We start from the raw sequence: 144,179 nt of genomic DNA on the forward strand, positions 1-144,179 counted from the left end.
GCATGTTACAGCAGCATAGTAATACAGATACATGATAATACACAGTAAATACCGTATTTTCCGGACTATAAGCCGCACATAAAAACCTACGATTTCCTCAGAAATCGTAAGTGCGGCTTATAGTCCGGTGCGGCTTATATATGGATGGAAGCGGCGGCAAAGACTGCGTGCCGCTTCCATACATACATAAAAGGCACCGTAAGGGTGCATTCACACTACCGAACGCCGGCGTGTATCACAGCCGTACACGCCGGCGTTACAGCAGGGCTGCCGGACACTTCCTATTCATTTCTGTGGGAGCCGGCATGCGATCGCTCCCTATAGAAATGAATGGAAAAAAGCAGTCCATTCATTTCTATGGGGAGCGCTCGCATGCCTGCTCCCATAGAAATGAATAGGAAGTGTCCGGCAGCCCTGCTGTGACACCGCCGTCCTGAAAGAGAACGTGAAACTTACCCAACGGTGCAGGGCGGGCGGGCATTCTGGCCTCCTCTGCCTCCGATGTTCCGTCCTTCTCCTCCGGCGCTCGCTGATAATGGCCGGGGCGCATGCGCATAATGCTTCTACTGCGCATGTGCCCTGGCCATTATCAGCTTGCGAGCGCCGGAGGAGGACGGAACATCGGAGGAAGAGGAGGCCTGAATGCCCGCCCACCCTGCACCGCTCGGTAAGTTTCACGTTCTCTTTCAGGACAGCGGTGTCACAGCAGGGCTGCCGGACACTTCCTATTCATTTCTATGGGAGCAGGCATGCGAGCGCTCCCCATAGAAATGAATGGACTGCTTTTTTCCATTCATTTCTATAGGGAGCGCTCGCATGCCGGCTCCCATAGAAATGAATAGGAAGTGTCCGGCAGCCCTGCTGTAACGGGGGGGGGGGGGGGGGGGGGGGTGTAGTAGTTTAACCTAACGTTTACGGTTGGGCTCTATCAGCATGATTTTGCTGATAGAGCCCCTCCTCGCCTGCCGAGCGCTTCCAATAGAAGCGGCTGGCACGCGGGGGGTTAAGCGGCCGCTGGCAAAGTCTGCCTGCCGCCACTTTCAATAAGATATAATGCGCACCGGACTGCGGCTTATAGTCCGGTGCGCCTTATATATGAACCGAGACGGACTATAAGGCGCTCATGGGCAATGCGGCTTATAGTCCAGTGCGCCTTATAGTCCGTAAAATACGGTATATTACACGTAGACACACATATGCTGAGAAGAGAGGATGTAGTAGGAGTCCATAGCAGCTAAGGAACAGAAGAAGAAAGAAGGAAGACTTCATAATCATAATCATTAGTTTCCTGTGCGGAGTGATCTTTGCTTGGACTGATGTAGATTATACAGCTTGGTCGCGGTTGGAAGGAAGGACTTGCGATAGCTCCTTCTCACACTTGGGGTGAAGCAGACAGTCACTTACAGTGCTGTCAAGTGCCATCAAAGTCCCCTACATGGGGTGGGATTTGTTCTCCCGCATGGAGGTCACCACAGACAGTATCCTTCTGTCACCCACCACCTGTACTGTGTCCAAGGGGCTCCCCAGGACAGAGCTGGCCCTTCTGATCAGCCTGTCAATAACATACATCTTTGAGGACATGAATGGTTCTCTTTAAATACACTTCACCTGCATCAGTTCTCTGGTTGTCCAGGACCATTGTCCAGCCTGCAGAGGTGAAGTGTATGTCATTGTAAGGCATCCGCACTCACAAGTGAGGAGTATACGGCTCCTAGGAAGAACCTGCTTACTGCAGCGTCCTATTACAGTGCAGGTTAATTTCTAGCTGGCATTATGAGAGGGCATCTGCAAATAAAAGGGGTCTGGTTATGTTCTTCATATGGGAAATGGAGGAAACTTTTAGTTGTGAAGTGTTTGGTGCTGTGAGGGGAACATTATACAGTAAAAACAGCTATTTGTGGATTATATTATGAGGGCAGAGGGGAAGTGGCTGACATGAAAGTATTTGGTCCTGGTATAGCGGTCAGCGGGTGATATTACAGTATTTAGTCCTGGTATAGCAGTCAGCAGGTAACATGTCAGTATTTAGTCCTGGTATAGCGGTCAGCGGGTGACGTGACAGTATTTGGTCCTGGTATAATAGTCAGCGGGTGACATGACAGTATTTAGTCCTGGTATAGTGATCATTGTGTGATGTGACATTATTTAGTCTTGGTATGGTGGTCATATTTGATAACTCTGTATGTATATAAATATTTTTAGTGTGGGGAACGGCATGTGCCTTGTTGCTCCTGCCCCTGATCTTTAAAGATAAGGCACAGAAGCAACTAGTTTGCCTAGGCAAAAAAAAAAAAATAAAATAAAATTACAAATTTACAAGCAACCATTTAAAAGACATTAAGAACACCCCTGTAAGTACCAGTGAGAGGCACTGCGGGACATTGAATTAACAGAATATGACTATGAGCGGGTTCACATTTGCGCCCTTTAGCCTATCCAGCTGGGTTTCCATATTCTGCTCTGAGAATCTGGACAGGGGACGCAAACCCAGCAGTCAGTTTTCAAACCCATTCAAGTAAATGGGTTTGAAAAGTGAGCGCCCGTGAGCGTTTAGTACCTGTCCGCGGCGAAAGCATTTTTTTTAACTGGACACAAAGTTGGACATGCACGACTTTGTGTCCGGTTAAAAAAAACAGTTTCACCACGGACAGTTACAAAACACTCACGGATGTTCACTTTTCAAACCCATTCACTTGAATGGGCTTGAAAACTGACTGTCGGGTTTCCTCCCCTGTCCAGTTTCTCAGGGCGGTAGACGGAAACCAAGCTGGATTGCCTAAAGCGCACACGGGTGCAGGTGTGAACCCGCCCTATGTTGTATTGTACAAGTGGGTCCCCACTATTAATTTTGCCCAGGGCCCCATTTTTTTTTTTCTAAAACTGGCCCTGGTTACAGCAAAAGCAGATTTAGTTTAAGGCCCCATGCAGCAGGATGCAGTGAAAAAGCACTGTAGAAAAAACGTGGCGGTAACACATTACGGTTTATCTTGCAGTGCTTTTCAGTAAAATTCTCCTTTGTGGACTTTCTGCTTCCATTATACCTATAGGGAAACCACCAGCTCTTCTGTAGGTATACTTGACATGTTGTGATTTCCAAAATGGCAAGAGTTTTGTAAATCACAGCGTTTCCGCTGCACATATTTTTCTTCAATGTGTGGATGGTATTCACTATTATCCCATCCAATTTGCAGTGACTGCGTCTTGTCTTTTTCTTCTGCTGATCAATGTCAAAGAGCCTCTTTATATCTGGTATGATTCGATATTGTTCTAAAATAAATTGAAGCTTACGTCATGAATCATTTATTGCACTTTATAGTACTTTGCACATTGGAATATTTTATACAGCTTTCTGTCTTGATCTTTATCAGTTTTTATTAGTAGTATCTTTCCACTGACTTTGCTTATCCTTGTTATATCATTTCAGCTGGCTGTGCTATTGTATTCATGTGTTGCACTCAGTTACCATAAAATTAATCAAGTCGTGTTTAGTTTCAAAAGTTTTTATTGAATTACACAACCAAGAAAAACATAGGTAAGCAACAGTGGCGTAACTAGGAATAGCGGGGCCCCGTGACGAATGTTTGACATGGGGCCACCCTCGACTGACCGATGCCAAAGACCCTGACCGATCGACCCCTCCCTGCATTCCTGTGCACTCTATTATGCCCCATAGTTGCCTTTGCACATACTATTACACCCATAGTGGCCCCTGCACATACTATTATGCCCCATAGTGGATAGTGGCCCCTGCAGACACTATTATGCCCCATAGTGACCCCTGCACAAAGTATTATGCCCCATTGTGGCCCCTGCACACAGTATTATTCCCTACTGTGGACACCCATGAACAATTATTATACTCTGGGGTCGTTTCAGACCCCAGATAATAATAATTGGAGACTGAGGAGGGATACCAACATAAAAAAAACACTGTTACTTACCTATCCCTACATCCACTGCACTCCTCGGTGGTGTCAGCCATCTTCAATGATGTCTGGGACGTCACATGACCCAGGATGCAGGCCCTGGTCATGTGACGTCAGGGACATCACAGAAGTAGACCTGAAGCCTGTCTGGAGCCTGGAGAGGTAAGTAACAGTGTTTTTTATGTTCTCTTACCTCTCCCAGGCCTCCGATCATTATACTCTGGGGTCTATATAATAATAGTGTTTTTGTCACTTACCGATGCCGGCCCCTGCCAGGATCAGTAAGAAAGTAGGGCCCATTACTGGCTGGAGTAACTAGCCGGTAATGGCCTATGAAGAAAAAAAACAAAAAACGTAGCGGCTGCCGCTGGGCCCCTAATGTCCCAGGCCCTGTGGCAGCTGCTACTGTTGCTACCCTGATAGTTACGCCACTGGTAAGCAATAAAAATGTCAAAAGGAGAATAAACAGTATAAGAAGTGTAGAACAGAGCAGGCACAGTACAATAGATGAAATATAGTCCTCAAACCAGAATGCCAATCTAGAAATAAAGTTAGGTTTAAAAAACGCATAACAACCAAAAATGAACAATGAGGGGGAGTAGATGGTGCCATAAGTAAGGGTCCGATTTCTAATGGGGAAGGGCATCTGCCAGGGGGGAGTGGGAGGTGTATCATTCTCAAACCTAGTTTGTGTTTATAGTTGACAGTTTGGCAAGCCTGTGGCATTGGATCTGGTAATCCAGAGTGTCCAAAGAGGGGGTGAGTATCAGAAATGGTGGTATTTTTTTTTTTTGTGAAGCATTATCAAGTCAAATATCTAGATAACATCCGTTACCTAGAGAGTGGGTTTCCTCCAGTTGAAGGCTACATGAATATGTGTGGTGATCAGGATAAGTTGGAGTAGTTTGAAGTGGGTATATCTGAAAGTACCCAGTTTGAGACTGAGAAAAAAAGTAGGGGCTGACAGTGGAAAAGATAAACCAAAAAGAAGTTGCTCTAGTCTATGAATAGTCACCCAGAAGCGATGAACTTTAGGGCCGGTCTACCAACCATGATAAGTTGTGCCTAGGGTAGTACAGCTGTAACGGTCCAAGTCTTGTTCAGAGTCTTTTAGTGCAACTACTTGTGGTAAATGGTAGGCTGATAACACAGTCAGAGGAAGCCAATAGTCGATATGCAGGATGAGCATCAGTATTAGAGGAGAAGGCAAATATTGTAGTCAGGAGGAAGCCAGAGGTCGATGCACAAGACAGAGGTCAGTATAAGAGCAGAAGGCAAATATCGTAGTCAAGAGGAAGCCAGTGGTCGATGCACAAGATGGACATCAGTATTAGGGCCTGTTCACACGGAGTTAACTCGCTCGCATTCTGGCAAAATGGACAGAGATGTTACCGAATGTTTTCTCAATAGCTAGCAGAAGGGAATTAGTCCAATGAACAATGCGGCAAAGTTTGCAGACATTGTCAGAGGCCTGTCTGCCAGGAATGATGCTTACCTGGTCAAAGTGTATATAGGAAGGGAGAAGACTAGAGATGACAAATACCGTTCGATCAAGTAGATATTCGATCGAATTTTTAGGTACTCGACATATTTGATTTCGAATGAATACCACACAGTAAACGCAGTAAAAATTTGTATGCCCTCCCACCTTCCTGGAAGCAGGAAAACGTAGGCATCAAAAAAATAGGAAAAAGTCATTGGCTGGCGAAATCAGGCGACCTCGGATTTATAAGAATAGTGTCAGACATATTTGTTTTAGATGCGGTTTGGAGAGCTAGGGAAAGACATCGTGAGGGGGGTGAGAAAGTTCAGCTTGTGCTAGGCAGGAAAAGTGAAAAACAACAGCTCTTTTCAGAGCTACACTGCAGGAACAGTGTACACATACACTGAACCTGCCAAAGATGCGTCAGGGTAGCATCAAAGGACGGGGCGGGCACGTGGACGTGGAAATCCAGCTGGAGATCCAGTCCACAGCCCAGGTACTGGAGAGGGGCTGCCAGCAGTGCCCCTTGTCAAAGGGCCTAAAACACTGCTGGTTAAAGGCTCTACTCACCACAAGGGCCAAAAAATAAAAAAAAACTGCTGTTGCAAGGCTCTACTCACCCCAAGAGCCCAAAAATAAAACACTGCTGGTGCACGGCTCTAGTCACCCCAAGGGTCAAAAAATAAAACACTGCTGGTGCAAGGCTCTACTCACCCCAAGGGCCAAAAGATAAAACACTGCTGGTGCAAGGCTCTAGTCACCCCAAGTGCCAAAAAATAAAACACTGCTAGTGCAAGGCTCTACTCACCCCAAGGGCCAAAAAGTAAAACACTGCTGGTGCAAGGCTCTACTCACCCCAAGGGCCAAAAAGTAAAACACTGCTGGTGCAAGGCTCTAGTCACCCCAAGGGCCATAAAATGAAACTCTGCTGGTGCAAGGCTGAACTAAATTAAAGGGCCAAAAACTATGCTGGTTAGAGGCTCAGTTCACCCAAAGGGCCAAAAACACTGCTGTTTAAAGGCTCAGTTCACTCCAAGGGCCAAAAACACTGCTGATTAAAGGCTCAACTCACCCCAAGGGCAAAAAAAACTCTGCTGGTGCAAGGCTGAACTAACTTAAAGGGCCTAAAACTATGCTGGTAAAAGTCTCAAGTCACCTCAAGGACCTCAATCTCTGCTGGTAGCTCAGCTTAAGGGCCTCTAACTTAATTTACAAGGGCTCACGTGAAGGGCCAGAAAAGTAATTTTTGAAGGCCTCACCATATCACACACACATAAACAATGACAGTTAAGGGCTTTTGGATTTCCCATTGCCTATGCCATCTGTGGTTTTCATGGGCAACGTAATTTAAAGGGGTGCTTGCTAATTTTTCTTTAGCTTTAAAGTGTTTTCCCATTTTGATAGAGGTTGTATTGAGTTTGGAAAGTGTCTAGTTGATAGGCTGTGATATTGGGGTAATACTGGGACTTGGGCGTGTTAGATACCCCCAGGCATGCTTCCCCTGCTGTCCCAGTTGCATTCCAGAGGTGTTGGCATCATTTCCTAGGGTGTCATTGTGGGCTTGGTGACTCTCCTGAGTCTAACTGTGGTTTCCCCTGAAACGAGCATTTTTTCCCCATAGACTATAATGGGATTCGATATTCGATCGAATAGTTGAATATTGAGGGGCTACTCGAAACAAATATCGAATATTTCACTTTTCACTAATCTCTAGAGAAGACTGTTAAAGCACGTGGTGAGGATAGAAGAAAACAATTTAATGACATGGGTCTATTGTTAGAGGGGGTAGTGGAGTCTTTTTCAGGTTTGGGGATATCTGTAATAGATGTGCTAAGCATCTATTGGGGCAATTTACCTCCTTACATAATGTAGTTAAACCTCTGGAGGAGGTGAGGAGAAAGGATGTTTTAACATTTTTTATAATATTTTTTTTATACTATAGGAAAGAGAGGCCATCAGGCCCCAGGGCCTTCCTTTTTTGAGGGCAGGTATAATGGTATCTACTTCTTTATTGGTAATGGGGCCACTTAGGGCAGTTGCCTGGGAATAAGAAATAGAAGGGAGGTGAAGGGAGAGGAGGAAGGAGTCAATTTCCAGGGCATGAAGTCTTATTTAAAGCTGAAAACTATAAACCCCTTCATATTGCTTATTAAAGGGGCTGTATCATTGGGAAAAGTCATTTTTAGCCAAGCATATACTTGCATAGCCTTTAGAAAGGCTATTCCACACCTACCTTTTGTATGTAAATTGCCTCAGTAGATTTTAAATAAGTCTGTTTTTATCGATATGCTAATTAGCCTTCGCCGTGCACCCCGGAAGTGGCTGTGATCACAGTCTGCTCTATGTGTGTTAGAGCAGAGTGGCTGCTGTGCTGATGATGCATCTCTCTGCTCTCATACACATAGAGAATAGCAGACAATGCATGCACAGAGACTCTTTCAGGTGCATGTTGGAGGCTAATTAGCATATGGATAAAACCAGGACTTATTCAAAAACTAATGAGGCAATTTACATACAAAAGGTACATGTGAAATAAAGGCTATGCAAGTATGCACTTAGCTAAAAATGACTTTTTCCAATGATAGAGCCCCTCTAACTATATATATATATATATATATATATATATATATATATATATATATAGTAAGCTGATGGCTGGTCAGGTAATGGAGGGGGTGTACACCTCACCCAGACTACTAAGGTGGGTAAGATGAGAAAACTCCAGAAAGAACGTTTCTCAGCAGATAACTATCGTCTGCTGAGCATTTTGGTAAATGCTCAGTATTGGGCTGGGTTTTTAGGAATGACAGGTAGGTTGGTAGTGGGACCTGTCATTCCACCCCCCTCCAGTCCACACTTTGGGGATGTTCCGGCAGCGACTCAGCTGCAGAGAGTCTCCTCGTGAAGGAGGCTTAAGAAGTTGTTCCAGCAGCAACACTTTGGCAGAGCTTGGCTGGAGAGCCAAAGAAAGAGGTCTATTTTTGGAGCTGTGTCCTGGGTGATTCTACTGGCTTTTGATTTCTGTTATCCTAGGTGAGGTAACCTATTCTATGTTTAGTTAGATCCTAGCCGGGCAGGGATTTATTTTTGTATTGTTTCCTTTTATTGCTGCACTGCCTTTTTGAGTGAAAATAAACTCTACCTTTGTTTTGGACTAAAAGAAACTGGACTTGAGTGTGTCATGGGTATAAAGACCTTGAATTGAAATGCCATAAAATTATGACACAGTGATTTTGCAGGCTCACAGATATATATTTATGCATATATATAAGCTGTAACGTACCTATTAACCATGGCATATAATGAGGCAAAATCATGGGGTGTTGAAAGGTGGCTATAGGAGTCAAAAACCTAACAATGATCTCCTTTGCCATGCATAAAAAAGTATTAGGTCCTGCAGGTGGCAGGGTGAGATAAGTTGCCTGTCAGTAGAATAAAGTGAGTTATAAAGTGTGTTATATAAGGGTGGGCTCACACTATCGTTGTTAGAGTCTGTGGCTGTCATCTATCATAGGATGATAGCAGTGAACATTAACCATAGCTGAGTAACATACACAGACAGAGCTGCCATGTCGTCTGTCATGTAAAAGAAGAAGAAGCCCTGAATGCAAGTTTTTATTTGATCAGAAAAGTGAAAAACAATGACTGAAGGAAACGTCAGTAGTTCTTTATACATTGGGGTGATTGCAGAAGAACACCCGAAAGAGGGGTCTCTGTCTACATCTCTCATTTAATTTGTAACCCCACTGTTGACCTATTTACCAGGGAGGTTGAAAACTGCAGTCTTGGATATAGAAACCAGCAATCCATATGTGAGTGATATCCTGCCATAAACAGTTTATAAAGAAAAAAAACTTTATTTGCAAAATGTTCACTTTGAATAACCTAACAGAGAAAGGAAGTAGGTGGAGCCTGAGAGAGGAAGAAGGAAGAGGGGACTGCAATGGCAGAAGTAGGTGGAGCCTGAGAGAGGGAGAAGGAAGAGGGGACTGCAATGGCAGGAGTAGGTGGAGCCTGAGAGAGAGAAGGAAGAGGGGACTGCAATGGCAGGAGTAGGTGGAGCCTGAGAGAGGAAGAAGGAAGAGGGGACTGCAATGGCAGGAGTAGGTGGAGCCTGAGAGAGAGAAGGAAGAGGGGACTGCAATGGCAGAAGTAGGTGGAGCCTGAGAGAGGAAGAAGGAAGAGGGGACTGCAATGGCAGAAGTAGGTGGAGCCTGAGAGAGAGAAGGAAGAGGGGACTGCAATGGCAGAGCTGTGAGGAGGAGTGGGGGTAAAAGAAGGAAAAATCCTCTATCTGATCTTGGAGCAGATTCTGAGAGACTGTTTTATCACAGCTGTGGGGAAAGAGAAAAGACTCCTCCATTTCATTTGAAGCAGAAAGAGAGAGAAATGAGCCACAGAGAGATCTCCCCTCAGGGGTGAAAAGACTAACCCGCTCTGACCAGAGCTAATATAACAGTGAGCTAAGCATTAAAGGGGCTCTATCATTGAGAAAAGTCATTTTTAACTAATCACACCTTTGCATAGGCTTTAGAAAGGCTATTCCACACCGACCTTTAGTATGTAGATTGCCTCAGTGGTTTCTGAATGTCAGTTTTTATTCATATGCTAATTAGACTGGTGCACGATGCATCGGTCACCCCCTTTGCTATTGTTTCCTATGCACAGGCTGCTGCTGATGATGACTCAGCTTCCTATTTGCACACACACATAGAAGATAATAGAAGAGACGAGGGTTGCTGGAAACTTCCTTCACTGGCTGGAAGCTCATTAGCATATGGACTTATTCAGAAACCACTGAGGCAATTTACATACTAAAGGTAGGTGTGGAATAGCCTTTCTAAAGCCGATGCAAGTATGTGATTAGTTAAAAATGACTTTTCCCAATGATAGAGCCCCTTTAAGAAAAGTTACTTGCTGAACATCTGCATTATCCTATCTGTGTGGAGAACCTCCAGAACAAAGCTTTGCTATCACAGTTTCTATCATTAAAATATTACATTAAGGGTATGTTCACACAGCAGAAACATTTTCCGTCATGTGACTTTCCCGCATGGCTAGCCGCAACGGGATGCTGATGAAGTGCATCAGCATCCTGTCGCAGTATCCTGATTAGTCCCAAATGATAGGGCCTAATCAGTGGCATAACTAGGAATGGCGGGGCCCCGTGGCGAACTTTGACATGGGTTCCCCCTTCCTGACTGACACCCCCCCCACACACACACATTCCTGCGTGCTCTATTATGTCCCTCAGTGGCCCCTGCACACAGTATTATCCCCCATAGTGGCCCCTGCACACAGGATTATGCCCCATAATGAACACCCATGAACAAATATTATACTCTGGGGTATTTTCAGACCCCAGAGTATAATAATGGGAGCCCGAGGGGAGATACAGACATAAAAAAAAAAGTTACTTACCTGTCTCCGGCTCCGCTGCAGTCTTTGGTGGTGTTGGCCATCTTTAATAACGCACGGATGTCACATGACATTTCATGCCCTCCCTCCACCTGCCCCCAGTTTCATGCCCTCCCTCCATCTGCCCCCAGTTTCATGTCCTCCCTCCATCTGCCCCCAGTTTCATGTCCTCCCTCCATCTGCCCCCAGTTTCATGCACCCCTCATCTCTACCCCATTTTCATGTCCTCCCCTCCATCTCTGCCCCTAGGTTACTGTTGCTCCTCAATTGCTCCACACCATACATGCATACATACATACATACACAGACACACACTCTCCATCCAGCATCTCACATCCCCCTCCCCTTCAGTACAATACAATACAATACAAAGAGTGCTCCCTGACTACTATTAGACAGATTAGATTAGGCAAGTCTGAATACAAACAATGTGTAGAGTACTGATCCATCTACTGACACTGACCTCCCCCTCCTCCTAATACACAGATATCAGGACACTGACCTCCCCCTCCTCCTAATACAGATATCAGGACACTGACCTCCCCCTCCTCCTAATACACATATACAGTCCTATGAAAAAGTTTGGGCACCCCTATTAATCTTAATCATTTTTAGTTCTAAATATTTTGGTATTTGCAACAGCCATTTCAGTTTGATATATCTAATAACTGATGGACACAGTAATATTTCAGGATTGAAATGAGGTTTATTGTACTAACAGAAAATGTGCAATATGCATTAAACCAAAATTTGACCGGTGCAAAAGTATGGGCACCTCAACAGAAAAGTGACATTAATATTTAGTACATCCTCCTTTTGCAAAGATAACAGCCTCTAGTCGCTTCCTGTAGCTTTTAATCAGTTCCTGGATCCTGGATAAAGGTATTTTGGACAAACAATTCAAGTTCAGTTAAGTTAGATGGTTGCCGAGCATGGACAGCCCGCTTCAAATCATCCCACAGATGTTCAATGATATTCAGGTCTGGGGACTGGGATGGCCATTCCAGAACATTGTAATTGTTCCTCTGCATGAATGCCTGAGGATTTGGAGCGGTGTTTTGGATCATTGTCTTGCTGAAATATCCATCCCTGGCGTAACTTCAACTTCGTCACTGATTCTTGAACATTATTCTCAAGAATCTGCTGATACTGAGTGGAATCCATGCGACCCTCAACTTTACCAAGATTCCCGGTGCCGGCATTGGCCACACAGCCCCAAAGCATGATGGAACCTCCACCAAATTTTACAGTGGGTAGCATGTGTTTTTCTTGGAATGCTGTTTCTTTTTGGACGCCATGCATAACGCCTTTTTTTATAACCAAACAACTCAATCTTTGTTTCCAAAATGAAGCTGCCTTGTCCAAATGTGCTTTTTCATACCTCAGGCAACTCTATTTGTGGCGTACGTGCAGAAACGGCTTCTTTCTCATCACTCTCCCATACAGCTTCTATTTGTGCAAAGTGCGCTGTATAGTTGACCGATGCACAGTGACACCATCTGCAGCAAGATGATGCTGCAGCTCTTTGGAGGTGGTCTGTGGATTGTCCTTGACTGTTCTCGCCATTCTTCTTCTCTGCCTTTCTGATATTTTTCTTGGCCTGCCACTTCTGGGCTTAACAAGAACTGTCCCTGTGGTCTTCCATTTCCTTACTATGTTCCTCACAGTGGAAACTGACAGGTTAAATCTCTGAGACAACGTTTTGTATCCTTCCCCTGAACAACTATGTTGAACAATCTTTGTTTTCAGATCATTTGAGAGCGGGCTGTCCATGTTCGGCGACCATCAAACTTAACTGAACTTGAATTGTTTTGTAGAAAGAAATGGTCCAAAATACCTTCATCCAGGATCCAGGAACTGATTAAAAGCTACAGGAAGCGACTAGAGGCTGTTATCTTTGCAAAAGGAGGATGTACTAAATATTAATGTCACTTTTCTGTTGAGATGCCCATATTTTTGCACCGGTCAAATTTTGGTTTAATGCATATTGCGCATTTTCTGTTAGTACAATAAACCTCATTTCAATCCTGAAATATTACTGTGTCCATCAGTTATTAGATATATCGAACTGAAATGGCTGTTGCAAACACCAAAATATTTAGAACTAAAAATGATTAAGATTAATAGGGGTGCCCAAACTTTTTCATAGGACTGTATCAGGACACTGTCCTCTCCCCTCCTCCAGACCACACATACATACACACACAGACACACACACATTCTCCATTCTGCATCTCACATTACCCCTCCCCCTCAGTACCTAGCAGCACATCTCTCCTTCTCTTCATCTCTTCCAGGACTGCACGGGCTATAAAGACACGCCCACCTAGTCATGTGACATCTGACGTCACACAAGGTCCTTCAGCCACAGGTCCCACAAGCTTTCCCCCAATCTTATCGCAGTTACAACAGTTTGTCTGTGATAAGAGCGGGGTAGCTGTCACCGGGCCCCTAATGTCCTGGGCCCTATGACTGCTGCCTCTGCTGCTATGGCGGTAGTTACGCCACTGGGCCTAATCAGGAGTGTGTCTCGAGCCGCGGATGCTGTGGCTAACTCAGCCATGGAATCTGCGGGAAGATAGGGTATGTCGCTTCTTTTTCCCACTACCTGAAAAAAATTGCTAGCAGGAAAAAAGCTAGGGTCTCCCACTGAAATGAATTCTGCGTCAAAATCCACCAGCAAAAAACTCTGTGTTAACATGCCTTAGGAAGACATTGCAACTGGTTAAAACTGAAGACGTACTCCTAACGGCGAGATACCAGGAGGCATTCCTTTGCTATGGCAACTCGGAAGCTTCTCAAGTTCAAATCATCCCACCTTCCCTAGAATATATGTTAAAATAAATACACACCTTCTAAAGAGGCTTATAGGATCATGAGGAATTCTACACCTTACCTGGGCATTATTTCTGCTGATGAAGTAACCTATTTATATCATCCTTAACCACATTTTGGAAAGTTATTGAGGAACCTGGCCAAAGTTCCTCCATAACCTCTGCCTTCTTGTGCTTGAGTCATGGAGCTTTTACTGTACAGCATGCCATCAAATTCCATAATTTAGCTTCTGAGTGTTGGAATGACAAAGCTTTGGGGTTTTTTGAGCATATTAAGGGTGATTTGGCATGCTGTGATCTTCCTTGGGGTTCTTGACAATGTACTCCCTTGCTACTCAAATGAATCTTCCTTTCTGGGAGCGGTCTGGCAAAAAGGACGGCGACTGTTGATACCCTCGTCTGTCTCCAACCTTCTATAACCGTCTCACTGTGAAAATGAGTAACCCAGGCTATAGACTCAACTTCAAACCCTGTAAACAGGGAGTGCTGCTGTTGTTAACATTAGTAAAATTCTGTTTTAACGCTTTTCTTTTCAAACTACACAGCTGGAAAGGAGCCATTGGTTAATGTATGGGCGATACCCATATGTGGGCAAAAAGGACATCACCCTCACAGTTTTCACACCCTTTACATATCTTCTCTGGCTTTTGTAGATTCTTGTACTGTGGATAACTTTATCAGTCACTTGCCAGGAAGCATGACCATTTTTATTCCACAGATATTTCATAGAAGTTTCATGGCATTCGTAGCACAGAGAAAGAGAAAAAAAAAATAAGACGGTGAATGGTCAGAAACAGACAGAATTGCCAGGATGTGGGTACATAATGTATAAACAAAGTCCAATATATAAAGGACCATGGTATTATTACTTATTATTACTTATTTTCAGAACATTATTATTTCCATGGTGCTTCAAACTTGAAATACCTGGAGTCAATCCTCAAAAAGCGGTTGGATGAACAAAAATGCAGAAATTGTGATTAACTCCAAGCTCTGATTAGAAACGGGTTGCGATCAGTCAGGATTTGGTCCAGAGGTTGATATCCAGCATGCCAGGGTCAATGGCAGAAGTCTTAAAAAATAAGGGTCAACACTACAAATATTGAGTCTTATATAAACTTGATATATTTGTCAGTAAAAGTTCATTTTATAGTTGTACTTCAGTAACCATAGAAATGTTAAAATATCTAAAACCACTGAAGCGGCAAACTTTAATGAGTATAAGTCTCAATACTTTTGGCCATGATTGTAGTTCAAGTTTGCCTTTTCTAAGACCCTTTGCACACGTCTGTATGAATGGTAAGTGTGTTAGTTGGGTCAGTGTGGCCTGAAGCATGTCAATTTATACTGCAGGTTTTTGGGGGGTTTTAGTGAGCGCAGGCTGAGAGTTATCTACGGACACTGGCAGCCGGGGCTGCCGTAGCCCCAGCCTGCCAGTGTCCAGAGATAACTCTCAGCCTACGCTGTGAAGAAGCAGACAGCGGGGATCCCTGGCTACATCCCGTGATAGATCCATACGTCCATCACAATCAACCGGTAGATCTCGATCGACGTATTGGGCACCCCTGATGTAGATAAGTAGTATTCATGGGAGTTTTCTTTAAAGGGGTTGGCCACTTTCAGACCAATATTGACAGACTAATGTACAATAAAAAGATATACAATTTTCCAATATACTTTCTGTATAAATTCCTCATGGTTTTCTAGATTTCTGCTTGCTGTCATTCAGTCTGTTACTTCTAGTGGATAAAACTCTGACCATGGTTATGTGATTTATGGTCCATGGTCATGTGATGAGTACACAGGTGCCGCTCGTTATAGTCACAGCACAGTAATCAGACATCTGTCTAGTAACGAGCTGTGCACCTGTGTCACATGACCATGGACTGTAAATCACATGACCATGGTCAGAGTTTTATCCTCTAGAAGAGAAGGACCAAAGGATGAAAGGAATACTGCACTATCCGTATCTTCAATAAAACACGTACTTTATTAAAGGTTTGGTGTGTTTTGAAATCGTTTAATAAAGTACGTGTTTTATTGAAGATACGGAGTAGCGCAGTATTCCTTTCATCCTTTGGTCTTTCTCTGCATTATTCCATCCTATAGGGGTGTTGGAAGTCTTACTGCTGCTGATTCCCCCAATTGGCATATCTGAATACCACGGACTGATTATCGCTCTCGACCAACCAACCAAAGGCGGTTTGAGTGGGTTGCTTGGTATACTTTTGTTTCTCTTATTGTTATCCTCTAGAAGTAACAGAATGAATGACAGCAAGCCGAAATCTAGAAAACCATGAGGAATTGATACAGAAAGTATATTGGAAAATTGTATATCTTCCTATTGTACATTTGTTTGTCAATATTGGTCTGAAAGTGGCCAACCCCTTTAACTACAGAAATGTAAAGAGCAAATTCTCAGACAAAAATTTAACAAATCTGTTTTATTAAAATTTTCTGGAATGAAAAACAAAAAATTTTTTCACAGTGCTTTATATTAATTTACGGTTTATGAAAAATCTAGCTCTTATTTACACTGAGATATTATAAATAAAGATACCTTGGCTTCACTTATAGGAACATATACATCTCTTGAGGCTCTTCCCTATAGTTGTCTTCACTTGGTCTACACAAACTATAAGGCAACTTTTTTAACTACATTAATGTAAAGAGCACGTTTTCAGACACAAATTTAATAAATCAGTTTTATTATAATTTTCTGGAATGAAAAACAGAATTTTTTTTCACAGTGCTTTGTATTAATTTACGGTTTATGAAAACCTAACTCTTATTTACACCAAGATTGTATAAATATAGATTGGCTTTGCTTATAGGAACATATACATCTCTTGAGGCTCTTCCCTATAATTTTCCTCACTTTGTTTATATAAACTATAAGGTTCTTTGGAGTCAGAGTAATAAACTTGATCAGAAATCTAGTACAGCAGGCAGTGTATGATAAGCACGCTTAAAGAGGACCTTTCACCACTTTTGGGCACAGGCAGTGTTATATACTGATGGAAAGCTGACAGTGCGCTGATTTCAGCGCACTGTCGGCTTTCCCGATCCGTGCCCGGTGTAAAGCGCTATCGGTCCCGGGACCGTAGCACTTTAGTGTCAGAAGGGCGTTTCTGACCATTAGCCAGAGACGTCCTTCTGCCTCGCGGCGCCAATCGCGCTGTACAGTGGTGCGGGGAGGAACGCCCCCTCCCCTCCTGATAATACTCGTCTATGGACGAGCTCTGTGAGCAGAGGGAGGGGGCGTTCCTCCCGGCTCCACAGTACAGCGCGATTGGCGCCGCGAGGCAGAAGGACGTCTCTGGCTAATGGTCAGAAACGCCCTTCTGACGCTAAAGCGCTACGGTCCCGGGACCGATAGCGCTTTACACCGGGCACGGATCGGGAAAGCCGACAGTGCGCTGAAATCAGCGCACTGTCAGCTTTCCAGCAGTATATAACACTGCATGTGCCCAAAAGTGGTGAAAGGTCCTCTTTAAACCCTGAGCAGCAGATGGAAGTTCTTTGTTGCCTATATAGAGAATTCTTTGGGTAATAAGCACATACATATGTAAATAGGAACACATTTTCCAAAAACATAGGTTTCATGGTCACTACAGAAATTTTTTTTATAGACACCTGATGAAGCGTAATGTAGCAAAGAGAATCATGGCAGTATATGTATACAGTATAATCTCTGCGGGATCACTTTCTGTTTTCCACTGTGAAGACCTAAGAACTGCAGATTGTTCGGAAAGGAGGCACATGTGGTTTGTAAACTTGTTCTTCACAAGTAAGTAAGATTTTCAGATGTCCATTAACGATTTAGTGCACCTTCAAACCATTGATTTACGATAGCTTTGTTCTTATTTACCCATCTTGCATTTGCTTCTGTCCTTTCAATGGCTTGCTCTAAAGAACGAGCTCCTGTGCCGAAACCAACTTCCTTATTGTCCTCTTTAAACTGCTTAAGCTGATAAGAGACCAAGATAAAACAAAGTTACACTCACTTTCCTGAAAGTGGCAAATCAAATCTAGTTAATGGGGTTCATTAGGTGTCCAGACATCACTGGACAGAAAAGTCAGGTTTTTGTGGGACAAATTTTATTTTTAGATGGTGCAGTTTTGGGGTTCATAAAATGGACTGTCTAACTTTAATTCCTGTTTTTTGTGGGCAATTTGAAAAAAAAAAAAAAAGAATTTCTTTAATTGTTTATGGGTTTTGGGCCTTGAGTTGCCATGGCAGCTCATTGGCACATCTCAAATGGGTAGGACGTCCAGACAATCTGTAAACCTCTTAGATATCATTATAAACCATAGCAATGAATTGGATTTATCGGAATTACCTCCACTCCCAGCAGGTGTAAGAAGTATAATACAGCCCCTGGCAGTGATAGTGTGTATATATATATGTTCTCTGTCTGTACCATAAAAGTGCTGTAATACTGTGGTGGTGAGATAGCTCTCTGCAACATACTATTACAGCACAGAAATTTAATATAGGTTTAAAACCTCTTGATGGTTGTTTGGACATTATGTACAATGAAACATGGAGAGAACAGATATATTATATATATATATATATATATATATATATATATATATATATATATATATATATATATATATATATTACATAGAGAATATACTTACTTCTTTCCAGATCTGCTTAAAAATAATTTTACTTACTTGTTTCAAATCAAATTCTGTGGAGAATCGTACGGAGATTCCAGTTATGAGACCACCAAAGGAAAAGGAAGAATCTCCAAATCTACCAAAGAAAATAGCAATGTGTGAACGTTGTATATATTAAGTCAGATTTCCCTGATATTTCCCTTCAGTAAAAGCGGGGCTTACTGTTGACGGAGTTTCGGCCAATTGGCTCTGACAAAGTTCCAGGCAAGACTTTGGCCTATGATATTACTAGCGACATTGTTAATTGTGGAAACCGTATCCTGCCTACGGATCATCTTGGGATCCAAGGAAAACTCTAATAGTCTGTCAAATGAAGGAAAAGTAACTTATAATTAGAAATCTGATCTTGTTAACAGAGAGAACTTACAGCATATACTTTATGTCTTTGTTATTTGCATTATGCCACTTTAGACCGATTTGCGCACCAGTGTGTGTCTTTCTCACGAACATAGACAGTCCATCAATAATTGTGAATCTGAATAGGTAGTTAGTAAGGCCTTATACACATGACCATAGAGAGAAGATGGCAGGGTACTGGAATCACACTATATATCCCCCAGGTTTTTAACTTATGTGTGGTCCAGTAATGGATCTTGTGTTGTCCTGGTGTGGGTCCTTGGCTCATTACTGGGCCAGAAAAAAGGCTGAAAATTCTGCACTCCAACCAGACCCATGAAGTGAAAGGAGGTTTCTGGGTCTGTCCTGTAACCCTGAGTCTGGTGACACAATATTGTGCTTGTTTTTGTTCATGTGACTGGTAGTAAGCCACATGTATAGTTAGGTTATCATTTCAGTTTAGTTAGTTGCTCAGACGAGCAGCATTTTGTTTTATTTTTGCCTGAAGTTAAGGCTGTATTTTATTTTGTATTTGCTGCCTGAAGCAAAGGTTTATTTATTTTGCAGATTTTTTTTCTAAATAAACCTGCTTGTGTCCGTGTACCTGTCTTTGACTGTTTGGGTCCTCTCCTTTACAACTACCAAGCTACCTACCCCACACCATTTTAAAGACAATGAGAGTGAATGAGTGTATTCACATGTCTGTTTTTTCTATAGACAGAAAAAAATCAGTTAAAAAAAATGAACACACTCAGTCCGTTTTACATTCATTAAAAATTAACCCATTGGCCTTTTTACAATAGATCAATTTTTACCGGATGTAAAACAAATTGACATCCTAGTTATCTCCATTAAAAATGGATCAGTGTTTTAGGTCAAAAAGAATTCCAAAAGAATAAATCGCATCCATATAGACATTGTATCAATATACCATAGGTAGGCATACACATTGTCTTATTGTTATGCTGCGATTTATTCTTTTGGAATACAATTATCGGCACTAAGTAAATATGTTATGAGTAACTGAATATTAGGAATATGTATCTCATACTTATTAGAGATGAGCGAACAGTGTTCTATCGAACACATGTTCGATCGGATATCAGGGTGTTCGCCATGTTCGAATCGAATCGAACACCACGTGGTAAAGTGCGCCAAAATTCGATTCCCCTCCCACCTTCCCTGGCGCCTTTTTTGCACCAATAACAGCGCAGGGGAGGTGGGACAGGAACTACGACACTGGGGGCATTGAAAAAAATTGGAAAAAGTCATTGGCTGCCGAAATCAGGTGACCTCCATTTTAGACGAATAGTGGATTTCAAATCCGGGTCATATGAGAATGTGAACTTTGTGACTATGAGACAGGGATAGCTGTACAGGCAGGGATAGCTAGGGATAACCTTTATTTAGGGGGGAATGTTATTAAAAATAACTTTTTGGGGCTCTATCGGGTGTGTAATTGTGATTTTTGTGAGATAAACTTTTTCCCATAGGGATGCATTGGCCAGCGCTGATTGGCCGAATTCCGTACTCTGGCCAATCAGTGCTGGCCAATGCATTCTATTAGCTTGATGAAGCAGAGTGTGCACAAGGGTTCAAGCGCACCCTCGGCTCTGATGTAGGAGAGCCGAGGGTGCACTTGAACCCTTGTGCACCCTCAGCTCTGCTACATCAGAGCCGAGGGTGCGCTTGAACCCTTGTGCACACTCTGCTTCATCAAGCTAATAGAATGCATTGGCCAGCGCTGATTGGCCAATGTATTCTATTAGCCTGATGAAGTAGAGCTGAATGTGTGTGCTAAGCACACACATTCAGCTCTACTTCATCGGGCTAATAGAATGCATTGGCCAGCGCTGATTGGCCAGAGTACGGAACTCGACCAATCAGCGCTGGCTCTGCTGGAGGAGGCGGAGTCTAAGATCGCTCCACACCAGTCTCCATTCAGGTCCGACCTTAGACTCCGCCTCCTCCGGCAGAGCCAGCGCTGATTGGCCGAATTCCGTACTCTGGCCAATCAGCACTGGCTAATGCATTGTATTGGCTTGATGAAGCAGTGCTGAATGTGTGTGCTTAGCACACACATTCAGCTCTACTTCATCGGGCTAATAGAATGCATTGGCCAATCAGCGCTGGCCAATGCATTCTATTAGCGTGAACTGAGTTTGCACAGGGGTTCTAGTGCACCCTCGGCTCTGCTACATCAGATTGCTACATCTGATGTAGCAGTGCCGAGTGTGCATCAGATGTGTAGTTGAGCAAAACTGACTCAGCACTGCTAAGTCTGCATTCGCATAGGAATGCATTGGCCAGCCTTCGGCCAATCAGCGCTGGCTCTGCCGGAGGAGGCGGAGTCTAAGGTCGGACCTGAATGGAGACTGGTGTGGAGCTATCTTAGACTCCGCCTCCTCCAGCAGAGCCAGCGCTGATTGGTCGAGTTCCGTACTCTGGCCAATCAGCACTGGCCAATGCATTTCTATGGGGAAAAGTTAGCTTGCGAAAATCGCAAACTGACAGGGATTTCCATGAAATAAAGTGACTTTTATGCCCCCAGACATGCTTCCGCTGCTGTCCCAGTGTCATTCCAGGGTGTTGGTATCATTTCCTGGGGTGTCATAGTGGACTTGGTGACCCTCCAGACACGAATTTGGGTTTCCCCCTTAACGAGTTTATGTTCCCCATAGACTATAATGGGGTTCGAAACCCATTCGAACACTCGAACAGTGAGCGGCTGTTCGAATCGAATTTCGAACCTCGAACATTTTAGTGTTCGCTCATCTCTAATACTTATCCATTTTTTCAGATCAGTGAATATTGTTTTTATAAAAGTTTTTATTGTGTGTTTTTTGTAAATGTATATGTTTATACTGGGAATGCCTCAGCACTTGTACCCCACACCCAAGCTAGTCTTGTTAATTTAATACATATAAACTACAGGTGTGGGGTTAATTGGTGCAACTACAAGTGGAGAGGTTTTCCTCAGTAATGATCAGACTTTGAGGAAGGATAGAGATCCGAAACGCATTGTCTGACGCAAGCTTTTTTCCTGTGACTGCGTGTTGATATATTTTATCCTGTGGACGTAAAATAAAGAAGAGCTTTTATTTGAAAACCTCTGTTTCATTGCTGGATGATTTATCACATCGATTTTGCATGGTGTAAGTTGTTTTAACTGGATGAAACTGCATAAAATAGACTCTGGTACTCCATTTGGTGAGAAAAAACTGAAACCCTGCAAAATACTATTCAAACTGAGATTTTTTTAGTGAGAGTCTGTGGATCCATTGACTGTAACCATCAGTGCATACGGTAAACTGAAAGCAAAAAACTAGTGTGAACGATCCTTTGGTCTCCCTCGTCTCCTGCTCACCCGTCCCTCTTCATAGATGTGTATGGGCATGTGTAATAATCTCCAGATTGATATAGTAGATATTTCAATGTGAAAGTCTTTCCAACTCATTTACCTATTCAGGATCCAGGGTTCCTTACTACATGTCAGAGCTGCCCGCAGTTTGTCAGCCTCTTGTGCATTAGTGGTGTTCCTGAACTGTTCCCATGCAAAGTTCCATTCTTCTACTCCTCCTTGCTGTATGGCATTGCAATAGACGGTATACCTCAGATTTGGATGAATACTGTGCACACAGACAGAGAAAATAATATAACTGAGCATTAACATTTTTATCAAGCGATTCCGTTTATCTTAGGCTAGGTTCACACTACCGTTATTTAACGTCCAACACTCTCATCCATTACAAGAAGAGAGAAACGGACATCAAACGACTGATGCAAATCAAGGACTCTTTGTTTGGGGTTTGTTTTTAATAAATTCCCATGTAAAAAACATGACAGCCCAGGCTATGGAGGTCCCCAACCCCCTCCCCCCCACACACACACACACACTCTCTCGCTTATTTCTTGGTTGAACGAGACTCTCACCCTATGCTCAATGGAAAACTTGGTAGCTGAGCTTCACCAGGACGACAGTAAACATCGGCAGACGTGGCTCCTTTCGAATCATATTTATTACTCCTGATTTCCGGACCGTCTTTCCTTCTGTGTCCCCCTGTGACCGCCCCCCCTGCACGTGGTGTTTGTCCTCTGTGTCCTGCATCTCATTTGACGACTGGTTTTCTAAAGTTCTGTATAATTATGATGTTTGTATGCTTGCTCTGCTGCACCAGAGCCTTCAGTTGTCCTATGCCCATTTCCCATATCCCGTCCCCTTTTTGTCCTCATCACCTCTCCCTATGATGTGCCTTTCATAGATATGTTTATGAGCCTTTACAGTTTTACTTCCCCCTCCTTATCCCCCCACCTGCTCCCCCTTTACTTGTTATGTAAAAATTAGCAAAAATTTCAAAAAAACTTTTAATGAAAAAAAAACATGACAGAAGCTTTTCCTTCATCATATTTTTAAACATGACAAAAGAACGAGTCCATCATGATTTTTATATTATAGACAATAGGAACGGATGCAGACTGAGGGGAATCCATCTGAATCTGTTACTCTATAACTGTTACTGTCCGTTGCCGTCATCCTATGACAGATGACAACAATTGATTATAATAGTAGTGTGAACATACCCTTACTAAAGACAGGACTTATAAGATGATCTGCATTGTGAAGGAGGTAAACAAGCAGTCAGTATTAGTAGTTAGAAGTATACCTCAACTGCCACCTAACATCCTAACACCTCCTGTAACTATATTCGCCAAGGGACATGCACAGGAAAATTGCCATAGACGTTGTACTGCTTTGGTGCACAGTGCTGATTTGCACCATAGATAAGCCTTTATGTCAAGTGGATGTTCCACTCACCACTTTTTAAGACAGTGTTCACACTGGGGAAGGAATCAATTTGGGCTAGGAATGCCACAACTTAACAGAATTGCTATAACCCCATAGATTACTTATAGCTTCCATAGATTTCATTTCTGGGTTTAAATTAGGAACCCCTTAAAAATTCTAGTACATCTTGCCCCAGCAGGGAAGTTGATTAAGGCTGGTGTAGGAGATGTCAATCTTAATAAATTTCTCACATATGACTTTTTGATGGAAAACTTCTTTTTACTCCCATGCAAATAAGCTAAGTTTTCATTGCAAGAGTGTTCTGGGGCAGCTGGGCATCGTGGCAAGATCTTCCTCTTGTTCAGGAGTAGGTGAGGAAAGCTCTGTTTATATCAGTTTTGCAGGATGGAGTACTGTGCGAGAGGAAGATCTTGATGCGATACTCAGCCGCCCCATCTTGTACACTCATTTGCTGTTTTTGTCAAAATCAAGCAGCCATTCTGCAAAGAAATGATAGTACTGTGGTCACGGCTCTGAGCACTATAAGGGTGCGTTCACACGATGTAAAATTGAGCGTGATCTGGCACGTATACGGTGTGTCAGAGTTTGAGCGCTCAAAAAGATCCCATTGAGTTCAATGGGAGTTACGAGCGTATACGCCGCGTTATTTTGCGCCCGTGATTTTGTGGCCGCAAAATAACGCGGCGTACACGCTCGTAACTCCCATTGAACTCAATGGGATCTTTTTGAGCGCTCAAACTCTGACACGCCGTATACGTGCCAGATCACGCTCAATTTTACATCGTGTGAACGCACCCTAAGGTACTGGGGCTAGTTTAATGTTTTTGGTAATGACATACTCTTTTTAAGTTCTATAGATAAGCCTAAGGTGAAAAGTATAAAAAAAAAATACCCAAATGATGCGGCAATTAAATAAAATGTCATAAATAGCAAAAGCAAATTCAGTAAAAAGTGTTGTGAATCAATAATTTCTTATAGATGTTAGTCCAGTCGTAGATAATAAGGTCCTTTTTTTTAGCAAATAATCTCTGCAGCCGCCAGCAGAGATTATCCTGATCTAGCTAGAGGCAATAGGGAGACATGTTCCTCCTGTCCCGTCAGTAAGTCAGAATCGGCAGACTAAAGCCACTTGCAGGCGAGTGTGGGCGATACCCGTGTGACCCATTCATTTCTATGGGCCCATGTAGATGACCATGATTTCCACAGATCAGTGTGCGGGCCATGTTATTTCTTTACTCTTGTTATTGATGGAGTAAGATCTGAGCATCTAAAATGCAATGAAGTACCGTGCCACCTTGTACAAGTGTGTGCCATCAACAATGACCTCTGCCACTTGCTTTTATATAGCTTCTATATGTCACACCTATGTATTAAAAAAGATTAATGAAAAGGAAATTTGTTCTGCTAAATAAGTCAATGTTGATGCAGTGTTGGGCCGAGGCTTTTCGGACATACATACTTATTGACACCTGAATTTTTCCATTCATTAAAGAGTCTGGTGACCAGTTGTCCACATTCTGGGATTTCATATCTACAAGCCATACTCAGTGCATTTATTTCATTGTATCTGTAGACAAAGAAAAGAATAAGTAGAAAGACATCAAAAATATATTTCATACTAAACAATGTCTACAAATTGTAGCTATGAGTGCAAACCAATTATTAAAAGGAGTTGCCAGGTAGATTATTGCTCATCTCGCTGACACCACTGATGTTTTTTTTTTTTTTTTTTTTTTTAAAGTCCTCAACTATATTCAGTATACTTTCTGGTGCAATAAGAATGTAATAGTGAGCAGTGAAGACCACTCACATGACAGTTGACTAGGAAAATAACAGCACGGACTATGGGAGAGATTACAAGAAAAACCTCCAGTGCTGGCAATGTGGCAATGGTATGCAGTAAATTGCAGTTTCATATCAATGTGATAGGTCTTCATTAATATTGAAATAGTCACAATACTTTAACTAGGAAATCAGTATGTTATGGGAGACAATTATCTATAATAGATTTATTAGTAACTACCATCTGCCCTCAACTTCGTCTGTGGGTATGAGTTGGCGCTGAGCCGCTAATGTTTAGGCATTCGCCATTGGTTATGATCCGCCGTGTGCCGCCATGTCCACTCCTGCACGTCCCTGTCCCATTTGCTCCTCGCCTGTCCCCGTGGGCTCTTTACCTATCGGCTGCTCCTGGCTTCCCGCAGCCACCCTCGTCCCCCGCGCCCCTGACCCCCTCTCCCTCCCGCGGCACCCTGGGTCACACTCCCCACCCCCTTTTCCTGCAGACCCCCCCCTCCTACGGCCCCCACCTGTCAGGCACCCCTTGCACCCCCCCCCCTCTTTATCAGGGCCCCCTCCGCAAAATCCCCTAACTCTCCTGCCGTCACATGCACTGTCCCGCTGCCGAATGACACGGCGTACTCAGCAGAGCTAAGCTGAAGGGTCGGGAAGGTGCAAGACCAGTAAGTTGAGTGCGGCATCGGGGACTGTCACGGGCTGCCGAGGACTTCTGGCGCTGCGGCCTAGGCTACAGTCACAGAGTGGTGGAGTCCCGGAAGATGTTGTGTATGTCGTCAATGTGTGCATGCTCCTGCAAATACAGTGTAGTTGCTGTGGCTGGCCGAGTGGTGTCGCGGATCCCGATTGTGCTGGTGTTCGGTAAAGATGCCAGGTCCGGAGCGTGGAAGAGGTAGGCCGCTGGAGTAACCTTAACGTGAGCGGTGAAGTGTGAAAGTATATGTAAATGTTATTGCCTGGGGTTAGGGGCTAGCCCGGAGGCGGCAATAGGGAGTTTGTGGCTTGCTATGTTAAGAAGTGTGTGGGATTGCAGATCTGCTGCTATGAGTTCTGTTTTTCTGCGGCTCCTGGCAAGAACATATGTCTGTGATTGTGACGAAAAGTAGCCTATCTTTCAATCCTGCCTATGAACTATGTTTGTGGAAAATTTCAAGAGAATCCGTTGAGCAGTTTTTGCATGATTGAGAAACAAACATCCAAACACACAAACCCACAAACATATTAGTAGGATACATTAGCGATTGATCCTACAATATTTTTCCAAATGTTACTCCAAAAATTTGGTTTACTTGCCAATAAGGAATTAGTCTTTACACTAAGGTTGAGTTCACACAGTGTATTTTGGTCAGGATTTTGAGACCGTGTCTGCCTCAAAATCCTAACCAAAAAGATGGCTCCCATTGAAATCAATGGGAGCCGGTCAGTTCTTTTTTCTGGGAGCCGTTTGTTCCATCTCCCGGAAAAAAAAAAAAAAGAATGGATATGCTCATTGTTCAGATGGATTGTGCCTCGTGAATCTGCCTGAAGACACTCCTGACTAGGCCCATTCATTTGGGCCTAATCCGGATCGCAGTGCCGCAACTGGATTCTGATGCACTGCACCGGCATCCAGTCGTGGCTGCCCCATATTTTGGACAGGAACCTGAGGCGGCCTCCGCGTCAAATTCCGATCCAAAATACTCCATCTGAACGAACTCCGCCTTAACTTCCAAACCTACCATTCATGAGGGTCAACCCTCCTTGAAATATAACTGCAGATGGCAATCTCTGCACAGTGCAGTGATATGCCGGCTCTATATAAATTAATACATTAAATAACATTTCTTGCTTTTGGGATTTACATTTATGACATGTAGATTTTTTTTCGGGATCTTTGGAGATACCAATGTTTATAGCCCATGAATCAACAGCAATGCCTTTTCTTACTGATATGTCATCACTTTCTATGATGGTAAAACCCCTTACAAAACCATGGCTTCATATCTGCAGTACTTACTGTTCTGTTAGGGTGTCAGGTATTTTAGTCCAGTCATTTGTTATCCTCTTAAAATATTCAAACAGTGGTGTAGCCTGCTGCTTCATGTAAGCCTGTAGGAGAAACCCCCTGTACTTAGTGACAGCCTGGATCACACTGTGTATACAGCATTACATGATCATTACTTTATATTGTTTGTCTATGGAAATGTACATTTTTTCCTTTCAGTATGTCTTTTTTTTAATATGGGATGGAAATCCATGCAAACACGGGGAAAACATACAAACTCAGATGGTGCAGATGGTTTTTTGCCCTTGGCAGGATTTGAACACCAGGACTCCAGTGCCGCAAGGCTGCAGTGCTAAGCAGTGGGCCATCGTGTGGCCCCCATGGGATCTGTTTTTTATGCTGCTCACTCTGACGCTAGATTCAGCACTCCATTCTGTGCTTTCCGTCTTCTAAATGCAAGAAGACGGAAAGCACAGACCGGGTCCGGCCGTGAGCGGCGGTGAGCGTTTTATGTTCTCCGCCGCGAAACCGTTTTTTTAAATCCGGACACAGAGTACTGCATGTCCGACTCTGTGTCCGGATTAAAAAAACCCGGTTTAGCGGCAGAGAGCGCAAAACGCTCACCGCCGCTCACGACCGGACAGCTTTCTCACCCATTCAAATGAATGGGTGAGAGAGACTCCTGCAGGTTTCCGTCTCCTGCTCTGTTTTATGCAGGAAATGGAAACCTGCATAACGGAAAGGGCAACGCAGATGTGAACGAGCCCTGAACGAGTTTTACGTTCAGAATGAGCGAGCGTAAATTCCGTGTGCAGGCTCCCAAAAGAATACACGTGTAAAAATAAGATTCCCGTTGACCTCAATGACATTTTTTTACACGTGTAAAAAACATGCCAAAAAATGTGCAAAAAAGGTGCTTTTTTGTGCGTTTTTTGTGCGTTTTTTTACACGTGTAAAATTGTCATTGAAGTCAATGGGAGTCTTATTTTTACACGTGTATTCTTTACATGTGTATTTTGCCAAAATGAGCGTGCGTTTACTCTGTGTGAACGGACCCTTATAGTAACAGCCAAATCAAGGAGATATCATCTACACATGGCAGGAAAAAAAAAAACATCGAAAAGATTTGTTTTCAAAAAAGCAGTTTTGAAAAACATGATATGCTTATTTTAGCTGCGGCATTGCAAGCTTAATTTGTTTAATAGGGAGAGATGAGACAGAGAAAAACACAGTAAAAATCAAATGAAATGCATTTTTAGGGTATGTTCACACGGCAGAAACCTTTTCCACGCATGAACTCTTCATGCGGCTATCCCGTTGTGACATCCTACTCCTGATTAGGCCCGAATGAATGAGCCTAATCGGGAGTGAGTCTCACGCCAAGGACGCTACTGCTGTCTCAGCTGCGGAATCTGTAGGAAGAAATCGTATTTTGCTTCTTTTCCCGCTAGCAGGAAAAAATAAGCGAGCAGCTCCCATTCAAATGAATGAGAGCCTTTTTGCAGGCGGATTTTGAGGCGGATTCCGGGTCAAAATCTGGCTGCAAAAAACTCAGCATGAACTAGCCCTTATTGTTTTGTAAGCAGCATTTTTTAGTTGCATTTCACGACTAGAGATGAGCGAACACTAAAATGTTCGAGGTTCGAAATTCGATTCGAACAGCCGCTCACTGTTCGAGTGTTCGAATGGGTTTCGAACCCCATTATAGTCTATGGGGAACATAAACTCGTTAAGGGGGAAACCCAAATTCGTGTCTGGAGGGTCACCAAGTCCACTATGACACCCCAGGAAATGATACCAACACCCTGGAATGACACTGGGACAGCAGGGGAAGCATGTCTGGGGGCATAAAAGTCACTTTATTTCATGGAAATCCCTGTCAGTTTGCGATTTTCGCAAGCTAACTTTTCCCCATAGAAATGCATTGGCCCGTGCTGATTGGCCAGAGTACGGAACTCGACCAATCAGCGCTGGCTCTGCTGGAGGAGGCGGAGTCTAAGATCGCTCCACACCAGTCTCCATTCAGGTCCGACCTTAGACTCCGCCTCCTCCAGCAGAGCCAGCGCTGATTGGCCGAATTCCGTACTCTGGCCAATCAGCGCTGGCCAATGCATTCTATTAGCCCGATGAAGTAGAGCTGAATGTGTGTGCTAAGCACACACATTCAGCACTGCTTCATCACGCCAATACAATGCATTAGCCAGTGCTGATTGGCCAGAGTACGGAATTCGGCCAATCAGCGCTGGCCAATGCATTCTATTAGCCCGATGAAGTAGAGCTGAATGTGTGTGCTAAGCACACACATTCAGCACTGCTTCATCACGCCAATACAATGCATTAGCCAGTGCTGATTGGCCAGAGTACGGAATTCGGCCAATCAGCGCTGGCTCTGCTGGAGGAGGCGGAGTCTAAGGTCGGACCTGAATGGAGACTGGTGTGGAGCGATCTTAGACTCCGCCTCCTCCAGCAGAGCCAGCGCTGATTGGCCGAATTCCGTACTCTGGTCAATCAGCACTGGCTAATGCATTGTATTGGCGTGATGAAGCAGTGCTGAATGTGTGTGCTTAGCACACACATTCAGCTCTACTTCATCGGGCTAATAGAATGCATTGGCCAATCAGCGCTGGCCAATGCATTCTATTAGCGTGAACTGAGTTTGCACAGGGGTTCTAGTGCACCCTCGGCTCTGCTACATCAGATTGCTACATCTGATGTAGCAGTGCCGAGTGTGCATCAGATGTGTAGTTGAGCAAAACTGACTCAGCACTGCTAAGTCTCTGCATTCGCATAGGAATGCATTGGCCAGCCTTCGGCCAATCAGCGCTGGCTCTGCCGGAGGAGGCGGAGTCTAAGGTCGGACCTGAATGGAGACTGGTGTGGAGCGATCTTAGACTCCGCCTCCTCCAGCAGAGCCAGCGCTGATTGGTCGAGTTCCGTACTCTGGCCAATCAGCGCTGGCCAATGCATTCTATTAGCCCGATGAAGTAGAGCTGAATGTGTGTGCTTAGCACACACATTCAGCTCTACTTCATCAGGCTAATAGAATACATTGGCCAATCAGCGCTGGCCAATGCATTCTATTAGCTTGATGAAGCAGAGTGTGCACAAGGGTTCAAGCGCACCCTCGGCTCTGATGTAGCAGAGCTGAGGGTGCACAAGGGTTCAAGTGCACCCTCGGCTCTCCTACATCAGAGCCGAGGGTGCGCTTGAACCCTTGTGCAGCCTCGGCTCTGCTACATCAGAGCCGAGGGTGCGCTTGAACCCTTGTGCACACTCTGCTTCATCAAGCTAATAGAATGCATTGGCCAGCACTGATTGGCCAGAGTACGGAATTCGGCCAATCAGCGCTGGCCAATGCATCCCTATGGGAAAAAGTTTATCTCACAAAAATCACAATTACACACCCGATAGAGCCCCAAAAAGTTATTTTTAATAACATTCCCCCCTAAATAAAGGTTATCCCTAGCTATCCCTGCCTGTACAGCTATCCCTTTTTCCAATTTTTTTCAATGCCCCCGGTGTCGTAGTTCCTGTCCCACCTCCCCTGCGCTGTTATTGGTGCAAAAAAGGCGCCAGGGAAGGTGGGAGGGGAATCGAATTTTGGCGCACTTTACCACGCGGTGTTCGATTTGAACATGGCGAACACCCTGATATCCGATCGAACATGTGTTCGATAGAACACTGTTCGCTCATCTCTATTCACGACGTGAAGCCTCGGCTTTAAGGTGGCCATAAAACTTAGAATGCTTGTTTGGCCGACTGCTATCCCTCCTGTCCAACTTACCTACACAAATGTACATGTACATAAGTATGGAGAGTAGGGAGTCAAAAATCTCTGGTGGCTTATCTCTGTGAGAACACACAATCAGGTACATTGAAAACCAACACCTGATCCTTTTTTTTGCCAGAGGGAGTCCAGACACCCGCATGGAAATTAGATGGATGGCTGGTCCACATCACCTTTATTTTGTTACCTTTATCAGAACATCAGAAATAAATAACACGAGAAATGTAAAGTCCTGCTCTTTTACCTTCATTGGTCCATACACTTCTGTGAGATCAAACATCTGAATAAAGTAATTGAGACTGCTGAGAGCTGCCTGCCAGGGCATGTACTCCACTTCCTTGGCCAGAAATTTAGTGGTTTCAAGCGCTCTTGTAGTGCTTACTATCTGGGCTCTGAAATGCAATAAACAACAGCATTAATACAGTATTGCATGCACCAGTTATTTAACCCATTAAGATATCAGACTGTGTTCACACTAGTGCTTGATTTCCGTTTGGGGTTTCCATTTCTAAATCTGCTTAAAAAACGTGGAGAGAAATGTCCTTCAAGCAGCAAGTAGGACTTTTCTCTCCATGTTTTTCTGCTTTTTTCGGGCGAACCCCATTATAGTCCATTTGGTCTGCGGAATTCCACAGGTAACCACTTTTTAAGTGGGTTAGCTTTCGGTTTTTTGGGGTCCCCAAATGGCTAGACAGGTTAATCTTTGTCGTACTGTATCATGCCATCATGATTTAGTTATATGGTATCTATTTCCCATAATAGTGTAACACCCTACACTAATGTACCCTGGATATAAAGACTAACTGATATCAGTGGGCTCCTTCCAGATCTGTCACTAAATTAGAATCTGTCATAGATTCTGAAAGATGGAACCTATGAACATCAGTTTTAACAGAGCTGACAAAATTTGTAAAGTTTTATATTTTACTTATAATTTCATATAGTAACTAAGTAAAGTAGAAGTTGTAGAATTTGAAAACTGCCATTTGCTTGGAGGAGCGTTGTGTACATGAGCACATTGAATGGCTTTCTTGTAAAATTTTGCTTTTCCAGCCATCTCTCTGTAGTGTCCCAGTGAGATCACTTAGTGGTATTTTACTGTGCACTTGAAGATGTTGTAACGTTGTTTGATGGGTTTTTTCCTGATATAACGTTACAGTGTAACAAAATTTTCAGACAACTTTTGATTTTTCTGGCAGCATTTGTATAAATAATACATTTTTCAATATACTTTTTTAACAAATTTGGAAATTTCTGTGCATTTTTCTCTTGCATCTTCTCGATTGAGAGCTGTCCCTGCTTCTCACTAAATTATATATATATATATATATATATATATATATATATATATATATATATATGCATGGGCTTAAATGAAATGAAGATAGAATGAGAGTAGGGGAGGGTCACTTCCAACAGTTATATCTGAAGCATTATAAAACACAGAAACTTGCTTCTGGTGTCATATGAAACTGACTATGATTTCAACAGTAAAATTGTAGCTGTGGTGTCATATAAAAGATGTGAATCTCCTCTTTCATATGACACCAGAAGTAAGTTTCTGCATTTTATAATGCCCCTGGTATATCTGTTTGTGATGACCCTCCAAACCCTTAATTCAATCTTCTTTTCACTCAAGTCTGTGCACTGTATACAATGAAAAGCAGGAACAAGGAAAATACAAAAGCAAGAAAATTACAGAAGCAAGGAAAAAAAGAGTAAAAATAAAGCAGGATATCACAGAAAGGAGACAAAATTTGTTAGTAAAGTATATTACAAAATGTATTTATGACACATTAGCTTCTAGAAAATCAAGTTGTCCAAAAGGTACACTTTATCTAGACCAAACTAATGCCGCTGAACTAGATAGATGGTATATCCCTCAACCTTACATTCTAGTGAACAAGAAGAGACAGTCTTCCTTCTTCCCTACGAGGGAGAGAGTGGAATTTACTGACTGACCTCAAGGAGAACCATTTCTAAGCCTCAGCTCTAGTCCATTGGTGTCCAAGGTTGTGACTCCTTTTTATGAAAGACTGCTGTTCTATAGTTCACCTGCCTTACTTCATGAAACCATGACTTTATGCACCATTCATCAACTGAGTCCCCAATCCTGTATCAACATCTAGTGCACCCCAACTTTCATCAGGTGATAGACCCATTATCGGGAAACTACCAGCACCACCACCCACACTGCATACCTCCACATCGCCATTGCACCAGCCCCTGTGGAATTCCAGATGTTTCTAGCACTGACTACAGCCGCAGTGAGTCCAGCTTTGCCTGACTTCTACTCCTATCCTCCCTGAATTTCTCCACTGCACATCCAAGAGGAACAAACCAGTATACATACAGCATGTCCCTCCTCTTCCTTCCCCCAGGGGACATACATTGTATGTTATGGAGTCAGCTTTTCGTGACGTAAAGTACAAAATCAAGCTGTACAGTAAAACAATGGAGTATCTTCTATATAGGTAGACCACACGGATGCTATGGGGCCGATGCATGATGTAGGGCCCAGAAGTGAACTTCTTCTGCTTCCTAAACAGAGTGAAAGTGTTTTCAGACACTCTCCATTAAGAGGAGCTCATCACATAGAGGACTTTAAAGCTCCTAATGACTACAATAGCATATGTGTTGTAGACATTCCTATTTATAGTCTTTTCTCTATACTCTATGGCACTTTTAATCAGTCCTTGTCAGAGTCTAAATTACCATGTATGGTACAGTGGAGGAGGATATCCACACTACCGTTACAGTACCTTAATGGCATCATTGTTGTGATACATTGAGAAGAGACACACTCATGAAGACCTCTTTAAATTTTCTCATTTGCTCCTGATATCTCCTATGAATCCCATCCCCACTTTGCAGAAAAAATTGCAGCGCGGACTCTCTGTGATTTCCAAAACAGTCACGGTTTTGAAAATCGCAGCATGTCAATTATATCTACGGAAATACCGTTAATTGTAACAGAAAGTCAGCGGAGGAAAACTCTGTGAACTTTCTGTTCAAAGCGCTGTGGGAAGAACCGCTTTGCGTTCACACTGTGGTTGTTCCCGCAGCTCTTTAGTGCTGCATTTCTGGCCCGTGAGGCATTAGCCTAAAGAAGTGAATTTCAAGCTCACTGGCCACATTTGTCAGTGTATTTATGCCATTTTTCTAGACTTAGGCCGAGGCCCTACAGCAAAGTGAATCCCATCCCCACTTTGCAGAAAAATACATGCAGTGGACACACTGCAATTTCCAAAACAGTCGTGGTTTTGTAAATTGCAGTATGTCAATTATACCTATGGAAATGCCAGCGGTATCCTTACAGATATAGTTGAAACTGAAAGTTCGCAGAGGAAACCTCTGCAAACTTTCTGTGAAAAGCGCTGTGGGAAAAAACAGCAATAAGGTTTTTCCCGCAATGCTTTTTTTTTTTGCTGCGAGACTCTACTTGGGGCCTTAGCCGAAATCCATTAAAAATACTATCTTTAGAGTGAGGTGTAGCCTTTTCTAAACTTTGCTGTGGGACCCCATGAATTCTGTGTGTGGACCTGCAGTCATGTGGCATGTGTTACCCTAAATGTAGAAAACTTTAATTTTTAATCCAGGCAACCATTCATTCCTAAAGGTAAGTTTTGATTCTGTTTTCTGAGCCATTTATACTCACCGAGCTAAATTAAAGGCATCATTAATGATTTGTGCTCGGTTGATAAGAGGAATGGCCTGCAAAACAACAGGGGTAGGAGCAGAGAGAAAGAAAATTAGATTGTTCATTTTTTCCACCACAAAAAAAACAGTATAACTATTGTGCCCTCTGGTAACCACACAGTATATATTACTCCAATGTAATGACTGCCCGTTCACCACGCTTTATAAGGATGCGGTCACATCATCCCTTTGGCCAGGGCCCCATGGGCTGGAAACACAGCGTGAAAAATCATGGCGTTTTACAGTACTTGCAAAGTGGATGGGATTCATGCGAATCCCATCTACACTTTCACAAAAAAAAATCAATCAATCATAAAGTCAATTATATCTACAGAAACACTGGCAGCTTCCCCGTAGATATAATTATAACAGAAACTCTGTGGAGGAAAACTCCATGAAGTTTCTGTTCAAAGCGCTGTGGGAAGAAATGCGATGCGTTCACGCTGTGGATGTTCTCGCAGCGCTTTAGTGCTGCATTACCAGCCCGTGGGGCCTTTAGCAGATCTGTTTAATAGATACAAAATATAGATGCAAACAGAAGACCATCCGTTTACATAGAGTCAATGTGAAAAATAAAATAATGATCCATTTCTGTCTGTTCTTATGTGACGGACACAAGTGTGGTGTACTTCATTATTCCTTTTTTTTCATTGGCTCTATATAAAAGGAAAGCATATATTTTTGCACATGTTAAATGTATCTGCCAAATGAATGTAAAAAACATCACAGGCCGTCATTTTGCAGACAGCACTAGAGATGAGCGAACACTGTTCGGATCAGCCGTTCTGAACAGCACGCTCCCATAGAAATGAATGGAAGCACGTGACACGTACACTTTGCTGGTGGCCGGTCGCCGTGCCAGGTGCTTCCATTCATTTCTATGGGAGCGTGCTGTTCGGAACGGCTGATCCGAACAGTGTTCGCTCATCTCTAGACAGCACATGACCTTGTTTATTTTTTGGTTGTGTGCTGTCAGGTTGATATATTTATCATATACTCTATATGAAAAATAGATCAACTTTTTTTTTTTCCTTTTCACAAACCCATAAACTATACTGAAATTCTGTGGTCCACAAAAATGGAGTAAAAGCTAGCATATCTCAGTTTTTTTTCCCATGGACCAACAGTCTCTGGTAAACAAATGCATATGCCCACTAAGACTATATTGAACTAATCTACGGTATATCATAATCTATTCACTTTCACCCATACACGTGAACTCCCAAATGGGAGATAGTTGCAGAAATTTCTGCAACTAAACCTTGCAGAAATCCATTCCATTTTTCTTCATATATACTGTTTTTCATGATGTCCCCGCATGCCAATAACCAACACTCACTGAATGGTCGACGTTCAGCTGATTAAGCAGTCTGTCCCAGTTTCCATCATCATAGTTAACCCTGTAATAGCCAGTCTCATTGATGTTTGCAAGCAGCCAGTTACCTTGACCAGTTAGATTAAATGGCTCGTGTATATCTGAAATGCAAGAAATATATAAATGAGGTATCTTCTTTCACATTGTACCATACAACTCACATGTCTGCAGGGTTTAAACTTGTAGCATGTCAATAATTGCTGCCAGGTTCTAGGGAATTCCAACCTTTTTTATGCATAGCTGTGGGGATTTGCAGAGAAACCTGCAGCACAAACACCTGATCTTGGATAGTTAATGTCACAGCAGCTTGTAGAGGAACACGCTGCAGTATTTCCCTGTGGCTGTGTGTGGCCCCGCTGTAATACATGTGAGTTATACCACAGAAATGTGGCAGAAAAATCCACCCTTCATACAGCTACCATAACTGATTCCAGGTATGCAATTGACACAAAACATTATTGGGCTGTCAGACATCTACATTTTTACTCTAACAAATGCATTTCTTGAAATCAAACTGTCACGGGATGGTTAGAGTCTATACTATAGGCAATGTGTAATATATATTTCATGTGGAATGTATTCTCTAACCTGTTATATACATCAATGTGTAGTTGGCTGATTAGGGTCTAGTGTGTTAGCACATTGTATGCAAATACCTCTAACTAGTGAGGACCAGTGAGGACAATGGGTGGAGATAATCTGATCAGTGTCTCCAAGAAGATGTTGGATGGTGCATTGTCCATAGTAGACAGGGAGTCTGCTCTCCTTGGTATAGGTGAGGGGGGAAGGATCTGTGACTCAGCCCTTCCCACCCACAGATATAGGTGTAACAGTCTTAGTATATAGTTGTAGCTGGAGTTAGTATGTGTTAGCCGGCCTGTGCACAGCTCTGCAGAGAGCCAGGATTTAGTTACAGGACCAAGGAACCAAAGTTATCATTGGATTGTGACTTCTGTGGACTTATTGTTATTACGGTTGATGTGACCGCCGCCGGCTACTAACTTTGTGGATTACAATAAATTGCTGTTGTCTCCCGACCTCTTGCGTCCGTGTTGATTCAAAAGACCATCCGGAGGAAGACGTATACCTTTGCTCCGTGACAACTGGTTGGCAGCGGTGGGATCAACAGCGGACAGCGAGATGGACTACAGCAGCCCAGCGATTAATGGAGCCACAACCTCAGAATACAGGAGCTGGACTATGGCAAGTCTACAAGTAAGGGCCCGGGAACTAAACCTGAGTTATCAGGGAAGAACGAAAGAGAAACTGATCGAGGCACTGGAGGAGATGACCCTGCAAAGCGACCATGAGGAGGGCTGCCCCCAGGAGACAGTAGAGATACGGGAGTGGCAGGTACAGACCCAAAAGAGCAGATGGGTTGTTTTGTATGAGGAGGAGTTGGCAGTGCTGGGGCTAGGAGCAACTGCAGAGCAAAGGAGTAGAGCATTACAGAGGGCTCAGGAAACGGAGAAGGAGGAACAGAGAATGGCGCATGAAAAGGAAAGAATGGCGCATGAAATGCGAATGGCTGAGATAACTACGCGGAATTATAATCAAACGTCGACCCCCAGCCCAACAGTGAGAGAACCACCATATGTCTCCCATAAACACTTCAAGACCTTTGATGAAGCGGCTGGGGATGTTGATGGATATTTTCAGGACTTCGAACACCAGTGCCACCTGATGGAAGTCCCAGAGAAGGATTGGGTCCGGTATCTGGTGGGGCACCTACGAGATGGGGCTGCGGAAGCTCTCAGAGCCATGGACCCTAGTGATCAGCGGGACTAGGAGGCCATTAAAAGAGCGGTGCAGAAGTATTATGCAGTCACTCCAGAGACCTACCGAGTTCAGTTCCGCTCTTTGTCTTACAATGGGGGAAGCTCCTTCCACATGTTCGCCCACAAGTTGAAGCAAGCATGCAAGCGCTGGCTAGAAGGAGAGGAGGCTGTCACAGTCGATAAGATCCTCCAAGTCATACTTAAGGAACAGTTCTTTTCCCAGTGACCCGCTGAGATCCGTGAGTGGGTGCTGGAACGGAACCCAGCCACAGTGGAGCAAGCTGCTTCCCTTGCAGATGAGGGCCTGACCATCAAGCCGCAGTGGAAGAGGTTGTTTGCAGAGGAGCGGAAAACTACCACAGTCCGCCAGACACCCTTCATCCAGCCACCCACCTTTCGTGCCCGGCCTCAGGATTACAATTCCCCCTCTACCCCTGCCCCAGCCCATCGGCCTCCAGCTATGAACAACCCTGTCCCTAGACAACGACCTACTGGAAGAATGCTAGAGCGCAGATGTTTTGGGTGCGGGCGGCCTGGACATTTGCAAGCTAGTTGCCCTGTTAACATGGGGGCACGGGCCACCGTGGCATCCCGGCCTATTCACTACCTGGGAACCACCCCTAGGACTGAAAGTTTGGCCCCATTTCCAGATGACTCCATGAATGACCCATCTGTTCCACCTCCAGGGGTCTATGGGATTCAGCCTTCCGCCACACATCCCGCAAACCTTCAGCGGAAGCACTTGCAGGAGGTCCTACTGGATGACCGAACAGTTGTTGGATTCCGGGACTCGGGAGCTTTCCTAACGGTAGCGGACCCCCGAGTGGTTCGACCCGAGGCCCTAGAGGAGGGCCCTGGCCTTTCTATCGAGTTGGCAGGAGGTACTCGGAAACGTATTCCTAAAGTTACCGTGGAACTCGACTATGGTTATGGACCAAAACGATGCACAATTGGTGTGATGAGCGGGCTGCCGGCCGATGTTCTGTTAGGCAACGATGTTGGAAATCTACAGTGCCACTTTGTGGGAGCAGTGACCCGAAGCCAAGCTCAGAGAGACGCCAACATGGATCGACCGGATTTTCTGCCAGATGCCAGCCCTTCAACTCTACAACTTTACCATTCAGTACCGCCGAGGGAACCAACACCAGAACGCAGATGGGTTATCCCGGCAGGAGGACATATGAGCTATAGAGACTGATGTGCATTCCCCAATTTACCTGTGTAGGCCAATTGTGTCATGCACATGTTTTGAGAGGGGGAGGGGTTGTCACGGGATGGTTAGAGTCTATACTATAGGCAATGTGTAATATATATTTCATGTGGAATGTATTCTCTAACCTGTTATATACATCAATGTGTAGTTGGCTGATTAGGGTCTAGTGTGTTAGCACATTGTATGCAAATACCTCTAACTAGTGAGGACCAGTGAGGACAATGGGTGGAGATAATCTGATCAGTGTCTCCAAGAAGATGTTGGATGGTGCATTGTCCATAGTAGACAGGGAGTCTGCTCTCCTTGGTATAGGTGAGGGGGGAAGGATCTGTGACTCAGCCCTTCCCACCCACAGATATAGGTGTAACAGTCTTAGTATATAGTTGTAGCTGGAGTTAGTATGTGTTAGCCGGCCTGTGCACAGCTCTGCAGAGAGCCAGGATTTAGTTACAGGACCAAGGAACCAAAGTTATCATTGGATTGTGACTTCTGTGGACTTATTGTTATTACGGTTGATGTGACCGCCGCCGGCTACTAACTTTGTGGATTACAATAAATTGCTGTTGTCTCCCGACCTCTTGCGTCCATGTTGATTCAAAAGACCATCCGGAGGAAGACGTATACCTTTGCTCCGTGACACAAACATACATTTTGCATTTACACCAATGGTAATAAATCTGGTGGCCCAACAATTTATGCTACCTCTTGTCCCCCCAGACTAGTAATAGCATTAAAAGAGGGAAGTTTAGTTAGTAGCAGATAAGACTAATAGACATGTCAACAGACCCCAGGCTCGCAGAGCCCAGAATTCATAACCTGTTGCTTATTGAACACCTCCACTTCTTAAGAATATGTAAACTTAGATGAGATGTGCTCTGCATTTTTTGAACCGGGCCTTAGTCATTGTCTTTGGTGTGGATAAAGCAGCAGCATGTGTTAATAAAAGTAAACAGCACGTATAATAGTACTCAAATACCAAGCGATAATTGGTACAACACATATGGTAATAGCATCCACCTGTTTCATCATATGCTGAACCCTGGCACTAGGGAGACAGCAAATCTTTTGGTCGAGGCAGCTTGGCAACAGATAATTCTATGCCTTATCCACTTACTGTCTTCTCATGCTCCATACTACTAGTTGGACTGGCTTTCTGGCTATTACAGAGAACAGTATTCACGAGAGCCACCATCTCTGAGACCGACCAAAGCCAGGAATGGTCTACAGGTGGTCAAAACTCTCACACCTGGTATTCACCCTGGAACTCCTGCTGAAGTTCTGAAACTCCGTATAATCCCAGTAAAATGTTCTGTACTCAATTCTTTGTTTGTAAAATATGGCTCCTTACCTGCAGGTTGTTTAAGCCAGAAATTTTGTTGGGGTTGAGAACCGATAATGTAAGTGATAGGTACAATCCACAAATAGCTGAAAAGATTAAATAGGATATTATTGTAAATACAAGTGGAAGAAGTATGTCTTGGTTTTATAAGAATTAAATAAAACTACATTACTGTATTCTATATAAAAGGAAACAGGAGAGGTGCAAAAATTTACTAAAACACATAATAAATATGATGCAAGGTATGTGTGCGATTAGCCTCTCCCATTACCTTTAACTTTTTACAGGCTCAGGCTGCCTTCACACGGAGTTTACGCTCCGCTCATTCTGAACGTAAACTCGTTCAGAGTGAGCGACATAAAAAACAGATCCCATTGGCTTCAATGGGTGCCGGCATACACGCGCTGCCCATTGAAATCAATGGAAGGCTTTTTTACCTATTGCGTTCAATGTGATAAGCGCGTATCGCATGAATGAGTAGAACGTAAACTCCGTGTGAAGGCTCCCTAAGGCCCCACGTTGTGGAAACGCAGATTTTTTTGTTGCAGATTTTGTTGCGGTTTTTTGAGCCAAAGTCAATTCCTGATTCATTTTGTAGCCATTCTTGGCTTTGGCTCAAAATGCCGCAGCAAAATCTGCAACAAAAAAAAGCTGTGTTTCTGCAATGTGGGGCCTCAGCCAAAGGGTTCCTATTTCCATCCTATGCTGGCAATGGCCAACTCCTATGTGAAGTGGCTCAGTTTACAAATCCCTGGCCTCAGCAGCCACATGTTGGGTATCATGATATCACTGGTAATATGTCACTAGTACCAAACATGTACCCACTGAGGTCTAAGATTGGCTCCAGCTATTATTCCGTCGCTTCACTACTGACCTTGACAGATTGGGATGGAATGGTGAACTCAACACCTGAGGAGAGAATCTGGAGGAAGTGATTATTGCATCTTTTTTTTTTTTTATTTTAACCCACACAAGGCGACCCTGGCTCTCCCCTTTGCCTGGAACTCCCTTTTAAGGCCAGGGCCCCACATTGCAAAAATAGTGCGTTTTAAAGTACCTGCAAAGTCGATGGGATTCTGGTTAATCCCATTTACACACTGCAGAAAAAAATCTGCAGCAGAAATTATACCTACTGAAATGCTGCCGTTTTCTGTATAGCTATAACAGGTGCAGAAAGTCTGCAGAGGAAAACTGTGCGAGATCGCAATGAAAAATACTGAGGGGAAAAAAAACACACGGCATTTCCGCCACAGTCTTTTCTGCAGCGTTTTTATATTGCGGTTCGCTACCTGGGGACTTAGCTTAAGGATTAGTTCTTTAGGGCTGCGCAGTTCAAATAAAAAGGACAGTTGCAGAAATTTCCTCATGTGAATATAACCTAAAAACAAACTGCACTTCTGTCATTTCCATTTCTAAGACACTTTGGAATTTCATGTCTTTGATCTGTTATAATCAGCTTCATAGTTACCATCCATATAATATCTGGCCTACGATTTTTAACAAAATAGAAAACTGCTGTTACATTTTGTGGCTAAAACCTACAATGAAAATTGACCTACACTGTGGATTTCATACGTGAAGCATGACATTGAAGATAATGTAAGGGTCCAGTCACACAGATTTTTGGTGCTGATTTTGATGCTGAATCTGCATCAGAATCCACGTGGAAAAAAGCTAGCGGAAAAAGGTACCCACGTGGATTCTGATGCAGATTCAGCATCAAAATCAGCACCAAAAATCTGTGTGAATGGACCCTAAAGGGTGAAATCTGTGAGAACCCAAAGGGAAACCATCAGATGACCTTCAACTAAAACCACCCTATTTGTGGTGTGTTTTGTCTTAGTAACACGCTGCACGATTTCTTTGATGGAATTTAGAAGCATGTTCATTCACACTTGGAAGTTTTTTTCCAGAAATTTCTGTAACTATCCCATCTATTTGAATGGGGCATAACTCCACTTGCTTGGTTCCAAAACAACCCTGTTCAGGTGTGAGTGGCAAGTTTTCAGTGACAATTGTACCAAGAAATCTGCTGTGTATGAATATACTTTTGGGAGCATATATGACAAGTACATTTTCATAGAAAGCACTTCTTAACTATGATCTTACTGGAACTCTGATGGCCGAGTGACTGTTGCGTTTGGATCTAAAAGAAAATGTTGCTGTTCTATAAGTCCACGAGTTGTATCTATTGTCACCACAGGAAAACCCATCTGCAAGACCCATGTGTTCATGATAGCTTCGATACTGCTTCCAAGCTGAATACCATTTCTATCAATGGCCTACAACAAAAACAAAAGTACATTCACTTAATAAAAAGATATGCCACACATATGCTTTTTATTCTGCAAGTTTTTTTTCATTTATCTTATTGACAGCTTAGGATTCCTTTGGATTTTATTTAGTTACTAGCTTCTGCCTGTCACTTCGTCTGCGTGTTGTTGGCTTCGATGATCTGCTTATATTCCAGCAAATTGCTGCCGTAGATGGTTCGCCTGCTCCACCATTTCGGCAGTTCTCAAACTGACCTGCTGCCAAACTTGTTCTTCACGCCATTCCTGTGATTGTTCCGGCATCTCACTGGGACACAATATAATGAGTTTTTTGTTGGCATCGATAATCCGCCTGTTCAGGTGTTTCAGCAGCTCTAAGAGCCGCTTGATGCCTAGATTGTTCAATCCTCCTCAGCTCCACTTGAGGAGAAGTCTGTGACTTCTGGCTACCTTCATAGCTCTCGTTTTTTGAGAATTTTGTGACAAAGTAGATTTTCTTTTTCCCGGCATGTTTAAAATTGAGAAACTGCCAATTTGGATTAAAGGGGTTTTCCCATCTCAGGGTATCAGCACACTGCCTAGAGTGTATCCCCCCCCCCCCATCCCTCTGGCTGAACAGAACACATACAGATCAGATAATAAGAATGGAGTCATTGTTATCTGTGTGTATACATAGAGAGATAACAGACCTGGCTTTATCAGCAAAGTGCAATTAGCTGATAGCTCTGCAGTCAAGAACAGTGTAATATAGTATATGAACAAGAATTCATAACAGTTGTGAAGCCATGTCATTTACTGTGATAAAAAGTATCCGATGTGGCAATCCAGGTTACAAATTATCTATGTGCAAAATTTCATCCAATTCTGTTCAGCCGTTTTTGTGTGATTGAGTAACAAACACACAAAAATTTCCAAACTTTCACATTTATTAGTAGGATTTATCTTGGTCAATAATGTGTGTCCAGACCTTGTGGTGGACAACCTAATGGACACCACTACCTTTATTGGCCACAAAGTAATAGCTGGGAGACTAGTTCTGTACGGTACATCCCTGCATAGTCTTGATAGTGCCATGTTTTACATTATTAGAAGGTTCCAAAGCAGGTGATGATAGATACAAATGTAACTTATACTGTTGTTTATCTTTATGTAACTCATCTAACTTCTGATTTATTATCTGTATATCTATATGTCAAATTGGATTGGTGGTAAAAGGTCAACTATATGTTACAGTGAGCACATCACAGTTCCTTGGGGACCGATTGTATCTTTGTCCACGTGTAACTGAGCTCTTTTATTTTTAATGGATTATTTAGTAAAATTTATGTATGCATTACACCCTCAGTGATTCTTGTGTGAAAACTGCCTTTGCATAGCACAGAGAGAAGTGCAAATCTTGCTCCTCTAGCTCTATATCCCACAGAAAAGAAGTAGCAGCAAGGGGGCATTATAGAGAATTACTGATATGCCCCCTTGAATATAGCATTGAGGCACGGTGCAACGCTTGCTAGAAGTTGTGCCCACTTTTCTGAGTCTCTGTGCCTCTCTCCCTCAAGTAGCTTCATCTTCTTTATACCTCTCCCCTTTCTATAGACATCTATGGACTGCATGTAATCCGATTCCTCCATGATCAATGTAAGTCCATCATATCTTTCCAGAAGGACTGCACAGAGAACAGAGTCAATGAGCAGCTCAGGAAGAACGGGAGGAGGAAAGAAACAAGATGTATTCTAAAGAGTCATGCATAATGTTGAGGGGGCTGTCCTCTAGAGGGCAGCATACAGAGGCACTGTTCTCCTAATTACATCCTGGAGAACAGATTTGCATATTTTTTATCCAGAATCCCTAGCGGAGCAGAAATGACTTGTAAGTCTCTGTACGCCTATGTAGGCACACACTCTCCCTAATGTGTATGATTATCCCCTGACTCGAATTCTAAAGAGGAATTTTTCTGAAAAGATATATTACAAAGTTTCTTATATTCCTATGTACTATTGATTTATGCAAAGTTTGTTAAAAGTATACTGTTGTTGTAATCTCAAAGTGTGGAATAGTTAGTTTTAATCCAATGTGATCAAACTAAAAAGTAACTTTTCCGGATGTGTGGTCAGGTGTGATGTCCATATGACCCAATTATTTGTGTGCTGTGTAATAATGTATGTATTATTCTGATTACATATCTTAACTTACCATTTGTAAGTGTCTCCACAGGTCAGTATACACTGTACTGCCATATTCAAATTCTCGAAGGTACGTCTATTGTAAAAAACATAGAAAAATAATATTAGCAATGCCTTGTTCATTACATATACTGGGTTCACACCTGCGTTCAGGTTTCCCTTTGTGGGTCCGCTTGGGAACCCCTACAAATGGAAACTTAATCCGTTTAAGAAAGTGGTTACCCATGGAAACACATGGATTCCATAGACCATAATGGGGTCTGCCCAGTTTCTGCCTGAAAAATGCAGAGAGAAAAGTGCTGCTTGCTTACTCTTCAAATTTTTGGATGGATGGATAGATGGTTTGATTTATTCAAGCACTGGTGTGAACCCAGCCGTAGCCTAAAGGGGTTTTCCCACGAACAAGACTATATTTAAATATGTAGACAATTAAAAGTTAAACATTTTTGCAAAAATAAATAATTAAAAATTTTGCAGCAATTTAAAGATTTCCTCTAACTATCTTAGTGATGACAGTCCGATCGGTCGCAGATGATGGGATTATGAATGCAGGAACGTTTTGTCCGAAACACAGCCATTATTGCCTTATTATTATAAGGATAAATATTGCTGCACACACTGTTTGTACTGAAGAAGTATAGAGATTTATTTTACAGCAGAACATATGCCATTGACACAATGCAAAGGAAATGGTTTTGAGAAAAGCAAACTAGATCAATCAGTGTTGACGTTCCAGTCGTAAGAACTTGATCGGAAGAGATCTAGTGCGGAGTAACATAGGGAGTGGTGTCAGGTAGAGATGAGCGAACACTAAAATGTCCGAGATTCGAACAACCGCACACTGTTCGGTTGTTCGAACGGATTTCAAACCCCATTATAGTCTATGGGGGGAAATGCTCGTTTCAGGGGTAAGCAAAATTCGATACAATTATACTTACCAAGTCCACGAGTGACGGTCGGGCTGAATTCCCCTTGAAGTCTTCTCCCGGCGCAGCGCCCCCGCGGCATCTTCCGGCTGGATTTCAGTCTGCCTAGGCATCGGGGCCTAGGCAGAGCCGACTGCGCATGCGCGGTCGGCTCTGCCTAGCCCGACGCCTGAGCAGAGCCGACTGCGCCTGCAAGGGCATGCCTGCACATGCGCAGTCGGCTCTGCCTAGGCCGGATGTCTAGTCAGAGTAAATTCCACCCGGAAGAAGACGCGGGGACGCAGCGCGGAGAAGACTTCGGAAAGGTAAGAGAAGAACCAGCGTTGATTGGCAGAATGTATAGCATTCTGCCAATCAACGCTGGTTCTGCATTGAACCTTAAATTTCAAACAGCTAGTAGTGTTCGATCGAGTACGAGTATCTCGAATACCGTCATATTCGATCGAACACCTACTCGACCGAACACTACTCGCTCATCTCTAGTGTCAGGGCATGATTTCCTTATTGTTGTCAGGTTATCAGGCAGGGAAGCAGGGACACTACCTATATGAGGAGATAACCCGACCACAATATGGAAACCATAGCTGTCAGGGCCAGCTCCAGGTTTGTGTGGGCCCTTGGATGACAGAGCCCCAGTGAGCATTATATGCTCTGCAGTGGTCCCCACACAGAATTATATTCTCCGCATTGGCCCCTACACAGCATTATATGCTCCACAGTGGCCCCAATACAGTATTATATGCTTTGCAGTGACCTCCACACAGTATTATATGCTCACAGTGGCCCCCCACACAGTATTCTATGATCCTAAGAGGACCTGCCCCTCCTCCTCAGTGCTGGTGCTATTATTATACTCTGGGGTCTCCTCAGATCCCAGAATATAATATTCAGAGGCCCAGGGGAAGTGATTAAATATAACAAACACTTATACTTACCTCACCTCTCCTGAGAATCCTCGTTCCTCTTCTTTCTTGCAACTGAGGTCCTGAACTCCAGATGTTCCTGCTGGGGCCTATGATTGGACCTCAACGGTCACATGGAAACATGATGTTGTCATTACGCTGGCACGCTCCATGTGATCTCTGGGGCCCAATCACAGGCCCAAGCAGTGAGGCCTGGGGAGCAGTACCTCAGTCGCTGGCTGGAAGAGCACCGGAAAGGATGCCGAGCCCAGGATAGGTGAATAAGTATTTTTTTTATTTTTAATCACCTCCCCTAGGCTGGCATCTAATGGAAAGGGGCCTAGCGATCGACAGGTGCCCTCTCCATTAGCAGTACGTATAGTAGTTGGGGAATCAGACTTTCATGGTGGCCCGAGGGCCCGGCCATTTCCAGCTGGCCACAGGCCCCATACCCTATGCAACTGTCGAGTGGCCCACCTTAGGAGCTTGAGTCTCCGGCACTTGCCCAGGGACACTGGGTGCTGACACCAACCCGGATAGCTGTCAGACCATTTGTGGTCATATATGTATTGTCTACCGATCAAAACTGTGGTGGTGAAAACCTATAAAACTCTGCAAAATTTTTAATTACTTATAATTGCAAAAATGTTTAACTTTTCATTGTCCATACATTTAAATATGGTTCTGTTCATGGTAAAACCTCTCTAAGTAAAAAAAATATGCTTATTGTTGATGTTGAACTACATTATTTTGAGTTTATCCATATTACACATTATTGTTAACACTCCAAGATTCTTTTCTCTTGCTTATAATGAGGAATAATTATCTGTTCAGAAAACTCTTTGTGAGCTAAGACATATTCATGAAAATTTCATGGACACTGGATAGAGAGAAAGTGAATACTGTTTTATCTGATTCCATTCTGTTAATTATTTGTACAGAATGCATGTCCGACAAAACTTGTATGTGTTTTTGGCAGAAGTAAAGCCAGATGTTTTTCATAAAATAGCTTATTTTAAAATACTTGTTGCATGTAATGTCATTTCTGCAAAATATCATGAGATTGGAACATTGAAATGTTATGTAAAATTGCATGGTTTTCAGCAAATTATAAGTCAGAAGGGGTAATGTCTCTCATTAGGGAGAGACTGGTACAGGAACTTATTAGACTATGCATGCAAGAATTATTGGGAAGTAATATGTAAATAAGGCCTCAATGGTGAAAAAGTAGAAATTTCTCCTATCGCCACCTATTGGAAGGTAATTCCCTATAGATTGATACCTGATTTTCAAAGAAACCTAAGGGCATAATCTGGGAGTAATAGCCAAGCCAGAATAACGGTTCCTGTCTGCTTTCTTTTGGAGGAGTTATGCTGGCATGGCTACTATTCCCAGATTATGCCCCTAGTTTTTTTGAATAACAGGTATTAATTTATAGGAGCTACCTTCCAATAGATGGCGCTAAAAGCAAATTACTCTCTTTCTTCAGTGGTCTTATTTGCAACTTCCTTACCCAGCAAGTTATAGGAGATGCCTTCTTTTACAGGTTAAAAACATTTTGAAGCACCTGGCGTTTTAAAACTGAAACCATCAGAGAAGAAAGTCCTCTGTGCAGTAGAATAATATATATATATATATATATATATATATATATATATATATATATATTTACTTCTGTATACATGTGGGTCAGTAGCAAGTTATGATTACTTATAGTGGACCCCTTATAGGTAGGTAGTACTTACTCTGAGTCCCTGTACAAAAATTTCTTCAGTGAGAAACGAGGACAACATCCGAAGAACTGCTGCACCCTAAAATTTAATTTAAAATGAAATAGTAATTTCCTCTTAATTGTACTTACTAATAGGGTTAAAATGTAGTTACTACAACTACTTTATTTAGAATTATACATAGACCTGAGTTCTTATATCTAAACCTGCTTTGGGGTATCAGAACATATGTTCCTACTATGCAGACTTTCTGTGAAAAGAGCCTCAAAAAAATGCTGCCTCCTCTGCAGCGCTTCTTCGCTGCAGCACGTTACATGGGGTCATAGCCTATAGGTGTTTTCAGGGCTTATGTCAACAGTCAGACTTCTTTTAGACATTTTTAGACTTCTGGCATCTTGTATATATGATGAGTAAAATTTCACACTTTTATTATTATTTTCAATTTATGGACCTAGGAACAACATGATGATGAGGTGGAGATTTACTGTAAAGCTGCACACAGAAAGAATATGGTATGGGGTTCTCCTTGGGGGTGTTCACACTACCGTCGGTGTCCGACAGCTAGTGTCCGCTGCTAATGTCCGTTCAAAATCTTGCGCAGACATTTGCATCAGACACTAGCTGTGTCCATTCTTTTACACTCCGTGTCTGTCCTTGACTGTCCGTTCCCAAAGATGTCCGACTTTTCAAGCGGACAGCAAAAACCTACATGTCGGGTTTTGCTGTCTGCTTGAAAAGTCGGACATCTTTGGGAAAAGACACTTAAGGACACCCACGGACAGTTAAAGAACGCACCCGATCACCATTTAAATCAATGCAAAATGTCACGGACACAGCTAGTGTCCGATGTTAATGTTCACACAAGATTTTGAACGGACATTAGCAGCGGACACTAGCTGTCAGACACCAACGGTAGTGTGAACGCTCCTGTTTCATCTAAAAAAAAACATACAATGATTGTAAGAGTTTGTGTTAAAAGCAGTTGTGGTTTGCTGCACAGCTTTTGAGTACATAGTAAACTACCCAAGTGTGTTAACCAGCTTACCTTACTATATGTAATGGAATCAAAGAGAGAACTTATTTCAGCTGGACTGTTCACGTCTTCTTCTTTTGATGTAAGTGGATGGGAAGAAGCTAAAGCATCAACACCCATCACACCGTGTATGTCATAAAGCACTGTCAGGTCTTTCTGTAATGTTCAAGAACACTTTTGTGAATACACCATCTTTTACAGTTAACCTTTTTATTTGGTTTGGCCTAATTTATTTTCATATTTTGACTTGTGAAGTAATGTGATACAAAAATAATAATAATAATAAGTGTAAAGAGTATTTCCAGTGCTTATCACGACTTAGTAATGATAGCCAACATTTTCAGCAAATTAAAGCAAGGCACGCTCTACAGGCAAAATCAACTCCTTCTCTAATATGTTCCCTTTCAATAAACAGAACGAACAAAATATTTGTTAGTAAAATACTCTAGGTACTTTACAGATGGTCTGTGCACAGTGGGGCTCCAGCCCATACATTTCACATGAATGGGGCATTGTTGCAAGTCTCTGTTCATCAGGTGGACAGCAGCATTACTATGTGATGACTGATCAGAGTATCACAGCATATATCTGTAATATTCCATAAGAAGAAGAAAACACCCCTTTAAAAAATGAGCGTGTATTGCCAGCACAAGCCAGAACAGTCAAAAAATGAGGGCCAGCATACCAGTTATAAAGAGGATCACAGAGGTTTCAATATATTATTTACTTTAGTGATTCAGAACTGGAGAATTTGTTGAATTTTTTTAACATAAAAAATTGGCAAATTTTTAATTTTAAAATATGTCTAACATAAAACTTAATTAAAAAGTAACTGTCAGGCGACACATTCCCTTTGGTATCAAAATATGGTGGAGACTAACAATACATTTTAAAGATCTAGATTCCCCATTATATTTTATACAAAGGCATATTATAATTCAATTATTTAATACTTTACATTGCGTCATTTCATTGTCTCTTATTTGATTTTATCATTCTACTATACAAGAAAATCTCAAGAAACTTACTATATTCCAGGTGGGCTCTGCATAGTCGGCTCCTAAATATTCCACATAAGAGGCAAAACCTTCATTCAGCCACAGATCATTCCACCATCGAATTGTAACAAGGTTCCCAAACCACTATAACATAATATAATTGTGTATAAGCATGATTATAAAGTGGGCCATCCTAACATACAATCTATCAATCTGAAAGGTAGCAAAATTAGATTTCATTATACAAAGGGTAGGAAGGAAAAGACTGTACAAGCTGTGCCAACCATATTTGTATGTTCAGATACAAAGTGCATTTACGTATATGGAGTGCAGAGTTACCGTTAAGGCATCCAGTATTGATTAATAATGTAGAAGGGAGGGGTAAGGAGACAAAAGTTAGTTTAGGGAGAGTAAATGTAGAAGGTTTAGACTAGGAGATGTCATAATTTCTTAATTAAGAACGTTCTGAAGGTACATTTAAACTGTCAAAGCTAGGTATAATTTTGATTGTCTGGGATAGCGCATTCCAAAAAACTGATGTAACATGAGAGAAGTCTTGGAGGTGGGAGGTATGGATTATAGAGGGTAATAGGCTTAGATCATTGGCAGAACAGATAGTACCAGTGGAATGATTATTGGTGAAGATTTGCTTAAATAGAAGTTGACTAGTATAGTGTTACGATTAGAACTGCTCTTCTTAACTTCCCAGCCAGTACTTCCGATTCATTTCAAATATCCCTGAATTTCCCTGTAAATCCATCAGCTGACACAGGTTGTTTCTGTATATTCCATATAGCAGATATGCACATCATTACAAGTCATATTCTATAAACCATCTTGTAAATTACAGGGTTGCATCACCATTCATCAAATCCTTCCAGGGAGCTCTCAATTCACTCCACACCATTAAATTCAACCTTCTTCATTCCTCTGCATGTCTTCCTATGTATATTGAGTGCTGCTGAAGATCTCATTTAAGCCTTATCTAAGGGATCAGATGTGTAGTTATATAGTGAGTCTCTGCAGTGATTAGCTGCTTGTCTATACTATGTGAGTGCAGTCTGCAGAATCTCCTATGTACTCTATTAGATGCAGTTTCACACCGCTTACCCCTGCCTTCTTCTTGCCAGACCTAAATCCAATCGCAAACTGAAGGCAGAAAGAGCAGTGTGAAGCAACATTAAATAAGATGGGACAGATGGACTGAGTTATGGGACAGAAATTCTATGTTACTGAACTGTCACTTGCTGCCCTCAGGACTCAGGTAAGAACAAGTGCAATATGATGAGGCACGGCTTCTTCTGTCTCTGCATAATTGTCAATATATGAAGCATTAGCAGACTATGTGATAAGGAAAGAAGGAGCCAATATGGTACATATTGCACATTCACTAAGGTTAGTAAGCAAAAGGCATACACAAGACCTTCTAGATCAGGGGTAGGCAATCTTCAGCAACTCCAGCCAGTGGCGTAACTACCGGGGAAGCAGCACAGGCAGCTGCCACGGGACCTGGGATATTATGGGTCCCAGCAACAGCCGCTACCGCTGCATTTTTTTTTTTTAAGAGGCCATTACTAGCTGGAGTCACTCCAGCCAGTAATGGGCCCTACTTACTTACCGATCCTGGCAGGAGCCGGGATCGGTAAGTGACACTGCGGGCCCCGCAAACATCATTATTATACTCAGGGGTCTTTTCAGACCCCCGAGTATAATGAGGGGAGGCCCGGGAGAGGTAAGCAAACATAACAAACAATGTTACTTACCTCTCCACACTCCGAGAAGGGCCTACTTGTGTGACGTCTCAGACGTCACATGACCAGGGCCTGCATCCAGGGGCGGATCCAGGGCCGGGCGAGCCGGGCAACCGCCCGGGGCCCCGCGCTTAGCGGGGCCCCGCGGCGCTGCCGGGACCTAACAAAATGGTCCCGGTCGGCATGTCCCGATTCCAACTGAGCTCAGCATTAAAGCAGGAGCTGACAGCTCCTGCTTTAAACGCCTATGTATTCAGCGCATCGGCGGTAGGACGCCGATGAGCTGAATGCATAGGCGTTTAAAGCCGGAGCTGTCACAGCTCAGCTCCTGCTTTAACGCTGAGCTCCGGCCTCCGGCATTTGTAGCCGCGATGTGATGACGTCATCACATCGCGGCTACAATATGTGTATGAGGGAGAGAGCTGCGAGGGAACGAGGAATGGTGAGTGTGTGTGTGTGTGTGTGTGTGTGTTTGAGAATGGCATGACACTGGGGCAGATGGAGGGGGAGAACGGCATGACACTGGGGCAGATGGAGGGGGAGAACGGCATGACACTGGGGCAGATGGAGGGGGGGAGAACAGCATGACACTGGGGCAGATGGAGGGGGAGAACGGCATGACACTGGGGCAGATGGAGGGGGGGAGAACAGCATGACACTGGGGCAGATGGAGGGGGAGAACGGCATGACACTGGGGCAGATGGAGGGGGAGAACGGCATGACACTGGGGCAGATGGAGGGGGAGAACGGCATGACACTGGGGCAGATGAAGGGGGGGGATGGCATGACACTGGGGCAGATGAAGGGGGGAGAACGGCATGGCACTGGGACAGATAGAGGGGGAGAGAACAGCATGACACTGGGGCAGATGAAGGGGGGGGAATGGCATGACACTGGGTCAGATGGAGGGGGGGAACGGCATGACACTGGGGCAGATGAAGGGGGGAGAACGGCATGGCACTGGGACAGATAGAGGGGGAGAATGGCATGACACTGGGGCAGATAGAGGGGGAGAATGGCATGACACTGGGGCAGATGGAGGGGGAGAACAGCATGACACTGGGGCAGATGAAGGGGGGGAATGGCATGACACTGGGGCAGATGAAGGGGGGAGAACAGCATGACACTGGGACAGATGGAGGGGGGGAGAACAGCATGACACTGGGGCAGATGGAGGGGGGGAATGGCATGACACTGAAGCAGATGAAGGGGGGATGGCATGACACTGGGGCAGATGAAGGGGGGGAGAATGGCATGACATTGGGGCAGATGAAGGGGGAGAACGGCATGACACTGGGGCAGAGACGGGGGGAAATGAAACTGTGGGCAGATAAAGGGGGAGAATGGCATGAAACTGGGGACAGAGATAGAGGGGGGGGACATGAAACTAGGGGTAGATGAAGGGTGTATATGAAAATGGGGGAGAGATGGAGGGGGGGACATATAATTTATGGGTGACTGTAGGAGGATTATACTGTGTGGAATCACATGAAAATTGAATGAGAATGGGTGGAGTCAACATAAAAGTGGGCGGGGCCTAATTTGCTGCGGCGCGCTGAGCGCGCCGCACGTTTTGTTCCCTCTATCTAGTCTTCAACAGTTGGGAAGTACAGGTTAGAAGTGTGAGACCCCCCCAGTAAGTAGGGCCCCGCCAAAGTCAATTGCCCAGGGCCCCGCAAACCCTGGATCCGCCACTGCCTGCATCCTTATGCATCGTGACGCAGGCCCCGGTCACATGACGTCCCTGACATCATTGAAGATAGCCGACAGCGGGGAGCGCAGGGATAGGTAAGTAACAGTGTTTATGTTTGTATCCCCCTCTCGGTCTCCGATTATTATACTCTGGGGTCTGAAAAGACCTCAGAGTATAATAATTGTTCATGGGTGTCCAAAATGGAGCATAATACTGGGTGATGGGGCCACTATGGGGCATAATACTGGGTGATGGGGCCACTATAGGGCATAATACTGGGTTATGGGACCACTATGGGGCATAATACTGAGTGAAGGGGCACTATGGGGTATAATGCTATGTGCAGGGGCAACTATGGGGCATAATAGTGCGCGCAGGAATGCGGGGGGGGTTGGTCGCGGTCTTTGGTGTCGGTCGGGGGGGGCCCCATGTCAAAGGTTTGCCACAGGGCCCCGCCATTCCTAGTTACGCCACTGACTCCAACTGTTGTAAAACTACAACTCCCTGCATACATACTTGCTCTGCTGTTCTTGGAACTCCTATGGGTGTGAATGGAGCATGTTGAGAGTTATAGTTTTACAGCAGCTAGAGTGCCGAAGGCTGCTGACCCCTGTTCTAGATTATTCTTTAATAATAGCCTATGCTGCACTTTATGGGCAAAAAAAAACAAACTGGAGTGCTTTTTTAAAGCTTCTAGAGGTACAATTTAAGACTATCCACTGTAACAGGTCAGTGCAGAAAACCTATTTAGAAAATTACTACTAACCTGATGTGCAAGCTCATGGGCTATTACTGTGAGCACCCTCTCCTTGTTGCCAATAGAAGATTCCAGAGGGTCATACAGAAGTGCTGTGTCTCTGTATGTGACAAGTCCCCAGTTCTCCATGGCTCCTGCACTGAAGTCTGGGATAGCTACCTGGTCTAGGCGAAAGAAAATAATATTATACATGTGTCCTATACACACACATTTTGAAACGCAATCGGTGTTCTATGTAGATTTTCATGTACTAATGTTAGAACTTTTGAAATATTTTTTTCAAATACCTCGTAACAGCTAGGTCAGAACAGTGTAGATGACGGACAATGTCTATTCAGGCCACAACTATAATTATTTATATATCTCTATATATCATAACCATAAGCCAAGTTTTCCAGCAATCCAACATTTCTGTCCAGTGTGTCTTCATTTATGTGTCATAGAAAGATAGAAGATTGATGGCAGAAAAGGACCACATGGTCCATCGAGTCTGTTCTTTTATCCTTACCATCTGGTTACGCCTCTGTTATACTGTAAGTAACTACAATCACGTTCCAAACCTCAACTACTCTTACACTGAAATAATATTCAAATCATAAATAATATTCCCTAATATTGCTTCTGATCTTCCCCAACTCATATCAGATTGTGCCTCCTTGTTTTTCTATTTAGTTTTTTTTATTAAAAACACTTCTCATGCTTATGTATATTTTTACCATATTTAAAGGGTCTATCACTAAGAAAAGTCATTTTTAACTAATCACACCTTTGCATAGCCTTTAGAAAGTCTATTTCACACCTACCTTTAGTATGTAGATTGCCTCAGTGGTTTCTGAATAAGTCCGTTTTTATTCATATGCTAATTAGACTGTTGCACGATACATCGTGCACTCCTCTCCTGTTGTTTCCTATGCACAGGCTGCTGATGATGATGACTCAGCTTCCTGTTTGCACACACACATAGGAGATAATAGAAGAGACGAGTGCTGCTGGGAACTTCCTGTGCTGGCTGGAAGCTCATTAGCATATGAATAAAAACGGACTTATTCAGAAGCCACTGAGGCAAGCTACATACTAAAGGTAAGTGTGGAATAGCATTTCTAAGGCCTATGCAAGGATGTGATTAGTTAAAATGACTTTTCCCAGTGATAGAGCCCCTTTAAAAGTTTCTATCATGTCCTCCATTCTCTTCTTTCCTCAAACCTACAAAGTTCTTTAAGTCTCTCCTGCTATATCAGTGAGTGAATATCAGCAAAAAAATACAGAAAAAGCACTGGCTTAATAACACAGAGAGCCTGCAATAAATCCAAAACAGCAGTCACTCTATCAACATCAGATTTGTCAAATAACATTCAAGCACTGATGCACAAATTATAAAACTTAACATTTATTTTTAACCCCTAAAAAATGCAGAGAGGCATCTCACCATACTGCATTATAAAAATGGCCAACTAGTACACAGCCACCATGGACTATAACTGCATGGTTTGTATTCACCAAGACTTGAACACATGTAATCAATTAGTTATAATTCACACATATGCAATCCCATAGGTTCACAGCGGGAATAACAATACTGCAAATTCACATAACCTTATTGAAGATGAAAAATGGTTCAATCTTACCACTTTGATGGTTATGCAGCAAGAGACAGGACGACACACACAGACTAACAGACCCTAGACATCCCTAGGTATCTGTCCCTCAATCCCCGTGAATTGACTCTCGCCCTAACAAGGGCAGTCCAAAGCTGAACCTAATTCACATTACCTAACAGTCCCTACGGTGCGTTTCAGGGTGTGTCAACACACATCATCAGGGGACCTGACTACACTGACATAAATGACAATATTGTGGGGATAACGTCTATCCTTAGGGAGAGACCACCTTCTCAGGTGTGTGGAGACTTATAGCCATAGTTGCTCCACTGCAAAGGAACATGGGAAGAATATGCAAATCTGTCTCCCAAGATGTAAACAGGGAGACAGTGCCTCTGTTATGCTGCCCTCTATAGCAAGCAACCCTGAACCTGTTTACATCTTGGGAGACAGATTTGCATATTCTTCCCACATAAATGACAATAGTCAGCTAAAATAACCTCACAGGCACATTAGTGCCAGAGTATGGATAACCTATGAAACCATCACAGTGGTGCCTGGAACTAGGGATCACAAACTAATGTCTTGTTCATAACTAGACTCATGGCAGTGGCCACTGCCATGAGTCTAGTTATGAACAAGACTTTAGTTTGTGATCCCTAGTTCCAGGCACCACTGTGCTGGTTTCATAGGTTATCCATACTCTGGCATGAATATCAGCAAGGCAGCACATGCTTAAAATACATATCTAGTGGTGTTCCCACAACTACGGTACATATTACTGTCGTATTAGTACTCACACGGACCTATACTTTACGTCCCTTATTAGTACTCACACGGACCTATACTTTACGTCCCTTTTCCCATTAGATAGATTAACACAAAGAAAGGGTTAAAATCGATTAACAGTCATGTATAAGGTCAAAGAGGGGGGTTGACATATAATGGATAACAAGGGAGATATTCCAAATTTTTCTTTTTAAATAAAATGATATTTTTTAACTATTGCCTGGATGAGTGCTGGAAACATCATTCTATCTTCATTCTACACCTACAACCAGCGTGGAGTTTCATATTTGTGCATTCAAATTGGAGACCCAGAACCCCCATTGACATGATTGGTAGGGGTACTAGTGGTTTACCTCCAGAAGTCAAAAATTTATTCTCTATCCTGAGGATAAGTGATGAATGTTTTTTTGTGAGTTAAACCTTCTAAAATTACCATTATAAGTCACCATTGGGCACAATTGCACTATAAACACATACCTGATTTTGGCAGAGGGTAACGCACTCCATAGTAGCTCTCAAAAAAGTCCAGAATTTTCCCTGTGACATTCAATGCATAATCTCCTTGTTTCCCATCAATTGCTGTTTTACGGCCCCAGATTTTAATCTGTCAATTAATATAACAGAGTGAATGTAGTGTAGTAAATATACTAAATATTTGTAATTCACAGTAACCGGCAATACTGAATGAATTCCTCTTGAGGTCACAGAATTGGGGCACTTGGTGGGAATGTGACTACTCAGAGGATGTCACTTGGACAAGAAACAAAATCATTGCCTGCCCGGCAAGAGAAGACAGAAATATTTACCCTTTCATCACCAATCGCGCTAAACTGGGAAACTATAAAGGCCACAAGATATGTTGACATCTTTGGAGTTGTTGCAAATTTAGTGACTTGCCATTCTTCATTCTGCCACTGTTCATTGGACACATCTGAAAGATAAAAATTTTTGTGACAAAAGAGACCACATAGCAGATAGCAATGTACATTTACTGTAGGCTCCTAGAGAACTTGTCAGCAATTGTCGCATATCTTTTTTTAGAACATGTAAGAATTTGCCCTACACATAAGAGAAATAGTAATTCCCAGTTATCAATTAGTTTATATATTTCCAGGAGGATTAACAGAGTACAACGTTCTAAGAAAATATACTCCAGAATCAGTGGTGTAGCTAGCGGGGAAGGGGGAGGAGGCCAGGCCCACTGACTCTGTGTGGCCCACTCCGGGCCCGCCATTAATACATGCTTTACTTCTAACTAGACTGGTGTCTGCAGACAATGATCTAGTTAAAATGTATCCTGCAACTAAACAGTCTTGTAAACGCAAACCAATATAGTCCTGCGATTTACAAGACACCAAGACCACAGATGGATGTATGCTCAGCACAGGCGGGCACGATGTGTGTGGTGGTGGCTCTGTTAATCAGGATCGCAAGTAGGTGGGTATAACTTTTTAATTTTGTTTTCTTAGCACAGTTGTGGGTAGTTAGGAGGGGGGATTGTGACTATATGGGACTGGGAGGATTCATTAGGGGGAATTATGACGATGGGATTGTCATTTATATAAGGGGGCATTATGAACATAAGGGGGGTCATTTATATAAGGGTTATTAGGAGGCATTATGAATACAAGGGGGAGGTTATTTATATAAAGGGCTATTAGGGAGCATCATTTATATTAGGAGGTATTATGAACATAAGGGGGTGGTCATTTATAAAGGGGTCATTGGGGGGTTAGTATTTATGTCCTGCAGTGTTTTTCACAGAAGTCCTCTGCAGACTTTCTGATTCCACTATACCTATAGGGAATCCACCGGTGTTTCTGTATGTATAATTTACATGCCTCAACGGCAGTTTTGGAAACTGCATCATGTCCGTTGCAGTATTTGTCTTCAATATGTGGATGGGATTTGTTAAAATGCTGCTTTTCTTTCCGTGATGTTTTCGCCACGTGAGGGCCCCAGTCACTGTTTTGGAATCACACGTTAACTACTGTATACCTATGGAAACGCCAGTGGTTTCCCTATAGATATAATTGAAACAGAAATTCTGCAGAGGAAACCTCTGCAAACTTTCTGTGCAAAGCGCTCCAGGAAGAACCGCGATGTGTCACCGTTGCGGTTTTTCCTGCAGTGTGTGGGGTTTTTTTCTGCATGACACCATGTGCAGCCCCGGCCTTAAAGTGTTTTCCAGCTCATTTTTATTGATGGTCTATCCTCAAAATAAATCATCAATAAGAGATCAATGATTCCTCGCTGATCAGCTGTATGAAGGGGCCAAGGCACCTGTTTATATCACACGCCGTCTGTTTACAGAGACCATGTAATATAACTCCAGCCTTGTCACATAGACATGTATAGGAGGCTGTAGTTACATTACATGGCCTATGAAATGAATGACACTATGTAAACAGACAAAGGGTTATAGCGCTTACACAGGTACTACGGTTTATTCAAACAGCTGATCCTGGGGGTCTCGGGTATTGGAACACCACTCATTTTTTTTACTTCTTTTTTTTTTAACATTTAATTAAGGGCATTATTAATATGGAGCACTATTTAAAGGGGGTACACATGGAAGTTATTAATTTATAGATGCATTTGGGAGTATTATTAATTATGGGGGGTTATATTATATATTTTATAATTGGGGGTAGTAGCAGGTAGGGTATGCAGTTGAGGACAATGTGGGTCATGTGCCTGAAAAAGTAAGGAGTCAAAGATGTCTGTGCTGCAAAATTTATAGAGACTGGAAGAAGTGGCCATGGCGGTCCAGATGAAAGAGACGGGGTATGGAAATGATTAGACGAGACATCACCTGTAAGTCTCTAAATGTAACTGCACTGTATTAACCTAAATGGTTCTGCAGTGCCCTGTGTAGAGCCGATATACACCACTATACGGTCACCGTATAGTGATAATATTAGTATACCTAAGTCGGCGGCCCACTTTGACATGGTCCCCCCCCTCCCCCATGCTGAACCCCTCCTCTGTTCAGAATTAATATTTCATGGTGTATATCAGACATTTATAGAAAAGTTGACAGATTATTGTCAACTGTTGTAACCTAATAGAGGTCGCAGCTTTCTCAGGACAGAGGCGAGGGAGAGGAATGAAGTTTGCGGAGTTAGCTCAGATGTGGTAATGCTCTACAGAAAAGTAGATGTAAGGTGTATGAATATATGTATGTGTGTTATGTACTGTATATGTGTGTAACGTACCGTATATAAGGTATATACTAGTACATGCATGTTTAATGTGTGTATGTTCTGCATCTATTCATTTTTTATGTGTGTATGTATGTGTATAAGCAGTATATTTATGTGTATAGTTCACCACTATACTCTGTACTGCACCACTGTGCAGTATAGAGATTTTATGAATGTTATTGGATTATAGCATTACTGTTTTTGTCTATCCAAATGGTAAATGTAGTCCATTGTCTGTATATAGGAGCCATTTTAACACTTAATATCAGAGTAGAGACACTGATAGGGGGACAGGTGATGACTCTAGAACTTTCCTCCAGAAGTTCTTTCTCCTAAGGGGCAGTTCATACGGAGTAAACTGGCGTGCAATCTGGCACGTATACGCGTGTCAGAGTTTGACCGCTCAAAAAAGATCCCATTGATTTCAATGGGGATTACGATCGTATAACGCGCGTTATTTTGCGCCCATAATTTTGCGGCCACAAAAATTACGGGCGCAAAATAATGCGCGTTATACGATCGTAATCCCCATTGAAATCAATGGGATCTTTTTTGAGCGCGCAAACTCTGACATGCGTATAAGTGCCAGATTGCGCGCCAGTTTACTCCATGTGAACTGCCCCTTAGTCTTTTCAGGGGACTGTGAGCCACTTACAATACAATCAAAGTTAATGTTAGGGGGATCTACAGAGGAACCAGTGTCCAACTGTGTAACTATCTTTAGCCATCTTACAGATGCCTTTATATGAATTGTAACAGTGTCAAATGGAAATCTGAACTACAGAGTGTGATTGAAAAGGATTGTCAGTTTAGGTATTGATGCTCTATCCTTAGGATGTGTCCAACAACTAGCACACCAACTGATCAGCTGTTTAGAGTTGGCAGCAGACAGTTGGGTACACTGTGTAGTCACTGTGCTGCACTATTGCTGCTCAGTTAATGTCCAGCCTTGACCAATTGCTTTTATTTTTTCACATGTACATATGAACATTCTTAACTTCCTACATGTGTGTATGTTAATAAGTAAAAGCCTCTATGGAGCTGCACACCATGAAGTTGACCGTCCAACATCGGCCAAGGTACAGAGAACTGTCTTTGGTCACTGAAATCCCGCATAAAAGTAAGTACATCATTAACAAACTATTCCCTTCTTTGGCTACTTATTATACTTCTGTACCCATGTCAGCCAGCATTGTGTATGCTACTCCCATAGTCACGCCTTGTACTCTTTACGATTAGCAATCAAACAGAACTTGTTCTTTCTTTCATATATCTATCCAAACCCGAAATTATCTATAAATTTCTTATAAAATGAATTGACTTACCTAACACATTCATGTTTGACAGTGCCACATAATCCGGCTTATGTCTGATGGTGATACTGAAATTAGCCTTCAACCCCGGCTCATCAAAGCAGGGGAAAGCCTTCCGGGCATCGGGGGCCTGCATCTGTGTAGTAGCTATGATCCTGTCACCAAGAGAAAAAAACTGAACCAACAATATTGTAAAACTTGCAGATATGGGAATGGCAGAAGTATCCCTACATAACTGGACAGATTTGTTGTTGCAAACTATAAGATACCTCAGTGATAAGCTTAATGTAGTAAGTAAATAGTAAGACTATTGCTACTCATCTTGATGAATACAGTATTTCACAAACTGACAGATAAGGACAGTTCAAGGACTAAACAATAGACTAATATTGGTGATCTGACAATCATCTAATGTATAGGGAAGCCTTCTGACTCTCTCCAAAAGGAAGAAACTGAAGTGGGAAAGGATTAAAGTTATTGAATTTCTTTGGTTCTGGCAGTGGCTTACTCCCCTCTCCCCATTCATAACATATCCACACTTGGTTGATTTGACTTTCAGCCCATAGTTATTAAGAGTCAAAGCACACAGAGTTTTTTGGAGAGGAAAAAATCTGCTTCAGGAATTAGAAAATGTTTTTTTCCTCTAGCACAGTGTATGGACCTTGAAACAACCACTAGCGTTTTTTTGCAAAAACAGTGACAAAAACCGCTAGCAGTTTCTCCGCCTCCTATTGTTTTTTTCAGGTGGAATCCACCTGAGGAAAGGTCATGTCACTTTTTTCCACTAGGGGAAAAAAAAAGCTAGCGGAATACACCGAACTCTATGGTGAGGCTTTTTTTGAGGCAGATTCTGACCCTGATTCAGCGTCAAAATCCTTGCCATAAAACTCAGTGTGCATTGACCCTTAAGGTGTATGTGCACCTTAAGGGTATGTTCACATATAGCAGATTTCATGCATCTGAAAATCCATTCTCTACATTCAAATTGACTTTTTTTCAGCGACACATGCGCAAACTTCTGCAAGTACCATTTAGACACAAAAGTCATAGATATTTCCTGCAATATATTCTACTGCATGTGAATATACCTATATGTTTATTGGAGAATTTCAAGTTTTGTAAGAAATTTACATGACCGCTTGAAAAAGCTGAAGTCGTCAGGATAGGGCTTATCTGATAGGTCAATACACATCCAATATGTATGGCAAACTATAACTCCTTTAAACCCCTGTAGTAATATGGAAAAAATATGGATAGATAGATTAGATTTATAGGTACTTGTAGTTTTTATCATTATTATACTGATACTTACTTGGTTTCACCATTTTCTACATATTCACTGCGATAAAATCCTGCCAGATCATCCGCCAGTTCCCCCACAAATGTGGTGTGAAGTATATACTTTCTCCCAGCCTGCAGTTGTACATTGAGAGGTAGTACTAAATAATTGGTCTTCTCCACTAGAAAGTATTTGTTTGCACTGATCTGATTGCCACCTTCATCGGTGAGCACTGGATCCGCTGTATAATTGAGTTTGTTACTGTGGATAATGACATGTCGTGTTGGTGTTTCACATGTGAAATAGGCTTGGCTGACCCCATGGAACACATAAAGTCCTTCAGCATTTTTTGTTAAAACAGGTCTGAGGTCAACATTATAGAGTACTGGTACTAAATGTCCTGGAAGCCGATATTTATCCCATTCTTCATTGGATGCAGGAGTTGTAATTTTAGGTGTGGTGGTTGTTGTGCTGGTCTGAGTCCTGGTCGGAGTGCTGGTTGTAGTTGTGGTTGTTGTGGTTCCTCCATTTTCTACCTTATTGGCATTCTTCTCATTCGCATAAACAACTGCCAGAGCTACTATTGTGGCCAATGCAGCAACGGCAAAGAAGATGCCAACAAAGGCCACAAGCTTGCTCACATAGAAACCTTTGGCCATTGTGCTAGGAGGTGCCACAGGAAGAGAAAATGAAGATGCTGTGCTTTTTATACCTCTTCACGATCTGGAGGTAGGAGGTTGCACTTCAGTTAATTTGTAAACTTTTAACTAGTTGGCACAAAGGTTGCAAACTAGTGAAATCAATTGTCCATCCAAATCTTCAGCACTTGTTCTCTTCTTCCACAAACTGGCCTGTTAATATATATCGGATGTGTGCAGTACACCTATGGAAGAAGACAATGTAAGCATCAGTCAGACTTATTCTTTATGTTCAGTGGAAGTATTTCTCTAAATAGATCTACAATACTCCATATAGTGTAAGAATTTAATTATCTTCTCTTTACAATGTAATACAGAGCAGTGCTGTTCAACCTGATGTGGGAGATCAGATATCAGCATCCAATTATTGTTGTAAGTGGAAGCTTTCCAATAAAAAAGGGTCCTAAATAAATGTTGAAATAAAAGACCCCTTGCCCCAATCTGCAATATGCATATACATATATCTGAAATTATACTTTAACTCCCTACTTCATCTTAGGCAAGAACCCTCACATTTATTAACACTAGTGAGTATTTGTGTGGAGTTTGCCAAATGTATCCTACTAATCCTACTAATATTATAAATGTGAAAGTTTGTGTTTGTTACTCTTTCATGCAAAAACAGCTGAACGGCTTTGGATGAAATTTGGCACATAGTTTGTAACCTTGATTAACACATAGGTTACAGGTTTTTATCCCGGTAAATTACATGGCTTCACGACTGTTATGAATTTATGTTCACATACTACACTCACCGGCCACTTTATTAGGTACACCATGCTAGTAACGGGTTGGACCCCCTTTTGCCTTCAGAACTGCCTCAATTCTTCGTGGCATAGATTCAACAAGGTGCTGGAAGCATTCCTCAGAGATTTTGGTCCATATTGACATGATGGCATCACACAGTTGCCGCAGATTTGTCGGCTGCACATCCATGATGCGAATCTCCCGTTCCACCACATCCCAAAGATGCTCTATTGGATTGAGATCTGGTGGCTGTGGAGGCCATTGGAGTACAGTGAACTCATTGTCATGTTCAAGAAAGCAGTCTGAGATGATTCCAGCTTTATGACATGGCGCATTATCCTGCTGAAAGTAGCCATCAGATGTTGGGTACATTGTGGTCATAAAGGGATGGACATGGTCAGCAACAATACTCAGGTAGGCTTTGGCGTTGCAACGATGCTCAATTGGTACCAAGGGGCCCAAAGAGTGCCAAGAAAATATTCCCCACACCATGACACCACCACCAGCCTGAACCGTTGATACAAGGCAGGATGGATCCATGCTTTCATGTTGTTGACGCCAAATTCTGACCCTACCATCCGAATGTCGCAGCAGAAGTCGAGACTCATCAGACCAGGCAACGTTTTTCCAATCTTCAATTGTCCAATTTCGATGAGCTTGTGCAAATTGTAGCCTCAGTTTCCTGTTCTTAGCTGAAAGGAGTGGCACCCGGTGTGGTCTTCTGCTGCTGTAGCCCATCTGCCTCAAAGTTCGACGTACTGTGCGTTCAGAGATGCTCTTCTGACTACCTTGGTTGTAACGGGTGGCTATTTGAGTCACTGTTGCCTTTCTATCAGCTCGAACCAGTCTGGCCATTCTCCTCTGACCTCTGGCATCAACAACGCATTTCCGCCCACAGAACTGCCGCTCACTGGATGTTTTTTCTTTTTCGGACCATTCTCTGTAAACCCTAGAGATGGTTGTGCGTGAAAATCCCAGTAGATCATCAGTTTCTGAAATACTCAGACCAGCCCTTCTGGCACCAACAACCATGCCACGTTCAAAGGCACTCAAATCACCTTTCTTCCCCATACTGATGCTCGGTTTGAACTGCAGGAGATTGTCTTGACCATGTCTACATGCCTAAATGCACTGAGTTGCCGCCATGTGATTGGCTGATAAGAAATTAAGTGTTAATGAGCAGTTGGACAGGTGTACCCAATAAAGTGGCCGGTGAGTGTATATTACACTGCTGATAAAGCCAGGTCTGATGTCTCTCTATGTAAACAAACAGATAATACTGAGTCCATTGTGTACAAACATCTGCATATTATCTAATCTGCTCCAGGCAGTGCTGACACAGTGGATGGGAAAACACCTTTAATCGAAATTGGCAGTTTGCCAATTTTAAATATGCCCGGAAAAAGAAAATCTAATTTGTTGCAAAATTCTAAAGCAACGAGAGCTATGAAGGTAGCCAGCAGTCAACACAGTTCTTCTCAAGAGGGGGATCAAGGACGCCAACAACACACTCATTATATGGCATCCCAGCGAGCTGCTGAGATACCGGAACAATCACAGGCATGGCACGAGGAACAAGTTCAGCAGTAGGACAACTTGAGAGCTGCTGAAATGTTGGAGCAGGTGAACTATTGACGGCAGCAATTTGCTGGATATAGGCAGATCATCAATGCCAACAACACGCAGATGAAGCTGTGGGCAGAGGCTAGTAAAGGCATATGCACATCTTAATAAATTTGTTGAATTTTTCACTATCCATAAGTCAGAAAATGAAATATAGGAGCAGGTGAAGATTTGTGCCTAAATTTACTTCATTATCTGACTTCAGTATTAATAAATCACTGAAAAGGTATTGACCACATCTAACCGTTTTTCTCAGCTTTTTTCAAAACTGGGTGAGTGCTGGAGAAGTCACAAAGTTTTAGCAAATATGGTGTGCGCTATGATTTGTGAATATTTTAAAGATAAAAACACAAGTGAAAAGCTAATGATAAATTCCCCTCAAAACCCCAGTTGTTGTATATTTACCATAGGATGGCTTTGTCCACATTGGACAATTATTCAACGGAGTCATGTGAATGGATATTTATGTAAAAGTGGTGGCAGATAATATACTACTGTCATTGTCTATTATTGGTAAATTTTCTAAAGCCTAAAATAGTCTTTTTTACTTATGACTCGCACTCATTATACAATTTATTTATGTTATTTATATTGCTGTGTAGTGCTACATTCAATTCTCGATTAACACTTTAGCTTCTTATTTGGTAAAGCTACTCATAGATGTACAGTATATGTTAGCAAAATTTATTTACGTGTCTATTGCCAAGAGGAGTGTTCATGGAAGAGTTGGAAGGAATGGATATCAACCAAATAAGTGTTCAAGTGCTATTGAAAGAATATTGTCAGTTTTACCTGTAATATTCCTTGTTTTTAAATGGAATTGGAATCCCCAAGATACCATAATATAGAGCAGAAGTCATTCTGTATGTGCTCCACTTTAATTCATGCACAAATACAGGCAGATGTAAAGAACAGCATATTCTGTACTTTATCACCTCTTAGAACTATCAGGGCTCATTCACACGGGGACGGAGGGGGCGGTTTGGGGCATGGAATCCACGTCATAATCCACCCCCTCACAATGGTGGTCTGTGGACACCGCTAGCAATCTTTTTTCTGTGAGCAGCATGTTGCCACTCACGGAAAAAAGAAGCGAGCTGCCCTTTCTTCAGGTGGATTGGCGTCCACCTCGCGTCAGCACCCTCTGGACTAGGCCCATTCACTTTGGGCCTACTCAGTCACAGCAGGCGTATTTTGGTCCCAATTTTGATGCGGCTTCCTGCACTACGATTTGTGGTACTTTGATAGTTACCTTAAGAGCAATTCCTTAGGGCCACTGCTACTTCACAGAGTGCCCAGGACCCTGTCCACATGACAACATTTCTCTCACAATACACAAAATACAACTAAATGTACTGGCCACAATTGACGCTAAAAAAAAACAGATTAAAATGAGTGAATGAGTGAATAGCTGACACGGGTTCACCCTCTTATCAATCCTACACACTACCTTTTCACATCATCTCTGCTTGACCCATTCTTCACTAACAACAACCAGGTTCCCGAGCCCTGATTTGAGTTAAACACCCAACAAGCCAATCTAGCACTTGACACCTCTCTCCTCTAAAACCTGACACCTTCATAGGCTGATAATACATGGCACCACAAATCTATCTAATGTAAACCTTTTAAACATATAAAAACCTTCATAAAATAAAATGCACAGACACAAAAATTTCTTTAGTGGAAGATAATTGGTCACGGTCTTTATTAAGGCAAACAAGATTAAGAAGCAATTGAATAAATATTCATAAATTAATCATAAAATAAATAATTATATTAAAATAATCATGTAATAAATATTCAATAAATAGCCAATAAACTAGTCAATTAATGAATATGAAGACTCCTATCAGCATTAGCTGATAGACTAACCCCTACAATAAACACCATGGCAATGAAAATGATTTACTAAAAAACAAAGGGAGGGGGCTTGATTGAAGATTCTGACGGACTGACCTCAAAACAGCTGGCCGTTATTTATATTCAAATTTCGTGCCACGAGTGGGTGCTTAGCCAATCAGCTGAGGCCATGTGAAATCAGCTGATAAACGCTCCACCCACATCGAAGATTCCGGAAGGCAATTCTTCTATCAGCTGTGACCTGCAAATTACCCTAACCCTAAATGAGGTAAGTAAAAAGGCGGGAATTATGAACAGCTAAACTAACAACTACAGAACAAAGGAAGAGTAAAACCTGAGGAGAAAAAATGGGAATTAATAAATAGGGTACTGTGGTGCCATGTGTCCCCCAAGCAAGTCTGCTCTGGGGGTCCCTTTCATACATCAACTAAAAACTGCATCATGTAATGCTAACTGTCCACTTCTGTGGATAACATTCTCCAGTTCTAAACCAAAAGCAGCCCACATAACAGGTCAGCTTGCCATTCTCTTTATGATGCTCCACAGATATATCTGAGATATCTGACTGACCCAGACCAGATGACACAGTTTTTACATCACACCGAGTCTGCCCCCTCAGGAAGCATGAACACACAAAATGTACAGAAATCTATATGCATAAGAGCACCCAATGAAGAATTTGTTCCAATGCTCTCTAACTGTGGCAGGAATTGATAATATTGTGTTCCTCATCTACTACAGAGGGGTCTTTGAGCCTGTATGTTCACACAGCGGAAAATAGATTCTGCGTGTCAACATATCACACGGCTAGCCACAACGGAATGCCAATGCAGTGCACTGGCACCCCATCACAGCATTCCACTTTGGATTAGGCCTGAATGAAAGGGCCGAATCGGCAGGGAGTCTTGTGCCACGGAAAAAAACTGAAAAATGCCGCATGTAATTTGTGCCAAATAATAAAAATACAAAATCTACACCACAAAAAGCAATAAAAACTCAAGGTGTCAGATTTAGTAATACTGTCAACCGCAGCGACAAAACTGCGGACTTTTCTCTCTGCATTTTTCAGGCAGAAACCAGGCATACCCCTTTATAGTTTATATTAAGCGGATTGGGTTTCCATTTTTCGGGTCACCAAGTGGACCCAAAGAATTGAAACCCCAACCCAAGTGTTAAGCTAGCGTTAGAGTCTGCTTGGAGGGCAAGGTGGGTCTCCTACCTTTTGGACCCCTGGGCAACTGTGGAGGTTGCACATATGACATGTCTGCCCCGGACATCATTGTATTGTAAGTGAAGTTGTATCTTTTAACTTGTCCTATAACTTGTAACTGCATTTGTGAATATGGAAGTGATACATGGAGTGTTAATAAAATAAGATTGGGTATGGTAATTCAGCACAGTTCTGAGCGCAGGGCGCTCCTTAGTTCATCAACACTGCTGAGCACATGTTTTACTATGAAAGGCTGCAGTTTGGTAGGGAATAAAGCTAACTGCAAATGTTTTATTTATACAGATGTGCAGTGCATACATAACATTAGGCTAAATACAGCACAAAGATAAACTATCAAGCCGCTTGTAAGGGCCTTATGTAGTGCTGAGCAAGTAATCTGCCAGAAAGACGGCCTAGCATTAGTATCAGGGCTCTCATTAAATGAAAACATATCTATGAGTGCTGCAGTTGGTGCAGGAGAGCTCAACAACAGAAATTAAAGGAGGTTTCTGGCACTATCATATTGGTTCCATTGACCCACCTTACAGGGGAATAAAACTTAACAGGTCTGAGCCACAATACAATTTCACGATCATCATAGATAGGGATTCTTTATTGTAAGAGCAGTGAGACCATAGTGAAGGTGATGTATGGGTACTACATTACCGAGGATAGGGAGTGGAGCCAGAGATTTATTTTGAGTTGGGATTTTTTCCCTCTAACATGAGACAACTGGCAGCTACCTGGACTTCATCATCATCTGGATTAATGCCATAGGTTGAACTTGATTTCTAATAGTACAGGATTATTATTATGCAATTGAATATGTTCTATTAATTTTAATCCAGTATACTTGATAGACAACATAAAGCAATCACAAAGGGTGTAACTTCTTGATCCGTCCCTTAGAACATGAACTACAATCAGGTTTAGCAACTCATATCAAACTTCACTATTAATATTTATTCATGCGTACCGTGACCAGTGCACATATCTTTTCCTAAATTATTACCCACATTGTATGGAGTCTGCAACTGAGCTGTCGGCATGTATATGAAGCACAGGGGTTCAGCAGTTTTAGTTAGAAATATTGCTTTGCAGAACACAACTCCAGGATTAGATTGCAGCCAAGGTCAAAATCTGCATGATGTATGTTTGTTTTTTCTCCTTGTATTTATGTGTGTTTCCTTGATTTCTGTTGCATCGACTCTCCATGTTTGCTCATGTTGTCTCTCTGCCCCCTGCATTGTTGTTCATGCCCGTGGACACTGTGTCCCTGTCCTTGCCTGTAGGGTGCATTGGTTTTGCTACAGGGAGCCCAATGGTCACCTTTTACCACATCAATGACTGAGTGAGACTGCTGGATATGATATATATGTGTCATGGATCTAATGCAATATTTTGCTGAGACTTTGCAAAACTGGAAAAAACTGCAGAGGATTTGTAAGAATTATATAAAAAGCCTCCAAGTCTGCACAAGTTTGGGATCTTGAACCCCGTAGCAAAGGTTAGGGTGCCTGTGTTTTACAGTTTCATAATAGTGATTTTTTTTGTTTGGTACCAAACAAAAATTGGAAGCTAAAGTCTAGTTCAAATAAATGAGGTTTAATTAAACCCCAAACACATGGCTACAAAAAAGGCCAGATTTGAAGGCATGCTATAGATTTTGAAATGTATTTATGTATGGATGGATTTCCACATCAAAATCCTTATGTATCACTTGTGTCTCCTGCATTGTATTTCAGGACCATCCATAGTGGATGAAATCCATTGTCCCTATAATAGATTGATGGGAATAAGGTGTTCTGGTTCAGAATATAGAGTAGGTAATTTGAAGCTACTGATTCTCTGACGCCACAATATAAAACACCAGGAAATAGCGTGTCACAGATAATCTTCTTATTTCGTCCTCACTAATCCCTTGGTAATGATAACCAATTGAGTCACATAGAGCCATTCTAGAATGCAAACAATTACTGTGTAATTTGGCAATAGAGAAATGTCAGATTATTAATATTTGTTATGTCAGAAACATCATCTGCTCATCCACCGTTATATAATATCCAAGCTCTAACTCTAATACAAGTTCCCTATTTACTTTCTTAACCTTTCAGAAAGAAATATGACACAAAGGCTTTTGACTATACACAAGAATATGTTTCACCAAGCATCATTATTCCATTTCCACTAGTCAAGCTGTAAAGGCATTTGCACTGGTTGTCTGCTTATCTATGCTAAGAAACAATGAGCTATGCCTTCACACAAAGTAGTTGGAGCACCAGAGTATTTGGGTGCAATTTGTCTGTTCATCTGTTATAAGGAAAATGTTCGTTGTTGTACCGCATTAGCCAGTGGGTTGGAAATATAAAAAAAAAACAAGAAAACTTGATAATCTTCAGTAGTTGATACCTTTTTAATGGCTAACTCATAATGAGTTAGCCATTAAAAAGGTATCAACTACTGAAGATTATCAAGTTTTCTTGTTTTTTTATATTTCTGTTCATCTGATAATTCTTGATATTCCCATTTCATCCCCTTTCAACGAGTTGTTTATGGCCACAGACTCTCCTTTCTGTATGGATTGGCAAGAGTCAAGTTCTGAAGGGTAGACAAATTCTGATGTGTAGCTCTAGGTCAGAGCTTCACAATAGCGTAGATCTTTTGCCGTGTTTCTGTGGTTAGTATATACTAAAAGTGGTCAGAGAAAGGACAACCAGTGCAGGCCATTAGTGTCCAAGGATCACTGATGTACATGGAGAGTGAAGGCTAGCAGTATGATCCAACAAGAGATTTTTTTGTGGTACATATTCCTGAAAAAGATGATGCTGGCTATGATAGACAAATGTTAGAAAACACTTCATTGTAGCTTGTTGCGTATGAGGCTGTGAAATAGGACAGAGCTGCTATATCATTCACAGCCACTACACAGTGTACAAAATTGAGACTGTGGGCACAGGTCATTCAATCTGCTGATCATGGGGATGCCTAGAGTTGGATCCTCACTCACTTTGTATTGCTGACCTATGTTAAGTATAGATTATCTTTAGAAACTTTCCAGAAAAATGATATAGGCCCTACATTGCGGAAATGCAGCTTTTTTTGTTGCAGATTTTGCAGTGGTTTGTCAAGCCTTATCCAAGAATAGCTACATAAGGAATGGGAAATATATACACTCACCGGCCACTTTATTAGGTACACCATGCTAGTAACGGGTTGGACCTCCTTTTGCCTTCAGAACTGCCTCAATTCTTCGTGGCATAGATTCAACAAGGTGCTGGAAGCATTCCTCAGAGATTTTGGTCCATATTGACATGATGGCATCACACAGTTGCCGCAGATTTGTCGGCTGCACATCCATGATGCGAATCTCCCGTTCCACCACATCCCAAAGATGCTCTATTGGATTGAGATCTGGTGACTGTGGAGGCCATTGGAGTACAGTGAACTCATTGTCATGTTCAAGAAACCAGTCTGAGATGATTCCAGCTTTATGACATGGCGCATTATCCTGCTGAAAGTAGCCATCAGATGTTGGGTACATTGTGGTCATAAAGGGATGGACATGGTCAGCAACAATACTCAGGTAGGCTTTGGCGTTGCAACGATGCTCAATTGGTACCAAGGGGCCCAAAGAGTGCCAAGAAAATATTCCCCACACATGACACCACCACCACCAGCCTGAACCGTTGATACAAGGCAGGATGGAGCCATGCTTTCATGTTGTTGACGCCAAATTCTGACCCTACCATCCGAATGTCACAGCAGAAATCGAGACTCATCAGACCAGGCAACGTTTTTCCAATCTTCAATTGTCCAATTTCGATGAGCTTGTGCAAATTGTAGCCTCAGTTTCCTGTTCTTAGCTGAAAGGAGTGGCACCCGGTGTGGTCTTCTGCTGCTGTAGCCCATCTGCCTCAAAGTTCGACATACTGTGCGTTCAGAGATGCTCTTCTGGCTACCTTGGTTGTAACGGGTGGCTATTTGAGTCACTGTTGCCTTTCTATCAGCTCGAACCAGTCTGGCCATTCTCCTCTGACCTCTGGCATCAACAACGCATTTCCGCCCACAGAACTGCCGCTCACTGGATGTTTTTTCTTTTTCGGACCATTCTCTGTAAACCCTAGAGATGGTTGTGCGTGAAAATCCCAGTAGATCAGCAGTTTCTGAAATACTCAGACCAGCCCTTCTGGCACCAACAACCATGCCACGTTCAAAGGCACTCAAATCACCTTTCTTTCCCATACTGATGCTCGGTTTGAACTGCAGGAGATTGTCTTGACCATGTCTACATGCCTAAATGCACTGAGTTGCCGCCATGTGATTGGCTGATTAGAAATTAAGTGTTAACGAGCAGTTGGACAGGTGTACCTAATAAAGTGGCCGGTGAGTGTAGGACGCACTTATACTTCTACCTTCTGCTCAATCTAGTCCTGGCTTTAGCTGAGAAAACTGCAACAAAATCTGCAGAAAAAAAGCAGCTTTTCTGTGGGGTATTAGCCTTTAAAACAATCAATGGATGCTTTAATGTTGAGAAGCTAGAAAACAAAATAGATTCTTCAGGCCTTAAAGGCTAAAATTAGCTGGGATCTGAAGGGGCTAAAGAAAATTGGCTTCCTGTAATTGCTAAGATCTGTGTTAATTTGATCCATCTGTTTTTCCTATCTGTCCATATCTTTATTGGCCTGTCACCCCTATAAAGCTGTATATCCCTCTCTTGTATCTGCTTGCATGACATCCTGTTCTACATAGCCTCTATATATTGTTTTCTATTTTGTGAAAGCAAGGTCACAGTTATTAGTCTGGATTCCTTCGAGTCCTTCTCCATAATGTATCTATGGGAATAAGTCTGACTTTTATATTAAGCCAGAGTCTTTCAAATATTGGGTTAAAGTTCACTAGGGCTTGCAAATCTGGTCCAGTGGCTTCCTTGTGGTGAAGGATAAAATTATGTCTTAGGCCCGGTTCACATCTGCATTCACAAAAGTACTTCATGAACGACTTTCCTCTCCGCATGACTTGTGCGGAGACCACGTGGAAAACACACAGACCCCATTACAGTCTATGTGCTTTCATAAGCTCACCGCTTGTCAATGCATTTGGTATTCCATTTGTGAGGTCCCCATGCGGACTCCCCAAATGGAATATCAAATGCAGATGTGAATATGGTCTTATAATTCACTGTTGTTCTCCAGCCCAGAGGTGTAACTACCGCCATAGCAGCGAAGGCAGCTGCCACAGGGCCCGGGACATTAGGGGCCCGGTGATAGCCGCTACCGCAGCTATCATTATACTCGGGGGTGTTTTCGGACCCCCGAGTATAATGAGTGGCGGACCGGGAGAGGTAAGAAACATAAAAAACACTGTTACTTACCTCTCCACAATCCTGCCAGGCCTCCTTCCTGACGTCTCTGACATCACATGAACCCAGCCTGCGTCCCGGGTCATGTGACGTCCGACATCATTGAACATGGACAGCAGCGGAGAAGACCGCATAGGAGCAGGGGGACAGGTAAGTAACAGTAGTCTTTTATGTTTTTATTCCCCTGGGTCTCCGATTATTATACTCTGGGGTCTGAAAAGACCCCATAGTATAATAATTTTTTATGGGTGTCCACAGTGGGACATAATACTGTGTGCAGGGGCCACTATGGGACATAATACTGTGTGCAGGGGCCACTAAGGGACATAATACTGTGTGCAGGGGCCACTATGGGACATAATACTGTGTGCAGGGGCCACTATGGGACATAATACTGTATGCAGGGGCCACTAAGGGACATAATACTGTGTGCAGGGGCCACTAAGGGACATAATACTGTGTGCAGGTGCCACTAAAGGACATAATACTGTGTGCAGGGGCCACTATGTGGGATAATACTGTGTCAAGGGGCCACTATGGTGCATAATAGAACGCGCAGAAATGCGTAGGAGGGGGTTTGTCGAGGTCTTCAGCGTTGGTCGGGGGGGGCATGTCAAAAGTTCACCACGGGGCCCCGCCATTCCTAGTTACGCCACTGCTCCAGCCTTCAAGTCTTCAGGTGAAAATGTAATGTTGAGCACAAAGACAGGAGCCAGACCAGAGGAAGCCATGCCAGCACAACATTAGAACCAGATCTTCATATGTAAACACATCTTTAGAACCAAGTCCACAGGATAGAATAGACATGGGAAACAACTTACACAATAAGCGGTCTGTGCACTATAATGATTCGCAATATGTAACTTTTCCAACTGGATTGCATTTCCCTGTCTACTACTGGGGCCAGCAGGGTGCTGGATTTCATTAAGATGATGATTACTTTAAGTGTAGTGCTTGAAACAACGTCCTACATCCATATAAAACTATTTTATATCAGTTGCCTGTCAGAGTTTTCTGTCCATGACTCTTTGAAGCTGAGGAAAGAGCACATCTGCTTGGAACGTCTCAGCAGATGTGAAGGACCTGTGTATGACCCACTTAGAGAGGATGCTGCCCTAATGTCACCAGCATGTACTCCTGCCCATTTGTTTATTACATGTCTTATGATTCCTTAACTGTCCAGCTGTTTCTTTTCATATGTTACTCAGTTTCTAAGGCAAAAATTGAATACAATGTATATTTACTATATCTCTCTATATTATAAAAATGAATTTCTGTCTGTCTGTCTGTTCTCTATTGCAAAACCAAACGACTGTACCGATCTTCACCAAATTTGGTACAGAGATACTTCAGGTATCCGGGAAGGTTTAAGACGAGACTCCAACTCACTCGGACGTACCGTTGCTGAGATACAAAATTCCAAACACAATGCCCCCCCTTAGCCAATACAAACCTGCAAGTCTTTCACTCATATTCCAACTGCAATACACGCGGTCACTCCACATGCACAATACAACACTGATATCCAAACTGAGATACACGCATCAGAGGATTAGATACACAGATCAGCACACAGTATCACACACCATAGGATTAAATACGCACTTCTGCACACAGTTCCACACACTGAAGGATTAGATACACGCGTCTGCACACAGTACCACATGCCAAAGGATTGGATACACGCATCTGCACACAGTTCCACACACCAGAGCATAAGATAAGCACGTCTGCACACAGTACCACATGTCGTAGGATTAGATACGCGCGTGTACACACAGTTCCACACTCCAGAGGATTAAATATGTGTGTCTGCACACAGTTGTACAAGCAATAGGATTAGATGCACACATCTGCACACAGTACCACATGCCGTAGGATTAGATATGCGCGTCTACACACAGTTCCACACACCATAGGATTAGATACACGCCTCTTCATACAATACCACACAGGGGAGGATTAGATACGTGTGTCTGCACACAGTACCACAAGCCAGAGAATTAGATACGCGTCTTAGCACACAGTACCATACGGGGGAGGATTAGATACGCACATCTGCACACAGTGCCACACGCCAGAGGATTAGACACACGCGTCTGCACACAATACCACATGCCGTAGGATTAGATATGCACATCTACACACAGTTCCACACGCTGTAGGATTAGATACACGTCTCTTCACACAATACCACACAGGGGAGGATTAGATGCATGCGTCTGCACACAGTACCACACGACCGAGGGTTAGATATGCGCGTCTGCACACAGTTCCACACACTGAAGGATTAGATACGTGGGTCTACACAAAGTACCACACGAGGGAGGATTAGATACACGCCTCTTCACACAATACCACACGGCGGAGGATTAGATATGTGCCTCTGCACACAGTACCACATGTCAGAGGATTAGATATGTGCCTCTCCACACAATACCACATGCTGGAGGAATAGATACACGCCACTGCACACAATACCACATAGGTGAGGATTAGATACCTGCGTCTGCACACAGTACCACATGGGGCAGGATTAGATACATGCCTCTGCACACAATACCACACGCCAGAGAATTACATACGCATCTCAGCACACAGAACCACACGCCAGAGGATTAGGTACGTGCGTCTGCACACAGTACCACATGGGGCAGGATTAGATACATGCCTCTGCACATAATACCACACGCCAGAGAATTACATACGCATCTCAGCACACAGAACCACACGCCAGAGGATTAGATACGTGCGTCTGCACACAGTACCACATGCCGTAAGATTAGATATGCATGTCTGCACACAGTTTCACTTGCCGGAGGATTAGATACACTCCTCTTCACAATACCACACGGGGGAGGATTAGATACGCGCATATGCACACAGTACCAAATGCTGGAGGATTAGATATGTGCATCTGCACACAGTACCACACCAACAAGGATTAGATACTTGCATCTAAACACAGTACTACATGGGGAAGGATTAGATACAGCTTTACTCCAGGTATCCATAACAACTGATCACAGATTTTTCACTGATATCCAAAATGAGATACACATAATCACATGATGCTTATGGACATACACACAAACAACATACAAAATACACCAGTGCAAAATTGGACAATTCTTATGGGGCCACTACACAAACATAAAATGTAATATACCCGTGCGAAGCCGGGTCCTCCTGCTAGTAGACAATAAAACAGACCCCTATAATGATCTTATTAGGCTACGTTCACATATGTGTTGTGTTTTGAGTATGTGTGTTGTCGAAAAAACAAAAAAAACTGATAAAATGGGTCATTTTAAAACCATATAGACATCAATGGGTGTTTAAAGGGAGTCTTTCACCAGAACCCAGCATAACAGACCATCCCTGCAGATACCGTATATATTTTAGTATAAGCCGACTTTTCCAGCACATTTTTAATGCTGATAAAGCTCTCCTCGGCTTATACACGAGTCAGGGTCCACGGAGCACAGAAAACTAGAAGGACCTGGAAGGGGGAGATCCTTTAGTGCTACTGCTCTGTGATTGGCTTGTCATGAGGTCACGTGACTGTGATGTCATCAAAGGTCCTGTAGCCACTGGTATGTAACATCTGCACATAAGGTTGAGTCTAAATCCTAGTAGCTCCGCCCACACCAGAGTCCGATCACATGGTCATGACGTCATCAGAGGTCCTTTAGTACACTAGGATTTAGCATCTACCCTGCAGATGAGTGGCCAGGATTCATTGTGTCTTATGGAAGATGTCTATTGTATGGAGGAGAGGAAGCTGCAGTAAAGTGACACACAGGGACCTTCCTTTAGTTGCTCTGTCTATTAATGTCAGGCATTTGGGGTTATTAATTTAGTTTCAGTAACTCTATGTGTCTCACATTAATAACAGTTAACCCCATCATGTCCCTCATATTAACCTCTGTGTGCCCCATATAAGGGTTACTAATATATGAGACACATGAGGGTACTAATGAAGGACCTTAATTATGAAGATACCTAATTATTACCTCCATATGTCCCACATATCAGTAACTCTTATGTGAGGCACACAGGGGGTTAATGTGAGGGACATGATGGGGTTAACTGCTATTACTATGATCCCCATGGAGTTACTAAGCTGCAATGCACATGACCAGTCTTTTTATCTGCAATGGTGGATTCCCCCCTCCCCCGCCCTCCGCTTATACTCGAGTCAATAAGTTTTCCCAGTTTTTTGTGGTAAAATTAGGGGTCTCGGCTTATATTCAGATCGACTTATACTTGAGTATATACGGTAGATAGGTTAAGCTCACCTAAATAACAATGGGGACTCTATGGGACTTGCAGATGAAGGGCTGGTGTAATTATACCCTGTCTCACCTATGTCCCACAATGACATAGGTCCCATAACTGACACAAACGCTTCCTTGCACTCATGGAGCATGGTGTCAATTTTTTTGACATTGTCATACAGAGATGTGGCATAGACCTATATATGGTGCCTTATTATAGCCCCAAACAAGTTGAACATCGCAGAAATGCATAATAATCCAGCCATGTACGAGAACTGTAAACATACAGATGTAGCACTGTTTAAGTTCTCTATCTGCATCATTATAACTTTCTACTGTGTGAAATCATATCTTTGTTTTTTTCTTATGTAGATTGTGAGCCCCACATAGAGCTCACAATGTACATTTTTCCCTATCAGTATGTCTTTGGAATATGGGATAGAAATCCATTTTACCCTAGGCGGGATTTGAACACCAGGACTCCAGCGCTGCAAGGCTGCAGTGCTAACCACTGAGCCACCATGTGGCCCCTTGTGAAATGATATCTCAGATGAAAACAACAAAACACAATGAAAATCCATTGAGGTCGGGGGCTCTACATAGCATAAATGCCAGGGTTAAGTGTTTGACGGCCATTAGGGAGCATGTACTGCGTGTTGGGTCACTGCGAGTTTGGTGATGGCAAAAGGTGAATTTTTGTATGTGTTGGGTAGGATGGTATAGCTTTGAGGAAGCATTCACATCATGCAGTTGTGATACGGTTGTGATACGGATACAATTGCATCAAAACTACAACAGAAAAATGTGTGCCGTTTTGAAGTGGTTCCAGCAGTAGTTTCATAAAATTGTAGTTTTTTTGTCTTTTGGTAAAAATTATTGGGTAGAGGTGCCCCGATTTTGAAAATATTGGGAAACACTGTTTTAGGTAATAAATGCTGTATGTGCAATATAGGATACAGTACAGTAATGTTCCCCTTTAAGCTGTATGAAAATTTAAAAGAAAAACAATAATTAAGAGGAGCTCACACTAGTGTTACTAATGTCCGTTGCTGTCTTCTGTTACAGGATGACAGCAACGGACATTAAACGGTCACAGAGAACGGTCACAGACTGATTCTGTGTCCGTTCCCATTGACAGTAATGTAAACAACATGACGGAAACTGTCTTCCATTATGTTTGTTTACTTTTGTAATGGAAGATAAAGTTGTGCATGCAGGACTTCACTCTTTCACTCATGTCAGTGACCCCGGGGGTGCCACAGGTCATGATCACGACTTCTAGTCAGACAGAAATCATGATCGTCTCATGGCCAGTATCACTGTGTAGCCCTAGAATAAATGAGGTGTTCCCTATGGCAAGCACATGAATTTCTGCATTCAGATGAATGGGACAGTTTAAGAATTTCCAACAACAAATCTGCCCTGTTAGAATGTGCCACTTCAGGCTAAGGCCCCACGTGCCGGAAACGCCGTGCTAAAGTGCTGCGGAAACAACCACGGCATGAACACATTGCAGTTCTTCCTGCAGCACATTGAACAGAAAGTTCACAGAGTTTTCCTCTGCGGACTTTCTGTTACAATTATATCTATGGGAGAGCCACCGGCGTTTCCGTAGATATAACTGACATGTTGCGATTTTCAAAACTGCGATGGTTTTGGAAATTGCAGCGTGTCCGCACTGCAATTTTTTTCCAGCAAAGTGGGCATGGGATTCGCATGAATCCCATCCACTTTGCAAGTATTGTAAAATGCCACGACAAGTGATTTTTTTTTTTTTTTCAAAAAATTGTTTATTAGAGATAGGTAAACCTCACAAGATTTGTTTCGACAAATATTTCTTGGTTTTGGCCCACCAGTTCGTCTTGGGCTGAACTTGTTTGGAAGTGCTGTTATTATACTCTGAGGTCTTCTCAGACCCACCGAGGTTAATAAGTGGAAGCCCAGGGAAGGTGATTAAAAATAACGAACAGTTATACATATCTTGCCTCACTTCTCCTGGGCATTGTTTTATAATCTGGCTGTTCCCTAGTATCCTCTTCAGTCCTCTTCTAACCTCTGACTTATATCACACCATGACACTTTGGCCCAGTGTCATGACCTCGGCATCCAGGAGAGGTGAGGTGAGTATAACAGTTTGTTATTTTTAATCACCTCCCCCTGGCCCTCTGCTTATCATACTCAGGTCTGAGAAGACCCCAAAGTAAAAAAGTGTTTTGTGGGTGATGGGTTGAACCCAAAGCATTTGGAAAATTCAGGTAAAACGCAGTTGTATCCAAATCAGCTTGTTCATCTCTAGTGCATAGTAAAAGACAAAAAAACTATATAAGTTTGGTATCATGGTTATTGTACTGACCTATAGAATTAGGATATGTTATGTATGGACTTTTCCATCCATTTGAGAAAGAGTTAATACAATTTTGTTAATACGTTATAGAGTCCCAAAAAGATGCCATTGACAAATATGCCTTACCGTGCAAAAAACAATCAATCCAACAGCTACATAAACAGAAAACTAGAAATGTTATGACATTCAGAATTCAGCCATGAAAGAACTGAAAATTGCTGTGTTCTTCAGGACAAAATTGGCAGCATCCATAAGGGTTAAGACTGAAAGCACAAATCATTTTCCAAGCAACAACAATATTTTCTGCTATTAACAATATCTTAGCCAGCTGTCATAATTATAAATTATTATTTGGAATAATTAACCCTGGTTTAATTGGGTTTACACTATCCTTTCGTTCCACAAAAACACATTTGATTATGTATTAAACATGTTTTTTACACCTGTGGTTCATAAAGGGAGAGATCTAACAAACAACATCTGGTATTCTCCTCTTTTTTTCAATCCACTACTACAATCCACTGAATCAAAAACCTGAACATGTGTCCTTACCCTTACTAAATGTTACATCTGTGTCGCATACTGACCAGGAAACATGTTAACCCATTATTACATCTGTAGGACAGTAGCAGATATATAGTAATGTACATTCAATCCCAAAAGTAAGTCCTTACCTTAGGCATGCCCTGAACTGAGATTCTCCTGGCAGCTGTATTTCCCGTCTTCATTATTTGCTACACCCTTTTTTATAGAGATGTGGCCACTAAGACTTGCGTATACACATATTTGCATGACAATTATCATATTTTTTTGGCATATCATCTTTCCAACTCACCCTGGAGAATGCTTTAGTTGCTGTTAATCAGCAATACTGTTGCAAAATTGTTTAATGCTGCATTGTTACATATGTTGTTTACTGTTTATACATCATCATAATATTAATATTATAGCTTGGTGGAAGCAATGGTGTGGACCCAACCTGTCAGAGGAAGGGACACAACATCTGGTGCAAACAGGTTTATTTAGAAAAAAAACAGCAAAATAAATAAACCTTCACTTCAGGTACAAAAATAAGCAAACTAAAATACAACCTTGACTTCAGGCAAAAGGCAAAACAAAACTTCTGCTCATCCAAGCACTAACTAATACAGAATAAGGCTAACTATACGTGTGGCTTACTTTCGGCCACATGATCAAACACAACAAGATTGGTTTCACCAAAACTCAGCTCTCCAGGATAGACCCAGGCACCTCCTCCCACTCCCAGGATCTGCCCTGAAGTGCAGACTCTGCAGCCTTTTATGGCCCAGTAACGAGCCCAGAATCCACACCTGGGCTGAGGTCTATTCAGGACCCGCACTGGACCACACATAGGTCAGAAACCTGGGGGAGATATACCGGAACTCCAGTACTCTGCCTGTCACCTTCTCAAAATATCCTATCCTACTAATCCTACTAATATTATAAATGTGAAAGTTTGTGTTTGTATGTTTGTGTGTTTGTTACTTAATCCCGAAAAAACGGCTGAACCGATTTGGATGAAATATTGACACATAGATAGCTTGTAACCTTGATTAACACATAGGCTACTTTTTATCCTGGTAAATGGCATGGCTTCATGACTGTTATGAATTTATGTTCATATACTATATTAAACTGAAGCTGCCAGCAGGACTCTCACAGCTAATTGGAGATTGCTGATAAAGCTTCTCTGTTATCTTTCTATGTAAACATACAGGTAACCCTCAGTCTGTTGTGAACAAGTATTTGCATATTATCTGATCTGCTCCAGGCAGCCCCTTTAATCCAAATTTTCAATTGGCCAATTTTAAACATACTGGGAAAAAGAAAATCTAATTTGTCGCAAAATTCTAAAACCACAAGAGCTATGAAGGTAGCCAGAAGTCACAGACTTCTCCTCAAGTGGAGCTCAGGAGGATTGAGCAAGTTAGGCATCAAGCGACTCTTAGAGCAGCCAAAACACTGGAGCAGACAGATCATCGACACCATCAACACATATTATATGGCATCCCAGTGAGCTGCTAAGATGCCGGAACAATCACAGGCACGGTGCGAGGAACAAGTTCAGCAGCAGGACAGCTTGAGAACTGCCGAAACGTCGGTGCAGGCAAACCATCGATGGCAGCAATTTGCTGAATATAGGTGGATTCTCAATGACAACAACACGCAGATGAAGTCACGGGCAGAGGCTAGTGTATGTGTGTAGATAGATAGATAGATAGATAGATAGATAGATAGATAGATAGAGCTCTATATTTATGCCTTCTCAGCCAATCATTAGGTTAATAATGAGTTGGTTACCACTGAGGCCAGGGATTGGCTTAGTGGGCATTTCCTTACATTTGCTGTATATTGAATTGGGATCAGCAAGGCTAATAGCACTTTTTCTAGTTTGGTATTCCATTAATTGTTACAGACTTTGGAATCTATTTATGTAAAGAAAATAGTTGATACTTATAGATGGTACAGGTTATGGCGGTGAGAGAAATGGGAGAGATAAAGCAGAAGATAGAATATTGCAATCACAATCAAGATCCGAGCTCTAAGAGTAGGCTGCTTACCTTATAACTGTAAGCATGAACGCTACTGCAGCAATACTATAACATTGTAACATACATGTTCAAATTGCAATCTGTAAACTCTGCATTTACCTATACACTATAATACTATCGTTAATATTAGTTTTAATAGTATATGTACATAAATATTAATCTTACCATTTCTATTTAACATTTACTTTTTCTATTTTCATTGCATCTACATCTGAAAAAGAATACTAACAAACTTTGTGTTCCATCTGATCCTGCAGGTGAAAATGTACTTTTATGCTTCCTGCTAGCTGTAAGTGTATTGATGGCCAAAGAATATTAGTAAAAGGCCTGGTACACATCTATATTCGGTATTCCGTTCGGAGAGTCTGCATGGGGATCCCACGAATAGAATACCAAACGCATTGACAAGCGGTGAGCAGTGAAAGCACATGGACCTCATAAACTATAATGGGGTCTGTGTGTTTTCTGTGCAGTGTCCGCACGAGTCATGCGAAGAGGAAAGTAGTTCATTAAGTACTTTCCTCTCCACATGATGTGTGCAGACAGTGTGTAGAAAACACACAGACCTCATTATAGTTTATGGGTGCTCACCACTTGTCAATGCGTTCAGTATTCTGTTCGAGGGATCCCCATGCAGACTCCACGAACTGAATACTGAATGCAGATGTGAACCAGGCCTTATTCACACACAGCATATTATCGATCCCCTCAGCTGTGCTTTCTCATTGAACAGGGTGCACACAACAGCCAGGGACATTGGGAAAAGGAAATAGGGCAGACTCAAGAGCTTCACAATGACTGTTTACCGAGCTCTGAATGTGCAGCTTCACAAGCAGCCATGTCAGGGAAGGAAGACTGTAAATGTATAAGAAGCAGTGCAAAAATCAGCCCACAGTTTAGTACAATGTGACTTCTCCAAATACACAAACATACCTACAAAGCAATTTTTGAGATAGGCACATACACTTTAACTGATTTGCAAATTCATTTATGCAAAACAATAACTTAACTGGATTTCTTAAACTAATATAACTAGTTTGAATATCTGAAGGGCAATGGAAGGCGGTTGATAATGCGAAGTGACATTACAGCATGTTGAGAATAATTTATGAATATAGTATTCTTCAGGATGCCAGTCTAAAGAGCCAATAATCTTACTTAGCAGTCCCAGACATGATACATGCTTGTTAAAGGGGTTTTCTGGGATTTTCTTATGTTTATGAAGTTTTCCTATATCTGTACAATCCTGTTATGCCTGTCAGAATATGACAGGAAGTATAATGCATAGCACTAAATAAGTACTGCAATGTATTAGAAAAGTGATTAGAAGGTTGAGGATTAAAAAATATTAAATAATTTAATAAAGAAACATAGTTAAATCATAGTAACATATTAATTCCCTTATCCCAAAATGTTTAATAAATAAAAAAAATAACAAACATAACACACATATTGAGTACTGCTTGGTCCGTCATGACCCAGGCAATACATCTGTAATGTTATTTTATGTGTACAATGGAGGATGTAAAAATATAATGTAAAAAAAAATCCAGAATTGATGTTTTTAGGTGCCAGCCACTAAAAAAAATATAAAAAGCAACCAAAAAGCATTATGTTCCTCAAAATGCAGTGGCGTAACTAAAGTCTTGTGGGCCCTGGTGCAATCTTTTGTCTGGGTTCCCTACCGCATCCCTACAGTCAATTCTTCATAGTGATGGTTACGGGTGCTGAGGAGTTTAATCCCCCTAAGTGTGGTTAGGGTAATCTGTGGGTCTCCTTGGTTTATGGGCCAGATGGAAGATGCAATCTCAACACGGACGCCACCCCCCCCCCCACCCCCCACACACACACAAGTTACACCCCTGCCAAAACGGCATCAATAAAAACATCAAATCTCCCAAAAGAAAATAAGCCCTCACACAATTATATAGATAAAAAAATTAAGTTATGTATCTTGGAAAGTGACAATGCAAAAAAAAAAAAAAAAAAAAATTTTACAAAAAAAAAAAAAAAGGTTTTTTTATTAGGGTTGAGGGATCGGAACCCGATCGTCGATTGAGTAAATTTGACGATCGCGATCGGGTTCCGATCCAGCCTAAAAAAGATTGGGAATGGAATTCCGATCCCGATCACTCAACTTACCTGCACAGATCCGCTGCCGCTCCCTGTTCAAGCGTTAAATTTTTGGACTCCATGCTGTGTAGTGAATAGGATCTTTTTTTAAATCCGATCTTCGATCATTAAAAAATCCCATTGACTTGCATTAGGATCGGAATTGGGATCGGGTTCAGATGGAAAATGATCGGAAATCGGATTTTAAAAACGATCCTGAAATCTTATGATACAAATTTGGTATCAATTTAATTATGTCGACTAGTGAATAAGTTTATCAGGTTATGTAGACTTTAACGGTAAATGGTGCATAATACACTATGTGATCAAAAGTATCCAGACACCCCCAAAAACATATGTTTTTTATATTAGGTGCATTGTGCTGCCACCTACTCCATATCAGCGACCTCAGTAGACATTAGACATCGTGAGAGAGCAGAATGGGGCTCTCTACAGAACTCACGGACTTCGAACGTGATCAGGTGATTGGGTGCCACACATCACACAAGGTCAATGCCAAACAACACCTCGCTTGGTGTAAGGAGCGTAAACATTGAACGATTGAACAGTGGAAAAACGATGTGTGGAGTGACGAATCACGGTACACAATGTGGCGATCCGATAGCAGGGTGTGGGTATGGCGAATGCGAACGTCATCTGCCCGCGTGTGTAGTGCCAACAGTAAAATTCGGAGGTGGTGGTGTTATGGTGTGGTCGTGTTTTTCATGGAGGGGGCTTGCACCCTTTGTTGTTTTGCGTGTCACTATCACAGTACAGGCCTACATTGATCTTTTAAACACCTTCTTGCTTCCCACTGTTGAAGAGCAATTCGGAGATGGCGATTGCATCTTTCAACACGATCGAGCACCTGTTCATACTGCACGGCCTGTGGCGGAGTGGTTACACGACAATATCAACTCTGTAATGGACTGGCCTGCATAGAGTCCTGACTTGAGTCCTATAGAACACCTTTGGGATGTTTTGGAATGCCAACTTCGTGCCAGGCCTCACCGACCTACATTGATACCTCTCCTCAGTGCAGCACTCCATGAAGAATGGGCTGCCATTCCCCAAGAAACCTTCCAGCACCTGAGTGAACGTATGCCTGCGAGAGTGGAAGCTGTCATCAAGGCTAAGGGTGGGCCGACACCATATTGAATTCCAGCATTACCGATGGAGGGCGCCACAAAGTTGTAAGTCATTTTTAGCCAGGTGTCCGGATACTTTTGATCACATAGTGTATATTGCATAAAAAAGGCAATGGCAAAATTACTATTTTTTTTTATATTCCTTCTCAGAAAGAGTTAATAAAAGTTAATTAATGAGGTATATTTAACCTATAATAATGCCATTAAACACCACCAGTTGTCCCTTTAAAAAAAAAAAAAATAATAATAGTAATACATGCCCTGATACAGTTACATTGATGAAAAAATTTAGAGGCCTTGATATGTGATGATGGAAAATGCAAAAAATGGTTTTGTCATTAAAGCCGGTCCCTGAAGGGTTAATCCAATTTCCAATTCAATACAATATCACAGCGTTCCAGCAGAACACTTCATAGGCTTAATAACACATAGACTAATAGCACAAGCACTAGTTGACCGAACACTTTATACCACATATAACATAATAGCTAGTTATCTCAGACACCTATACCTCCACATGTCCAGTTAACAGAAATAGGAAGGACACATATGTATCCTATTAATATTATAAATGTGAAAGTTTGTGAGTTTGGATGTTTGTGGGTTTGTGTGTTCGGATGTTTGTTAGTCAATCACGCAAAACCCGCTTGACCGATTTGGCTGAAATTTTCCACAAACATAGTTAATACACCCCATTGTGCAATAGGCTACTTTTTTTTTTTTTTTTTTTTTTAATGTAGATTGTGAGCCCCACATAGAGCTCACAATGTACATTTTTCCCTATCAGTATGTCTTTTTTTGGAATATGGGATGGAAATCCATGCAAACACGGGGAGAACATACAAACTCCTTGCAGATGGTTTTATGCCCTTGGCAGGATTTGAACACCAGGACTCCAGCGCTGCAAGGCTGCAGTGCTAACCACTGAGCCACCGTGTGGCCCCTTGCAATAGGCTACTTTTCGTCACAATAGCGCACATACGTTTTTCCCAGGACCCCCACAAACCCCAAACTCACATCACTATCTCTGCAATCTCACACACTTTGGACCCCGATTTGGCTGAAATTTTCCACAAACATAGTCCCTACACTCGATTGCGCAATAGGCTACTTTTCGTCACAATAGCGCACATACGTTTTTCCCAGGACCCTTTGGATGTTCGGATGTTTGGCGGTCAATCACGCAAAAACCGCTCCACCGATTTGGCTGAAATTTTCCACAAACATAGTCCCTACACTCGATTGCGCAATAGGCTACTTTTCGTCACAATAGCGCACATACGTTTTTCCCAGGACCCCCACAAAACCCAAACTCACATCACTATCTCTGCAATCTCACACACTTTGGACCATAGCAAGCCACAAAATTCATATTACCCCCTACAGCAGAGGTCAGCAACCCCTGGCACACATGCCAAGAGTGGCACTCCTGCCATATTTCACTGGCACACCAGCAGTACAGGACCTGCAAGAGTTAAATGAAGTCTCTGCTAGAGCTGAGGCATAAGGACACTCCCCTTTGAGAGGGGTGGAGGAAACCCAGGGGGTGGAGCTTAATCGCTCAAGTCTCTGCCTGCTATAGTGATAGCTCCTGCCGAAGCTGCTAGCCAACTGAAAGTAAGAAACACACAGCTCCCTTCCTTTACTTCCTATTCTCATTAATGTCAGGCATTTGGGGTTATTAGTTTAGTGTTAGTAACTCCATGTACCTCACATTAATAGGAATAAACCCCATCATGTCCCTCATATTAACCCCTGTGTGCCCCATATAAAGGTTACTAATATGTGAGACATATGGAGGTACTAATAAAAGACCTCAGTAATGAAGATACTTAATTATTACCTCCAAGTCTCTCACATATCAGTAACTAGAGATGAGCGAGTACTGTTGGGATCAGCTGATCTGAACAGCACGCTCCATAGAAATGAATGGATGCACCTGGTACTTCCGCTTGGACGTAGCCAGCGCGCTTAACCCCCTGCGTGCCGGCTACGTCCATTCATTTCTATGCGAGCGTGCTGTTTGAATCGGCTGATCCCAACAGTACTCGCTCATCTCTATCAGTAACTCTTACACTGGGGTTAATGTGAGGGACATGATGGGGTTAATTGCTATTAATAAGAGGCACATGGAGTTACTAAACTGTCATGCACAGGGCCAGACTTTATGTGGCTGCTCAAGAGTATCCTGTGCCCAAAACTGACATGTACTGGCGCAAAATAACAAATCCTACAATGTCGTATATCGAAGTATATTAACCTGAAATCCCTCTGTCCCAAAGACACTAAGTACAGTTTATACCAACACCGTATAGCGGCTGAAATACAAATTACATTCAACACAAAAGTCTCATGTGCTCTCAGAATTACAGCAACAACAAGATACAAAGTTACATCTCATATCCCATCCCTTATACACAGTACGAAAACCTTACCCGTGCCTGTATATACCCACTTCTACAATCACCGCAGACGAAGTCGCGGGTACCAGCTAGTAGTGCATATATTGAAAATCTGAAATCATCAAACTATTTTTAACGGGTGTGCTTAGTGACATTTGGCTGTATATGAATGAGCTTTGACAGGGCAGGGTGTAGCTACATTTTACAATCAGCATATTGGCAAGGATCTCCTGATTTACATTAAATGTACCTGCCCTTTCAGGTGATCTTTCTGTCATGTGTTTGTACAAGTGTGATAACTCTGTGTCTTATTCTCTATTTTTCCTAAGCTAGTGAGTGGGTCCAGCTGACCTGTTGTGAGGAGGTGACAGGCAGAGTCCTGGAGTCCCAGTATATCTCACCCAGGTTTCTGACCTATGTGTGGTCCAGTGCGGGTTTTGAGTAGGCCTCAGCCCCAGGTGTGGGTCCTGAGCTTGTTACTAGGCCATAAAATTCTGCAGAGCCTACATTTCAGGGCAGATCCTGGGATCGAGAGGAGGTGCCTGGGTCTGTCCTGAAATACTGACAGTCTGCTGAGACCGTACTGTCCTATTTTGTTTGTTCATGTGTGTAGTAGTAAGCCACATGTATAGTTAGCTTCATACTGTTTAGTTAGTGCTTGGATGAGCAGGGTTTTGTTTGATGTTTTGCCTGTAGTTAAGGCTGTATTTTATTTTGCTTATTTTGTACCTGAAGTGAAGGTTTATTTATTTTGCTGTTTTTTTTCTAAATAAACCAGTTTGCACCAGATATTGCACAACTGCAGCTATCGAGCTACCCTTTCCACACTGTTTATTGTAAATTGTCAATATTCCTATCATGCTGCTTGCTGCTATGTAACTTTAACTGGAACGAACCAATGTGACTGGAGTTGGTAGATGGTACAACCCTCATCTTAGATCATTCAGTCTTCCTCCTCCTATGAAGTAGACGGGATAGCGTTGTTTGCTGGAGTGATTTAGTTAGACTGAGTTAGCTTGCTAGTACAAGCCAGCTCAAGTGGCAATATCGCAGTCAAGAGATGTGCCAGAACCCTGTTATCTCTTCAGGACACACATGTGTGGTAGACCTCATAGCTCGGGTCAGGCTGGGCAACCTTCAGGATCTTACACCCCACAGATTGGGTAATTGCAGGTATTGTGTGTTTTTATGAAAGGAGACAGCCCACTTTTTGAGAAGACTGCTTAGAACCAAAGAGACAACGAGTGACCCCAGGGAGAACCATCACCAAGCGTCACTTTCAGCCCAGTGGTTATCAAGCAAACAGCAAGATTTGCTGTTTGTTGTGAGCCTGCCTTACAGCAATAAACCATGAGGGGAGAAATATTACTACCACCATCCACACTGTAGCCCCCCTCTTAATAAAAAATCATAATCATAACTTTATTATATTCCGCAGACCTTACAAATCAGAGGAGACATGACCAGATAGTATGATAATAGACATTACAATGTGACAAAATGAATGTATCAAACAATAGGAATGAGTGCCCTGCTCATAAGAGCTTAATCTATGAGGAAATAGGGAAACACAAAAGGTAAGAGGTCTTGTTTAGTACACTGGGCCAGCCATCTTGTGACAAATAAGGTTATATAACTGAAGCTGTATGAGCCAGTCACCTGTATACTCCTCTGTATGAGCCAGTCACCAGTCAGTATCTGTGAATATACAGATACCAATTGCACGGAGTCACTCATTGCACCATGGAATACTGGAGCAAGATAAATAGGCAATGGCATTTCATGCTAGTACACAAGGATGTATATTCACTGTAGAAGTGAATTCGCACTATATCATTATACCAGTTGGAGGCAAACAGGAGGTCTTTCCCAAGAGGACTGGAATCCAAAAGGGACTTGGTTTAGCTCAGTCTGAGCCAGGCTGGTGAGAAGAAACCTCAGCAAAGTATCTTGCCCACAATAGACTGGTCAGGGTTCAATAAGTGAGGTATTGCCCTGTGTGTGTGCTAGGCTGTTTGTTATTTCTTGTTATAAGCTGAATAAAGCCACTTAATTTAGATTACATTACCTGCTATGCTGTTTATTTGGGACCCAACACTCTGTTAACAACTCTGTAAAGTCCAGGGAACCGCTACCATTGATGCTAAACTACCCCTAATTGTCACACCGGATAGAGGGTAGAGGGTTTACAAAGCAGGGTGTCCATATTTGCAGATGATACTAAACTTTGTAGGGTAATCAATAATGAGGAGGATAGTAGAATATTACAAGGAGATCTAAGGAAACTGGAAGCATGGGCGGAGACTTGGCAAATGAAGTTTAATGTTGACAAATGTAAGGTAATGCACTTTGGTCGACGTAATAAAATGTATGACTATTTACTTAATAGTAAATTACTGGGTAAGACTGCCAATGAAAAAGACTTAGGGATTTTGGTGGACAGCAAGCTTACCTTTAATGACCAGCATCAGGCAGCTGCTGCCAAGGCAAATAAAATTATGGGATGCATCAAAAGAGGTCTAGATTCTCATGACAAGGACATAGTTTTGCCTCTATACAAATCACTGGTACGGCCACACTTACAATATTGTGCGCAATTTTGGGCCCCGATATACAAGAAAGACATAAGTGAACTTGAAAAAGTGCAAAGACGGGCAACCAAAATGATTAGGGGAATGGGTGGACTGGAATACAAAGATAGATTAACAAACTTGGGGTTATTCAGTTTAGAGAAAAGACATCTACGGGGAGATCTAATAACAATGTACAAATACATGAAGGGACAATACAAAGAACTTTCTAAGGATATTTTTACTCCTAGGCCAGTGACCGTGACAAGAGGACACCCTCTGCGTCTGGAGGAGAGAAGGTTTCACCAGAAACATAGAAGGGGATTCTTCGAAGTGGCGATGGCGGATTCATTAAACAAGTTCAAAGAGGGCCTGGATGCCTTTCTTGAAGAGAAAAGTATAACAGGTTATGGACTCTAGATTTTAAGGACACGTTGATCCAGGGATTTTATACTGACTGCCAGATTTGGAGTCGGGAAGGAATTTTTTCCCTGAAATAGGGCAATTGGCATGAGCCTCATGGGGTTTTTTGCCTTCCCCTGGATCAACACTGTAGGGATTGTAGGGTTATAGGTTGGACTTGATGGACTAATGTCTTTATCCAACCTCATCTACTATGAAAAAAAAATGAAAACACGTACAGAAATAAAAACATTAAAATAAAGCCATATGTGTCACTGAAAAAAGACTTAGAAATTAGTTGAAGAACACAAATGATAAAAATGTTACAGCCCTCAAAACTGCACATACAAAATAAACCTAAAATGTGTTTGGTCCTAGACCACAAATTGGCTCGATACTGAAGTGGTTAAGCTGGACTGGTCTGACATGCCTTGGAGGTTATGCTATATAGAAAATTAAAAGTAGAACGATAATAAAAATACATCTCTGTAGTCCTATCCCCAACCTGAATAAGTTGACACTAAAATATAACAGGAAAGGGTATGGGAATAAACATTGATATTGGCCACTTATAGAACTACAGCTGCTACTCATATAACACTTTCTGGTGTCTCACCTCGTATATTTATGTACATTTTATATTTCACTATCCAGTTTAATTCATTTGAAAATCTACAGATTCATTTAAGGCCAAACTCTGAATAGTACATATGGGAATACGAGATATTATACAGCTGCAATAACAGTACACAGCGTACACCCTGAGTTACAGCAGGGAAACAAGGTGACTGTAAGGATATGATGATGTGAACACAATCCGCATTATCTATCACCCTACTGAAGTCCAAATTAGTATAAAGCGATATATGAGTCGGCTCAGAGAAACACACACATTCACAAAGTGCAAGTATGTGACCAATGTGGATTCTGGACTTTAATGGCGGATAGTGAGGTTTTTATATATTGTATGTGTGGTTATACATTGCAGAGACAAAGAGAAGGTGCGATTGGTAGAAGTAACATAATATCATAAAGCTGTCATATATTATTATTATTGTTTATTTATATAGCACCATTAATTCCATGGTGCTTTACATTTGGGGGTCACATACAATACACAAAATATACAGGTAGATATAATACTAACAGTGACCGATTGGCACAGTGGGGTAGAGGGCCCTGCCCGCGAGGGCTTACAATCTATGAGGGAAGGGGGATAGAGACAGAAGGTGAGGGGGGAGGCTGTACAGGTGGCGGTGTGGTGACAGTAGTGTTATTGGAGGTTGTAGGCCTTCCTGAATAGGTGAGTCTTCAGGGCTTTCTTGAAGCCTGTGATTGTGGGGGTCAGTCTTATGTGTATTTTTAAGGGGTTCCAGAGTATGGGGGATGCACGGGAGAAATCTTGAAGATGGTTGTGTGAGGAGCGGATGAGAGCAGAGCGGAGTAGGAGGTCATTGGAGGATCTGAGGTTACGTGTGGGCAGGTAGCGGGAGATTAGTTCAGAGATATATGGAGGGGACAGGTTGTGGATCGCTTTTTTATGTTAACATTAGTAGCTTGAACTCAATTAGCTGGGCTATGGGTAGCCAGTGGAGGGACTGGCAGAGGGGAGCAGCCGATGAGGAGCGGGGGTGAGGTGGATTAAGCGAGCAGTGCAGTTTAAGGTGGACTGGAGGGGGCGAGGGTGTTAGCTGGGAGTCCATGAAGAAGGGTGTTGCAGTAAGCCAAGTGTGGGATCATGAGGGCATGGACGAGCGTCTTAGTAGTTACAGGAGTGAGGAAGGAACGGATTTGATGGATGTTCTCCGGTTGGAGGCGGCTGGAAGTGTTGAGAGTTTGAATGTGCGACTTGAACAATAGGTCAGAGTCCAGGGTTAACCCAAGGCATTGGGCCTGTGGGACAAGGGTAAGTGTGGTTCTGTTAACTTTAATAGATGGGTCAGGTGGAGGGGCCATACGGGTTGGGGCGAAGATGTTGAACTCCATTTTCTCCATATTGAGTTTGAGAAAGCGGGAGGAGAGGAAGGAGGCTATGGCCGCTAAACAATCTGCAACTCTGGCCAACAGAGAGGTAATGTCTGGTCCAGAGATCTATATTTGGGTGTCATCGGCATAGCAGTGGTATTGAAAACCATGAGATTCTATGAGTTGGCTCAGGCCAAGGGTATAGATGGAGAACAGGCGGGGTCCTAGGACGGAGCCTTGGGGGACACCTACAGAGAGAGGGCGAGGTGAGGAGGTGGTGTGTGAGTGGGAGACGCTGAATGTGCAGTTGGTGAGGTATGAGGAGATCCAGGAAAGGGCCAGGTCACATAAGCACGTAACTATTGGATAAGGCATGAAGAAGAAGTTTCACCCCATAAATAACAGTTTTCAGTAAAGGAGGGGATGAGATCTGAGCAGCATCTGAGAAAGGAATGTCAGAATGGACACTATCACAAGCTGGCATCTCTATCAATGAAGAAGGGAAATCAAAGGGTATAAGGAGGAATCTAAGATTACAGAAAGAAGTGAGATAATTTGCTTCCAGAATGTTATATGTTTTGGTATCCAAATTTCCTGCACTTGAGTGGAACATATTTCCTTACCAAAGATCAAAAGGCTAGGATATGTTAAGGTATTGCCCTAGATTTAAGGATCTCCTTCCAGAAACAGCTTTACATGGGCAGTGTCTGGTGTTGCAGCTTAGCTCCTTATTATATACCCAGGCTTCCAAATTTCCAACACTCAAATATTACATTTTTCTTCAGCAAAGACAAAAATGGAGGAATATGTTAAATGAATTGTCTAAGTTTATTAAAAAAAAGGATCTACAAGAAATCTCTGTTATCAAAGAGCCGTGTCTGGTATTGCAGCTTAGCTCCTGTCCTAAGGCCTCCTGCACATGAGCATAGTGGTTTTTAGTGTCCGCAAACACTGATCTGTTACCTGCAAAGACATATCCGCATGTAATATGTAATCACGGGTCTGCAAAAAAACTTGTATGATCCCCTACGCTTGCACGTGCAGGATATGCACAGAAAAAATAGAACACGACTCATAGTTTGTGGTCCTTGTATATGGCACGGACACACAGCCACAAAAAAATGCAGTTGTGTGCCTGGGCCCATACAAATGCTTGTGTTTTTACTTTGATCTGCAGCTGTATGTGAAGGAGGTCTTAGGTTACAGCTACATGTCCATTTTGGCTGCAACTACCATTGCGTGACCCTAGGAGAATGGGCATTCTGGTCCTCTAAGTAGCCATGTCAAAAGCTTTGCCTGCTTCTGTCGTGTGTGTGTGTGTGTGTGTGTGTGTAAGCTCCTCCTCGCAATGGGAGCTCATCATTTCTGGCCTTATATATGTCAGTATTGTTTTGGACTTAAACAACTTAGCATCTCCACAGTTGATAAAGGGGCCGAGGTCCCCGAAAAACGTAGTGTGTTTTATGCTTTTGTGGGAACAATACATTCATTATTTTCAAATTATCCTGGGTAAGTGTGGTATCCCTTTAAGCTGACATCCATATTGGATGTGTATCTTGGTCCTTCTATTGTGCACTCAACATCATCCAGTCTGTCTGAGATTACATGAAGAGACAGAAGGATCCCCATATCCACAGCAGACCTGTGCTTAGTTCTCCAAGATGGTAGGAACAACCTCCTTGCTGAGTTCCTTCAAAATCCGTGTGCAAGTGTACTTAGTAGAACCGAAGGAATGCAGAAGAAGTTGTCACAACAAATATTGATGTGATTTAGATTTCTATTTTGTTCATTCACTTCATGTTGTTCATGAGAAAAACTATTAACACGTCCCTTTTTGAAAGTATTCTTACTCTGCAACATTATTTCCACACCTGCCTAGAACTTTTGCACAGTGTTCATTGTGCTGATGTTCAGGTTCTGCTGGGTGCCATGTAATATTCTCCAGGATAAGCAATGCTTCATATATAACCAGGCAACAACTCTGCTGTCAAATTAAATTGGATTGATAGAAGAGAACAGCAGTGCCCTCAGGCTTTGTTCTCACTGTTTTTGTTCTCAGTTTTTTAATGTGTTTATTGCAATGCTTTCTTCATATGTTTTTATGCATTGTTGGTTTTGGTTTCTGTCCTGTGTGAACAAGGTCCAACAGTAAAGGTTCCCTACTTATTTAGCTTATATTAGGCTCCTATAAGACAGTAATAAACTGAAACCACATTTCAGCTGTTGACCTTGTTGCACACAGCAGGACTCCGTGTAGATTCCATAGTGAGACACATACACTCATGCACTTCAGCTACGGAGTTAGTGTATGGCTATAATAGACACTTTTATTTGGTTGACTGCTGCAAACTTAGGCAACCTGCAGCTTTCCATCTGTTACTGATCTATTCTGACTGGGATTTGCAGTTCTCCAATGGCCACAGTTTGCCTAACAACAGATGTGTTGACATTGGCTGAGAAAACCCGTAATAAATTGAACATTAATATATCAACAAGAAAATAAATTTCATTTAGTCAATTTGCAATATTTATATTATTAGCAATATTAAGGCTGGTAGGCTCCAATTATTAAAAAAGGTAATATGGGTGTGCATGTAGATGTTTAGACTGGTGAGTATGCGACGTGGGAGTACCCCTTTAAAGGCTTAAAGGGGTACTCCCACGTCGCATACTCACCAGTCTTCGTTCCTCTAAAATCTTCTGTCTTCCGGCTTTGTTTCGTCATTGGTGGGTGGGGTCACATATGCAAAGCCAAGCGGCGAGATGCCGCCGGCCCTGCGTGCACGCTCATACACCAGTCTACCCTTCACAATGCAAATACAGACCCGACACCCTGCGGGTCTGTATTTGCATTGTGAAGGCTAGACTGGTGTATGAGCGTGCACGCAGGGCCGGCGGCATCTCGCCGCTTGGCTTTGCATATGTGACCCCGGAGCGAAGCGGAACAGCATCGCTTCTGCCGCTGCTGTCTTCATGCAGGGCAGAAGCATAGCGATATGCCTGTGCCGGCATCTAACAGTCCCCAGCATCCGCCTCTCTATTACAGCGGATGCCGGGGAGTTAGACGCCGGCACAGGTGAAGCCAGCAACATCGCTATGCTTCTGCCCTGCATGAAGCCAGCAGCGGCAGAAGCGATGCTGTTATTCCGCTCCTCCGCCCCGGAATAGCAGCATCGCTTCTGCCGCTGCTGGCTTCATGCAGGGCAGAAGCATAGTGATGTTGCTGGCTTCACCTGTGCCAGCGTCTAACCCTGTATTGGCGGCCCCTTCCCCCAAAGGGTAAACTACCCCCCCCCCCTCCAGGCTCGCTCCTGTGCACTTAGCCCCTCCTCCCTCCCCCTGAGAGCACATCACTGACTCAGGAGCAGCTAGGTCAGGGCTGTGGCCACAAAAAAAATGAATAAAGTGAGATAGTGGCCAAACAAAGCAGTTTTGCTGAAGCAATGTATTTAGGAAAAGTCTTACATTCACATTAATAAGCATTATAGATAGGATCCTTGTGACGGGACAACCCCTTTAAGTGAATATATCACATGATTTTTACTACCCAATTTGACAGCAGTATATGATAGAGGGATAGAAGCTGAGCTCCCTGATATATAGTTTTATATGATTTGGAGTAAAACACAGAGTAATCCCCCTTACACATGACCACATGAATTGTCAGTCTGCTATCTGGTTTTTCCCGGATAGCGCACTGACCCATTCATTTCTATGGACCCATACACATGACCACGTGTGTGTGCTGACAGTCCAGGCCACAAAATATGGAACAGGTCCTATTCCTGTCCGAATTTGAGGCCCTGCTTCCGTGTTTCCTATTCATTGAATGAAAGGGGCTGTGGGAGCACGGGCTGCACAGGTGCTGTTCATTTTCAAAAATGCAGCTTTTTTTCTGCAGTGTCTGGATGGGATTATCCAGAATCTCTTTCACTTTGCTGGTATTGTAAAATATATAAAACAAACATCATAGAAGGGAAAAGCACCACATAATAACAAATGTAGATTCCCAGGTTATAGGTCCAAGTAACTAATGAGCCCTAAGAAGTCACAGAAAAGATGCAACCAAAGAACAAGAACAAAGTGACTAGGGCAGCCGAATATAATCAAAGTACAAAAGCTTTATTTATACATCAATGTTTAAAAGAATACACAAGGGAGGACAACATACCATCAGACTAGAGTCTCGCTAAGGTAGGTATATAAAAGTATACATGGGTAAGTATCACAAGTATAGAAAAATGCCAAAGTGACTGCTGTAAAACACAATCCCATAGACTTCAACGTGTGCCGGTGTTGCGCGTGCCACATATTGAAATCAATGGGTTTAAATGCCTCCCATTGATTTCAATGTCTATGGGATTGTGTTTTACAGCGGTCACTCTGACACGTGTTTACGTGTCTGAATGAGCAGAGCGTAAACTCCGTGTGAAGGCTCCCTAACAGTCTTGATCACAAACATCCACAATGATTGACAGAGTTCTGTGTAGTGATACAGGGCAAGTAAATTACTGTGTAGTTCAGGTAATCAGGGCTCTGTCTCTTCTAGGAGTCACTCTCACATTTTTAGGCTGGGGCCCGCGTTGTGAAAATGCTGCATTTTACAGTACCTGCAAATTGGATGGGATGCTGGCTAATCTCATCCACATATTACAGGAAAAAAAATCTGCAGCGGAAAAGCTGCTATTTCAAAAACGGTCACGTTTTAAAAAATCGTTTTTTGAAAATCGCAGTGTGACAATTATACCTATGGAAATGCTGCTGTTTTCCATATAGACATAGTAGAGAAAGAAAGTCTGCAGAGGATAGCTCTGTGGGCCTTCTGTGAAAAACATTGCGGAAAAAACGTGATGTACACAGTCCAGTCATATTATTGTGAGCACCGCCTACTTTTGACGTCAATGTTAAATAACCAATCACAGAAGGCACGTGTCATCAGCCATCTGGGTGCACTCATCATTGTGGAAGACACGATGGATCATCACAAGTATGCATCTATCCTTGCGGACCATGTTCACCCCTACATGCGAATTGCTTTTCCTCAGGATGATGGCATCTACCAGCAGGACAATGCGACATGTCATAAAGCTCGCAGTGTACGTGCGTGGTTTATGGAGCACCAGGATGAGTTTACTATACTCCGTTGGCCAGCAAATTCCCCAGACTTGAACCCAATCGAGAATCTGTGGGACCACCTCGATTGGGTTGTTCACGCCATGGATACTCAACTGTGTAACCTAGCGCAGCTGGCCATGGCACTGGAGTCGTAATGGCTCAACATCCCAGTGAACATCATCACAACATCCCCTCTCTTCCTGCACGTCTCGCAGCGGTTCGCTCTGCCAAAGGTGGTTATTCTGGATTTTGACAGGTGGTCACATTAATGTGACTGCACTGTGTATTTCTACCGCTGTCTTTTCCACAGTGTTTTTTGGGGGGATCTCGCTACTTGGGGCCTTAATAAGGAATCGCTTGAAGACCTAGTTCTAAAATGTAATGCTGTTTAGTTGTGTAATATATTAGAAGTAATGTGTTCTTACTATAAATCACAAGGAAATTTCCTGCTGCTGAGTAGTTTCCACAAGGCCATAGAGAGAATTAATGGGAGCTTGTTAGGACTTTGCTTGTGAGAACTGATTTTCAGTTGCAGGTGTGTTTTATCTTCTATACTCTGTATAACACACTGAAGGTGAATCATGTGATACAAGTGACATCATAGTCTCCACTCGCCAGATAATGTTTTTCTGCTAGTGACATCAGTATTTTATACTGTTTTATGACTGCAGTATTATACAAAATGTACACTATAAAATTACACTCAGTTCTCTCTGTAATGGAGTATTGATAATAAAATATTGTTTCTTAAAGAGGACCTTTTATGTCCTGCACCTGCAGTTTTATATACTGCTAGAAAGCCGACAGTGCACAGAATTCAGCACATTGTCAGCTTTCCTGTTATGTGCCCCAGGGCAAGAGATATATGTGCCATTACCGATAGCTCTTCACTGTCAGAATTGCATTACTGGCAGTCTGTGAGGAACCCCCCTCCTGACAGTAGAGTCCATAGTGCTGTACTGTTAGAGAGGGTGTTCCTTACCATCCAGCGATGATTGTGAGTGGTGACCAAAGCCCCCCCAACAGTACTCGTCCATAGACTAGTACTGGGGGGCGTTTCTCACCGCTCAACGTCATCACTGGGCGGTAAGGAACGCCCCCTCTGACAGTGTAGCGCTATGGACTCTACTGTCAGGAGGGGGGTTCCTCACAGATTGTCAGAAACGCCCTTCTGACAATGAGGAGCTATCAGTAACGGCGGTATATAAAAACGCAGGTCACCAACGACATGAAATGTCCTCCTTAAAGAGGACCTGTCACCTCTCCTTTCTCCATGTCAGTCTTAGTAGCTACTTGTATTACCCATGACATAACAATTCTGCAGCATCCTTTTCTTATAATGTTGTGTTGAGCCATTACTCTGTTACTGTTAGTTACTTATGTCTTGTCAGATTTGTTTATCCTTACACATTCTAGCACTGACAGTACTGATAGGACAATGTGAGTGTGTGCAGGGACATCCCTTCCCCAAATATTAACAGCCAGTTGTCAATTTATTTGTGAATTTCTAGTTAGAATAGCAGAGGAATGGTACATAAATTGTAAAAGGAGATGTATTATATCAGTAGTTATTGAAGCAGACATGTCAGGAGAGCTTAAATTTCCTCCTTAATATTTTTATAGACACATTCTTACAGTCACTAATAGCATACAGATGGCACTGTTATTTCCTAATGTCTCCAGCAAGGTACAAACCCCATGGTCCCAATACCGAAGGCTCAAACAATTCATAGAAACTTATATACCCTTTTTCCTATCTTTCACTGAACATAGGAGACCTGACAGGTCAACTGTAAAGAGAGACTGTCAGCAGGAAACCGTAATGCAGGGTAGGGGGTGCAATGAGGCTCAAGTGCAAGGAAGTGTGCCAAAGCATCCCAAGTTAAAGGAGGTTAGGAAGTAACTTGCAGATCAGTGGGGGTCCCAACCTCTTGGCTTTGTACTCCAGTTCTTTATGGATTGGCAGGATGTACAGAACGTGCCACTCTATTCATTTCAAAAGCCAATTGCCAGAACACAGATCCCCCATTTACATGAATTGATCGGCATGCACTGTCCATACTACTGCTTCATTTGAAATTGAGGTGCAAAACCCCTTTGCATGGGGATAACCTGGCATGACTGGAATACCCCTTTAGGGATTGAATTGCAACCACTCGTCCCTGTCATTGTCAGCTAGAACTGCACCTATACACCTTAGTGACATCTTTTAGCTCTGCAGCTTATGTAGATGCTGCTTCCTGAGATCAGATTTGGCAACGTGCAGAAAGAACTGTACAACGAATGAGTCTGATATGTTCAAGGGGTTTATTTTCCATGCAGATTCCTCTCCAGAGTGTATGGAACTCTTTGGAAATCACAATAAACCATTAGAACCATTAGCAACCATTATTCTACATTTCTAAAATTTCAGAATTGGTCCTGTAGTTTGGCATAGACAAGTAGACTGACTACAATCAGAGCATACTGGCAATGAAGAAGTACAGATACAGTATTACCACGGTCATGATTCGCTCTTATTAGTCTTTCCAAAAACAGCTTCACTTGTATTTATCTTAGAACAATAGGGTATCGACCACCAGTCCCCATATGTCTGTTACCAGGGGAGAACACACTTTCACAAAAAGTCAAACTTATTTGCGCAAAACACCAACTTGCACAAAAAATGTTCCTTGTATGCCCAAAGATTGCTATACAAGACATGATGAATCTGACCTATTGTATACTATGATATCATAAACTACAAAGGTGCATTGTATATTATATTAACCCAAATCACACCCAACCATCTGTCATATAACTATCTCCCATTCAGACCTCTAGGGCAACTAAAATCAATGGCTTTGTGAACTTTAATGGTAACCATATTGGTTTGTGATGACAACCTTTGGCAGTCACTACATCTCACACAATATGTAGAAAGTATCCTAATGTAAAAAACCTATATATTGTGTATGCTAAGCATGCAGCTGTTAGGGGACCCTGGAGAGTGGGGGCCCATTATAGGTTGGTTTTGTCCCTATTTTTATGCATAGTAAGCCTCTGCGCAGGGATTGTTGTTTCTACACTTGCTGTGCTGTCATATTGGCAGACACAAGTGTGAGGAAATGTACTCAGTTAATGAAAATAGCATGGGAGCCATACACTATCCTAGCCCAGGTGTTAGGAGAGGCGTCGTGTTAACCAAAACCTCAAGGGGGCCACATCATATGAGTTTCATGTTATCCCTGTTGTCTATGTACATGACCGAGCTATATGATAAAGTATATGTTATTGAAATGCTGAGTAGTAGTATTATTAGTAATAATAGTATTATTTGTATCATCTGGGTAGATAGATAGATAGATAGATAGATAGATAGATAGATAGATAGATAGACTATGAAAGTGTCACTACTGTATACATCACAATGTATGCTCATAGTCTTGGTGGTACTTTGATTTCATTTACTTGAGTAGGAGGTACTTGCCTCAGTTGGGAACCATTGATGTACACAATTTTGGAATATATTCGTGCTATGTACTGTACATAAAGGGGAGTACTGTATACAATGTAAAGAAATTACTAGATCATGATAATGATGAAATGTGACATCAGGTAAGTCTACATATAAATATGCATATAAGGATCTTAGTACAAGTCCAATATTGAATGTATTGTGTGAATTTAGCTTAAGGCTGCTCTTTCTGCGGCGTTTAAAGATCATTAACACTTTCCATAGAGTCACAGACTGTGGGAATTAAGAGATAAAACTCAAAGGACTTGTGACTTCTGTGCCTGAAAAGAATCATTCATTATATTCCGCAGAACTGGAAATCGAAAACCACAAGAGATCTCACTCACCTTTGTCTATTCATTGTGGAGATTCACAAACGTAGAGGACTCTTGCTGTGTCCCATCACAAGTCACAATGTCCAAAAAAGTTTCTCTTGTGTCTGGGAAAAGTTCTATTTATGGTGCCAGAGTGACATTTGTGATTGTCCTAACTTCTGCAACGCCGTAGTCCTCCCACTCAGACACCAACACACACTCAACAACGTGTGAGGATGACTGTTCTAATACACCAAATACGCTCAACTTCTTCCTCTCGCTCACTCTCTCAAAATTAGAAACAGGGTAGGCAGAATTTCTCTCAACATAAATGCAAGTAACCTGACCTACTGCCTGAACAGCAAATATTCAGAGTTAACCTCTTGTGTGCACCACATCATGATTGTCCAATAGCTTGGACTACAATTGGAGTAGGAGGGTAAAATATATAATAAGCTCATTAAATAGTGAATACCTGAGTAAAGGGATAGAGATACCCGTACCTAAATAAATGGTAAAAAAAATAGATTTATTCCAAGAACTCCATCATATCAGCGCAGACATCTTGCCATCTTTGTGATTTATTTTGGGTGCCATGATGCTCGGTGATAATTTGTTGATATATATTTCCACGTACCAACTTTCCAGCAATATGGTGGCATTTTGACCATTGGACAACTACCCAAATAGCAACAGGAAGGAAATGATTATCCTAATGAAGTTAATGGAGTCGTCTGATGCTCAGTTCCCATAGTTTATTTCCTTATGCTATTTCACAACTGGGAATATCTGAGATTAAGAGTTGTGATACCAGTGAGGACTACACGGAGTTTTCGTAGTGCAAATCCCATTTTAACTATTGAATTTCACCTGCAGTCCAGAAGATACAGTAATGGCCTTAAGTGTTGGCATCCCTGAAGTTTTTCTAAAAAAAATGTAATATTTCTCCAAGGAAATTATTGCAACTACATGTTTTGTTATATACTTTTAAAATAACAGAAATCATTCACCCAGGTTGCAATATGGTCCATTCCCGTGGAAAGAGAAACATCCAGCTCTCATGCTTCTATCCATGGCTTCCTCCCTGATTCTTTTGGCCAGCGGTCTTGGTCCCTTCAGCTCCTTCCTAAAAAATTAAAGGGGTTGCGGTTGCCCAGGCTAAAATTTTATTCTAGTAAGAATAAGAAATACATCATTGTAAACCGTGTCGACACCCCTGCTATGTACTGTGATTAATTGATGCCTCAATATTGTGCTGACAGACTCCCTTTAAAGGGGCTCTATCAGCATAATTTATAGCCTTTAAAACTCGGGTCTTTAAAAAGGCTATTCAGGCACTGCTAAAGTTGTATGAAACTACCCCCCCCCTTTTAAAATAAAACCCTAAAAAAGGATATGTTAATCTTGTCTATTGTGCACGGCGGGTGGGCATTCAGGGTCCGGCGTCATCCTCAGCCACGCCTCCTCTTCCAGCGATGTCCTCTCACCCAGTCTTCCTCCGGCGCTTGTGAATTGCCATTGATAAAAAATGGTGTCGGTGCATTCGCATACCGCTACTACTACTGCTACTGCTACTGCGCATGCACCCGCGCTATTTTTTATCAATGACAGTTCGCAAGTGCCGGAGGAAGACGGGACAAGAGGACATCGCTGGAAGAGAAGGCGTGGCTAACAATGATGTCAGACCCTGAATGCCCGCCCACCGTGCACGATAGATAAGATTAACATATTCTTTTTTAGGGTTTTATTTTAAAACAGGGGGGGAGGGTTAGTTTAACATAACTTTAGCGGTGCCTGGATAGCCTTTTTAAAGGCTATTCACGCATATGTGGGGCTCTATCAGCATAATTTTGCTGATAGAGCCCCTTTAAGACCTGAATAGAAATATGATAAATAAGTCTTTTCTTGGAATCTGAAATAGGACAGATATTTAGCAATAAGTAATTATGGTCAAAAGATTCATTCATTTCGCTCATAAGTACTATTGTTGGCAAATACATTGTTGTTGGCACAATTACAGCCATATAAAATACAGACAGTCCAGCCAAATAAAACTACCTACAGAATGGTGTTATTTTACTTGCTTGGAAAAGTAGTAAGCCAGTCAGACAACTCGGGTCTATTCACACATTGCACTTGAACCACAACAGAAGACTATGTGACTTTTCCCACAGTTTTGTAGCAAAATCCATAGTGCAAAGACATGTGCACACCCAAAATGTTAGAGTTTTATAATTCATATAATATAATATGTAATATAATATAATATAAATCAATAAATGCATTCATTTGATTTGTAGTGCTGAACAGCCCATATCATGATTATATTGCCTGTTGAAGTTCCTACTACTGGTATTTTTCTATATCAGCTGGTACTGGAAAGAATGTGGCAAGCTCAAACAGAATTCGATAACTATGTGGGTCACTTATAAGATGTAAATAAATCAGTTCCCCACCTCGTGTGACCTAACAGAGGGATGTCTAACTATATAAGGCAATGTTACATTATCCCTGTATCTGGACTCCTGTCTCAGCACATTTTAAAGGTGTGTATTTGATGAGTAACAGCACATAAGGAAATGATAGAAGCGCATGATGTCCTCTTGTGTACATTCAGGCCGTGGTTTGTCCTTTTGTGGCTTGGTAATCTTTACCAGGCACTTAAAAGTGATGTAATACTGTAGTGGTCAGGTGAACATCTGGCATCCAGAAGACTGGAGTAAGCAGATCCTAAAACTTGTTTCCCCAAGAATTAGATACATTTTATACTGCTATGAAGAAATTACTGGAATGAAAACAACAGGGGCAAACATGCCATATATACAACCTGTATGCTTCCTATTATATACTGCAGGGTTATGGTCCACTACTGTTACTGGTGAACCGCGAAAAGTATGAGAAAGAAGAGCTCAGTGATAACCACCAGCCCCTTATTAAATTAAGGGTATGTTCACAGTACCACAAGTCAATGGCCGTTGCTGGCATGCAGACGGAGTGTTTTCCTTTCATGTACCGTATTTACTGTATTTTATTTTTCTGACAGAAGAAAAGTTATGCATGCAAGATTTCTTCCATTACAAAATATGCGAGCATGACAGAAGAAAGCATCAATCCATGTTGCTTACATTAGAGTCGATGGGAATGGAAACAGACAGAGGAGGCTCCATTTGTGTCTGTTACTTTGCTACCGTTACTGTCCACTGCAGTCATCTGATGATAGATGACAGCAATGGACACTGATAACAGTAGTGTGAATGTAGCCTAACTATTGGACCCACATAGAGTTCCCTCTGCATATATCCACCATGGTTAATACAAAAGAGTGTAACTACTTACCAGTCCTTACACTGTTTATCCCAAATTAATACTATATACACTGTATTTGTGTGTGTGTATATGTGTGTGTGTGTGTGTGTATATATATATATATATATATTATCCAATAAACATGCCTCCTCATGCCTGGTTTGTGACAGTTCCTACATAATATCTTAGGGCTTATGAATAAAGCTGCATCCAGAAATCTCTTTATAATGTCTGAGTTTTATCTGCTTTCCACAGGTCCCTTAGGCTTCAATGGGTAAAGTATTCAATGAAAACCAGGCAAGAATAGGACATGGCGTAAACGTCTGAGCACTTACATGGACTTGTGTAAAAAGGATTAGTGTACTGTCCCATAGATTTTAATGGGCAGTGTTCTATCCTGACAGGATATTAAAGATTAAAAATGGATGTTGCTCAAACACTTGCCCAATTTTTTTGTGCTTTTACAGTACAAAATGCTAAGATTCCTTACAGTAGTTCAGCCATCTGTTCTAATACCAGTAACAAGGAGGCTGTGATGATGATGATGATGATCACCCAATGGTTTCTGTAAAAAGTAGGTTGTAAAATAGCTAAATATCTAAACTAGGGGAGACTGATCAAACAATAGCAGACTTTTAGTAAGAGTCCCAAAATATTCCTTGTCATCTATTGACCTTGTGCCTGATATATTTGGTATCCACTGCCGTTCTTGTGATCACTATCATAGTAGTTTTATACTGTAGCTTCAAATGTTGCAGTTCAGAATGAAGCAAACTAGAGGAATCAGCCATGAAATGTAACTCTATATAACCAGTTTCCGACTCCTTTGGCTACCGAACAAAGACAATTGTTGCCTGAACTTCAGCGTCTTTTAGATTTTCTTTGCCTTTTAAAGTTTAAACTGCAGAACAAAATAGAATGATTGTCCCAAGAAATAGGAGTCACCAGAAGCTTCATAGACTGTCATTTCACAGTGGCTCCCTCACACCCCATACATGCTAGGAATAATAGTTCATTAACCATCTGTTTTATATGGCCTGATGGAGCACATAAAAGTATTATACAGGTATGCCGGCTTGCAACCCCGTCTGTACTCCCTATAAATGAAGCAGCCCATTAATTGCCATCAAGTTAGGCTTCATGTTATAGTGAAGGACTTGAGCTGAGCATACATTGGGCTGACAGCTAAAGTATTTTAGGGCCATTCACTGTTAGCATACATCCTTTAAGAAGTAATCCCATGCATAGACATGACACCCCTGGACTCTGCATCTGTCTGGAGAACAGGGTCCCATCTGTCTCTACAAGTGTATGCTGTAGGATGGTGCAAGCATGTGTTTCTCCATTCACTTGAACATGAGTTACGTAAATAGCCATCTTACAGTCGGACCGTAGTGTAATAGCTATTTATGGTATATCCTATGAAAATAGCCATAAATACTGAGAAGAGAATACTCCTTTAACTAAGCTAAGCACGCATCTTTTTTTTTTAACAACTATGGCATGTCCTATGGGAACAAATGAACAGCATACTGAAATCTAATATGCACAATCCTTCTGTTCCCCAACATCTCCCATCAGACTCTCACACATATTAGTCAGTAGACAGATCTCACAGAAATCAGAGTTCTGCTGAATTTCATTCAAAGCGGATCTGTCAGCTTAATATGTTGCCAATACAAGGGCTGCGTATTACGCCTACAGGTCAGTACAGGTAGTAGCCACAAAGATACAATAAATGTGCCATATGGATGCAAACAATGTTCAAAGAATATTCTGGTATTATAGCATGAGTTTGACTGTATCTGAGACTAGAGTGGTTACTCAACTTTCCTTCCCCCTTCGAGACAGTAACTGATGGGCTACTGTGTATACATTTATATACAGCAGTCTGTCTTTTTTGAGCTGTGGTAGCAGCAAAATGACACAACATATATGTAATAAGCTAGTAGGGGTGGGTATATGGGATGATATGATCGTATTTATGAACGGACAGTAGTTTGTGTTGATCCTTGTTGGTTGTTATATATATACTAGCTGGTACCCGCGACTTCGTCTGCGGTGATTGTAGAAGTGGGTATATACAGGTGTGGGTAAGGTTTTCGTACTGTGTATAAGGTATGGGATATGAAATGTAACTTTGTATCTTGTTTTTTCTGTAATTCAGAGAATACGTGAGACTTTTGTGTTGAAGTTAATTTGTATTTGAGCTGCTATATATACGGTGTTGTGAGAAACTGTACATAGTGACTTTGGGACAGAAGTATTTGAAGTTAACCCTTTCCCGCCGATGGCATTTTTTGATTTTCGTTTTTGACTCCCCTCCTTCTAAACCCCATAACTTTTTTATTTCTCCGCTCCCAGAGCCATATGAGGTCTTAATTTTTGCAGGACAAATTTTTCTTCATGATGCCACCATTAATTATTCTGTATAATGTACTGGGAAGCAGGGAAAAAATTCAGAATGGGGTGGATTTGAAGAAAAAATGCATTTCTGCGACTTTCTTACGGGCTTTGGTTTTACGGCGTTCACTGTGCAACCAAAATGACATGTCCCCTGTATTCTGTGTTTTGTTACGATTCCGGGGATACCAAATTTATATGGTTTTATTTACATTTTGACCCCTTAAAAAAAATCCAAAACTGTGTTAAAAAAATTATTTTTTGAAAAGTCGCCATATTCCGACAGCCGTAACTTTTTTATACGTGCGTGTACGGGGATGTATAGGGCGTCTTTTTTTGCGGGGTCGGGTGTACTTTTCAGTTCTACCATTTTCGGGAAATGTTATTGCTTTGATCACTGTTTATTCAAATTTTTATCAGAATCAAAACAGTGAAAAAAATGGCGGTTTTGCACTTTTGACCATTTTTTCCGCTACGGCGTTTACCGAACAGGAAAAATATTTTTATAGCTTTGTAGAGCGGGCGATTTCGGATGTCGGGATACCTAACATGTATGTGTTTCACAGTTTTTAACTACTTTTATATGTGTTCTAGGGAAAGGGGGGTGATTTGAATTTTTAGTCCTTTTTATTATTTTTTTTATATATATATATTTTTTTTTAACTTTTTTTTTTTGCATTTATTAGACCGCCTAGGGGTATTGACATGGGTGGGCGGTGTCGCGGATTGTCAGAGCGGTGGGGGTCGGCAAACATGGCTGCTCCAGAGCGGTAAAGAGAGCCTCCTGGAGTATCGTTAAGATGAGGGGCAAAGTGGTAAAGTATATGTATATGTGATTGTGTGGGATTAGGGGCTAGGCTGTAGAGGGCAATGTGAATTTTGTGGCTTGCTATGGTCCAAAGTGCGTGAGATTGCAGAGATGGTGGTGTGAGTTTTGTGGGGGACCTGGGAAAAACGTATGTGCGCTATTGTGACGAAAAGTAGCCTATTGTTTAATCGGGTGTATTAACTATGTTTGTGGAAAATTTCAGCCAAATCGGTGGAGCGGTTTTTCCGTGATTGAGGAACAAACATCCGAACATGCAAACATCCAAACACACAAACCCACAAACTTTCACATTTATAATATTAATAGGATAACTCATCAGCCACTTTATTAGGTACACCATGCTAGTAACGGGTTGGACCCCTTTTTGCCTTCAGAACTGCCTCAATTCTTCGTGGCATAGATTCAACAAGGTGCTGGAAGCATTCCTCAGAGATTTTGGTCCATATTGACATGATGGCATCACACAGTTGCCACAGATTTGTCGGCTGCACATCCATGATGCGAATCTCCCGTTCCACCACATCCCAAAGATGCTCTATTGGATTGAGATCTGGTGACTGTGGAGGCCATTGGAGTACAGTGAACTCATTGTCATGTTCAAGAAAGCAGTCTGAGATGATTCCAGCTTTATGACATGGCGCATTATCCTGCTGAAAGTAGCCATCAGATGTTGGGTACATTGTGGTCATAAAGGGATGGACATGGTCAGCAACAATACTCAGGTAGGCTTTGGCATTGCAACGATGCTCAATTGGTACCAAGGGGCCCAAAGAGTGCCAAGAAAATATTCCCCACACCATGACACCACCACCACCAGCCTGAACCGTTGATACAAGGCAGGATGGATCCATGCTTTCATGTTGTTGACGCCAAATTCTGACCCTACCATCCGAATGTCGCAGCAGAAATCGAGACTCATCAGACTAGGCAACGTTTTTCCAATCTTCAATTGTCCAATTTCGATGAGCTTGTGCAAATTGTAGCCTCAGTTTCCTGTTCTTAGCTGAAAGGAGTGGCACCCGGTGTGGTCTTCTGCTGCTGTAGCCCATCTGCCTCAAAGTTCGACGTACTGTGCGTTCAGAGATGCTCTTCTGGCTACCTTGGTTGTAACGGGTGGCTATTTGAGTCACTGTTCCCTTTCTATCAGCTCGAACCAGTCTGGCCATTCTCCTCTGACCTCTGGCATCAACAACGCATTTCCGCCCACAGAACTGCCGCTCACTGGATGTTTTTTCTTTTTCGGACCATTCTCTGTAAACCCTAGAGATGGTTGTGCGTGAAAATCCCAGTAGATCAGCAGTTTCTGAAATACTCAGACCAGCCCTTCTGGCACCAACAACCATGCCACGTTCAAAGGCACTCAAATCACCTTTCTTCCCCATACTGATGCTCGGTTTGAACTGCAGGAGATTGTCTTGACCATGTCTACATGCCTAAATGCACTGAGTTGCCGCCATGTGATTGGCTGATTAGAAATTAAGTGTTAACGAGCAGTTAGACAGGTGTACCTAATAAAGTGGCCGGTGAGTGTGTATATATATATATATATATATATATATATATATATATATATATATATATATATATATATATATATAGTGAGAGAGTGAAGGATGTGGTGTGGGAAGACAGGTACACTGACAGAGCTGACCCGTCCAGACCAAATCTACAGAGCAGGTACTGTGCCACCTGTTGTTGTTGCCAAGGTGGGAGTCTGGTAGCCAGTCTCCTGTATAGTCAGGGGAAAGTTTCCTTATGTTTAAGTTAGTTCTCAGCCAAGATGGTATTTGTTTTGGTTATTTGTGCCTTTGCAAAGGCAGTGTATGCACTACAAGTGAATGAATCCTGAACTTGTGTGCAACCCAGTGTCTGTGTCCTTGTTTCCTGCACTGCTACAAGCATCTACCTGAGCGATTGCCCAAAATATATATATATATATATATATATATATATATATATATATATATAATCCTAGTAAAGACGTTTATTAATGATTACACTAATACTACTCAGTTTTGTGTTCTTATATTTGGTGTGTTTGCTAGTAGTTACCCACAGACCTATTGTTTGGATATTAAGCAGCCTTGTGTTTGTAGATATCAGATTATTCTAGGTACAGTAGTCTTTATAGATAATTTGTCTTAAATGTTCAGACAGCATAATATAGAGCAGAGGGAGCAGAGCAGGTTGATATATACTGTAGTTTTTGTGGGAAAACATTTCATATGACCATTCATTTTACGGTTAGGAGGTCAGGAGTCCAGTGGGCGGTCCTACTTAGTGATTGAATCTTTTCTTTGAGTTGGACCACCCACTGGACTTCTAAACCTATTTCTTTATATTTTAGTTTTTTATGTTTATTTCTATGCAGCGTCTTGGATGTGACTAAGAGCAGCAGTATACAGTATATCTGATGGGATACATATCTCATTCTTTTAATAGGACATTCCTTTGGTCCCAAGCTGTGAATCAGATAATCCAGATGTTCACTACGACCCTCTGTATTCCCAACCCAGAACTAAGAGAACATTGAGTATATGACATTCAACAACCTTTGGGTCAAGTACCAGGAACACTTGCCAAATTAAAGGTACTTTGTTTTATAGAGGAAAGGCAATGATCCCTTGTAGAAAAGTAACAATAGGTTTATTACAGACCTGAATTACGATGATTTGGGTAAATCACCATTTCCTCATTAATATTGAGCCGGAGGGCTTCTTAAATGATAACATTGTATTCCAGGAAAGAAATTAGTGGTTTGCAAACTAAAAGTCACACACATCTCATTATTTGGCTTCAGTTGCACAGTTATACAGTTTCCAGTTCTTTCTAAAAATTCTCAAGAGCCAAACAAGTCCTCAGCCAAATTCTGGATTACATTTACACTTGTAGTGACCTTTTATATGTCAAAGCAGCAAAGGATAATATTTTATGGGAACTTTAACTGTGTTCACCTCTTAGCGCATCAAATATATAGTAATGTCCATGTTCATCTTCAGCCATCTTTATAATTCTAAATGCCTATAGTGAATAATAAATAACTTATATATGAATGGACAGTACAGAGATCTTTTCCAGTGATATCTTTATACAGAGGCCTGAGACCATGACAAAGGGGCATTGTCTATGTGTAGAGGAAAAATCTTTTACCATATACCCATGTACATAGTCAGGGCTTCTTTACAGTAAGAGCAGTGAGATTATGAAATGTCTGATGATTTATACAAGTTCAAAATGGGCTTGGATGTCTGTCTTGAAAATAAGAAGCTTGCAGGATATGCGACATAGAAATCTTTGAGATGGGATGTATTGATTCTGAGGTTTTAGTGTGCATTCACATGTTGTATTTTGGCTCGTAATCTGGAACGTCTACGCTGCGGGAGCTTTTGCGGGCCATATACGCTCCCATTGATTTCAATGGGAGCCGGGATCGTATATGCGGCGCTATTTTGCGGCCGTGATTTTGCGGCTGCTAAATCACGGACACAAAATAGCGCCGCGTATACGAACCCGGCTCCCATTGAAATCAATGGGAGCGTGAACAGCCCGCAAAAGCTCCTGCGGTGTAGACGTGCCAGGTTACGAGCCAAAATACATTGTGTGAATGCACCCTTAGCTTTCCTGTTTTTTACATGGGCAACCTGGACACATACCTATAGGAAACATATAGAAACTAAGAAGACATTTAACAATGGCTTACAGATAACATAGCCCTACAATGCAGTAGAGAGAGAAATACTGTGATTTTTTTTTTTTTTTTTTTTTTTTTTACAAGGCACTGTTGTTGTTGGTTAGTTGTCCACTATAAATAATATCTTAATGGCATTTAAAGTCATTTTATTTATGACCAACAAGTCTGGTTTTGTGATGTCACAGAAGCTGTGCCATGTTTGTGGTCAGTATCGGAAGTATGTAAGGAAGTACTACTGGCCATTAAACTGCTATGTCTATCACAGGGCAGATGGCATACGAGGTTTAGATTTTATTTAAAAACACTTCAATCCTGACCATTATTTATACCTTAACATATTTGAAGGCGTCAGTCATGTCCCCCATTTTCCATCTTGCCTCATGTCTCATAGTCCAGCATGCCTTTCTCAGACAGAGTAGGGATGTGGTACAAGCGTGAAAAGCCAAAAAAGTTCATATTGCAAAATTTACTATGAAACTTGTAGCTGACGGAAAAGTATAATACAGCCTGAAGCAGTTCCTACTGAAAGAGGAAGCTTACGGCAATAATCAGAGATGACATTCGCTATGAGTTATTGTCTGGTGGTATTAGTCAGCCACTTCATATGGATATTATATTTTTCTTTTAATGTATCCGGTGGTGTAATTTTAATGTTTGGTAATATTGCATGCTGATTATTATTCCAACCATGGCTTTAACTTCCAGTGTATAAGACATAGAATCTACTATGGAGAACCCTAGGGTGCACTTAGTGACAGCTATGAATGATGGATGAAGAAGAAAACTAAGTACACCTGCATTAGTTCACTGAGGCATCATAATGCCTGTAGATTACAGTAATATTACTTTCTTCATATGCTGTGATGTCACAATGTACACAGTGATTTTTTTGTGTATTATCCCTGTGCTATGACATCACTGTGTGCATTATCCCTGTACTATGACATTACTGTGTGCATTATCCCTGTACTGTGACATCACTGCGTGCATTATCCCCGTACTGTGACAATCACTGTGTATATTATCCCTGTACTGTGATGTCATAGTGTTCATTATCCCTGTACTGTTATATCAATGTAAGCATTATCACTGTACTGTGAAATCACTGTTTATTATTCCTGAACTGTCATATCACTGTGTACATTATCCCTGCACTATGACATCACTGTGTACAGTACACCCAGCGCCGCACCTCTAATGAGGCGAGGTGAGGCGCCCACCTCGGATGGAAGACCGGGGGGGGGCGGCAGAACGGGCGATTTTTTTATTTATGTTTTTTACTGTTTTTGGTACTTTTCCGTTATCGGGCCGCATCACAGTTCAGCATCAGCATCGGGACATGCTGAACTGCTGACTGCTGGCCCGATGCTGGCTGACACTGGAGCTGTGTAAAGGAGCAGCGGATCAAAGGACACCAAAGAGGGGCGCCCAGGCCCTGCCCTCACTCGCGGTGCGGAGAAGATGGTGGAGCCCGGCCTGGCATGAGCGGTGTAGCACCGTGACAGACAGACGGTGTGTGCGTGTCACTGCAGCCGCAGCATCAGTGGGTGACGTCCAGCCTCACCGTGTCCTCCCCGCACTGGGACGTGCAGCCGGGCCACTGACAAGCTTTTGCTCACTGACAATCACCGCAATCCTCAAGTCCACCCACGCCCCGACCTCGTCACTATCCTCTCCGCACCGCGAGTGAGGGCAGAGTCTGGGCGCCCCTCTCTGATGTCTTGTGATCCGCTGATCCTTTACACAGCTACTGTTTTTTCTCTGAACCAGTGCAAGGAGAGCGTCTATGTATCAGCGTAGGCGGTGTCATCACGCCACCTACGCTGAGACGCAGTGCACTGCCAGGAGAAGAGGATCGTGGAGGCAGCGGGAGCAGCAGCAGTGAGGTCGGTAAGTATGACAACTTTTTTTTTTTTTTTTTATAATAGGCCACTACCTGCTGGAGTATCCCCAGCAGGTAGCGGCCTATTTACCAACCTCCCCGGACCTGTTCACTGCCGCCCCCACTTTCTTTGTATTATAGGCGGAGGGCAGCAGTGAATAGGCCCGGGCCCAGGCCGCAATCCCACTGCCATTATTATTATACGCGGGGGTCTTTTCAGTCCCCCAAGTATAATAATCGTAGCCCCAGGGAAGGTGAGGGAACATAATAAACACTGTTATTCACCTCTCCGAGATCCGATGTTACTCCTAGGAGGCTTCGGGCCTATATGGTAATGTCCCAGACGTCATGTGGTCTGGGATATTACCATATAGGCCCAAAACCTGTGTTAGTAGTAATAGCCTGTTACTGCTAGCACAGGCTTTGGGCCTGTATGGCAACAGGCTATTAATACTAGCAAAGGTTTTGGGCCTGTATGGTAATATCCCAGACCATGTGACATCTGGAACATTACCATATAGGCCTGAAGCCTCCTAGAAGTAACATCGGATCCCGGAGAGGTAAGTAACATTGTTTATTATGTTCCCTCACCTCCCCTGGGGCTCTGATTATACTCGGGGGGAGGGGGGGGCTGAAAAGACCCCTGAGTATAATAATAGTTCAGGCGTGTGCAACTGTGGGGCATAATAGAGCTTGAAGGGTCCACTGTGGCCCCTGTAACCTCTATTGTGCCTCACAGCGGCCCCCCTGCAACCTCTATTATGCCCCACAGTCTATTATGCCACTGTGAAGCATAGTATAGGCTGCAGGGGCTGCTGTGGGATATACAGTATATATATATTGGGTTGGGTGCGTGGAGAAGTGAGGAATCAAAGATGTCTGTGTTTCAAACTTTACAGAGTCAAGTGACAGCTGGAAGAAGTGGTCATGGCGGTCCAAAGGGAAGAGACGGGAAATGTGGGAAGACGTCTCCTGTGAGTATTACTGCACAAAATATTACTGCATTGTATTTATTGTAATGTTACCGCTAGCACCCCCAACAGTTTACCCCCCCCCCCCCCCCGCTGTCTGAGGCGGACTATCAAAAGATGAACAACACCCCCCAGCAGAGAGGCTAGGTTCACCACCGATTACACCTGTGCTGTGATTTCACCATAGGCATTATTTGTGTGCTATAACATCGCTGTGTGCATTATCCCTGTGTGTAAAGGAGACCAGTATAATCAAACATTTTTGAAGTTGTGAACAACAGGTATAACTACATCATATAATAATATGTAAGGATATAGGTGTTAGAAAAAAGTAACTGGTAGTATATAAACCTGTACAGTACATGGCAACAATTCTATAATAAAATTGGCGGAAAGAAATGATGTGAACATAATGTTAGGCCACGTATGATATTGTAGTTTTGCTGTGTTACAAAGCATTAGCATTTCTTCTTCATTATTCTGCCAGTGTTTCCTAATCCCACTTTCACATTTTGTTCCTATGTGACCTAAATATTGTATTCTGTACTGGCACTCCAAGCATAAATAATCTAACATGTCAAGAGCCATTGCATCTAAGGCATATAATTTTTACTTGCATATGAAGGAAATGAAGCAGTTTTGCTATTCTGTATGTTTGCTATGTTCTGCCAATAACAGGACACAATAAAATCATTTTACCAGTTGTTTGTGTTTATCCTTTTTAATAAATCTAAAATCTATAAATCTATACTTCTTGGTCATTCAATTATATCTGTCAACTGCTATGATTTCCAAGGCTCTACAATTTAAGAATTCTTGTATGTATAGTGAAGTATGTTTGCTGATATATTCCAGTAAGACGTAGTTACCCTCTATCCAAACCATACCATACCATGAGCAGTAACCTGCTAATTGATGTGGGTCTGAGATTTGGGAACCGTACAGATCACAAGAAGTGAAGAGTTTTGCAGCCCAAATGCCTACTGCCGCTTCATCTCTATGGGAACTAATAGATGTCAAGCATAGTACTTGGGCTATCTTGAATGGTTCCTCTTGAAATGAAAGTAGCAGTAGAACATATTTTCACTATGCTCGGTCATCCATTGATCTCAAGAACACATGGAAAAGTTATACACCTTGGAAAATGGTAAACATAACTGGGGAAAATTTCACATTCTAGATTGTGGACCCTGTAATGACAAGGATTAAACACTCTTGTTAGTAAACATAAGAATTTTCACTCTACTTACCTGGTTTACCCATAAAATTATAATCCACTATGATCATAAGGGGAATTTACATATTGTGATGTACGGGGGATTCAGAAGCTCTGGTTTCTTTCCCAAAAGCAGTCTTTATTGCAGCAGACAAGCTTAAAGGTACAGGCAGTGCTGCTCAGCAGCTCAGCATGTCAAAACAAACAAATGAAAATAAAGACCTTCGCCTCTCCGGCGGCTTACTAAACGAGTTATTCCCTCACTAATCAGGGGGTCAGCCTATTGCTGACCTCCTAACAAACAGGATTCACAAGTAAACAAGGGGTACACATACCCGGCCCTTTAACAGTGTCCTTTTTGGCAGAGTTTTTCCAGACTGGTTGATTGAGTGTGTTTCTGTCTCTCTCCTCTCTCTCACTAACCAGCCCACCTGTGCTACTTACAGAGCTCTGCTGGTCTGTTTCCATGCCTGGAATGGATTGCCCTGCAGGACTGACCCGAACTTTACTCCAGTCCGGGACCTACAAGCTAAACGCCTGTGCATACTGCAACAGTCTTGGGGAAAAATAGCGGTTCTCCCATACTATACCTCTCTCCACTTCACAATATATATATAATTGCTTGCTCAGGTAAGTTAATCAATGAGGTGCGATATATTGACTCCATTATTTTACCTATAATTTGTGTTTCAAAAATTCAAGCTCATATAGGGGCCACACAGTGGCTCAGTGGTTAGCACTGCAGCCTTGCAGCGCTGGAGTCCTGGTGTTCAAATCCTGCCAAGGGCATTAAACCATCTGCAAGGAGTTTGTATGTTCTCCCCATGTTTGCATGAATTTCCATCCCATATTCCAAAGCCATACTGATAGGGAAAAATGTACATTGTGAGCTCTATGTGGGGCTCACAATCTACATTTAAAAAAAAAAATTCAAGCTCATATGGATCTTATTTACAATGCTGTATATAATAGATACACATTTTCTTTAGAACACATTACTTCTCAAGCTTACATACTGTCAGCACTTTACATACATGGTCTTGACTTACTTCACCCACTAGTACTCGCAGTCTAAATTTCCTATCAGTATAACTTGAAAGTATCGGAGAAATGATAGCAAGACGTGGGGAGAGCATAAATACTCAACGGGGGGATTCATACCCAGGATCTTGATGCTAACAGTGGCACAACGCTGCTGTTCTCAGAATAAATGGGTCAAGAAGTATTTGCAAACTACTATGTTCCTGGCAAGACTGTGTTTCTTATTAGTTGCAATGTACTCATTCATAGGACTGATACTAACCAGATCTTGGAATGTACACCTCTTTTTAGCTAATAATGTCCTATGGGGACAGTATAGTTAGACTGTGTCCAGCGTTGTTTTCACAGATTGCTGAGAGGTAAAGGATGAAGCTGCACATTTTAACATTATCAGTGTGTGTCTGTGTTTACAAGATGAAAAGGGTAAGAGTTGCCTTTCACAAGCCGTTTTCTTTACAAATTAGCTCATTTTACACAGGATGTGGTTTCATTCTTCGTTTTTTCTTTTGTTTTTTAGCATTTATTTGCTTAGGATTGAAGTGACCTTTTGCATCTAGTAATGGAAGTTGCATGAAAATTCTTTTGGGGTTGTTTTGAAGCTACAACTATTAACAGATTTTAAATTAATTAGGCTAAAAGGCATTTCAATTAGGGGGCGTTCACACTATCGCTGCCGTTCGCTGTATGTACAACTTTGTGTCTGTGCAAAAAAAAAAAAAAAAACGGTTTCCAGACAGAGAATCTGCATACGGACACTAGCAGTTACTTTTAAAAACCCATTCAAATGAATGGGTTTTAAAGCTGACCACCACCAAGCCGTCCCCTGTCCAGTTTCTCTGGGGTTTAGGATGAAAACCCTGGGGCGGACAGTGGCGGTAGTGTGAACGTCCCCTTAGAATTCATAACCCAAAGCAAATATTGTATATGTGCCTAGTGTACTGCAGTATACGAATGGTATCTTCCACTTACTGTGTACTATATAGTGCCCAAATACAAAGATACAATATCTAAGCAGGGCAGTAGACCAAAGCACCAACTTCAACTCTGACTCTTCTATTTCTCCACAGTCTTTCTCATGCTCTGACTCACACTCATAAATGTCTGACAACCATGGTCAGACTGAAGCTGCAAAGCTACTCTATTTAAAGGGGATGTCCAGGATTGGGAGATTTTTGATGCTGATAACTTTTCGACAGTATCAGATTGATCGGGGTCTGACCCCTGAGTTCCAAAGCGTTCAGCTGATCCAACCTCTACAGCCATATACTAAGTATATGGTCACATCTGAATGGAAGCAGGGCTACAGTTCTAGGAGTCACCATTACAGTGTACAATGCTCTGTACACTGTATGGAGCTTCCAGTCCATGCAGTACAGCGGTGGTACCTGGAACTTGAATAGGAGCAGGGCTGCTCCTGGCCATATACTCAGTATACTTAGCTTAAGGCAGCCGCATCAGCTGATCAGTTTGAGGTTCCAATATCGAATTCCGATGATCTGCTACTGATCCAAACTTGTGGACAGGTTATAAGTATCAAATATCTTCAGATCATGGATAGCTTCTTCATGGAAAAAATCTACTGGTTGAATTTGTATGAAAGTAAATAAAAAAGTATAATATAATTAAAAATAATCAAGCATTTTATTTTAAAGTTGTAGTCGGGAAAAGATACTCCACCCAAAACTGGCCCTGATTCCAATTCCACAGCCCTGTGTCATAGTAACATTGGAACATTCCTGTAACTACACTGCCCAAGCAATAAAATAGAGAATTTAGCTGAATCCTTTACAATTCTGACATGGATTTTTATATCTCTCATCTCACCTAGTCTGCAAGATCTACTTTATAATGTACTGTACAGTATGCAGATGGCATGGAAAGTGTTAACAAATCCTCTATGGAGAGGCAGCTGCAAAGGAAATACAATAATGTCTGAAAGTTTTCTGCCTCTTAATAAAATGAGCATGTGTTCAGTCAAAATAGAGAGCAGGAGTAATATAATGTCAGATGAAGCAACTTTTAGAAAGTATTATACGACCAACACCAGAGCTTTTCAAGGAACAAAATGTGAGAAAAACATGTACAAGAAGGAATTGTATAGGTGCCCATAGATTCCTAATTTAATATGGATCAAAAATGGAGTCGTGATCCCAATAGTGGACACTATCAATCACTATCAAGGGAAAAGCCTTGAAGATATATAAAACAAAACCTTTAATAATTCTAACAATCTAAATATGTATGCGTATTAAAGGGGTATCCCCAGGTACATAACTATTTTAAAATTTGTAGATAATTAAAAGTTAAACATTTTTGCAAATATAAGTAATTAAACATTTTGCAGAAATTTAAAGATTTTCTTTTAAGAGGACCTTTCATGGTTTGGGGCACAGGCAGTTCTATATACTGCTGGAAAGCCGACAGTGCACTGAATTCAGCGCACTGTCGGCTTTCCCGATCTGTGCCCCGGGTAAAGAGGTATCGGTCCCGGTACCGTAGCACTTTACAGTCAGAAGGGCGTTCCTGACAGTCAGTCAGATATGTACTTCTCCACAACAGCGCCTATCGCGCTGTACAGTGTGGGCCCCCCCTCTGCTCATAGTGCTCGTCCATAGACAAGTATTATCAGGAGGAGAGGAGGCGTTCCTCCCTGGTCTCAGAGCACAGTGCTATTGGCGCTGCTTGTACAGAAGGACGTACCTGACTGACTGTCAGGAACGCCCTTCTGACTGTAAAGAGCTACAGTACCGGGACCGAAAACTCTTTACCCGGGCAGGGCCGCCAATAGGCCAGTACTACTGCTACTGGCGTCAGGGGCCGGCCAAATTTAAAAATTGGGGGGGCCCGGGCCCCTGGGGCCGGCAGCAGTCATTGTATGTCCCGCTTGTTTCAACTCAGATCTGCGTCCAGAGGACGCAGATCTGAGTTGAACACATACGCGGCTGAAGCGAGGAGCTGACACAGGTCAGCTCCTCGCTTTGCCGCTGCCCGCCTCTCTCGCTGACACATGCGGCTGAAGCGAGGAGCTGACCTGTGTCAGCTCCTCGCTTCGCCGCTGCGGCCTCTCTCGCTGACACATATGCGGCTGGCTCAGCCGCATATGTGTCAGCGAGAGAGGCGGCAGCGGCGAAGCGAGGAGCTGACACAGGTCAGCTCCTCGCTTCAGCCGCATATGTGTCAGCGTCAGCGAGAGAGGCGGCAGCGAAGCGAGGAGCTGACACAGGTCAGCTCGCTTCAGACGCTGAAGCGAGGAGCTGACCTGTGTCAGCTCCTCACTTCGCCGCTGCCGCCGGCTACCCGGCAGTGTAACTGTGCGCCAGTAAGAGAGAGAGGCGCGCAGAGAGCAGCGGGGGAACGAGGAAAAGGTAAGTGTAATGTGGATTATGTGGAACGTGAAACTGGGGGCAGATGAAGAAGAGGACGGCATGACACTGGGGGCAGAGATGGAGGGACATGAATCTGGGGGCAGAGATGGAGAGGACGGCATGGCACTGGGGGCAGAGATGGGGGGACATGAATCTGTGGGCAGAAATGGAGGGGACATGGATCTGGGAGCAGAGATGGAGGGGACATGAATCTGGGGGCAGAGATGGGGGGGACATGAATCTGGGGGCAGAGATGGGGGGACATGAATCTGGGGGCAGAGATGGGGGGGACATGAATCTGGGGGCAGAGATGGAGGGGACATGAATCTGGGGGCAGAGATGGGGGACATGAATCTGGGGGCAGAGATGGAGGGGACATGAATCTGGGGCAGAGATGGGGGGACATGAATCTGGGGGCAGAGATGTGGGACATGAATCTGGGGGCAGAGATGGGGGGACATGAATCTGGGGGCAGAGATGGGGGACATGAATCTGGGGGCAGAGATGTGGGACATGAATCTGGGGGCAGAGATGTGGGGACATGAATCTGGGGGCAGAGATGTGGGGACATGAATCTGGGGGCAGAGATGGAGGGACATGAATCTGTGGGCAGAAATGGAGGGGACATGAATCTAGGGGCAGAGATGGGGGGACATGAATCTGGGGGCAGAGATGGGGGGACATGAATCTGGGGGCAGAGATGGGGGACATGAATCTGGGGGCAGAAATGGAGGGGGCATGAATCTGGGGGCAGAGATGGGGGGACATGAATCTGGGGGCAGAGATGGAGGACTTGAATCTGTGGGCAGAAATGGAGGGGACATGAATCTGGGGGCAGAGATGGGGGGACATGAATCTGGGGGCAGAGATGGGGGGACATGAATCTGGGGGCAGAGATGGGGGGACATGAATCTGGGGGCAGAGATGGGGGGACATGAATCTGGGGGCAGATGAAGGGTGTATATGAAGCTGGGGGAGAGACGGAGGGGGGACATATAATTTACGGGTGACTGTAGGAGGATTATACAGTGTGCGGGCACATGAAAATTAATGAGTGGGCGGAGTCAACATAACAGTGGGTGGGGCTAAATTTCCCGCGGCGCGCAAAAATATTTTTATCCCTTTTTTGGTTCTTCAACAGTTGGGAGGTATGGGTACAGGGGGCAATGGAAAGATATTAGAGGGTGGACGGGGGGGATTGTTGGGACATCGGGTGTGCAGCACTGCGGAGAGGGAACTGGGGCAATAATATATAATATATAAGTTTTTAGCTGGAGAATAATAATGATGTAGGCTATGCTACTAGCATAGCAGCCTGTTTGGGGGTGGGACTTACACTGTAAAGGAGTGTTCACGTTGCGTTTTTGGCCTCCCTTGCTGGGATACGTTGGTAACCAGTCACAATCAGCTCCCCACTTATCCCTGCACGGAGAACTGCAGGCCCCCCTTTTTTTTTTAATGGCCAGTTCTTCGTGCAGGGATAAGTTGACAGCTGATTTTGACTGGTTACCAACGTATCCCGGCAAGGGAGGCCAAAAACGCAATGTGAATAAGCCCTGAGGATTTATTAGGAGGGCTCTTATAGATGGTGTTGGATCTCTATAGGCGCTGTCACACGGAGCAGATTTTACCTGCAAATAGAATCTGATTAAGACTTGTAATGCTGCTAAATAAAGGGAAATGTAATACAGAATTGGTATGTCGCAAAATAAGGTTGTTTTAAAATGGCGGCGGGGGGGGGCCCAGACACTTAGGCTGTATGGGGCCCCAAAATTCCTGATGGCGGCCCTGTACCCGGGGCACAGATCGGGAAAGCCGACAGTGCACTGAATTAAGCGCACTGTCGGCTTTCCAGCAGTATATAGAACTGCCTGTGCCCCGGACCATGAAAGGTCCTCTTTAAATATCTTGTGGTCACAGTCTATTGTCTTGATCAGTTGTTAGTGGATATGACCATGAATGCAGGACCTTTCTAAGGTCAGAAAATCAGCCATGATTTCCTTATTGTGGCCAGGATATCTTCTGATACATGTAGTGTCCCTGCCTGATATCCCAGGTACAATAAGAAAATCATAGCTGGGTTCCTGACAAGTCCCAGATCATAGAAAGTTTCTGCATTTGTGGTCGTATCCATGGCAACTGATCAGACTGTCACCACTAAGAAAGTTAGAGAAAATCTTTAAAACTTTGCAGAATTTTTAATTACTTATATTTGCAAAAATGTTTAACTTTTAATTATCTACAAATATAGATATGATTATGTACATAGGAATACCCCTTGAAGTGCTCAGTGCATTAAAACTCCCATATATTCTTATGATAGAGGGGTCACTCATATCAAATCAGAGACATTCGCTTATGCATGTTTCTGAAGAGCCATCCGTATATCCAAAGGGATTCGCTATATTTAGCAGGCATTCCCCAATGTGTCTAAAGGGATTTGCTCAAGTTTTTTTAGACTAAGGACCCATGTAGCGTGCCGCAGCAAAAAGAGCGCTGCGTAAAAAAACGTGGTGTCAACGCATCACGGTTATTCACGCAGCGCTTTGCACAAAAAGTTTGCAGAGTTTTCCTCTTTGGACTTTCTAATTCACTTCTGTCTATGGGGAAACTGCCAGCGTTTCCATAGATATAATTGACTTGCTGCGATTTCTAAAACCACCCTGGAGGTCGCACTGCAGATATGTACCATGCTGATCGCCATGTGCAGGAGGTCTATAAAAACAAGAATATTTATAGGCACAGATAAGTTTTCTTATTTGGGCAGAGATTGAACCTTACCATATCTACAAATACTGTTCTTATTCACTTTGCTAACCAATAAATTGTATATCTCATTTATAAAGTATGTTAGAAATGATAGTATTAGCTTTACAATAGCCTGCACTCCAGCCTTTCATGTTTATTAGGCAATAACCTTCTTTTCAGTTCAGCATTAAATGTATCAGACATGTTGCATTTGCAGTATACATCCTAGAACATTATGTTTCAATATTTCTAGAAAACACATGAGAATTGCACATTTTATCTACAACGAATAATGGATGAATTGTGCTGCCAGAATCCTTGTTATCTAAGGTCAGAGAATAGTCATACATTTATGTCCTGTATAGGATACATACACATGCTGAGATACATAGTATATATCTGAGCACAGCAAAAGGATTGATCCGGTGACAAGGATCCTACACCTCAAATATTAAAATCTAACATGTTGATCTGACAAATATTGATTGAACATTAAAGGGGCTTTCCGTGATGTTAAAAATGATGATTCATCCTGAGGAGATCTAGGACCCCCCCCCCCCCATCCTTCCCAATAACTTGTTTGAAAACTACATTATTCAGGTAAATGTTAAGGTCTCAGCACTGAATACTAAGTGCCTTGGTATTACAGCTCAGTCTCTCCTCACACACCAAGACCCCACACCCGCCGACTTGCAGTCAATTGCCATCTGGCTATCTGACCCTTAATGAGTCTCAAGTGTGTAGAGAAATCATGAGGATTAAAGCAGACAATGTTGGAGGACCTGATGGGATAAGCGCAAGAGTTCTTAAAATGTGCAGTGACAAGCTGGGTGGTATTATTACGCACATGTACAATATGAGTCTAAAGCTAGGAGTGGTACCTCAACTGTGGAAAACATCTTGTGTGGTACCAGTCCCAAAGAAACCCAACCCGATGGGCTACAATGACTACCGACTGGTAGCACTGAAATCTCACCTAATGAAGGTCCTAGAAAGACTGGTCTTACCACACCTACGCCCCCTAGTGTGTTTCGCTCTGGACCCCCTCCAGTTTGCCTATCGACCGAGCATTGGGGTTGATGATGCCATCATCCACCTTCTTCACAGAGCTCTCTCTCACCTGGAGAAACCCGGAGACACTGTGAGAATAATGTTCTTTGATTCAGTGCATTCAACACCATTCAGCCATGGCTACTGACGGACAAGCTGGACCTTATTGGAGTGGACCATCACCTGTCCAACTGGATACTAGACTACCTCACAAACCAACTTCAGTATGTGAGAGCCCAGGGCTGTGTGTCTGACACTATGATCTGTAGTACGGGGGCACCACAAGGTACAGTTTTTGCCCCATTCCTCTTCACACTGTACACTGCTGACTTTAGGCACAACTCATCCAGCTGTTACCTACAGAAGTATTCAGATGACTCTGCAATACTAGGACTCATCACTGATAGCGACGATAGGGAATACAGAGACTTAAACCGGGATTTTGTTGAATGGTGCCAGCAGAACCACCTCAGGATTAATACTGGGAAGACCAAGGAGATGGTGGTGGACTTTAGTAAAAGGAGAATTACTCCGATGCCGGTGGAGATCCAAGGGACTTTCATTGAGATAGTAAAGACCTATAAGTACCTGGGTGTGCTCTTCAATAATAAACTGGACTGGGCTGATCACCTGGATGCGCGGCACAGAAAGGGTCAAACCAGGCTCTACTTGCTCAGGAGGCTGAGGGCCTTTGGAGTCCATGGGCCACTTCTTAAGGTCTTTTTCAACTCTGTGGTTGCTTCTGCCATCTTTTTCTGTGTAGCCTGCTGGGGGAGCAGTATATCAACCAGGGACAGAAATAGACTTGACAGGCTGATCAGAAGAGCCAGCTCTGTCCTGGGGAGCCCCCTGGACCCAGTACAAGTGGTAGGTGACAGAAGGACACTGTCTGTGGTGAGCTCCATGTGGGAGAATAAATCCCACCCCATGTATAAGACCTTGATGGTGCTTGGCAGCACTGTAAGTGACCGACTGCTTCACCCCAAGTGTGAGAAGGAGCGCTATCGCAGGTCCTTCCTTCCAACCGTGATCAGGCTACATATTCTACATCAGACCAAGTGAAGATCACTCCGCACAGAGAACTAAGTGACCCTGAATTCTTCCTTCTTTCTTCTCTTACTTAGTTGCTACGGACTCCTAGTATATCTTCTTTTTTTTTCAGTATATGTGTGTCTACTTATGTAATATATTACTGTTTTATTATCCTGTATCTGTATTACTATGCTGCTGTAACATACTGAAATTTCCCCATTTTGGGACTATTAAAGGATTATCTTATCTTAACTAGTACTGAGCTATAAACAGGCCATGTGACAAGTGAGGGTGACATCACTGACCTGTAAGGCACAAGTAATGCTGCCACTTCTAGCTGATGATCTTTGAGGATCTCTGGTATCAGACCCCCACCGTTATTTATCCTAAGGATAGGTCATCAATAGTTAACTCCCATTAAACCCCTTTAATAATAACATTATGAGAATGATCTGAAGGTAGTGACAGTCCTATCCATTACTACTATTGCCTTAATAAATAATTTAACCCAAAGCATTTATAGTTTTTGTATTGTCTTACAATATTATAGTAGGCAATTGCTTTATTTACAATTTCCTAATCTATTTTTCAGGCAAATTTACACTAAGGATTGATCAGAAATAAGAGTAGTACAAGCCATTTTCTATATATCAGCTTCTCGATCTTTTCAAACCAAGTATCTAGTAGAAAAAAAATCCAGCTTAAAACCCTCAAAGCAGTGATCATCTATAAATGTTAACAAAATAAGGCTAGGTTCACACTAGCGCCCGGTCTCCGCATGGGGATTCAGTTCCCCATTCCGCTTTATAAATTCGCCCTTTTCAGGCAGAAATGCAGTGAACCCTATTATAGTCTATGAGGTCTGCAAGTTTCCAACGCTCAACACATATAGCACATCTTTTTTGTTTTCTGGTGTTAACCCATGAATTGAGTACGCTGGGGGACCTTTAGTTGACCATCCAATGCCTCTGATGATCTGGAGTAGCCGGGGAAACACGTTAGGTGGAGTAGTTTAGGCCTATGTGTCAGTACCTGCATGTGTGAATGTGGCTCTAGCCAGCTAATCAATACTCTGGCTTGAGTACAGCTGAGTGTAGCACTGGGTCTGCTGTATTGGACTCAGTGCTAGTAGTTTTTGTGGTGTATTGGAGTCCTATGGGTGAAAGGGGATCTCCTACTAGGGAATCATGCTAACTAGTATCCAGGCAATGGATTCACCAAAATGATAGGAGGTTACCTAGTACCCAAGATATTTCCAAACCCACTAATTTAGTATAGCAGCCTGTCTGTCACACACACAGTTTAGCCCTTTTTCTACCATTTTTATCATAGGGATAGCTAGCTTTTAACCTTTTCGCTGCCAAGGGTCTCTGTAAATTTTGCACGTCCAGTAGCCAGAGCAATTTTCACAGTTTTGAGATGGACAAATCAAAGCTAAATTGCAACATTAAAAAAGCATCCAACCCCCCCCCCATACCTATATATTTTCTTAAAGTAGACACCTGCAGTATTGTCTCAATGCAACTTGGTACTGTATACGAACAGGCACCTTCATGCAATTTTGATTTAAAGTGAATGTTTTATGAAAAAATGCAAATAAATTTATATTAGCTGTTAAAAGTGGAAACCAAACAATAAATTATATGCACCAAACCTCCTAAAAATAAGAATTCAACATGTGCAGAGTTCATTCATATCACTATGGCCTACACCCGCATGCACGTGTCTTCAGAAAATTGCTAGAACTGGAAGGAACAAAAATCTGCTTTGAAGCTGGAAATGCTAAAAAAGTATCATCCTATAAAATGTAGGGATTACACACCATGAAAAGCAAGTGAACCCCTAAACCCTATATATTTTTTGAAAGTAGACAACCTGAAGATTACAAATGTCTTAATGGGTCATTAATAGCCACATCCACCTTCATGCAACTTAGTGACAGACACAAAACATTTTTTTAAAAAAATGCACTAAAACACATATTTGCACCTAAAACTCATGTTCAATCTCAGATTCATACACAAAATACATCTAAAATAATAAGTTAAGGTGTATACAATGTGTATATATACTATATGTACCGCAAACATCAACTACAACAAGAGCTCGGACTCCCAAAAACCCTAATACAGAAGATAGGCAGGATTTTGCTGTTATTCACTAATATGTTATAAAGCTATACTGCACCTACCAAACTGTGACTGTGATACCAAAATCTAACTTTTTTGAGATTGCACAGCATACCGTATATAAAAACACAATTTAATAATTTATATATACAACCACCTTCATGCAATGTTGCGGCAAATAGAGATTGCAAGCAAAAATTGCACAAAAATTCAAATTTGCCACTAAAGTGCGGCTCAAGCAATCCCTTTCTGCAAACATAATGTACTTTCCAAAAAACTGCAATATGTGAGGAGTTCATACATACCACACATGTATATATTTACAGGGGCGGGTGTTAAAGAAACGCCAAAATCGCAGAAATGCGCCATTCCATTTTGTGCATGCAAATGAAATAGGACTTTACATAAAAATATTATTTTCCATCCCCCTATAAAAATTTTAGCAATCTATACGTTCATCTCTAGTGATAATCGTTATTACTATTATTTTAGCGTGTAACGGATATCGCTTGAGGCGTATTTTACTCTAGAAAGCTCAGATATGGACAGGGATTGGGTGAAATGTAAACTTTATTCATGACTTTGTATGTGTTGTGTAAGTGTTTGGTGTGACTTTTTTTTGGTGCTGCGACCTGGACAATAGTAAATGTCTGGGTCACAGCGCCAATAACCTTCCTGGTTGTGTTCAGGAGGTATAACAAAAGAATACCTCACTAGTAAAGCTCAGGGGGAATTATATTATACCTGTATGTGACAATCAGACAGCAAATCAGTATGCTATCTGATTGACAGGAGGGGGGAAATAGGGACTAAATCCCTCCTCCTAGGGTCACATAGAGGTTGTCCACAAAGATTAGAGAAACAGCTTCTCTATCTCTGTGTCGCTAGGTTCACACCAGCGTTCTTCTTTCCGTTCTGTGCTTTCCGTCTTTTGCATGCCAGAAGACGGAAAGCACAGACCGGGTCCAGCCGTGAGCGGCGGTGAGCGTTTTATGCTCTCCGCCGCGAAACCGGATTTTTTTATCCGGACACAGAGTACTGCATGTCCGACTCTGTGTCCGGATTATAAAACCCGGTTTCGCGGCGGAAAGCATAAAACGCTCACCGCCGCTCACGGCCGGACATCTCTCTCACCCATTCAAATGAAAGGGTGAGAGAGACTCCTGCAGGTTTCCGTCTCCTGCCCGTTTTAGGCAGGAAACGGAAACCTGCAGAACGGAGTTCACAACGCAGATGTGAACGAGCCCTGTCTCCTGCACGCTGCAGCAGCTGCAAGTCCTTCTCCTCTTCCTGTTTCACTAATACTTCCCAAGACAGGAGGGGGGAACACTTTAAAGTCCTGTATCTCTGGACTCGTTTGGCCTATGAAGATAATTATAAATTCATTTTAAAGATGAGAATCTCATCTTTAAAATGACACCAAGATCTTCATGATAGCCTTTACAGATTTTTAGCGAATTGCTGTTAAAAACGCTGTCGGGAATTGAGATCTTCAATGAGATCTAAATCCCCAATAGCGTTTTCAACAGTGAATCGCTTTGGCGCAGTAAGGTTTAACATGAAGATCTTGGTGTCATTTTAAAGATGAGATTCTCATCTTTAAAATTAATCTAAAATTATCTTCATAGGCCAAACGAGTCAGGAGATATGGGCATCAGAAGTAAGCATGTACCTTCTACGTCCTCGGCTATGCAAGTGACACCCTGGGAGGACGTAGAGGTATGTGATTGGCAGTGAAAGGGTTAATGAACATTACTAAAAGTTACATTTTAGTGCACTTTTTTTCTTTATTTGTTTTGTATACCCCTGGGTGCATTACCGATCTATTCAATTATTTTTGTTTGTGATTCAGAGCTGCAATCAGAAGCAGCCAATGTCAGAGCTCAGAATCACACGCCTTGTCTGCTCCTGCCTGACACCGCCCTCCTGACTGTACAGAGACTAAATAGGCACCAAAACTAACAGCACTGATTGCTTGGAAATGATGTGAGCTAGAGAAAAAAATCCAATTGTGTCAGAATCAGTGGAGCAGAGTCTATTAACAGATATTAAGAACTGGAGCTGGCGGAGGTTGTGGAAGGTCATTTTTAATTGCTCCTCTAAGGCTCTGGTAACCACATCTGTGTTCTTTATTTCTGATGTTCTGCATGATCATAGGATCAGAACAACAAAAGAGACAGCAGTGCCAGGCTTGTTACATGATGGGCACCAACAGTATCCACTGCATCCTATTGACTATAATTGGGTCTGTGGGGTTTCAGTAATGGTGTCCCTCATGTAACAGACAAAATGATGCTGCATGCTGCTCTATTTTGTCATGAGCTTTTAAAAAAATCAGTGGTGGAGGCATCACACAGTCATGGGAAGAAACACTTGGGGAAGGAGATCATATTTCATATTTTCTCTTAAAATTGTCCTCTATTTCATTGCAAATTCACTTCCTCGCTGCCTTGTCTTGGATCTCGTACAAGTGTGATGCAGACTGTTTACCAAACCCTCTAGAGCACTTCACGTTTACTTGTAAAGCTGCGGTTAATGTGACTTTAATTAAAAGCTCTTTTATTACAACAGTGATGTATTATAATACTGCCCAATGGACAACTTACAGTACAACATGTTCACGGATTCAGTAAACACACTATGAAACTTGGCTACAGGGTGAAATATTATAGTAGATGAAAGCTAGCTTCTAAAGATGGAAACTATACAGAGTGCAACAGAATGGACTTCTGTTCACCTTTGGGTTTTCATGATACTTCTCCCAAATCACATGTGAATTTCAACATGGTGTGATAGAGGTAATGGCCTCATGTGTGTTACGTCAGATATGCTCTGAATTATACACATTGTTTGAAAGCAAGACCAAAGTAACCATTAGTATGACAGATAGTAGTATCTAAATAGCTGTGTATCTAATCTTTTACGACCTTGGCTGGGTTTCCTTTTTCTACCCAGGTGTATTAATCCTACAGCAATGTCAATCTACTCTGGTAACGCCATGGCAAATAAATAACTGGTATATTAGGACGACCATCTGTCACTACATTGTGTCTGGAGAGAGGGGACAGTCAGGTCCAGCATGGGGGTGAGGAGAGTGACAGAATACACCTACAAAGTTAAGTGCACCGGTATTCTGACTTTTTTGGGGCCACAGAACTGATATAAATGTTATGCACTGCATTTATTATATGTTTTAGACGCTTTTTGCACCTCACTTGACAAGGAGCATGGTTTAGTAGTAAAGGGGTACTTATTAATGCCCCAAAGTAAGCTAACTAATAGATGGTATAAAGTTAGGCAAAAGTGTAACAATGCAACAAATCTACCATCCAGCATGGTCCCTTTGATATACTTGGTGCAGCGTTACATGGCCTGAGTATTAGCTAATAGTAAATCTGCCTCAATTTGGTACAAAGTACACCAATGTGTATAATCGTGAATACATATAAGTCATCTAACCAACACCCACACAGAACTAAAGTGCATAGGAGTGCAATGAAGGAAAGAAGTTATAGACTTAAGATAAAAAAAATACTGTATATTCTTGAGGTTATTTGTAGGCAGTAAAATAGTGCAAAACTTCCTAGACGTGAGAGTGAGATAATGTAATGAGAATGGATAATAGCCATAGGACATTGACCCCTTAATGCCTTGTGTCTAAAAGCGATATCTAGCACGTAAGGCGGCTCATGTAAAGGCAGCATTTATGTCACTGCTTGCAGGTTTCATTCTCCATTCTATCTTGAGATGCCTTCTACTTTCAGTAAGACCACACATCAACATATTCAGTATCTCAGTGGAAATTGGAGTTTCCATTTATAGTAGAACCTTCTATTTCAGCAAAATCCTTCATCTTTTTCTATTTGTGCTTTGTTCGGTCACTACCATTCAGGATGTCCATGTTAAGCCTATATTTATCTGTTCCCGGAGTTAGCAATTTTCTAATTACTGGGTTCAGTATTTTCTGTCTTATTATTTGCCTCTCTTGTTTATTTGTATTCTATTTCAAGATAAAGTTTTTCTATTTTATGGTCAGAATCCTGCAAATTGTATGCAAATGGAATTTTACTGATCTAAAATGTGATATTCATTTTTATATTTGCTTTGGATTCTTATAGTGTCCTTGACTTTCACAATCAGCAGAAGTGGTAAGAACTTTTCTCCATAGAGTCAGGATCTGGTGCCACATTTGGTGGAATTCTCATGTAATTTACAATATTAAAGCACCTTGGATTGTTTTACTGGAAATTGTCTTATCTCTATATGTCTCTTAATTGAATTGAGGTACAGTATGCACTAGTATAAAATGTATAGCACAACTGATGAAATCCAGATTTGCAGTGGCATTAAAGTACCATGGAAAGTGGTAAACATAACATTCTAGATCCTAGACCCTTGATGGCGAACCTATGGCACAAGTGCTAGAGGTGGCACTCAGAGCCCTCTCTGTGGGCACCCATCTGTGGAACAGATTATACTGTAAAATGCCACTGTGGAGCAAACTGTACTGTGTGGGGGCCTCTGTGAAACAGATTGGACTGAGTGGGGACACTTCACTATTTATATCATACAGTATCTGTTTTATAACATAAACAACGCAAACATAATAACATTCCATGATCACTGTAAAACAGGTCTGTGCGATGTAAATAGTGACCATTACTTGTTCAAAATTATACCAAATGCAGTACAAAGTTGTTTGTATTATTGAAAGCTCTGTAAATCCCAATTCACACAACTGTTTTTTGGGGGTCTCTAATGGTCTGCAATTGTGGATCCGCACAATATTAGGGTTAAATTGCCGTGTAGGCACTTTGTGATAAATTAGTGGGTTTTGGGTTGCAGTTTGGGCACTTAGTCTCTAAAAGGTTCACCTGGTCTAGACCCTGTAATGACAAGGATTAAACACTGCCTTCTATGTAAAGTGTTTGGTCAGTAAACATAAGAATTCTCTACTTACCTGGTTTACCCGTAAGATTATAATCCATGATGATCATAATCTGCAGACTTGATGTTACTTGATGTAGAGCTTGATTATAAAATCTAAAGTGTTAAATCTTCAATGAACCAACATATTTTCATAGTTTTGTTGCCCAGAAATAAATTTGGAACTGTAACATTTGAACAAATAACATGAATCCTTGGAAAGAAGAGCAGAAAAGTTTGATAACAGTGAAATTCCAGCTACAACCGTTAAAATCAAGACAAAAATATAACACATTCTTCGTATACTGTATAATGTTGTCTTCTACTAACATGAAATAAATCCTCTAATCAGGCTTATACGTGTGCTTGTTCCCTTGACATGACATTTTCGCTTTCTTGCTGAGAACCAAAGCTTAGCTATCTAGAAATTCACTATTCTAAACATTGCACTGGCAAAAACCTGCATTTACACAATAGAAAATAAAAACACAAAGTGGAAAAGGAAAGAACATTGAATTTCACAGTTACACTGGCAAAAAATAGAATTCTTTCAGCAGCAAAATCCAATTTATCGCTTATATAAATGTATAATTCAATCCAGTTCCATAATTCACAGCACATACAGGATACAGGTTCTAAGTTCCAACAGCAATAACACCTTTCATATTTCTTTCACATAATGCTGACATTACATTGTAGCTATTTCTAAAATAATTCTTACAGCAAAGCTTAAAGGAATTGTCTGATTCCTTTTTAATTGATGACTTATCCTCAGGTGAGGTCACAAATAAGAAATCAGTGGGGTCAAGCACCTAGAATCCCAGCTGATCAGCTGTTTCAAGGGACAGTGGTACTCATTGGAGTGTTGCGGACCATTATCCTCCTTTTCTCTACTCTTCGCATGGCTGATTGTCCTCCCTAGTCCAGATGCAAGGTTCGGCACCTCATTCAAATAGTTTTATGGTGAGTCACGGTCTATACCTTTTTTCTTTGTACAGTGGTACTCATGCTGCTGCTGTGACCTCTTCACTGTTTATGTCGCATGTTGTCAGTTTCATAGTAGCCATGCAAGGTCATTACTGCCTTGTGCCATACAAGTGAATGGACGAGGCTGTAATTCTGTAATTAGATCGCATGGCCTCAAACAACAGCATGTGATGTAAATATTGAAGTGTTTGTAGTACTGTCACTCGTGTCTAATTTCAGTTTTTGGCAACAAGTCCTCTACAAGGACTGAAGGATCATATTATCTGTAAAGGATGATTGAGGTCATAGAGGTCCTCATACCGTTCATTGAGCAATTTCTAGAAAAATGCATAATGCAACACAACAAAGTGTCCAAGCTGTGGTTATGTACGGTGTGCAAGAGGAGGAGCAGAGTGAGCAATTGAAAGAGGAGGTGGTGAACGACGAGGCCACCGACCCAACCTGGACAGGTGTGATGTCTAGCGGGGAAAGCAGTGTAGATGTGGAGGCAAGCCCAGCACCCAAAAAAGGTGGCTAGAGGCAGAGGCATTTCCAGAGGCACAGGACAGCTGCTTCACAGAAGCCAGGCCAGAGCCAGCAAGGCCCAAGATGTTCGTACTAGCCACTTACCCAAAAGTCACCCATCGAGGGCACGTCCCTCGATGGTGTGTAGATTTTCCAACGTATGCGTGGAGGACAAACTGAGTGCGGTTTGCACACTGTGCAACTCAAAACTGAATAGGGGCTCTGAGAAAAGCAACCTGACCACCTCAGCCATGTGCCGTCATTTGTAAGGCAAGCACTGGGCTCAGTGGGGGAGAGCAAATGCAGGACAATCATCGTCTGACGTCCCCAACACTGACTCTTCTACTGTTTCCAGTGCTGGCACTGCAGTCCAGACCACCAGCCAGGACATCTCCGCATCTGCCTCTGACACTTTGGGGATTTCACCCTCATCCTCCCCTTTTCCTGCCTCCACTCCTTTTGCCTGCACCATCATGCGCCTCTTCCCTGCAACTCTCCAACTCCCAGGCGTTTGATCGCAGGCAGAAGTACAGCGCAACCCACCCACATGCCCAAGCCTTAAACAGCCACATCTCAAAACTGCTGGCCCTGGAGATGTTGACGTTTCTGCTTGTGGAGACTCAGGCCTTCTGTAACCTGATGGCAGCTGCGGCACCTCGCTATGCTGCCCCTAGCCATCACTACTTCTCTTGGTGTTCCGTCCCCACCTTGCACCAGCACACGTCCCATAACATCAGGCGGGCCCTGAGTTCCACGCTTTGCTCTAAGGTTCACTTGACCACCGATGCCTGGACAAATACATGCGGACAGGGATGCTGCATCTCTCTAATGACAGGCTGGGTGAATGTAGTGAAGGCTGGGACCAGGTCACAAACTGGGGCGGCTTATCTCATCTCCCCGCCCGATTCCTGGCAGGGGTTCTCACAAAGCCTCCTCCTCCGTCGTAACATCGACCCCAGCTCCGAGCTGGAAACGCTGCTGCACTGGCATGGGGAGACGTCAGCAGGTCGTGCTGAAGCTCATCAGCTTGTGCGACAGAAAACACACTGCCCCCAAGGTGAGGGATGCCATCCTAGAGGAGACGGCAATGTGGTTTTCACCCATGGACTTGGGCCCAGGCATGGTCGTGCGTGATAATACCCGGGACCTGGTAGCTGCTCTGGAGCTTGCCAGACTCAAAACACTTTCCATGCCTGGCCAAAGTTTTCAAGTTGGTGGGGCAAAAGTTTTTAAAAACCTACCCCAATGTGCCTGAGCTACTGGTGAAAGAGCGCCACTTGTGCACCCACTTTCGAAAGTCTACAGAAGCCGCTGCTAGCCTGAAAACCCTCCAGCAATGCCTACTTCTGCCTGAACAAAGGCTGTTGTGCGACACCACATGCTGTAACTCAACATACCATATTTTGAGCAGGGTGTATGAGCAGCAGAGACCTTTCATGGAGTACCATCTCCAAAACCCAAGGATTCTTAAAAGTCAGCTCCCTCAGTTTGTTAACCATGAGTGGCCATGGATGGCAGACTTATGTGAAATCCTACACGTCTTTGAGGAATCCACCAAGAGAGTCAGCTGTGACAACACATTAGTGAGCGTAACCATGCTGCTCCTCTGTGAGATGCGAGAATCCCTCATCGCGATCAGGGATAACGCATTGCACGCTGAGGAGTCCGGGGTAGGAGCAGACCCATCACAGCTACATACTCAGAGCACACTCCTGTCAGCTTCTCAGTGGTGTGAGTTCAGCCTTGCATCAGCAGTGTTTTAATTTATTGCCCTTGGGGTGAGTTCAGCCTTGCACCAGGATTGTTTTAATTTTTGCCAGCACCAGCAGATATACGGTAGTAGATAAACGCCATATATACTGGATGACAGTATGGGACAATGGGACAGGTAGAATGAGTGAGTTCACAAACTGATGTATACAAGTGTATGGTTTTTTTGTATACACAGAGCAGCGCCGCACCTCCCATGAGGCGACCTGAAGTCAGGACCCCAGGGAGGGCGGCATTTTTGATTATCTAAGCCAGTCCAGGACAAGCTGTCCTGGACTGACTTAGCACCGAGCGGTGGTTTGGGGAGGCCACTGGAGCAGCGCTGCTCCAGCAGCCTCCCCTCACGCTCAGGCAGAGAGCAGGTCATCTCCGTGCCTGCTCTCTGCCTGTGAACAGCGCTAAGCCCCGCCCCCTTCACCCCACACCCCCTTCGCTTGGCCACGCCCCTACACTCCGCCCCCTCCTCCAGGGGGGGGGGGCTTTCTGTAGTTCGCCTCGGGCGGCGAAAGGGGTAGGTTCACCCCTGACACAGAGGGTAGATATATTGAGCATTTATCTACTACCGTATATATCGGATGACAGTATACAGGTTTCCTCTCACCCAATGGGACAGGTAGAATGAGTGAGTGCACAAACTGATGTATACAAGTGTTTTTGTTTAAAGTATACATGAAGGGTAGATATATTGAGCATTTATCTACTACCGTATATACTGGATCCAACGTATACAGCTTGCTTCTCACCCCTATGGGACACATATATACCGTATACCAGTGGTAAGTAATTGGAGCCCTAAAAAGGGCTTTTGTCAAAATTAGCTGCAGGATGAGTATATACACTAGTGGTGTATATACACTCATCAAGCAGTGTACCTCTGAGAATGTTTCCTGCCTGCCTAGCATAAGCTAATCCCTCTCTAGCCCTCAGCATTGTCTCTCCCTATCTAACTCCAAGCCACAAATGACACGAACATGGCTGACACTATTCTTATAAATCCAAGGTCACCTGATTGACGCTAGGTTCACACCTGCGTTCAGCTGTCCGTTCTGTGGTTTCCGTCTTCTGCATGCCAGAAGACGGAAACCACAGAGCGGGTCCGGCCGTGAGCGGCGGTGAGCGTTTTATGCTCTCCGCCGCGAAACCGTTTTTTAAAATCTGGACACAGAGTACTGCATGTCCGACTCTGTGTCCGGATTATAAAACCCGGTTTCGCGGCGGAGAGCATAAAACGCTCACCGCCGCTCACGGCCGGACATCTTTCTCACCCATTCAAATGAATGGGTGAGAGAGACTCCTGCAGGTTTCCGTCTCCTGCTCTGTTTTATGCAGGAAACGGAAACCTGAAGTACGGAGTGCCGGGCGCAGATGTGAACGATCCCTGAGCCAGCCAATGACTTTTTCCTATTTTTTTTTTATGCCTACGTTTTCCTGCTTCCTGTCCCACCTCCTCTGCACAGTTATAGGTGCAAAAAAAGTGCCAGGTAAGGTGGGAGGGCATACGAATTTTTACTGCGTTTACCGCGTGGTATTAGATTGGAATCGAATATGTCGAATACCTTAATATTCGATCAAATACCTACTCGATTGAACGGTATTCGCTCAACTCTATTAATAACCTCATGATCTGTAATCTATGAGACCCATTCCAATGAATGAAGCGGAGTTTTAAGACCAGACATACTGCAATATGTCATCTGTTGCTAATAAAGTGCTAATAAAAAAAAGATAAAGGCTAATATAAGAAGATAAAGAAAATAGAAAGCTTTGAACAATATTTCAATGTAAAATGTACTTTCTGCAATAAATGGTTTCATTGCTTAAGTTTCATTTCTGGTGTTCTCTCCTTCTGGAACTTGAAACTTCATGTAAAGTAATGACTTAGAAGGGTCACTTGGAGTAAAATGCTGAAACCTAACAGCAGTCATAACATTTACCCTCCTGGACTTTTTCCTGCTTTATTACATAATAATATTGAATTACATTTGATTTATGGAGGCTTCTGGATAATGATCAACAGGAAAAGACACATGAAATGAAATCACTAGCCGTGCCTTCTATCCCATATAGTTATTGAACACACCATAATTGAAAGCATAATGTAAAGCTTGTGTTAGGATTTAGTAGAAATTATTATTTATACCTGATTAGGCCAAAGTCACATGGATGCAATAAGTGGAAACCTAGTACTACCATGATTTGGAGGAACAGGTCTAGGGCAGCATGGTAGCTAGGAGGAAGCCCCCATTCACATCTGCGTTAGGGTTTCCATTCGCTTGGACTCCAAAAAATCTGCAACAAAAAAATGCAGCGTTTTCGCAACATGGAGCCACAGTGTCAGTGTTATTTCATGGAAATACTGACTATTCTAATAATCAGAAACTAGTGGGATCTTACAATAAGGATTATTATTTTGGACTAATGGTGATCTTTTCCTGGATCATAGACGTTATATCAATGTATGAAATAACACAATGATATCACAGGATCCCGAAGTAGATATATGTATTTACACAGGAGATGGAGCAGATGATAACATCACTCAGCATGAGTGATGAGTGAGATAACCCAAAGATTTCAGATAAGATTGTAAAGCAGTATAGGGCAGCCATACTTACACAAAAGCGAATTGTGAGATACAGTCTAACTCATAATGTAATTTCTGTCTAGTTATTATTTCCTTTATCTTTGGAGAGTAACATGAATTTATGATTATATATCCATGTCTTCTGAGAAACTAGACTCATCCACGTGTTCTGAAGTTCCCTTGATACATAAAAGCACTTGAAGCAGCCTTTGGGGTGCCATAATGCAGTAAATCAATAAGCGGATCATGCTGGAAATAAGTTACTTAATCTAATTATGTTAGAAGATCTTATTATGTTATAAGCAAGAATTCTAGGAGACGTAACACTCCAAACAGACCTAAAGTGAATAATAAAATAGTAGAGGAGCAGGCCTGCTTTGTATCTCCTTCTCTGTGCCACAAATAACACAGGTCAAGGCTAGATTTACATGACCGAGGTGCAAAGCAACCGTCAAAAATGTCCATTTTTCATAGTTGTCTTGCACCCAAGGGGCAAAAATAGGACATGACCTATATTTTGACAGTCCGTGACAATTGACCATCAAATAGTCGTGTGAATAGCCCACAATCATTGGCCTAATGCTAATGCCCAATGTCTATAGAGATGTTCCTAAATCTATCTTCTACAGGAAACATTGATTTATCCATGCAATTGTCATACTTTTTCCATTGATGTTATTGGCAGTGCAGCAGCTAGATTCTAGCTCTTTGTTCCCCTGTATATCCTCTACATGGAGTGATATCTGTGCATGGCATCCCAACCATAGCAACATTTTGAAAGAGTTTCTTGCCATTAGTGCACCTACATAGGTTTCCAAAAACAGATTTAACGCTAACATAAAAACTGACCCAGGCATGTGTGTGAAATCCTGATTATATTGTGAACCTTATTAGGGTCTGGAGTTAATTGAAATGAATATAGTGGGACATGTTTACTAAACCAGTTTAGGCTAAGGCCCCACGGGCTGGAAACGTCATGCTAAAGCGCTGCAGGAACAACCGCGGTGGGAACACATTGCGGTTCTTTCCGCAGCACTTTGAGTTTTCCTCCGCGGACTTTCTGTTACCATTATACGTATCTACGGAAAAGCTGCCGACGTTTCTGTAGATACAATTAACATGATGTAATTTCCAAAATTGCGCCAGTTTTGGAAATCACAGTGTGTTCGCGGTGCGGATTTTTATCCAAAGTGGGAATGGCATAAATCCCATCCACTTTGCTTTTACTGTATAACGCTGCGAATTTGGGCGAATCGAGGAGTTTCCGGCTTGTGGGGCCCGGCCTTAAAGAGGAACTTTCACCACCTCCACCAACTCCACCAACTCCAGTTCTTAACATCTTTTAATAGTCATCCCTTCACTGATTCTGGCACAGTTGTAAATTTTTCTCTAGCCCCCACCGTTCTTGTGCAATCAGTGCAGATAGTTTAAGTGCCTGACATGCTACTCAGGCTCTATAATGTCATATGGGCGGTGTCAGGCAGAAGTAAGCAAGGGGCATACTTGAGAGCTTCAATCAAAGGTGGACAGTGTCAGAGAGCTCAGATTAGACCCCTTGCCTGTTACCATCCCACCATCTCACCGGTGACCATCCACCATCTCAGGGAGAACTAACTGTAAATTAGAGACTGAGTCTGCAGCGGAAAAAACTGCTAAAAGATACCATAAGTGTCCTATAGGAGCAGGTTTCATCTCTGGGACCTGTACCTATCTCAAAAAAGGGAATCTCCCGAATACTCTACCAACTACTCGCCATGTCATCCAGACCAAAAATGAATGAACACATGTGAGACTTTCTCTATATATTTTTTAGGAGATTCACAGACACAGCTAAGCAAACGTGCATAATTTGCTGCAAGTTTCCAGTCATTGGTGAGAAAGGCAGCAACAAGGGAAAGAATTGCTGGGGTAACCCCCCCCCCCCTTCCAAAAAAAACCCCCTCAACAATTACCTTTAACTCCGATTCTGCTGCTGTAAAACAACTTCCTGTAGCTAACCAGGTCAGTCTGGTCCCATCTTGACACACAAGAAACACTCACTTGCTGAAGATGAACGCCACCACAGCCAGCGATTGGTTGAGAGGACATTTCCTGTGTGTCAAGACAGGCCCAGGAAGTAAAGAACAGCGGGCACAGTGTATAAAAACATTTTCGAGATTTTCAGATGACTCTAAACGTATTTATCTATGGAGCTATACCATAGGAAAAAGCTATAGAGAGAAGGAATGTGTCCTGGATTGAGTGCAAAAAAGGAAATTTACTATTACTGGAGCATGGGCCAAGCAGCGCACCAGTCTCTCCTACCAGACAGTGTTCTTAGCCAGATTCATTAAATCTATGTATGTCCTGTTGATTAATTTTTCATAGGGGAAAACAACACCAGACCTGGCAGTAAAATGTTGGAACATTTTTAATATATGAATTGCATTTGGTGCCATTTAGAAGCCTTGCCCACTTTTCCACATTTATTTATGAGTGTTGGAAACAGTAGGAGAGGCACTTAATAAATATGCAGTTTGGACTAAACAAATACATTGATACATTTTTCGTATTAAATTTACTGTATTTAAAAGCTCAGTAGTAATAACCTTAAGTGTAAGCTGTTTATTGTCGAACGAGCTGTAGTTTTTTTTATATATATAACTTTGGGTAATGTACGACTTTTTGAAAACATTCTGCTTGGAAACTTTGGTTCCTGACACTGAATTACAAGAACTTGTTGGCTAATATATCTTACCCCTTGACATGCCATTGAACAAAAAAATTGTTAATTTGACCTTTCAGTGGTTTTTGATCTTTTAAATACTGGTTTTGCTACAATGCAACATGCGGTGTTCATCAGGTTCTACAACAATAACAATTTTCTTGATTTATGCTTTAGTCTATGGTAAAGATACACAGAAAGTAACCATACATCATAAAGATAAGCTAGTCATCACAGTCAACACAAAATATAATACTGGCTGGAGGAATAAACAATTAGACATCTTTATTCCCAAAAGCATGTGATATACATATATTTGTCCACAGACTTCTCTCACGTGTAGATCAGGAAGTCAGTTTTTTCTGTTCAATTCAAACAACAGAGAGAAAAGCTGAGTGGCACAATAGTGTAATACGGTTTTGGATGGTTGGATATAAGTAACTATAGATAAATATAGAGGAAGGAGGGGCCTGGATGATCTCTTACCTTTACAGGTTGTGAATAGTCACAACCACAATAGAGCACATAAAGGACCCAATCTAGGGTGGCAGTGTTTTGGTCCTTGACGTGGCATCAGATCAACAAGAAGCAAATTAGGTGGGATGGTATCACCCACAACCGTGAAAAGACAAATCGCACACTTCAGTAGTGAATAGGATTACACTTTTTCGATGGTTTAAAGGGATCCTATCATTAAAAGCCAATTATTTGTCCCTAACACGTAGGAATAGCCTTAAGAAAGGCTATTCTTCTCCTACCTTTAGATGTCTTCTACAGGCCGCCGTTAGGTATATAATACGGTTTTCGTCGGTATGCAAATAGGTTCTCTCGCAGCACTGGGGGTGGGCCCCAGTGCTCAAACAGCACTGGGGGCATCCCCAATGCTGCGAGAGAACTCTCCAGCACCGCCTCTATCTTCTTCAGGAACGTCCTCTTCATGCGTCTTCTTCCAGCACAGGCTTCAAATTTCTAGGCCTCGGGCAACGCCAACTACGCATGCCCGCTGGCCTCAAGAAAATGGCCGCTTACACAGTATCGTAAGGCTCAGAGTGGAGGTCGCAGCTGGTGAGCAGTGGTTTATGTATATGCTTTACATTTTTTGTCCTATGTAGGTTGGCTTATGTAATACTGGCATGTGTGTGTAACTTTACATTGTTTCTGTTACCTTATATGCTCTTACTATATAGTGGTGATGTGGGTATGATCTTTGCAATGCTACAGATACTTTTCAATTAAGTGCCCTGACCTTGTGATATTGTGGACAATAGGAGCCTATTTACATTTATATATACAAAATACAGGGCCTTTCTATACACGCATTAATTGTGGCTGTTTTCATCCCCTATACCACTAGCAGATTATGCACCTGCTGGAGCTGCTCAGTCCAGTGCGACCTCCACTCTTGTTGTTTGACATCTGTGTTTTTAAATGTTTTTATGTGTTTGTGTTTTCCTGATACCAATATTTTGTACAATTACAAAAAAATTTTTGTAACAATAAATTTAGATTTAAAATCAAAAGAATTTTTTGTGATATTTATACATTGATACTTAGTTGGTGCCTTGAGTTTTTGCGGGTATCTTTGTTTTTTATCTAGTATTGAGATTGCTTTGGGTTTGACAGTATCGTAAGCGACCTTTTTCTTGTGGCCGGCGGGCATGCGCAGTTGGATTTTCCCTAGGCCCAAGGCCTAGAAGTTTAAAGCCAACCCCCGGAAGAAGACGCGTGAAGACCTTGTTCCTTAAGAAGATGGAGGCGGCGCTGGAGAGTTCTCTCACAGTATTGGGGACACCTTCAGTGCTGTTTTTAGCGCTAGGGCCCGCCCCCAGTGCTATGAGAGAACGTATTTGCATACCGGCGAAAACAGGGATTTCTAGGAAACAGCGGCGCGGAGAAGACTTCTAAAGGTAGAAGAAGAATATCC

General features: G+C 42.4%; 1 protein-coding gene and 1 pseudogene across 1 annotated transcript; one reads left to right on the top strand and one right to left on the bottom strand.

Moving 5' to 3' along the window:
- Positions 1 to 17,127: 17,127 nt before the first annotated feature.
- Positions 17,128 to 103,388, bottom strand: LOC142202929 (aminopeptidase N-like). The gene is made up of 21 exons (XM_075273317.1): positions 103,151 to 103,388; positions 62,930 to 63,779; positions 61,630 to 61,772; positions 57,905 to 58,029; positions 57,576 to 57,702; positions 54,721 to 54,875; positions 50,541 to 50,654; positions 49,525 to 49,668; positions 48,495 to 48,560; positions 44,932 to 44,997; positions 42,578 to 42,750; positions 40,478 to 40,554; positions 36,103 to 36,239; positions 34,723 to 34,778; positions 31,309 to 31,456; positions 27,290 to 27,381; positions 24,956 to 25,063; positions 22,151 to 22,318; positions 18,516 to 18,656; positions 18,348 to 18,429; positions 17,128 to 17,631 (listed from the first exon to the last, which is right to left on the bottom strand). The coding sequence occupies exons 2-21, from the start codon at positions 63,553 to 63,555 to the stop codon at positions 17,476 to 17,478; spliced, it is 2,904 nt and encodes a 967-aa protein (XP_075129418.1). The 5' UTR covers positions 63,556 to 63,779; positions 103,151 to 103,388; the 3' UTR covers positions 17,128 to 17,475.
- An 18,128-nt stretch (positions 103,389 to 121,516) lies between these two features.
- LOC142205418 (small nucleolar RNA SNORA17) lies at positions 121,517 to 121,631 on the top strand (annotated as a pseudogene).
- The last annotated feature ends 22,548 nt before the right edge of the window (positions 121,632 to 144,179 follow it).

The sequence above is a fragment of the Leptodactylus fuscus genome, chromosome 5, assembly GCF_031893055.1.
Source record: "Leptodactylus fuscus isolate aLepFus1 chromosome 5, aLepFus1.hap2, whole genome shotgun sequence".
Classification (NCBI taxonomy): domain Eukaryota; kingdom Metazoa; phylum Chordata; class Amphibia; order Anura; family Leptodactylidae; genus Leptodactylus; species Leptodactylus fuscus.

Coding starts and splice junctions, on each gene's coding strand:
- LOC142202929 (XM_075273317.1), bottom strand. CDS start 63,555: ATGGCCAAAGGTTTCTATGTGAGCAAGCTTGTGGCCTTTGTTGGCATC. Junction 50,655..54,720: donor CCCATGAGCTTGCACATCAG/GTTAGTAGTAAT, acceptor ATTATGTTATAG/TGGTTTGGGAACCTTGTTAC. Junction 25,064..27,289: donor CCTGACACCCTAACAGAACA/GTAAGTACTGCA, acceptor CTTTGTCTACAG/ATACAATGAAATAAATGCAC.